The 125,019-nt window shown below is 37.7% G+C and overlaps 1 protein-coding gene across 1 annotated transcript; it reads left to right on the forward strand.

Moving 5' to 3' along the window:
* Positions 1-265: 265 nt before the first annotated feature.
* On the forward strand, positions 266-97,097 carry LOC124368024 (protein-lysine N-methyltransferase EEF2KMT). Its single transcript, XM_046825295.1, is given in 8 exon segments — positions 266-468; positions 1,696-1,842; positions 3,451-3,636; positions 11,694-11,864; positions 11,866-11,989; positions 13,275-13,412; positions 22,822-22,920; positions 97,018-97,097. Coding segments are annotated over 8 exon segments (1,044 nt in total). The 5' UTR covers positions 266-369.
* The last annotated feature ends 27,922 nt before the right edge of the window (positions 97,098-125,019 follow it).

The following is a 125,019-nucleotide window of genomic DNA, read 5'->3' on the forward strand; positions in this document are numbered from 1 at the left end:
TTTTACTTGCTGTTGGTATTAAAGTTCCATTATAATTTGTCTAAATGTTTTATTTAAAGATTTTTTTTAATGAAGATTTAATAAATAAATATCCAATAATATACTAAGAGATGCGATGTACAAACTGGGTCCTCAGACCTCAATTCGCAACCGTCCTTCATTCGTCAACCCGAGTCAACATAAAGTTAACTTGGTGTGGTGAGGTGGGAGTGGGACTCGGGGAAACGCAGGTCTTGGTCTTGTTGACGTTGATTGTCATTTGTCTGAGTTGATTGTTGACGTCAACTGCAACCGCTGTGTTTTGAAGCGCGACCGGTTTGTTGTGGACACTGACTGATAATATCAATTTTTCTTTGTAAGTTTATCGGAATGTTATTTGAATTACCTAACAATGAATTTGTTCCTGATGTGTTAGCGATTCAAAAAGTGTTTTTCAGCTGTAGCGTTTTGACTTCGCGTGATTGGGAGGTTAGAATTTAATTTTCTTATTTTTCTTACATTGTCAATTTTTATCACTATCCACGTAAACTCACCAGCTTTTATTTCAGAAACACATTCAAAGTTTAGAACTAGAAAAAAAATGAATAATGTAAGAGAACATGATAATTTTCAAATGCCGGTCGGCATGCATTAGCCCTGCTATTTAAAATTTAAACACATCAATGTGACATGTTCATGATAGGCCAAGGACCTATTGAGTTCTCACACTAAGAGACAATCACTAAAACTATCCAAAACCACCTTTAAAATATTCCTGGCCGTGGGAAATAACAAACAATCTGATGTAAACTAATAAAAACTCAACAGTGACTGTCTCTCTTACCTGAAGGTCAATTTATGGTCCTACCCGAGAGTATTGATTATAATTCAACAGTTATTACTTGAGTTAAAGTATTGAAAACTCAGTAACCTAACTATCTGACTTGGATCTACTTGAGGACCAACTATCTGCAGGCCTATCAGAGAAGCCAGGCTGGCTTCCCAAGCCTACTGCCATATTTTCTTTATTTGATTTTTCCTCAACCTTTCTATATCAGAACAAATAGGAGTTCTGAACAAACTTTGGTCCATAAAATTGGATGTCCCTAAACCGAATTAAATATCATCTTGAAGTTATGGTACTGTCATTGTGTGCAATTTTAGAACTGTGCGTATTTATATTGTATAACATTTTGAGCAATCAATAGATTATATAGACCTTATGACTAAATGGTAGAGTACAATAAGCAGACCCAGTTGTTTTACATCTATACTGACAAAACTACATCATTAGATATAACAGACTATATTTGAATGAAAATTACCTGTCATTATGGATAATTGGTTCCTGTTTTCTGCCTCCCTAAAAGAAGCAGTGTCAGTGAGAAGGAGGTGACTCTGTTCCTATCTACCTTTTGTTATTAGGCTATAGATACGTACGTAATATAAGTATAAAAAGTTAAAAATCAACATTTACAAGTATTCACATGATCTGAGCTTGAATTTAGGTACTATTTCGAGGGATGTTCTTCTCTTTTCGTCAGAAGTGCGGGGAGGTGCCACTGAAGTCCGCACTGATGGCAGGAGGCATTTCCAATCAGTACTTTTCTGATCTCAGATCACATTGCAGATCGTCCAACGTGATTACTTTGTCAACAACATGTTCTCAAGTCACAATTTCAGTACAAAAAATCCTTAAATCAGTTTTGATTTCAGGAAGTTATTAAGTTCATCAGAGAAGACGAAGACCCGTTAATTGCTCAAAATAAAGTCCTTGAAGCAACAGTATCACATCCACTCAATCAGCTGCACCCAGTTAAGGAAGAATATCAGAGGCTTTTCTTGAAAAAACTCATTTCGCAGGTTTGTATGTAAAAAAAGCATAACTTTTAACCCTCCCCACCCCCATCAACTCTACAATTTAACTATTTAGATTTAACAACAGTTTCGGATTAATTTTTTGTTTTTTGTTTTGTTAGGATGTTCATCTTTAATTTTATGCTCTGTTTTTCATCAATTGATTTCTGCTTTTGTGTACAAGTAATCTAATTTATTTGATTGAAATTTAAAAAAATATTAATTTGCAGTGTTATTTTCTTTGGTGGCGTCGGATTTAAGAAACTTTGTATTTTGGATTTGGTGGGACGGGTCCCACTGACATTCATGTCTCCTCAAGTTTTGCAATGTCATTCTTTCAATGATCTTGAAATTTGTTGTTGAATTTATTTGTAGGTCAGATTAGATTTATCTTGTCAGCTTGCTCCTTTGTTGTATATTGGTGGATGATAAGTTAGAAGGAACTTTCAAAATATGTGTTTACTAAATTTTTATTATTGTAGCCCTTTGTTTTTGAAACTATTCCTTATAAATTCAAAGAGGGAATTATAATCTTTAAAAAACTTCATATGGAATGATTTGCACTCAGAATTATAAAAACACTTTATATGGTTACTTTTAAATTGAGTGTTTTCAAATAGTAAATGTGTTGGATTTCAGCTGAGAGGTTATTTGATCATCTTAATTTTGAGGTGGTATCACGTTATTTTTTAAATAAATATTTAAATCATTTTTACCATCCTATTAATATTCAGTTCAATCTGTGAAATAATATTTAGGACTTTATTAAATACCTTGTTTAGGAACAATATGAAATGCTGTAGTTGAATTCAACGGTTCAAATTGATATACTTAATACTCGGTGAGCAATTCATAATAATACTCTGATCTTTCAGATCCAACATCTGTCACTCTCTACAAGGTGGATCAAAAATCACTACTATAAAATTTTACCATTGGTATTCCTTTTTTATTTGTTGTAGCAAAATAAACTTGGAATATAAATTTCCACTTAAAAGTAACCCATAATTCACTTTTGTAAAATTTTAATAAATTCTTTGACTTTCAATTAGCCTATTACAGTTTGAAAATGTTGTATTACCACACATTTGAAAACTAATACAATAACATTTTTCTGGAACTAAGTTTAGAAACAGGTCTTTGGTACTCTAAACATGTGGCAGTTTGAACTTTATACCTTTATCATACAGAAATAATAATCTTTCCTTAAAAAACACAAACAAGCTGTAAACTAAGTAAGATAGGACTAAACTTTATATGACATTTCTTACTTATTATGATCTGACAAATTGAATGGTAAAGTTAGATAGGTAATTTATGGACACTTTGTAGGCTGTATTAATTCAAACAGTCTAATTAATTTGACCTAAGGGTTTTTTCAACTTTCTAATAATTCTTACATTATTGTGGCTACTTCAGTACAATAAGTTTATTAAATAACTTGTTATTTATTATTCAATTACTTTGAATTTAAGAATATGATTGTAAAACTATAAAATAAAATTCAATTATGACTTTAATAACGTTTTGCTTTCAACTTCAACAGAAAATAATAACGAATATAGAAAGTAATCAAGCATCATGATCCACAATTATTTTTTTTTATAATTCTAGTTGGAGGCCTGTGGTGAAGAAGTGAGTAACGAAGTGTACAAGAATTACATTGAAAAGTTGAACACCACTAGTGAACTGCAGGAACACCACCACCGTCATTTCAGAATTGAAGGGAAAGGCTTCATCACCCTGCAGGAGAGTACCAGATTTGTAACCGGCGGAACTACAGGTCTACAGACTTGGGAGGTTAGTATAACATGTTGGTGTGATAACACGAGCACAATCATTGTCACTTCAGAATTGACGGGATAGGCTTCGTCACCCTGCAGTATAGTACAACACGTGGTGACTGAGAACTACTCTGGTCATTTATGGAATTGGTGGTGTGGCACTCCAGAAATATAAAAATCTTGCGTATCAATGTATAAGAATAAGAATAAATTTATTTTCTCAGGATAACATAAATACATACAGTAGTTACAGAGCGTAAAAAAAAAAAAAACAAAAAAACAAAAAACTCTCCCAGGTCTGACCTTAATGAAGAAAAAAAATATCAAATTATACAAACTAAAAAAAAAAACTTTTGTCCAAATTGTTAAGTCTTAACTACTATGTACATTACAGCAACTACACTATGAATGTTAATTAACCCATTCAAGACATTGGACGGGCAGTTTCCGTCCTTCCCTTCGCGCGGCGCAACGGACTAAAGACGGGCCGCGCCCGTCCGCTAGACACGACATCGACGTAGTTTGAATATATTGCCGATAGATCGCATAGGCATTCACATTTGCTGCATATTTTGTTCTCAATATTGTAGTCTATGTTTTTCTTCTTCTTCTTCGTTGATGAAAATCATCTGATATTGCCTCAAATCATCTTGGCAAAACAGCTTTCTTTCGTTTGTAAACAGTCAAGATGGTGTCTCGCGACCGGAATGATGTGGTTCGTAAATTCGGATGATTTTTGCGGCTTACGTTGTTAATGTTTTAGATGAAGGTGGTGATGAGGAATGTGACAGTGAACAAGATGACATGATACATGAAAATAATTAAATGTCTGATGGTACAAACGTTGACAGCAGTGATAATGAAAGTGACGATAACCCACCGGCTAGGCCTTGTGATTTTTGCGTGAAGTTTTGGACCAAATACTGTTAGTACAATGCGTATTTTACCGGCAATGATGGAATAAATCCTATCATTTCGAGGTAGTTAAGAGAAAAACTGCACTGAATCAGATGTGTTCAATCACTTCTGTGACGAAACCTGTTGGGCTCAGGTAACCCTTTGGTAGGCTTCCCGGTTGTGGAGAATCACCACTGCGCCTTCAAGGAAAGTTTTGGGGGCATTTTATTGAAAAGATACCTCCAACCACCAAAGCCAGGCCCTCAAGAAAATGGTAAAGTTTGTGCCTCACAGGGGAAAAAGAAGTGAAACAGTGTACCAATGTAAAAAAGTGTCATGTTCCACTTCATCTGAGAACATTTTTTGAGGTGTTTCACACCCGATACCAACTTCTAAAGATGTATATTAAAAATTTGTAGATGGTGTAAATATATTTATATAAAAAAAACTAACGTTTTGTGTTCATAAAAATAACAAGGAATAACTAGAGTAAATGTATAATATTCATAGCATGTTATACATTAAGTGTTATGCAATGTGCACCTGTTCTTACACGAAAGCATGGAAAATATCCAGTTCTGTAGTCCAAAAATTATAGTAATTTATTCAGTCACGAATGGGTTAAAGTATACATCAGATAAAAGCTAACAAAATACACAACTAGAGGAAGAAAAACTAATAACATTTTTAATATGTACATATAAAACAATATTTTTAAATCCTGAGAAAATTTAGGGCCTCCAAGGCAAGCCTGTTTAGAGGACACCGTGTAATTATATTATTAAAAAACTAAAAAAAATAAAAAGTTCAGACAGTTAAAATTTAAAAAGAAAAAAGTCCCTATAAGCTATTTTTATTGAAATTTTGTAATCATGTGTAAGATAATACATGCTACTGGAATCTATTTCAGGGTAAATTTTGTGGACCATGCTTGGAAAATTAATGAAAATTTAATTCATTTATTCCTGAACCTCAATTAAAACCTCAATGTCGCAGGAGAAAGAAAACAACCATTTGTTTTAATGTCTTCAAAAAACAGAATTTTGACTTTTTAAATTTTATTTCATTAGGAATTTTGTTAAATATTCTTGGGGCTAAAAAAAAAGTATGTTTTAGTAAAAAATGTTTTTTGTGGTTTAGGTGTTCTAAAGTTATTTGCATTGCGAAGTTTAAACCTATACTCATTAATGTCAACATCCGGTAGGTTTCCACTCTTATCGTAGAACAACTTTAAAGTTTTGTACACAAAACATAAATCTTAGAGGTAAAATATTAAGGCTGACAAAATAGAGGGAATGAGGTTTCAGTTTTTAGGTTTGTTTACTATAATTCTAATAAAATGTTTTTGAAGTTTCAAAATAGGCTGTAAGCTTTGTCTTGTAAGTGCCTCCCCAACACGAAATACCATAGTCTAACCGACTGTTTTACCAATGAAAAATAAAAAAGACGTAATATCTCTTTGTCACAAAAATTCCTCAGAAAATAAAAAACTCGTAAATAATTTTTTAATTTAGATTTCAATACTAATATGTGGTTATTCCAGTTTAATTCTCTGTCTAACACTACGCCTAGATATTTAACTTCACTTGCTTCTGCAACCGGTTTACAAGATAAAAATTACAAATAGAATTATTGCAAAGACAATTAAAACATTTATAAATAATTGCACGGCGTCAAAAGGCACTTGACCTCTTTAAACTAAAATTAATATAACTTGTCTTCTCAGGGCTAAGAACCATTCTGTTTTTACAAAACCACCACTTTAGCGCTTTGAGATCAACATTCATAGCAAGCTCTATATCACCCCAGCTGGAGCTGGGAATAACACAAAGCAATGTCGTCAGCAAAAACAAGTTATACTACCCTGAAGACTAGCATTACAAAAGATCATTGATGTAAATTAAGAAAAGAGTAGGGCCTAAAACTGATCCTTGAGGTACACCACACTTAATTTCACCCATTGCACTGAAAACTCCATTAATTTTTACACACTGTCTTCTAGATTTTTAAATAATCTTGAAACCAATTTAAAACAACTCCCCTTATCCCACAGTCAAACATTTTTTTCCCAATAATATTCCGTGATCAACAGTGTCAAAGGCTTTTTTTTATGTCCAAAAACAGCCCACTAACATGTTTGTTTTTGGTCAAGTCCCTCAGATATCAATCCAATGAAATTTAAAAGTGTAGTTTTCGGTGCTCACGCCCTCTCTGAAACCCATACTGATTGCGACTAAAAAAACTCCGTCAAAGTGAGGAGAAATTAATCAATTTTCGCTTCATAATTTTCTCTAAGACCTTAGATATGGTAGAAACCAAAAGAGATAGGGCGGAAGTTGCTACAAATTGTTGAGGGGCCTTTCTTGTGAATCGGAATAACAACTGCTGACTTCAATTTTTCCGGAAAAACTCCTGTTTGAAAACTTAAATTTACTATAAATAAAAGAACATAACAAATTTTAGGAAAATGTGTGTTTAATTAAAGTTGAACTAATTCCGTCTAATCCGGGAGACTTGCCATTCTTTAATGAGTTGACAGCGTCTTGCAGGTCCTGTAAGAGTACAGGTTCCAGAAACATAGAACGCATTTCGTAATTCTTAGGGAATGACCCGGCATAAGGTAAAAATTCACAATTTGTCGGTTCTTCAATACTGTCGGCTAAGCTATCAATACAACCGTTAGGAAATAGTTGTTGAATTTATCAGCTATTATTTTAGGATCTCTAGTAATTTCATTTTGTCCTATTTCCAATGAATAATCCAATTTGTTTACTTTTTTGACCATTTCATTTTAAAATATTCCAAGTTTGTTTTGGGTTACCTTTGCTTTTTTTCAAACAGATTTTTATAATAAGCATTTTTTAGATCTTTTATGTCTTTGTTCAGTTTATTTCGAAAGCGAAATGAAAAAAATATTAAACCTGTCACCTTGTTGGTTTCTGTGCTTTTTAAATCTCTTAAACAACAGGTTTATTTCTAAATATGAAACGCTTACAGATTCCATCGTTGATCCAAGGTTTCAACTTAACACATTTATTTCTTAGTTCAATTTCAGCTTTACTTGCACTAATCGCAACTTGCAACAAATCATAAAACTTATCAAAAGCATCAGAACGCGTTTTCCGTTCCATACACTTGTGCCCCAGTCAGTTTGGTCGAGAACATCATTAAGATATTTATAGTTGATGCGGTATTGTTTACTTGTGCTATCAGCTGTTCGAGGGACCCGGGTGAGGAGGGGCGCCCCCCCTCAACCCACCCCCACACGGCTGTCAGCGAGTGGTCGGTTATGTGAGCATGCTCTACCGCAGCACTGATCATTGTCTTGTCTTTGCAGGCAAGTTTAACATAAACATGATCAATGCATGTCTCAGAACGCTCTGCAATTCTTGTAGGCTCATTGATCATCGACTCAAATCCATGACTAGCCATCAACATTTCGTAATCGTCTACTGCACTACTATTGATTAGTAAATTAATGTTCATGTCACCAATTATACAAGCACTTCTTTTTAATTTTAGTTCATTTTCTAAAAATGTTTGTAGCTCAGATAAAAACGCAGGAATAGAGTAATGTTGCAACCTGTATATAGCCATAAAAAACCATTCATATGAATCAATTTTAACGGAGAACGATAAAACATCTGCTGTTTGAAAATAATTAGTAGTTGAAATAAAAATTTTACACTTTTAACAAACGAGTCATGAACATAGACAGCGACTCCACCAGCTCTATATTTATTTATTACATTTTAAAAATAGCGTATAGCCATTAATTTGGTACAGATTCGCTTCGGAATCTTTAATCCATATCTCGGAAAGGAATATAAAATCGGGTCGTCTTTTATAAGAAGATAGGTGTACTAGCAGGCTATCAAAGTTATGCCTCATGCTGCGAATATTTGATGAATAACCATAAAAGTTCTATCGAAACAATTTATCTCTTCAAAAACTAGTATCATTAATTAAGTTCAATTTTTTTTTTATTATTAATAAAATTTTGGACTGCCTTTAGAGAAAAATTAAACTAAAATATTACAATACATGTCACAAAAAAATTCATAATTAATTTCATCAATTACACAGCAAATTAAAGTTATGGAATCAATAATTAAATACATACTTACAATACAAGAATAGTACTAAAGCCTTTCAAGGTCCAGCCTGGTTACATACTTGTATGACAGGTGCATTGTCCTCTTAGGAAAACTTTTCCTCCCCGTGTGCCACACATACTTGTACCCTTTGTCCTTTTTCGCCTGACGAGCGAGCGCATACAACCTCCTCCTTGAAGGTGTCAGTGACTCGTTGAGGTAGATTGTGGAGTCCATAGCCATTCCAAGATGCCGCGTTGAGAGATCCCTCTTCTGATGCTTCCTCTTCTGGAGTTCCTCCTTGTCAAGCCGACGGACAAACTTCACAATGATGCCACGGGGTCCTCTGCGAGCCGCATCATTCTTCTTCCCCAGACGGTGACAAGCGTCGATCATCGTGGCGTTGATGTCCATGTTAACCGCTTCCCCAACTTTAACCACGATGTCAACCACGTCGTCGACAGTCTCTGTAGGCTCCTCAGGGATGCCCTGGATCTCGATGCAGTTCCTCCTGGAGTAACATCTCTTGTTCCTCTACGCGGGTCTCCCAAAGCAGCAATCTCATTCCTCAACGCTTTATTCTCCGCCTCCAACTTCTCCATCCCTTCCCTATACTTCTTCATTTCATCCACCTGGCTCCTCAAAATAGCAGCAGTTTCGGCGAGCTTGGTGTCAAGGCTCTCATGTGAATTTATTGAAGTCAGCAATTATTACTTTCTGGTCAGATTTTATTTCATTGATTGCCTGCATGACATCTTCAAGTGACAGTTTACCTTGCTCAGCCTGTACTTCCAGTCTCATATACTGCGACGTCGGATTGCAGCACATGGGGTTGCACCTCCAGGCGATGTCCTCATTAGTGAGAGTCTCGATATCCACTTTGCTCATGTTAACACAGTTTCCATGATTGAAACAAACGCCCACAGTCAGCACAACAACAACTTTAGGTGTTTACCCGGTGACGGCCTTCACACAAACGCCACAACTCGACATAATTAACAAATAAACAAACAAATAATAAAAAATATAGACAAATTTGCGAAATTAAAACTCCACCAAGTGATCCACTAACTACGATAGTTAACGCACACACAACTCCAGTATCGCGAACTTAAAACCCTGCAAAGGGACACAGAGAGAGATAAGAGCTGAGCGATCCGCACTGCCTGAACTCTGAACCAATCACTGTAACATGTCTAGCATTACCCTTAAGCCTTACATTTAATGTTTAACTCGCATTATACTTTATACCCCAATGACAACTTGAAGGTGTTGGTAGATTATCTAGACGTGAACGGGCCTTGGTTGTGTAGTGGACAAATTTCACTGTGTGCATGCGCCACTCTTCTAATCAGCACAGACAGTCAGTTCTGTCTGCTTTACGAGTAAATGTGTACTAGCGTGGCTAAAAAGATAGGTATCAGTGCTTAAAATGGACACAGCAAGTACTTCAGTTTTTAAAACTGTACAGAAACTGATGAAACAATATAAAACATCTATATTGAGGAGTAACATGTTAACGAAGTACTTTGATAGCTGAGACGTGCATCACCTCGATATTTCCAATAGTGCTAGTGGTCTACTGGCTGCACCTGGCACCCTGCTTGTCTTACCCCACCCAGCCCACACTTCCCCTCACCGCTCCATACGAGAACCGTTACATGTCGAAATAATCTACCTATAATTTCTGTCTTGACCTGTGCTAACTGGTTAGAAAACTTGATGAACTCTTACCATTTCTAGAGTATTTTCATTTTTCCCGTAATTTATAATTTGTGGTAATTTCCTTGTTAGGTTTCTATTGAATGCTCAGAGGTACTTGAAAATAAATAAACTAAGAAATACTCTACGATATTTGTCAAGCAAGAAATTTCCTGTAACTGCGAAATTAATCTGCGTAAAAACCAAATACTTATTCTCGTCCAAAATTTGTTGTCCATTATTTATTACAAATATTTTTGGAAATAATAGAATATTTGTAATAAATAGTCTAACTAAAAATTATTTTATTTGAATAAATACTATTTTGTAAGGTGTTCCTTTTAACATATAAGTTCTACTTCTACCATCCGTGTCCATGTCTCGAGCGGGTCGACCAGCTCGATCAGTAACTGGCTCCAAGGTTCACTTTACCTTCTCCTTCACCATGACAAATGAAACATAACACTGGCAGGGAGCGGTGGCGATCAGTGGAAACGTTGCATCAGTCGTCTATTGCCCTTGTCTGTCCAGCTGGCTCGATTATGTTTTCCTCTCCCCTATCTCGCTCATTCTTACTTACTCTTAGTGACTTAACTTTTGGTTTTTTTTAGAATAGCAGGAAACAGAATCTTTAAAAAAAGGGTCTACGTGTTCTCCCTTACAATGGGGTCCCTTACAATGTTCTCAAGAAAATGTAACACCTCTGAATATATTTTACCAGCTTCTTCTTATTGGAAACTAAATGCTTAATATATGATCAAACACTCCAATAAATTAAATTGGAAAATATAATTGAAAAAAAAAAAAAAAAAACACCTCTGAATATCATTTCATCTCGCTGTACAGATCCAGAAGTTTACATCCTTCGGAACAGGCTTTAAATGGAAATCCATTCAGGAGAGGCGGAAGAATCAGCAGAGCTCATATGGCTAAACTGTCTTGCTATTTGCAAAACAATGCCCTCAAATGTAATTGTTTCTTGCAGAAGCTGCAGATTTGAGGGGTAAAAATAAAGAAGGAAAGTGCAAAGGTCCTTTCAGGACCAAGTGTAGAGTCTTATGCTCTTTCCCACATTAAAACCACAACAACAAAAAATGGAATCCCCATATAAATGACAAGGTGTGATCTGGTCTGGCTGTCTGTTTACAGGGTGGACTAGCATTGGCAGAGTGGTGTATACAACACAGCTCTGAGATCACAGGCAGACGTGTGCTGGAACTGGGCTGTGGTGTCGGGCTGACTGGTCTGGCTGTGTCTGTTCACAGGGAGGACTAGCATTGGCAGAGTGGTGTATACAACACAGCTCTGAGATCACAGGAAGACGTGTGCTGGAACTGGGCTGTGGTGTCGGGCTGACTGGTCTGGCTGTGTCTGTTCACAGGGAGGACTAGCATTGGCAGAGTGGTGTATACAACACAGCTCTGAGATCACAGGCAAACGTGTGCTGGAACTGGGCTGTGGTGTCGGGCTGACTGGTCTGGCTGTGGCTGTCACGTGTCGTCCCCTGTCGTACACTCTGACCGATTGCCACCCCAGCGTTCTGTCTGCACTGGAAACACAACTTGCGGCTCAACCAACCTCTCTTCACCGGTACTGAGGTTACGTCGCAGTTACTGGACTGGGAGGACTCGGAGCGACATCATCTGTCGAACCCCGTGGATATCGTTCTTGCCGCAGGTATAACGATGATTCATTGGGAGGTTTCATTGCTATTCATTGCGTGAACAAACAAGTCATAACTAGAAAATTGATCAAATACTTAAAAAAGATTCGAGGAATGATTAGAGAACTGGCATTTATATCAATCTAGTTGCTTTGTAGTAATTTTAGTATTTCATTGAACATTTAGTTTGGTATTAACATTAACTTTCTAAGTTTTTTATTACAAAACCTAATGAATTATACAATAAACATAATTAAAAAAAATAGAATATTGCTACTTTGATGTGTATGATTTATACCTTTAAAATTATACATATCGCATGATTCTATGACTAAAATTGACGGAGTAGATTTAACCTGGGTTCTTGCGTGATAAAGCTCAAGGTCAAATCAGTATGTTTGAACTGAACCATTTCCTGCGCAATACAATGGCATGTCCAAAGATTGAAGTCACAATCTTTGAAGGTTTTAAATTTGTATACAATTGTCTTATAATGTAACGCTTATTATTACACATTTTGATGTTGAGGTGGGTGACAACTTTAGCCACAACATGGCTAGAAAGTAGGACGTGAGATCCTGTACTCTGAGATGACAATCTACAACTAGTTGTGCACTACAAGAAGGCAATGGTATTTACTTAGTTTGAAGATTTTGATTTACAGTCTACTTTAATGAATTTTTAAAACTATACTTCTTGAAGGAACTATTGAGAAAATCAGATCAAAGTCAGTCAATGTCATGTTGCTATACTGAAGCACAATTTCTGTGGCAACTTTTGGTTATATAAAGGGTGGGGGGTTTCATATGGAGGGAAACACACTGAAACTGGCTCAACATAAATATACATACATTAACTCTATGCACTTGAAGGCAGTATTTATAATTTGTTCTTGGAGCTCGTATGGCCAGCTCTACTGGCTGCTGCAATTTTGTCAGAAGCGTGGATTAATTATTGCCGTATTAGAAAGATTCATTAAAAATAAATTTTAAATTATTTAAAATTTCTTCTTTAAACATTTTAAATTACTATGCAAATAACACTAAGGAAATTGAAAAATAATTACAATCTGTGGAGGCAAACAACAAATATGGCCGCCGAGCTGTCAATGAAAGTAGTGCGGCCATCTGTACTGGCCATACGAGTTGCGAGGACAAACTAACGCGAGCTGTCTGCAATCTTGGTGTGGCCAGTATTGCTGGCCTTTCGAGCGCAAAGGGTTAAGGTTTGATAGTATTGTTATATAAGTTTTAGTACCACAGTTATTTCTTAATGTTAATTTTACATTTCTGTCGACAGATGTTGTGTACGACGAGAGGTTGTTTCCTGCTCTCGTGAACACGTTGCGTCACTTCTTGTCCAACAAGTCAACGCGCGCGATATTGGCTTGTACAGAACGCAACCCCAGCACACTTGCCACATTTCTCCAACATTTGGGTGAGTATCTAACCGTATTGAAATTGTAGAGGGAGCGAATGAATCTGTAACTATTAAATCTATATAATCATATCAGTAAAATTACAAAACAATATTTTAAACAATGCACATTCTTCTGTTTCTAACGGAATTCTGGCCTGTCGCATACTTGTCTAGGCGAATAATTCTGTGTGTTTTTAACAAAAATTTTGGGTGTTGAGAAATATAAATACAAATAATCTTGAAAAGGCTCTCATATATAAGAAGAAAGAACTTATTTGGAAGCGGATTAAGCAACTTTCAACACCAATAGAAATGAAGTATGGAGTTCCTCAGGGCTCCATACTCAGTCCAATTCTTTTCCTGGTCCATGTCAATGATATAGAGTCATCACTACTGCACGGGAGACTCGTAAGTAAGTGTTGGAACAACAGGCTTTTGTTGACCTAAAGAATTGCGTCCAACTCTTTTAAAGTCTCAATCTCACAACAAACGCCTCAAAATCCAATTTTTTTAACTTCTCTTTGCGTAGTGGAGATTTTGGGTGTGGGCTTGCCATAATGTTGGCAGACTCTGTCGTAGAAGAAACAAAATCCACTAAATTCCTTGGAATACACATTGATCAACGGTTGACATGAAATGCTCAGGCATTTATGTTATGAGGTCTTTAGCTAAATACTGCCCGAGTCAGCTACTGATGACGGCATATTATGGTCTGATTTACCCACATCTTACCTATGGATTGGTGTTGTGGGGCTCTAGTGCAAACAATCAATTTTTAAAAGCCTTCAAACTTCAAAAGAAAGCGATTCGAATCAATGCAAACATGAATTTTAGAGAGTCGTGCCGACCAGCCTTCAAAACCTTGCAACTTTTGACTGCCCTGTCTATACAACCTTGAAACAGTTTCATTCTGTATGTCCAAATGTACCCTGATGAGGGGCCGTGACGTGCATGGGTATTAGACAAGAGGTAGAGACAACTAATGTTCTGGTAAACATAGAACGGTGGTTTATGAACACTTGCCTTTGCAAGCAGGTGTCCATTTTATCAAAAGATTGCCAGCTTCCATTAAAAATGCACCAACGCCTAAGGCGTTAAAAAACCCGTTTTAATCGCCTTTTAGCGTCAATGGCATTTTATAATGTCGGCGAGTTTTTGGCATGTAATTGGGAGACCACCTATTTTGAAATTAGACCCTGGCGTTGAAAATGGTGAAAATTGACGAGTGACTGGATTGAATGAATGCAAAATATGTATGTGTGAATGTGACACTGTGCTATGATTGCAACATTTTATACTAAATGGCAGACTTTTACCATATAATTTATATTGTTTACAAGAATAAAAGGTTTGAATTTCAATTTTAATTTGAATTTACCAATAATATTGTCCCTTCAGGTTAGATAGTTTTGTCAACTCGGTAGTTACACTTACCAAAAAGTCCTTTAACGTCAGGAGGCCGGCACTGCTTGGTGTACGCTAGAAACTATGTACAATATAATTAAAGAACTTTAGGCTGTGCTGGACTTCCGACCTTAGGAGACAAAAGAAATTAGGAAATATGACCAAGCTGATACAAAACCAACAGCCAGCAAGAATCAAATTGTATCAAATATAGAGTTTTTTGTGAATTACAACAATTAGCGTTGAACAATAATCGGTTTTTAACACTTCATTTTTTTTTGTAAAGGAGAGGCCGGTCCCCTTGTAGGCCTTATTCTGTCCGTCCTCATAGGCCACTGGCCTGTGCGAGGATCTTATCAAACAGAATAAGGGGGAGAGTCGATACAGTACAAGGTCGATGGTACTGATAAAAAGTGCAACGGTCACAAACAGGACTAGCAATGCAGGTCATTAGCATTGTAACACTAAAATCTAAGTTTCTGGTGTGATCATTTATGGATTTGAGATTCACTTTTTAACCTAAGCATTAAGAGCCAGACTGATGAATGCAGACTCTGCGGAGAAGCAGAAGAATCAGCGGAACACGTGGCTAAACTGTCCTGCCATCACTACAATTCGGAAAAGATTCTTAGGTGCATCTCCTCAGCCCCAAGGATATCAGAGAACAGGAGCTTTCAAATCTGATTGGCTTCTGTAAAAGTGTCAGATTTTGAGGATATAAATACGAGTTAGGGAGGTGGAAAGGTCCTTTTAGGACTAAGTGCGGTGACAAAAGTCTCTTTCTGTCAGGAAAAAAAACTTAAGCTCTATGTTAAAAGCCTCAGATGCGTTACTGGCAGATAACTAAATAACTAACCACTCTTGTTATTTTGAAAGCTATACTAAAGCAGATAAAATATTCATTCATCAGTGTTTTGGAAAATTATGAGACGGAATCTAGATTTGAAACATGTTAACCCTTATGTTGTTCACAAGTTTTTTTTACAATTGTTCAGGCTTTTAATGTGTGTGATAACCGAAAATTTTCAGCTCAAATAACCTTTTTAGGAGTATTATACTTGAAAATTTGTAACTTTTTTATACATTATGATATTTGCTTGAAATTGGTCTTGTTCTTCATCTAATAGAATTATTTTTCAGAACAAAAACTTCAAGCATATAAAAAGGTGTACTTTTTTATGGTTAATTATATTTATAATTTAACCATAATGTTTTTAATTTGTAGTTATAAAAAATATTTTATTTATTAACATTTTTTATCAATATAAAAAATAATTATGAACAGATGCTGACAATTTCAAGTAATTTGGAGAAACTGTAAAGTCACTCCACTACCATAGTAACTGAGTGTCCACCACAGCCATCCAAATCATTGCAATGTTTTTACACTCAATACTGAATGGAAATGTAAAGGATAGTACAAAACGTTATTTTTATTGTGAAAGGAATTTAATTCTATAGCCATTGGTATATAAATACGCTTAGTTTAATTAAAAAATAACGTTACAGAAAAATAATTTCACAACAACGAAATATCATTCCAAAACATTTTTCAGATAAAACACGGAAGAATATGTAATATTGTGAAGCAGTTTTCAGAAAAAAGATGTACAACGATATATTGTTGCAAAACAGCCAAAGGATTAAACAAGAATCAACAAACATTTCAAACTTCAGTAGAGATGACCAAACCTGGTAATTTATATTGTTTGTTGATTCATGTTTATGTTTGTTGACGTATCCTCAAACTAACCAATTTCCAGAAGAGAGATTACAATTTTCTGTACACTAAAAAACTCCTTGGTTGGTTATATAAACACTCCTTTGAAATAAAGCTCAAATCTCCATTTTTAACTAAATTAAAAGTTTTAATTAATCTACCCTTGGATTGAAAGCCAAAGATTGTTACTAATTGATAGAAAATCAGCAGGTTACCTTTAAAACCATCAACTAATTGAAAGAACACATAAAATTACACATATGTGACACATAATTAGAAATTTTTTATTGCACTATCTGTAACCCAAAGTGAACAGACAATTACAATGCTTTCTACTGGTTGAAAAAGATTGCAGTGCAATAGAAAATTCCGAATTATGTGAAAAAATATGTACTTTTAAGTGTTCTTTCAATCAGTGGACCCTAGAAGATAGTTTTCAGGGTAACCTGCTGATTTTCTATTAACTAGTAACTGAAAAAAATTATAATAGGAGGAGAGTGGTTCTCTACATCTTGGATCGTATATCTTAAAATAAACAAATCATTTTAATCGTATTACATCTTCAAACTTGTGTTTTCAAGTAATACAATAATTTTTCTAAATATATACCGTACTTATTATAAATTAATAGTGAAACGTGGAGTATGGAACATTATTTCAAAGCAACAATGATGACAGGAAACGCTGACAGAATATTCATGTGATTGTTTGTCCAAGTGGTCTTCATTACTAGCATACTCTTCATCTCTTTATTCAGTGTAGTGATGTTTTTGGTTGTATAATGTTGGTAAGTGTGATAAGTTACTTTACTAGGATTCCTTTTTAATGTACTCTCAATATGATCTTATAATTAGGTTTTTCTGGTCATAAATGTGTTTACTTGCATAAAATTAAGGTTTCCCTATTTCTTGTATTATTTTTTTACTGTAATATTGATTCGAGTGTGTCTTTTAAATGTTACAATATGTGAACTGTATTCAGGAAAAAGTTGAGTTAAACTTTCTACTGGTTATTTCAGAATCCTTGTCAGATATTCATTCAAGGGGATCGTTTTCATAATTATACTAAACTTATATTTAAAGGTAGTTGGATTTTGAAGTTTTTTGGATTCTGTCTGTCTGTACGTATGTGTTTTTTATTAAAACATATTTATTTTAAACCCTTACATGTACATTAACCAAATTTTGCATGGATATGAACATTAGTAATGTCTATTTAAAAATGCATAGATAAAATGTCTTCTCTTTGTTTCAACACTGCAGCTGTTTACAATTTTGACTTAAATCTCAAGCATTTTTGAAAATATATTAGAAATCGAAAGACCTAAACCTGAACCAAAGTTTAAAAAATTGCTGTACCATTTAAGCTATTGCTTTAGCACATATGCTAAAGATGTTTGTACGATTTTATATATTTAAGAAGATTTAGGTCCCGTTGCATTTTGGAATTGAAAATTTGTATGGCATTCATCACTTAATTAAAAGTACTTAATTTTGACATATGTACACTTTCTTGGTTTTAAAAAGAAACTATTAAACTCCATTAGAAAACTGTTCATAAAAATATAATAATAATTTACATTTGATTTTAAATCATAATCAGTTTTTACTGAAATATTTTTTGTAACAAATCCTTTTACATTATTTTCATTAAGTTTTCTTTTGTAAATAACAATTTTTTAGTATTTATTTTTATTTTGAGACGTAAAAAGGTTGTTAAAAATTAATCTGAAGTCAGACAACTCAAATTCAATATTTAACTTAGACATTATTTTGATATAATTCCTTTTAATTAATAATGTTTTCTTAGTTAATGTTATTTTCTTCCTTGGTTATATATAAGGTTTACTTTACTATCCTTGTTGGATAATGTTATAGTGGGCTAAACAAGGATATTGTGCCTTGCTCTCCACCTCCCTAGGTAACTGTAATCTGTTACCTTGTGTAGCAGAGTTGCTGGAATCTGCAACTCCTCAGCTACTTATCAGAAAATCAAGTTTAAATTTATATACATTTGAGGTTTAAGTTCAGTCTCATTAAATTTTGAAAAAGGGCACTCCAGAAAGAAGGAGTATGTAAAAGCGAGTCGAACGCTCGTACCGCCCAGTGAATTGTGATTATCATCAATGACATGACATCACTTCTTTTCACTATAATGTTGTCTTGTAGTGGTCTTCGGACCTATCTACGACTGAAGAGACTAAACAAAGTCGAAACAACAGAAGCACACCTCCATCCTGAAAGACGGAATGGTTGTAATTTATTGACGCAGGCTCAATCAATTTAGAACATGCAAGCCACGCCGGAACGGATTCGGACACACACGAAACGTAACGTGCGCCGACATCAATACTCGGAGAGGTTGATGTTTTGGTTTTGAATTCTAAATGTAATTAAAACAATTGGCAAAGGGTTTGTCCCTTTCAACCTTATAAAATGATAACCTGTAATGGCGTCAATAATTCCCCATCACTATTACGCGCAACCGGGTTAAAGACGTGGGGCACGCTGATTTTAATCGCAGCTATCAACCAGTAAAAGCCATCTTGGCTATGGGAACCCACACGATCGCCGGATAAGCAGATGCTGACACGAATTGTGAAATAGAGCCTAAACGTGCAACTGTTTGATGGTACAAACGATCTTGAACGTCTGATTGAGAAGACGACCTCATATCACCGAGGATTTAAGAACTACACACCCTACCGCAACACCTTATACCAATACAAATTTTGAGTGTTACACTAGTTAGGTGCAAGTATTCAACACTTCACTTCTATATTTAAAATTCTAAATTTTGAAGGTTTGTGGAAAGAAGCAAAGTGCTATGAATTTGGGGTTTACATCAGGTAAGAACGCCCTAGTGGCGGATCGTTTCATCCAATGTAAATGTGTGTTGCCTTGAGCAACACCAAGAAGTACCATCTGTTTCGGTCTCAGAGCTAAAAAGCTCGTACCTCATCAGGTGTACACTTTAGTACACGACAGATTTAATAATTAAAGGTTAACTTCAGATGAAGAGATTCTGAAGTATAAAATTTCGAAAACGAATTAAAATCAATTGAAACTTAATTCGGTCAAACTTGTAATTTTGAAATTTTGGAACAAACTGATTTCTGAGTTCACGGGGGCACACCCGAGTCTGTATTTAGAACGGTGTTTGATATTTATTGAGGAGAGAATGTTTACTAAACAAGGATATTGTGCCTTGCTCTCCACCTCCCTAGGTAACTGTAATCTGTTACCTTGTGTAGCAGAGTTGCTGGAATCTGCAACTCCTCAGCTACTTATCAGAAAATCAAGTTTAAATTTATATACATTTGAGGTTTAAGTTCAGTCTCATTAAATTTTGAAAAAGGGCACTCCAGAAAGAAGGAGTATGTAAAAGCGAGTCGAACGCTCGTACCGCCCAGTGAATTGTGATTATCATCAATGACATGACATCACTTCTTTTCACTATAATGTTGTCTTGTAGTGGTCTTCGGACCTATCTACGACTGAAGAGACTAAACAAAGTCGAAACAACAGAAGCACACCTCCATCCTGAAAGACGGAATGGTTGTAATTTATTGACGCAGGCTCAATCAATTTAGAACATGCAAGCCACGCCGGAACGGATTCGGACACACACGAAACGTAACGTGCGCCGACATCAATACTCGGAGAGGTTGATGTTTTGGTTTTGAATTCTAAATGTAATTAAAACAATTGGCAAAGGGTTTGTCCCTTTCAACCTTATAAAATGATAACCTGTAATGGCGTCAATAATTCCCCATCACTATTACGCGCAACCGGGTTAAAGACGTGGGGCACGCTGATTTTAATCGCAGCTATCAACCAGTAAAAGCCATCTTGGCTATGGGAACCCACACGATCGCCGGATAAGCAGATGCTGACACGAATTGTGAAATAGAGCCTAAACGTGCAACTGTTTGATGGTACAAACGATCTTGAACGTCTGATTGAGAAGACGACCTCATATCACCGAGGATTTAAGAACTACACACCCTACCGCAACACCTTATACCAATACAAATTTTGAGTGTTACACTAGTTAGGTGCAAGTATTCAACACTTCACTTCTATATTTAAAATTCTAAATTTTGAAGGTTTGTGGAAAGAAGCAAAGTGCTATGAATTTGGGGTTTACATCAGGTAAGAACGCCCTAGTGGCGGATCGTTTCATCCAATGTAAATGTGTGTTGCCTTGAGCAACACCAAGAAGTACCATCTGTTTCGGTCTCAGAGCTAAAAAGCTCGTACCTCATCAGTTAGAGTTACAAGTTAGATTACAGTTACCTAGGGAGGTGGAGAGCAAGGCACAATATCCTTGTTTAGTAAACATTCTCTCCTCAATAAATATCAAACACCGTTCTAAAAAGTTATAGTGGGGATGCAAATCATATGATTACTTTTAGATTAACCATAGCAGAATCGTAGTAGAACGTAAATGTTTTCACACACACTGATAAAGCTCTAGGAATATATAACGACTGATAGTAGTGTCATAGTTGCTTTGGCCGCACTTGTACCTTAGCTGTTCTTACTTCTGCGCACCTCTTTAACAGCCATTACCATCCTTTGTATAATCCATTCAAACAGGTGGTACACCTGTAACTGTAAGCTAACGAGTAAAATGTTACATATAAAATACAAAACATCTCCAAGAGACTCTTTATCCTTTGTTTACACTACATTAACCCTTTGGATGCCAGTGCCCAAGGCTACTGCGCGATCTGTAATCACCAACGCACGAGAGGCCGGTTCTACCCAAACCAAGTAGGTTTATTTATACACTTTTACAATGCTTTACGTTTCGCTCTGTACTGCCCTTAGTTTTGACGTAAATAAATTATTTCTTTTATATTTTTAACTTTTTAGATTGGGTAACGATTAAAGTAAATTTAAAGTACTTTATGGAGGTCTATATAATGTATTTGGTAATGAATATGAAAAAATCATTATAAAAAGTGTTTTTTATTTATCGGGAATATCTTTGATAGATACAGTGGTTACATCTTTTAATCGTGATGAAATTACAGAACCTTTCTGAAAGATTATTATAATAAGTGTGAAAGGAGTAAAAAATAACTAAAAATGAATCGTTGTTTCAAAGGCCATCAGTGATACCAACTTTAGAAGTGATAAAGATAGTCATTATTTACTTCAAAACAAAACCAAACCAGTCGAAACAAACTTTAAAAGCTTGTAAATAAAGTCAAAAGTAATTTTTCTGAAACAGCTGATCGATCGGACGTAGTGTTAAAAGGGTTAAATAATGTAATTGTATCAATAGCTTAAATGCTACGTAGTATTTACAACTTCTACAGTGTGGCAAGTGCCATATACAGACTGATGTGTGTTCACAGAGTGTACTATAGTAGTGTAATTTAACCCTTAACACGCCGTAGACGGAATAATCCGCAATGTATTTTGGTCTTATAACGCCAAAGACGAAATAATCTGCTGATCGATAAAAATATATTTTATTACTGTTTTTGAAGTTTATAAGCTCAATATATAAGCCACAATACTAAGTAATGTACTGGCTTGACCAAATAATCCAGTTGCAGCTGTCAGCTGGCCGCAGTAGGTAAACAATAAATTGTTTTGTTGCTGGCAGCTGTTCTCCCACTCCCGTCTGTACGCCGATGACGATACTATCTGCCATTACCGACTATCAGTGGAGCATGCATCGTGCCTTTGGGAAGTGTTCTTGCGTTGTCATTCCTTATACAAACAGTTGTAAAAAGTTATTGTTACCATGTTTTAGGTGTTATAATAAAGTTTTTATTGTTTCTTTTCTGTTGTGTAATTATGGCTGCAAGTCATGTCTCGAGACCCCATGGCTTCATCCCGATTTTTGTTTTGAAGTTTACCATACAACTGCCTAAATCTATTATTATCAGAACTTATAAAACTAATCAAGATCAGCATATTACACTTTATTTGTTTTTTTTATCCTTGTACATAGTTTTCATCACATGTATTTGATTACTCTGTAACCTGAATTTGATTTTGATTGAAATATTCCATTTTATGAAAAAATGTGATTATTTTAATGCAAGTATTACATTTTTGTAAAATTTATTTTTGTTATATGACTATTAGTCATTAGGAATGAATAAAAAAAATAGCTTTAAGGAATTTTCATTTTTATTTTTTCACCTTAAATAAGTGTAATCTAAAAAAATACTAAATTTATATCGCGTTCAAAGGGTTAATAATGTATAGAACAACTTTTGTGTATGATTTATCTCAACGTTCAGAACGAAAGAATTCAGCCCCTGCCTGCCTGTTGCAGAAGAGAATCATCTAGGAGTAGAAGAGCTGGTGTGTCCTGCTCCTGCTGTTTTCCGCTACTCCACCTCACCTCCCATCAGGCTGTTCTGCTGCTCAGGACGTGAGTACCACTCGCTCAGATTGTTACCACATGGAAGGATGAGCAACACAAATATTATTTATAATAATAATTTAATAAACTTTTTAGCACATTTAAACAGTTTTAGCAAATTCAAATTCACATCAGTCAAATTTTTGGATACAGAAGTATTTATTGAAAATGGACATTAAAAAGCAAAATAAACGTAAAACAAACAAATAATATGGAATATTTAAACAACGACAGCTGTCATCCAGTGCATATCAAGAGGAATATACCGAAAAGTTTAGCTTTCAGAGCTCAAAAATCACGTAGTAACACAACTGACCTGGAAAAATGCATTGATGATACAATAATGAATGCAGGAAGTGGTTTTTCCAAGAAAATTACTCAAAGACAAACTTAATCTAAAGACAAAAACACTACATTCTAAATTTGAAAACAGTGATCCAAAATTAATAGTTCAATACCATCCAGGGCTTCAAAAAATTAATAATAGTCTTAACCCAGGAGCACTCGCGAGTAAGATAGTCACGCGGTTACTCGCGTGTTAGGTTTCTTCTAACATTTGTGTCTAACCAAATAAAACACCATCGTATGTCCAAACAATATTTTTTTATGTTAAAAACCAAAATTCCTCTTTGAAAGTGATTAACTGACGTGACTTTACAATGAATATGATAATAATAAACTAATTTTTACTATCCTAAAATTAAGAATAATGTTCATTATTGGTAGTCAATAAATGTAAAAAAATGTAGTTGTATAAGAATATATATATTTATATTGAAAACCAAAATTCATCTATAAACGTGATTAACTGATATGACTTTACAATGAATTCGATAATAATAAACTAATATTTACTATCATAAAATTAAGAATAATGTACATAATGTACAAGTAAATTTAAAAAAATCTAGTTGTATAAGAATGTTTATATTTATATTGAAAACATAAATTCCTCTTTAAAAGTAATTAACTGACATGACTTTACAATGAATTTTATAATAATATTTACTATCCTAAAGTACATTATTGGTAGTTAGTAAATAAAAAAAAAAAATAGTTGTGTAAAAATGATTATCCAAGTTTTCTTGATTTATTTTATTGATTTTCATCATTGTCATGACACTGTGAACACGTTAGAACAGTATGTGCAGTGTGCTCTTTACAGATAGGAGATGAACAGTTGCTACAGGTTTGCTGTGTGAATCTGTTTTTGCGCACGGGACAATGGGCGCAGCGAAGCTTCCCGTCGACTCGACGTGGTTGCGGCGGTGGTGGTGGAGGGAGTTTAGCCACCCTCCTTATTTTTTGTTTCAGTTCGCCCGGCAGGTGAGGGATCGCTGCTCTTCTTTCAAGGTGTGGCTGGGTCAGGGCTTTTGCCAGCTGCATTAGATAGCTCCGTCTAGACATGGTTTCTTGAGTATTTGCTCGGAACACAATCTGAGAATTTATTGCTCCTACGTTTAGCATACAGAAGAACAATGTTAGGGGCCATCGGTTGCTTATTCTGGAAACATCATACTCACTTTTCAGACGGTCAACAACATCCACACCCCCTTCGTTAGGTTGTAGAATGTTATGATTTCAGGTTTGAGCAGGTCTCCCGAATCTTCATCAATTCTGTCATCCTTATGCATAGTTGACAAAAGTAAAACATTTTTTCCTCTTTTTGGAACGTACGAGGTCAATGTGCATTTGTTTGGAGGTTTTCCAAATACAAACATACTGCTTCTCACTGGACGATTTTTTATGTTGCAAAGTTCAGGTGGGATTTGGAGCTTGTTCTTGCGGATAGTCCCTACAATAGTTAGTCTATGGTTTGCATATAATTCATTTGCAAGAGGGACACTGATGAAGTAGTTATCAATTGTTACATTACGTCCTGTATTCTCAATGGGTTGAATAAGGCGTTTCACAACACTACTGGCATCATTTGGGAGCAAATATGGTCCTGGGGGCTGTTGTGCAGGATACACTTCCATTTTACCCGTATAAAATGTTCTAGCATCTACGAGGGCATAAACTTTGAGACCATATTTGGCCGGCTTGTTGGGAATGTATACCCAAAACTTACAGCGACCACGAAATGCTTCCAGCATTCCATCAACTGTAGCGTATTTGCTTATAGAATATGCTTCGTCACATTTTGTGACAAACTTTTCAAAAAGCTCTCCGATTGGAGCTAAATTGTCAATACTTTTTCTAGCAGCTCTTGTATTTTTATCATCAAACCTTATACCTTGAACCAGAGTTTGAAAAACGTTTTTTTGCCATGACAGCTGAAAAGAATTCTGGACATGTGCCATCGTTGCTCCATAACTCGTCAATATTCAAATGATGTGCCTTTTTTATACCAGCCATATACAGTGTGCCAATAAAAGCTTTCATTTCTAGCACATCTGTTTGGGGTACATCCCTTATACCACGTGAATATAATTGGCTCATCAACATCAATTTTTCGTTTGTACAGCGCACAATATGCTCAATAGTATTGTCCGGAAAATAAAAACCCCAACAATCTATAATTGTATTTTTGCCTCTTGCCACATTTTTTACACCTGGTAATCTTGTTACCACATTTTCTCTTGGAGTTCGGGTGGGTCGTGCCGATGAAGCGTTGTGTACATACCAGTTAGTAACACCATCCTTTCCCACGAGTGTCGGTCCGCTGCTAGTGCCGGCGCCACTGCCTTCTCCTTGATACGCACGTTCTGGAACCAGTTGTGGTAACTCAACTGTACCATCTGATTGTTCTGAATGTGTGTCCTCTTCATGACGTTTGGGCTCAGCATCCGTGTCAGAAAATACTTCAGGAACTAGCTCAGGCTCGTTGTCAGACGATCCACGTACGTCTTCCTCATCTTCCAACCAACCTAATATACGAAAATCATCCACCCGTTCCATTATTTCACTAAAACAACCAAAACATCACTTTATGTTACATTTATGTCCCCGCACAATTAAAATAAATTAAAAAACCTAACCGAAAATAATAAAACTGTTATCACTTAACAACTCACGCGTTCGATTATGTCTATCACGTAGAAGGACGTGACCACTCGCGTGTTAGTTTCACACTAACGAGAGGGACGCACCCCACTTTTGACCACCACAGTTCCGCCCCTACACCCCCCACTACCTTTCTACTCCTACCCTCATTCTTAGAGATGTCTCGGTGAGGCAATGACGAAGTCTCAGAATTATAGGTATAAAAACGTAGTTTTTATTACAAAAAACACAAGAATGTGTTAGATTTTATCTAACGGTGCGAGTGATCCCGGGTTAAAATAGCATTTAATACCTTACAAAATTCTAGTTCAGCTAATGATATTTTCCAAACAACTCCTAGAATAATCTTTAAAAGACCTCCTATTCTTAAAGATTTATTGGTCAAAACTAAATTACTGATGAGAAAAAACGATGAAAAACAAAAAGGATCACATCCATGTAACAAACAAAGATGTATAATAGTAAAATAATAAATTTTTTTTTTTTTGCTACAGAATTTTTTAGGTACAAAATTTGTATGTGATCGTACGTGGTAAGTAAAAATAAGAAAATTTCATCGATTGCAAGGGTTCTACGTGGACAGTCTTTCACCCAATGTGGACTCATGGGCCTGACAGGATAGGACCTGGAGAGGAAGCCCCATTTCAATTTGAAAAAGTGGATGGCTTATACTAGTATTTAAGCCAAGACAGAATCACTTTCTTATTCTAGCTCTCATTCATTCGCTCTCTTTAGCTGATGATATAAAATGTATACAGGGTGTCCTGTAACTCTCTGGACAAAGGTATACCACGTTATTGCTCAGGTCAAGAAAAACATATTTCACCATATGAACATGGGTCTCAAATGCTTAGTTTCCCATCTGTCTGTCTGTATGTGTTTTTTTATTAAAAAATGTATATCTTAAAAACTAATTAATTCAATTATACCAAATTTTGTCAAAATGTTTACAATAACAAGAGCATTTACTGAAAAATATATTATGAAACTATCTTTAGCATTTTCAAGATGGTGGCTATTAAAACTTAAAACTTAGAATATCTTAAGAACCTCCAATTTTTCTCAAGATTTATAAGAATAACCGTTTTAGTAGATTTTATTTAAGATATAATGACAACAAAATTATTAAAATCGAATAATAAATAAACTGATTTAGAGCAAATTTACTGTGACAAGACATGGCCCACATTGAGAGCTGCCGTTTATTCAGTTTTTGTATTGTTGGCTATTCGCTGAGAACCTCAATGTGGGCCATGTCTTGTCACAGTAAATTTGCTCTAAATCATTTATTTATTATTCGATTTTAATAATTTTGGTGTCATTAGATTTGTGATAAAATCCTGTAAAAACTGTTATTCTTGTAAGTCTTGAGAAAAAATTGCAGGTTCTTGATATTCAAAGTTTAAAAGTTTTTATAGCCGTCATTTTGAAAATACTAAAGATAATTTCATATTTTTTCAGTAACTGGCCTTGTTATCATAAATATTTGAGCCAAATTTGGTATAATTTAATTAATTAGTTTTTAAGATATAAATGTTTTATAGAAAACACATACAGACAGACAGATGGGAAACTAAGCATCAAAGACCTGAGAATCGTGGGTTTAGCTTTATCCAGAGAGTTATGAGACACCCTGTATAATAAATAATAATATAATAAAAATGCATGCAAATGCTCTCTAGTTGTTTTTGTAAATTGTATACTTTTTAATACTTAATCATTGAAGTACAACAAAGTATGAGATTTTTCTCTGAATAACCCATAAAAATATAGACAAAAGTAAAAAGCATTTGGGTGCGTATTAATAATATCTTTAAATGAAATATCTCCCATAGGCTGGGATTAAAAACAAGGGCATTTAACTGCACGAGATGACATTGTTCTTATGGAGAAAAATTCAAGGTAATTTTACTATGGTTGGCTCTTAACTATAGATTGGCAGCTACAGTAATATTATTATTAGCAATTAACAATCATTGATATTAATAAATCCAGCTTTATAATCATTAGGTTAAAAATTAATATAAACAGATCTCCAATGAATCATGTAAAATACAAACTTCCCCAGCTGAGTTAAAATTCAGGGTATATCTAACCTTGTTGTTATATGTTGTTGGTTCTTTATGTCTAATCGTAAGTTTATCTTGTATTGATTCTTAGGAAATCGAATTAATGTCATCTAATAAAAATGTCTTGGATTATCAGAAATCTATGTTCATTGCTAGTTTTAATGAAAGTTCATTCTACGAACATTTGGAGTATTTTTAATGGTGCCCCTTCAGTCTGCTTGCCTGCAGCACAGCTGTTTCAGCAGTACTGTTATTGCGTCAGCTGTGTGCAGGTGTTACACAAAATCAGCTTCAACCCACTTGTCATGAAATAGTTAGTCTGTGACACATACTGTGTTTGTATTTTTTCTAACTGTATTATGGAGTATTATAAATGCAAAAAAAAATGCCAGAAATTTCTCTCAAGGTACTGCTGAAAAATGCCTATTTCAGCGATTTTTTAACATTTTATTAAAACCTCCATAAAATCAAAACGGTTTTAGATAAGCTCTTAATTTTTCTTTTATTTTCTTTACAGATAAATCATCTAATTAAAAACACAAAACATACAATATATACTGGTAATTTATTATAATTAAAAAAGACACGTAGTGTTCTTAGCAAATTTTTTTTTAAATTTTTCCAGTATGCACAATAAGCACTTGAAAAAATATTTCTTAAAAACAACTAATTCTACCATTTACAACTAAAATTGTACACATGCAACAATTATTTAATTATCCACAAAACTATATGCCTATGTTTTTTTCTATGCCTAATCTGAACTCGATTCAAAACACAGTTTATACAATACACAAGCCATCGCTGATTTCTGAATAAGTAAAACTTCATTTAGAATACATTAGCAGAAAAGTAATTTTCCTTTATAAAAACTATAAAACAAATCTAGTATTGAAATGAATTTAATTTTAAAAGTTAAAAAATAAAAATGATTACTTACAGTGTATATATTTTTTTAATTTCACATGAGAAATAGCACTTTGAAAAATGATTCCCTTACAAAACAGAGAACATTAAACTGAACACAAACATAACAAGTTTTGATTAATATTTTAGACTGAAAAAGTTTTTCTTTTTTTTTTCGAAAGCATCGTTTTCACTTTTAGTGTTTTACACAAATTTTAAACTAAACATCTAATTAATCATACAAAATTGTTATAAATATTTTGTTTATTTTTTTGTGAACTATATTTTATCCATTTATAATTTTTGTGTTGCCAAATTTTGTTTATTTTACCATTTTTAAATAAAAGCGTTTTTCTGTCACAAAAATTATGTTATTTTCTTAGTAAATGTAATGTTGTGTGATTTGAGGATTTAAGCGCTCTAGTTTTTTATAGCATGTAAAGGGTAAATCTTTGGTAAAATATGTGTTTTTCAAAAACTGATTGTCAACAACTCTGCCCCAATTCTCAGATATCAATAAAAAAACCTAAAATATTGTGTTATAATTATAAAAATATCAAACTCTAAGAATAATATTGTAGACAAAATAGCAAGATGAGTTCTTTTATCTTTTGATTGGTCTGCTTACATTTGCATTTGGAACATTATTTCACAATGAAATGTAGTAGATTTGTAAAATGGCTTGAGGAAGAGACAATAAGATAATATTGATTGTATTTTGGCCGATTTAAGACTGAAACCTACGGATTACTCATTTTAAGTAAAAGTTGAGATTCAAACAAGTAGTTAGATGCTTATTAGAAAATACTGTGACAAATTTAATATTAAAATAATTTGCACAGATATACTTGTTACCTTCCATAAAAGTATCGCTAAGAGACGAATAGGGTCTTTCACTTCGAAAAACTTTTAGTATGTTGAATATCTACTGTTGGAACCTCAGAAACTACTCAAGATGCCATGAAATAGTTTGCACTTGTATTAGTTGGAAAATGCCCACTAAGAAATGGGTTTTCTGTCCGTCCTCACTCACTATTGTTGTACTCAATTGTCACCAATGATGTATTCTAAGTGGAAGTTGCTTACTAACTATGATTGTATTAGTTACACAAGAGATAAATCATCCAATGCTATAAACTGAGGCAAAGGAAAAGTGAATTCAAAGTACCCTCCAGTGTGCTTGCTCAGGTACCAAACAGTGTACCAAACTGTCCTCAGGAATATGTTTTGAGGTCCTTGGCCCGGTATTACCCCAGTCAGGTATTGATTGCGGCATATTATGGGCTAATTCACTCCCACCTTTCCTATGGGGTGGTGTTGTGGGGGGCCTGTGCAGGCAACAATTTCCTGAGGGTGTTCAAATTACAAAAAAAAGCGATTCGTATTATCGCAAAGTTGAATTTCAGAGAGTCGTGCAGGACAGCATTCAAAAATTTGAAACTGTTGACTTTGCCCAGTCTTTACATTTTAGAAACATCTTTGTTCTGTTTGTCTAAATGTGCCCTTACCAGGGGACGTGACATATGGGTATGAGACTAGAGGCAGAGATAACTACCGAACTGGAAGACACAGAACGGTAGTTTATGAGCACTTGCCTTCGCAGGCAGGTGTTCACTTCATCAACAGATTGCCAAATTCTATGAAAAACGCGCAAACGCCCAAGGCGTCAAAAGCTCGTCTTAAGCGTTTTCTGGTGTCAAAGGCATTCTACAGCGTTGACGAGTTTCTAGCGTTTAACTGGGAGACCGCCCAATTCGATAACTAACTCCAGCGCTGTAAGTGGGTTGAAATTGGCGAAGGATGAATGAGACTGGAATGTATGAAAATTATGTAAGTTTGAATGTGGTAGTTGTGTGGTATGAGAGTTTAAAAGTTATAAATAATTGTGACGTTTGCCATACAATGTGAAGAAATTGTTGCGAGCAATTAAAGATTTGATTTGATTTGATTTGATTTGAGGTAGTAAACATTTGATCTGTAACTATCAAAGTTAGGTGGTGGCTTAATCTGAATAATCCCCTGAACCACAACCCACCTTATCGATATGAATGATTTATTTCTGTATAACTAATAGAATCAGAGGTACTTTTATAAAGTGTGTTATACTGCTTATAGACAAAGGCTAGTACATTTTTAGCTGAGCGTTAGCGAAGCCTATCACTTGAGAGGCTTGGGGTATCCGGCATGCGCACTGATGCGTGTGCATGCGTGTACGCGACTATCGTGTAGTGACGCGCGTAGGATGGGTAGCCGGCACTAGTGCGTGTGCATGCGTGTACGCGACTATCGTGTAGTGACGCGCCTAGGGATGGGTGGCCGGCACTGGTGCGTGTGCATGCGTGTACGCGACTATCGTGTAGTGACGCGCCTAGGATGGGTGGCCGGCACTGGTGCGTGTGCATGCGTGTACGCGACTATCGTGTAGTGACGCGCGTAGGATGGGTAGCCGGCACTGGTGCGTGTGCATGCGTGTACGCGACTATCGTGTAGTGACGCGTCTAGGATGGGTGGCCGGCACTGGTGCGTGTGCATGCGTGTACGCGACTATCGTGTAGTGACGCGCGTAGGATGGGTAGCCGGCACTGGTGCGTGTGCATGCGTGTACGCGACTATCGTGTAGTGACGCGCGTAGGATGGGTAGCCGGCACTGGTGCGTGTGCATGCGTGTACGCGACTATCGTGTAGTGACGCGCGTAGGATGGGTAGCCGGCACTGGTGCGTGTGCATGCGTGTACGCGACTATCGTGTAGTGACGCGTCTAGGATGGGTGGCCGGCACTGGTGCGTGTGCATGCGTGTACGCGACTATCGTGTAGTGACGCGCGTAGGATGGGTAGCCGGCACTAGTGCGTGTGAATGCGTGTACGCGACAATCGTGTAGTGACGCGCGTAGGATCAGTAGCCGGCACTGGTGCGTGTGCATGCATGTGTGTACGCGACTATCGTGTTGTGACGCGTCTAGGATGGGTAGTCGGCACTGGTGCGTGTGCATGTGTGTACGCGACAATCGTGTTGTGACGCGCCTAGGGTGGCTGGCTGGCACGGGTGCGTATGTGAGCACGGCTGTCGTGTTGTGACACGTTTAGTGCGGGTGTCCGGCACAGGTTCGTTCGACTGTCGTGTTGTGACGCGCCTAGGGTGGGTGGCCGGCACGGGTGTGTGCGCGCGCGTCTGTTTATGGGTCCAGATGAAAGTGGCCGGCAGCGCAGCTAGCCGCAGGCGCCCAGTCGAGGGAAAGGCGACCCAGGCCCGGTTTCGGCAGCAGACCGGCTCAGCCGCGGCTAAATAGCCGGTGCAGCCGCCGTATAGAAAGCTCCGGTGACATCGATTTCGCCAATTATAATTTCTTCTTGCCGATTGCCATTGTGTATTATACGGTCTGGAACGGCTTTCAAATTAATAAACGTCTTTTTAACGCGATGTCTTATTGTTTTTTTGGCAAGCAGTGGCGAAATCCGCCGTCATTCGTCAGATGCCTCATTAAACTCGTACAGTTCAGTAATCTTCTGGGAGTATAAAAAGTCTTAATAAGTGCAGGTAATTTTGAAAGAGTGCTTTTCTACCCGGATGTTATATTATACAATTTTGATAATTGATTGTGCAACCCGAAACCGGTACCCACATATTTTATAAATATTTTTAAACCGCTCTATATTTTTAAATTACGACCCTTTTACAACATCCAAGAATAGGCCTTTGGCCCTTTTAGTACTAGGGCTACATATTGTAATTATTAATAGTTAAAATCCCTCTCAGATAACAAAACTCTGGTACTCATAAATCAAAATTGATTTTCTTGGAAAACTTAGACCAAAATATTAACCTCCCTATGATTTCTCACAGTTAAAAAATTGTGTCATTATAATTGTATTTACAATTGAACATGAAATATGACTGAGTGAATGATATATTTTGTTATATTTGACTTGTGTAATTTTTATAAAACGTATTTCATTTAACGTCATAATCCACATCCCTATCTTTATCTTCAGCAGACTTTTCTATTTTTAGTTTGCACACAATGTCTATAATTGCTCCTGGAGTGTTCAAAAACCTTTTCTATTATTCCTGTCCTTCAAGAGAAGACACATTCTTCAATAAAGTATATTTTTTATTTTAATAATATTTACAAAGCGTACAATGTCAGGTGCTTACAGAGCACGTTTGACTAAACATTTAGCATATTAAATTTCCATACAATTTAAAATCATTTTACAGTTGGTAAAATAGCACAGTCTGTTTTCTTCTTTGATATTCATCCACCGTGGAGGTTTTCAAATAGTTATTTCAATTTAGTTCGTTTTGCATTTATTTAGTTATATATGAAATTTCTGTATATTTGTCAGAACCATTGTAGTGAAAGAGTGCCAAATTTTAGCTCTTAAATTTTTGACGGTTGGTATGCAGTTTATATTGTTTATTGAATTGAATCCTAAATTGATAAATTGGTTTCACTTTAGCCTCCATTACGGCCGGTAGTAATCAACAGGTGGAGTCTTTTAGCATTACGCTCACATTTATTAAGACGCGCAATGTATAAAGCGTTTCTCAGCGGAAATGATCATCGATTGCGGAGCGGCAGAAATTAATGGCGCAAAATGCGCAAGGCCAATGTTATTTACCACTTTTTATCGGCAGCTATTTGCCGGCTTTAGCGGTTTTCTAGACCTATTCGAGAAGCAACTCGTAAACATGCGCGTAGTTTTTGCAGCAACTTCAATATAGACGCCCTTATTAGAGAGCGATTCAAAACAGGATCTGAACTCTTTACATACTTCACGTTCATTAATGTCCTGTGTAAAGAGACAGCAAGGGCTGCAAGTTATCCTGAAACTGCCATATTATTATTTCACAAGATGATCTTGCTCACGCCGAAATTGCTGATTTTGACTTTTCCAACACAGTGCTCAAATTCTTATATGTAACATCTTTAAAACAAATTTATCTTTCATAACTGTACCTAAAAGGAACGTTCGCGCTGTCTCTGAAAACGCTCTTTTCAAAAATACCTCCCACAAATACAGTAGAAAGCCGTATTAAATAAACTAGACTCAGATTTTGAAGAAAAATTTTCAGTCTTGTCTGCAAGTCCTCACATTACAGGCCTTTTTAGAGCATGTTTCCAAAAAAACTAACAAGAGTGAAAAATCACCAAATTCTAAACCTTGGCTAACAGTGGGTTAAGACCCAAATATCCTTGTATCAAAAGAAAGCAATGAGCAAGCTACATCAAAAAAGTCGTACGTAAAACTTCTTCGAAAACTAATACACATTGATGGGTTTTTTTTGAGGGCGGAAGTCTTCCGCCCTCACTCAGTCTCCATGTCCGAAATAATCTATACAGTGGTTTTAGAAGTTCAGCCCCTTATTCATATCATCGATGTTCAAGGTGTCCATTTGTGAGCAAGAAGTCATCGAAATCATCCGATCTTCAAAGAATTAGTTCTCTTCAGTTGGGAGAAATCTCCCCACATCTCAGATTCTGCAGCAGTTAGCTTTCTTATCCACTGACCTTTCTAATCAGTCTTTTTGTGCAGTTTGGCAAATTTCCGTCTAAACTAAGGCAGCCACTATAGAAACCCTTCATAAAATGATGATCCTTATTTATTAAATAGTTATCGATTTAGTTATTAAATAATTTGAAAACCGTGTTTATGCAAATTGTCTTCACGCCTTTCAAGGCGTAATAACATTCATTTACATCAACAAGTCTGTATCCCTTTACAAATAAAGTTATCTGTCCTTGGATGAGACACACACAATAGCGTCGTTTACAGTTGGTGTGATATGTGACTTATCAAGGGGATTTTACTGCATTCGCCTTGACACTTTCGTATAAAATTTATCACTATGGGATCAGAGTCATGTCTCTTAACTGATCCGATCATTTCTGTCTGACCACAAACACTTCAGCCTCTATCGACATTTCAAAGGATATTATTCTTCAACTTGAAAAGTTATACATATGGGGTCCCCCAAGGGTGCACTCTTTTTCCAGTGTTCTTTTTTTACTTTACATCACAGATATTGAAAGGTTCGCACATCAGTATGTGTGCCGATAACGTATCAGTTTCAATTACTGTACAAATCAAAATGTAGACCCTCTTGGAAGTTCCAATGGCATAACACTGACTGAGTTGAATGAAGACTCTTGGAACATTGTAAACATTTTCATTTTTAAAGTGACTGAGTTGCTCATCTGGTTTCAAGATATTGGAAAAGCAGTGAATTTCCATCAAAACCCTACAATTGCACGGAACCGAGCTCCTTGCTTCATAGCAAATGGAGTGCGGATTTCTGGTATAACGATTTAACCCTTTCGTGAACATCCCACATTGAGACACTCAGAAAAATATTGAACTCCCCAACGTTTCCAATTTGGTTTTTAAAGATGCATTGCAACCAGTATTTTAGTTGGATGTTTGCAGGGGTCACTGCTAGAGCCTAATTTCAGCACGGAATATCTAGTGGGGGGAAGACCTTCGTCTCTTCTTCACCAAATGTCAAAACAGGATCTTGTGAGTTATTTACCGCCTTCCAACGACACCTGTAAAGCTTTTTTTAAAGATCACAACATATTCGCCGTGATCAGCTAGCACCATCGGAAGATATCCAAGAATACCGCACTAGACATGATGGATAAGATTTGAGTTTCAAAAGTCTTAGAACTGCCATTGTTTAGTGAAGCCCTTTAGGCTTCGAGTTAAAAATCATTCATTCAATTGCCTCTTGGTCATAAAACAAGAACAGTCATCGATGCGATTTAAAAAGAGAATTTAAATTTAAAACAAGAGCCAAAACATGATCCAGTATGAATTTTAAATGTTCGAGCTAAATGCCAATGACACAAAGCCTTCAGTCTATTAAGTATCAGTCAATAATTTACGGTGTCAAAATCCATTCCAGTCCACAGAAATACTTATAATCAACGATTTTTCATCCAACCCTGGGGTTTCTTGTGAGTGAAAGAATTTATAGCATCGCGAATTCATAAAAACCCAAATTGATAACATTCTATAAGCAACTGATCAAAAATTTGTTCTTGTTTGAAGTTTGTTTTTGACGATGGAAGGATTGTGAAGGGAAAAGGATTCTCCGGACTTTTTCTACCGTTCAGTGATACAAAACAGTAACACTACGTTTCGGGATCTGTAATCTGATCTCTTCTTCGGGTAAAAAACTAATTATGTGTTAGGTTAGTTATTTGGAAACCACGAGGAAGGAGTGTGATGGCAGCACCATCAGTGAAGTATCTATTACAGAGCGCAGTGGACATTTCTCCTGGTTCTTACGTTGATGGTTTCCAAATAAAACTTGAAGAAGAGATCATATTGCAGATCTCGAAGCGTAGTGTTACTGTATTTTGTATCACAGAACGATGGCGAATGTCCGGAAAATCCTGTTTCCGTCACGAATTTGTAATGGACATATTAAAAATATAGTTCAGCACACCTCCAATGGAATTTCATGTTAAAAATATTAAGACAATTAGTAGGCTACCACTTTGTGTAATCACAGTTTAAAGTATAGTTACTGTGATGCCTTTCAGCAACGAGTAATTTTATGGGCTAAGAGAAATGGGTACTTGTAAGTAGGTCATATAATAGTGTTGGCAAACAAGTACTTGTGTAGCAGTAGAGAGATGCAATTACCGGACGAAAAGTCCACGATGGCAGAGGAGCAGGCAACTAGCCTCACGTGCTCTGTGTGGTATCGGTGCTACGTCGTAATTAGAGACTACGGCCAGCTAACCTCTCCCATTCAGGAAATTACGAAATCTGAGTCAACTATTCGCCGGTGATTTCGAAAGGGGCCGCCCACTGAGGGATCGTGTTTTTATAGTACTCGGAATCAGTGTCCTGGAACCGGTGAAGTACTAGGTACGGATCTTTGTATATGAGTTACTTCCAGGAGAACTGAATAGAAGATATTAGGGAGGAGTGAGATGGTAGAACCATCAGTGAAACGTGTATTACAGTACACCATGGACATTGCCCCCATATCCTCGACCGTGTTTCCAAATAAGATTGCAGGAAACACAACATTTTAGCACCTACTTTGACTATTTTTATCCAACTCTGAGAAACAGTTCACAAAAAAACTTTATTTTCCAAATAGTTCACTAAAATATAATTCCATACCCTATACAAAGCACGCGTGGAAGAGAAAAACAATCTCCTTTTTAATATATTGTCATTATATACTACAGTTAGCAAAGTATATTCAAAGCCTATCCAGTCATCTTTTGGCAGAGGGTGGACTTCAAAATAAATCAAATGTTTTAGATATTACAAATAGATAAATCATTAAATAAATAATATAAAAAAAAACAATTAATAGTTGAATGCTTAACAAATCTAAGGACTACTTAGACAGATTAAAAATATACAAGTCAGTAATACATGATTAAATACAAAAATGAATCAAACCGTATTAAATTTAACAAAGAATCTTGACAACTATAGCTTGGCGGTACATAAGTACAGTAAAATTCATTATAAGATAATTAGCAATTATTAATGATGTGATAAATCAATATTCAGATGGTAGCAAATATAACAAATCGACTAAGTTCGACAAAACAGGATTTAATATAAAATATATACAACAGTATATAGATCAATAATATTTTTTATTTATTTATTTTATTTTATTTATTTTATTTACATGCAACAATACAGGTTACACACCCAATTACATTGTGCATGTTTTAAATCAAGATGACATGCAATAATATCCATACAATCAAATATAATCCAGTCCAGTCCAGTGTTCCACTCAAAATAGTTCCATTAAATAGATAATTAAGCCTAAAGATAAATAACAAATACATATATATAGATATAACAACGTAACTATAATAAAATTATAAACAAAATAACAACAATAATAAATAATCATAAATATTAACAAAGTCAAGATAAGCCATAACAAAAAGAACGCGCGCGCGCGCGTGTGTGCGTTTTTAATCACGTATACACATCTTAATAAAATATATATATATCTAACAAACAATTTCAACAATAACAGCTCAACAGTAGACATATGATAACAAACTCTTAAATTCATGACAATTTTTAAACTATGTGATAAACAATAATTATGTAATGTGACACAACAATAAAAATAAAACAATTAAGAATTTAGATCTTTCACATATTCTCTAGCTTTTATCTCAAAATTTTGGTTTTGGTTTGTACAATAGACTGTTGCCTTAGTTTATTATGAATGCATTGAAATGTATAATGGCTGTATAAGTGAATTGCTTTCTTGCCAATTCATTGGTATAGTTAGGTAAGGCATTGAACTTTGCTTTACTTGAGACACGTCTCCATATGGGTCTTGGAAGCAGTTTGCTGGCTAAGATTGTTCTAGCTAAAAACCAGTATAGCATTTCAGTGTGCATCACGGATTTTAAACAAGGCAGAAGAAAGTAATCTTCTAATACTCTCGTCTCGAATAAACTCTTCAAGAAATCGATTCGAGATTCTTCATTCGAAGTCTTTTCAGCCATTTTCTATACCACGTGCGTTGTGTTTAATGTTATTAACATTAAATTATCATTCACTGTTGCCTTACCTTTCCGAAATGGAAGTATCCAAACAAAATAACCGTTAAAAACCTTGTTGATGAACTTCGCTCTGCGGCCTTCAGACTCAGAATGTGGCCCTGCCGTAATGTTGGCAGATTCAATTCTGGAAGAAGACTGCTCTACTAAATTCCTTGGAATGCACCTAGATCGAGGGTTGACATGGAAGGACCATATTGATGTTTGCGCCAAATTATCCTCAAGCATTTATGTCTTGAAGTCTGTAGCCAAGTATTACCCAACTCAGGTTCTGATGAAGGCTTATTTTGGCTTCATTTTCCCCCACCTTACCTACCGAGTGGTTCTGTGGGGGGCCTGTGTAAATAACCATTTCATTAGAGTGTTCAAATTGCAGGAGCAAGCCATTCGAATAATCTCTCATTTGAATTTCAGAGACTCTTGTAGAGAGATCTTCAAAAAGTTGCAGCTGTTGACTCTGCCAAGTCTCTACATTTTCGAAACAACTTCGTTCTGCATGTCTAAATGTACCATGACGACTGGCCAAGACATTCATTCGTATGAGACCAGACGCAGGGGAAACTACCGAACTGGTAGACACAGAACGGTGGTTTAAGAACATCTGCCCTCACAAGCAGGTGTTCACTTCATCAACAAGCTGCCCAATTGGATAAATAATACCGCAACACGCAATGTGCAAAAAACTCGTTTGAAACTCTTTTTAGCGTCACAAGCATTTTATAATGTTACCGAGTTCTTAACATTTGACTGGGAGATCGCCCAATAATTAGCAAAGGATGTAAGATGCCTGAACGTCGTTGAACTGTATGTGTGAATGTGATCCTGATGTGGGGAGAATGTACCAAATTTTAGCTCTGAACTTTTAATATCGACGTTTGCTATACATGTAAATTATGTCTTTGCAATAAAAATTGATTGACTAATTGAACATGTCTTGTGGCTCCGTTTTTTCACGTAATTTCAATCTATTATGGTATGTATGGGAGTGTCGATGGCCGAGCGGTCTAAGACGTCAGACTTTGGATCTGAGTTAGAGATAGCGCAGGTTCACATCCTGTCAGTGACCGTAGCGCTTTTTATCAGTACCATCGTGTACCAAAGTAAAGTAGCCTTCGGCGAGCTTGGATTGCTGAATTTGCCTAGCTTCTGTATTATCGACGTCGTACTATACTGTCGATTCAAGAGTGTCTCACTTAGAGGTTTTTTAATACTTGTCTGAAGTTGGTGTTAGGCTAATCAATAAGCTCCCTGAAGAGACCAGACACCAAAAATTTACATCTCGACTAAAACACTCCTTGGTGTCAAGAGCATTTTATTCATTGGCGAGTTTGCGATAGGCAGCTGGGATAGTCTTGAGTAACAATTAAAACGTAATTTATTGTAACTCCCCTTCTGGTATTCAAAAAACGTCGGCCACAGTCTAAGTAATAACTGCCAAAATATAATTTTAAATTGATTCTTATTTATTTACTTGATATATGATATTGTTAATTATTAGTTTTAGACCTTTTATTTTTTTAAATAACACTTGCAATACAATTATTGTAAATCGTTTCGTGTAATAAAGAATATTATTTATTACTATCGTATTGTATCAATCAATCAATGTTTATTGCAGAGACATGATACACATGTATAGCAACCGTCAATTTCAAAGTATCAGAGCTAAGACTTTGTACATTTTCACCACATCAGAATCGCAATCAAACGCACAATCCCACATTCAAGCAACTTTCATCCAGTATCGATTCCCCTTATATTCTGTTTGATAAGATTCTCGCACAGGCCAGTGGCCCACGAGGACGGGCAGAATAAGGATTAAAGGGGGATCGGCCTTCCCTTTAAAGAGAAAGAAAAGAAAAGAATATGGTAAGATACCGTGGGTAATTAGTACCGTAAGTGGTTGTACTGTTTCAATGCTAACAGTTTAACCTTGCCAACGCGTGTATGACACTAATGGCACCATTGAACGCACTAATCAGCTGATCGAGCCGGTGCCGTGTGACGCGTCCAAGGCGAGCCAGCGCGGCCAGAAGTAGGTCTGCGGCTGCGCTGTGCCTAGCGCGAGTTGCGCAATCGACAAGGTCGGTCAAGCGCTGCGCATGCGCGTGTGTGCGCAGGCGTGCTGCCTCCCCAGCGCGGCGCAGCGTCGCGTCTGGCAGGCGTGGGCGAATCGCCGTAAACGCAGTCGACTTTGACGGCCGCGAAGAGGTGGCAATTCCATTGTGGGTTTTGGTGGATGTGTCATCCAGAGTCCGCACAGAGCACAGAATAGGCAAATTCATTCATAAAAAGCGTGGGAGACTGGCGAGATTGAGATGTGACGTATGCAGAGGGAATGTAAACTTGTCCAACAATGGGCGATTTGCTCGGCAAGGGAAGTCCGCAAGAGGAAGGGAGTGACGCTGAACTAACGAAGAGTTCGAGACCAAGATTTCCTTCTTGCACCTTTTGTTCCTCCGCGTTGAAGGAGTTCGTTCAGAAAGGCATATAGGCCTATAATCCATTTATTTGTAAAATATAAAGATTTTTCAGTATTATGTAGGAGTTTCATTAGGATTATAAAAAATCAATAAGACATTAGAACTTTCTAGAGTTATAGAAAAGAGCAAGTTGCAGGATGGTCAGAAGCATCATTTAAGGTTAGGTTGACATAGAGAAGACTAGTGGTCAAATCCTGCACTAAATCTGGACATATATTGTATTATTTATTGAATGACTAGACAGACGGTAGAGTACGAGGAGTATGGCTCATTGTGCACGAGAGAAAACAGATAATAATTGTCTTCTAGAGGTCTTAAAATTAATTGCAATACCATGTAAAAATATTCATGGATTCAATAAACTGGCTTCCAAAAAGTTTTGGCATTACCAAAAAGTAGTTTAAAGTGGTGCTTTGTTGTCGAAATACGAAAGTTTATTTCAAAAGAGTTTTCTCTCTCAAAAACTGTTCATCCACAAAACTGATGAAATTCTGAGTTCTGAGATACCTGTAAGTTTTGTCACATACGCGGAGACCGTACTGTTAGATCATACCCGGAGAAGAAAGACCAACGTGACTGAATTCCTATTATATAGGGTGTCCAGTATCTCTCTGGACAAAGGTAACCTCGTTATTGTTTAGGTCAAGACAAAATCATATTTCACCATATGAACACTGATGCTTAGTTTTCCATCTGTCTGTGTGTGTGTTTGAAAAAATTATCATCTTAAAAACTAATAAGTTCAATTATACAAAGTTTGGTTCAAATGTTTATGATAACAAGGTCAATTACCGAAAAAAACAATCATTAATTGTCTTTAGTATTAACAAAATGGTGGCCATTAAAACTTTTAAACTTTGAATGTCTTGAAAACCAACAGTTTTTCTCAAGAATTACACGAATAACAGTTTTTAGAGGATATTATCACAAATCTAATGACGACAACATTATTTAAATCGAATAATAAATAACTGATTTAGAGCAAGTTTACTGTGTCGAGACATGGCCCTTATTGAGGTTCTCAGCGAATAACCAGCAGTACAAAAACTGAATAAATGGCAGCTCTCTTTTAATATTTAAAAGATAAAATAAAATAAAATAATGGTGGCCACCATTACGAAAGGTTCGTTGTGAAACTTTTAGTTTTAGTATCAGGTAGTAATGTTCGTATGTACAAGATTCAATACTCTAGACTTAAATATTTGCGACACACATTTCGGAATGATTTTTGTGAGAGGTTGTCGAGTACTGTGACAGAGGAAACATGATCTCGTGCTTTGGTTTTTTGTTTCGGCAAACAAAACTGTATTAGGAAAGTTTATGTTGAAATTGGAAATTCTTCAAGGTTTAGTCCTTAAAATGGTTTTGTTGCGGTGGACTTTTTGTGCTGTATTTCCGAAAGGTAGTGTTTGCGGAGCAGTGCTCATGAAGAGTTTTCACGTTGCTTCTGGAAAATTCTATAGCTAAGTATTGGCCTATTGTAATAATATACTCGTGATAAACATTTTATACATACATAAAAATAGCCGATCTAGTTGATCTCCATAAGTTGTTAAATGGTCAAAGGAACTGCCCCGGCTTTCTTAAAATCATATCTCTCAAGCCAATCTCAGATACTACCCTAGTGGATTTTGTTTTGCCAAGCCACCCTATAGAACGGGCTATGAAGAAAACAGTGTAGTGGCACGTTTTGCTTCCTGTGTTGACGATTTTCATGACGCTGTAAAAACTCTGAAAGGGTAAAGGAGATGTTTAGAGTGCCTAATGCAGTGCTCCTATTGCTTTACTTTGTCTCTTCCCTATTTTTGAACTGATAGTACTTTGTTGTTGATGATTGTTATTGAAGATTACACTGGATATTCTTTGCTCTCTATTTAACTGGTCAGTTATCTTTATTAGTTATCGTGGTTGTTGTTGCTCTATTCTTTGTACCTATTGTTATCTGTGTTGCTATATATTTGTTATCTGTTGATGATTCGTTATTCGTCAAGTTATTTTTTCTTGCTATTTTTGTATTGTTCGTATTAGTCTAATCTATTTTGATTGCAGATTATTTTTTCTGGCAAATGGAGATATGTCCATTGAGATAAATAAGAGCGCCCTGTACGCTTGGTCGCTCAACCTCAGCTCGCTTGATACCCCACTAGTCAACCTCGGCCACTGAATATAAATACAAGCCAGGCCTGGCACAGAGTTTCTCTTTTGTTAACCAACTCCCTTGCATGGTTGTATGCCTTAATGTGCCCTTGTCCCTAGACCTTCGACCTCGTAAAATGTTCTTTAGGAACGGATATACTTCTGATATTCTGATTCAACTATAAGATACCTAAACTCGATATCGTGTAACACTCTGATTTTCCTTAGAAATACCGGTATTTATTTTTACTCTCTAGTTAACCAAAATTGTGACTACTTACAAAAAAGAAAACTGTCGAAAATATATACCTGTATTTTGGATAGAGTTTAGATTTAAGTGTCAAATTAAAAAGGCGATATTTAATTTCTGGACATAAACGCACCTAGAAAATTTATGTTCTTCTTAGTATCATGTATGTTTTGCGGTTCATGCCTCATCGATGTCCGCCCATACTTTGAACCGTGCTGATAGTAATGTTCAAAAACAATTTTTGACTTCCATGGTGTTTTACCTTCTCTTCTATCTTTAAAGGTTATCCTTAAGAGACACATCTCTGCGAAGATCTCATCAAACAGAAGAGAGAGTCTCGGACGATGCTGCGATGACAGGCAAGATTTGGACTGTGCTGTCTCGCCATGCCGTAATGTACTTTTTCGGTAATTTTTCATAGTTGGAAATGTGCAATTTAAAAATCCATTTTAACCATAATATATTTATCAACTTGGCTTTGGGAGTGCCGATGACCCCGAGCAGTCTAACACGTTGGACTTTAGATCTGAGCTAGAGATAACGTAGGTTCAAATCCTGTCTGTGACCCAAGCACCTTTTGTCAGTACAATCGCCCTTATTCTGTATAGACCCTCTGCAATACGAAGACGCTGGGAGTCTTTTTTTTTAACCAACACAGATTCTATATGAATACGTTTTTTTTTTAATTAAATAACACCAAATTTTCTGTATCATTCTCCCAAAGGGAGTAACATATTTTTTATTCCAAAATATGCATAATAATATTTTTTGGTAACATTTTGTACATGGTGGAAAATTAACTCGTATTTTTCAAAATAAAAATTATGTCAATCCCTCACCTCATATATCACATACTTACTGTAAAAATTGGAAATTCGGTAAAACAGTTTTTAATTCTACCTCAATATAAAATAGCCCAAAATGACTACTTCAGATGTCTATAATTCCTCGTGAAGTGATAAATTTTTTTTCTTTATATGCATTCAAGAAGGGTACCTTGAAGGATTATGACAGTAAAGTTTTAAAAACTAACTCAACCCAAAATGTGCAATTCGATTGCACCACCTTAATCTGATTGATAAGATCCTCGTACGAGGCAGTCAGTGGCCCATGAGGACGGGGAGAATTATTATACTTACAGATCAGTATCTCATAAAAAAAAAACAAACAAAACGATATCCTTCCTCGCCTTTGAATTCTATTGCGCGATTCTACAGGAGGACGAAAACCAATTAGTGTTGGCGAGCCGTTCAGGAAGTGACCAAGGCGCTTCTCTAGAAGGAGTTATTGCGACTCTGTAAATGGCGAAGTGAGGAAACGTTATCAGCGCCGGCGGGATGATTGTTTATTAGATCCTTGGCTGTGAAATGTCCGGTTCTCGCTGGGTCGGCCTTCCCAGCTACGCCACGCCAAGGTCGGTAGCCAAATTTTATCGCCCCACGTCGCTTCTGGCTAATTTCATCAGTGGTAATTGGCTGAGCGTTAGCGAAGCCTATCACTGTTAGAGTTGGAAAAATTCATTTCAACCTGAAAAATAACTCGAAAACGAACTGATCAATAGACTTTAAATTTGCCTTCTCACTCACTAAATGGGATTTGGCTGAGCGTTAGCAAATACTTTTACATTGGTTTTACGGGTAACTGTGCTGGCAACGAGTAAATACATTTTTAAACAAACTAAAATTTTAATAAGTGACATTTTTATTCATCGAGTAAATAGAGAAAAATAATAGAGTGGTAAACCAGTGTTCAAAGTCCGTGACAAAATTCGATTTCAGTACCCTCCCTAGCTCGCCGTAACTATTATTTTAACACTTCGGATCTTTTCAGACGAACATGACACCAGATTCCAGGAGTCGAGTCAGAGACAGCGTCAGATACCAGACTCTGTAATAAGAGGAAGGTGAACTGGAGCTAAACTTGCGGCGAGTGCCACTATAGATTTGAATTTGGCGCGTAATCTATCAGTAGCCGCGAACTCGATAGCCAGCTGCGCCGACCTCTAGGTCATAGCTTTAACAATGGGAGCCTCCTACTATCTGGAATTCTACTGGACAGGTTCTGGTAGGATGATTACTGCCCAGGTTAGCAAGCGGAGAGCGGAGGTTGGGTCGGAGTATGCCGCGTAGAAGTGTATGTACATTGTCTAGCCTTAAGTATAATAGTTGGGGAACTTTCGGATCCATATCTAAATTATTAGTTTATCTTTCCTCATCAAAGCTGGTTGGGTTTGGATAGGGTAAATCTAGTGGCGGATCCAGGGTTAATATTAGTCCTCTGGAAAGGTGCCCTCTTCCGGTCGCGACGACACGAGGTCGCAAACTCAATTGAATCAACCCTTCCTACCGTAGCTACGTTATATAAGGCTTGTGACCAAAATGCTATTTAAAACGTTAAAACAACTATTATATTGGTACAACCTATTGGTCCGCCTTAATGTAACCGAATAGATAAGTGTTGAGGAAGTTGAAGACCAAAGGATCAGAGCGGAAGATGAACATGCTGCGCGGCGGCTCGGAGCACGAGTGGTAGACAAATTGGTGAAAAAAGATCAACCGGACGGGCGATAGAGGCAAGAATAGAGCCGGCTATCGCGCGGATCGATGTGGATGTGCCAGTCATGCGATTTAAATTCGGACAGCCGTGGGAATCGAACCCCCTTCCTCCACTGCCCCCTTTAATGAACTTGTCAATGTGTGACAAGACACCTGCTCTGCGCATGCGCCTGTGTGGGAGAGGTGCCGTTGCCTCGACTCCACGACACGTGTTGGGCTCGGCTCCGCTGAACATTTAGGTTATGCATCAGCTCTCGGACAGGTGTCTTGTTGGGTAAATCTATATGAGTTAGCCTTCGGGTTGTTGGATCTTGAGTTGGCAGTTGTTTCTCGGGTTGAGCGATTGCTTTCGGGTAGGGTGGTTGATTTCGAGAAGGGTAGTTGACTCTCGAGTAGGGCGGTTGACTCTCAGGTAGAGCGGTTCCCTTGAATAGGGTAGTTGTTTCTCGGGTTGAGCGATTGCTTTCGGGTAGGGTGGTTGATTTCGAGAAGGGTAGTTGACTCGAGTAGGGCGGTTGACTCTCAGGTAGAGCGGTTCCCTTGAATAGGGCATTTGTTTCTCGGGTTGAGCGATTGCTTTCGGGTAGGGTGGTTGATTTCGAGAAGGGTAGTTGACTCTCGAGTAGGGCGGTTGACTCTCAGGTAGAGCGGTTCTCTTGGGTAGGGCGGTTGAATCTAGAGTAGGGCGGTTGATTCTCGGGTAGGGTGGTTTGTTCTCGAATAACGTGGTTAGTTGCAAATTATTCCTAGCTATTATTTGCGTTTCCGGGTTTGGTGGTCACTCCAACTTGGATATCGACCTCCTCCATTTGTATTCGTTAAATATGCCTACATTGTACGTTAACACGTCAGGTAAAGCAGCAAAGATTTCACATTAAAAGTTTTACAAGGATATTAATTAATAAAATGATTTATAAGACACTTTCTTAAAAGATAATACTCTGCTTAGTTTTTCATAGGGAATGGAAATGAATTATATATTGTAAGAGCCGGCTGTAATAAACCTACTAAGTTTTTTCCCAATAAGAACAATATTAAACTTCATGCACCTTTACGTTCATATTTTTTATCGTAGCGATATGGGAGATAACCTCATTTAAGATTCAATTAATATACATCCTAACGCGTTTTACTTCTTTTCCTATAACGTGTATACATACTTTTTATATATTTAAACGATAGAACTCGAACCTTTGTGAATTAATCTTCCGAATTGCCTATAAGAATATTTAAAAAACTCAAAAGAGTTTGAATGCATTATTGATCGTGTCTTTAACACTGAGACATTGGCATAGCTCTACAACCTAAAATTGCACGCAGACTTTGACGGCTCGGAAAAGTGCACAAGGTATAACATTGTTCTTAAGAGCAAAATGGCCGCCACCACATGGTGTATTTATGAATGTTTACAGCCGTCTGTGTAAACATTCAGATAGTGAAGTCCCTCAGTGGCGTGTTTTAATAATATTACATTATTGTGGGGTACGAAGGAGTATTTCAATGTGTTGCGAAAGGTGAGAAGGTCTTCCTTACAAATACACAGCGCAAGAACGCGACTGACCCGAAAAAGTCGTTATGTTGAGAGCTTTAAAAATTGGTTTGTGTGATTCACGGCGGTTGCATAATCGTTAGAATGCATTGTGCATCATGAAGATTCTAAGAAAACTCGCCTTGGAAGAAAATCCCCAATAGATTACACCGTGCCTAAAAATAGATTCTACGTAACGTGCATGAGCACAAACTGAGAGGCCACTGAAGGACGCTAAAGGAGCATGATATTCTTCTAGGATGGTTCCTGTGTATCTTTGAGCCTTTGAAGGTGGCCTATCAACTTTTGTGCAAGCCTCATATTTTTTCCCTCCCCAAAACATGATGGAGAAACCACAAAAAGGCGGTGAGATACAGGCCGGAGCAAAGCGTCCTCCACGTCTTCTCCACAGACGATCACGTCTATCAGAAGACTCTTGTATCGTCCCTGAAGAGTACTGTCTTATATTGTTCTACATTCCAGTTTATGTGAGTTTGAGCAAATATCTGGTGAGAAGTGGTCCTCTAGAAGGTCTTCTGCTTGTTGGAAGTCATAGAGTTGTCGACGAATGGTTCTGGTCGGAACTTGAGCGTTGCAAATTCTTCCTAACAGTCCTGCAACTCCGCACTTGTACAGGACTGTCTTCACCGGTCATTAGCTTAATGGTCTCGCCTCCCATTGTCGCTCCTAGTCTCCTGAAGGCGCTGAACAACTCTCATGACCCTTTGTGTACTCCGAACAAAGCAGCAGCAAGCTCTCTTTACAAACGTCCCTGTTGCACGAAGATTCTTCGGTTTCTCCAGGTGCCAAGTTTCGAGGAATGGCGATCTCGTCAACGCGAAAAGAAACTCAACTCGGGCTGGAATGATCAAATGTAATCGTTCCTATAGACCTTGCCACTGGTGTAGACCGCAGAAGACTAAATGTTTTCAAAGTCCCAACTGTGCTTCCTTACTGGTTTAAGATAAGATATCGCATTAGATAAGGAGTAAAAATAACCACTGTTGTTTATTTATCGGGCACGGATTATCGTGACAGTAACCTTTTTACGAATAAATGTGATATTGCCTGATTATCGCAATATTGAGATAGAAGAAATGATATGACTGTTCAGTATAACGTCTGACTGAACTTAGATGTGTTGGAGGGTTGGGGATGAGAAGGGGTAAAGAGTTCTAGAACTGAGCACCCGAATCTATCAGTTCCATCAGCCCTCGTGTCTAAAATGGCAGGTCGGATTGAACGCCCACTTGGGCTGTTAGTCCGCCCCTTAAGTAGATTTCCTGATTCAGTGAGATATTAAAAATTAAAGATCCTGAAATGTATTAATTAATCTAGATATTTATTAATTTGTTTAATCTAAGTTCGTTAACGGTAATAAACTAACTGTTACAATGGAGTATTTAAGTATCCGTTTAAACGTAAAGAGAGAGTTTTCGCAAAGATGGATGAACTATTGAACTTACTCTCGGATATCAATCCAGTTCTCTGGGCCAAAAGAAACCTTTGTACCAAGTTTCGAGTCACTAACTCCATTCTATCAAGAGTTACCACACAGACGGGTAGACATAAAGACAGGCATTCCTTTGACCTTGTTACTCCAAAATCAATAGGGTTCTTTCATGGACGAAGACGAGCCTAAGTACCAAGTTTCAAGTCTAAGTACTTTGTATCAAGATACATAGACAGACGGTCTTTTGACCTTACAACTCCAAAATCAATAGGGTTCTTTCTCGAACGAAGATGAACCTAAGTACCAAATTTGAAGTCTCTAAGTTCTTTGTTTTAAGAGGCATAAAGACAGACGATTCTTTGACCTTGTTACTCCAAAGTCAATAGTGTTCTTTCTTAGACAAAGACGAACCTAAATACCAAGTTTCAAGTCTAAGTACTTTGTATCGAGATACATAAAGACAGACGGTCTTTTGACTTTACTACTCCAAAATCAATAGGGTTCTTTCTTGGACGAAGACTAATCTGGGTACCAAGTTTCAAGTCTCTAAATCCTTTCTAACAAGAGTTACCGCATAGAGAAGCAGGTATAAAGACTTACGTTCTTTTGACCTTGGTACTTCAAAACCAATAAGGGTTCATTCTTGGACGGAGACGAAACTGTCACAAGGATATTTTTTATCAGGTGTTATCGCAAAGACGGATGGATAACGGTATGATGAATTTTATAGGGTGCTGTTGGGTCATTAATAATTAGATATTTGTATTTTCAGCTGATTGTTTCATCCTTTGTGTAAACGAAATATGTGGTGGGTGCAACACAGCATCATTGCCTAAATTGGCGAAATCTGTTAAGACAACTCCAAGACCCACGATCACCGTCTATCAATTTCAGTAGGCGGAGGTAATAATACAGGTGCAACACACTATACCGTATTTTAGACCTCGGCTATGAGTGGAGAAAGTAAATCGTGTGATAATTGATATCAATCCAGCGTAAAGAACGACGCCCTGGCCTTGCCTCAGAGCGGTGATTGCGCACCGCGGTAATACAAGGATCTAGGCGGCAGGCTTTAGCCGGTCGAGGCCGCGCAGGATGGGTATCCCGAGGTCCGAGCGGGGAGTGGTCCGCAGTGCTACCAACCTATCCTGTGATGACGTCACATTATCTGAACTGTGAGATAATTTAATCATTGGGTGACAAAGAAGCAGAATGATATTGTGAGGTTGGAGATACTGGCAACCGCATCATTGATTTTACTGTTAAACTAGGATGTTCAGAACTTACTGTATGTGTAGATGGTGAAGAAAGATTTTGGCGTGAGCTTGGCAGAATTCGAACAACCCTCACTCATTACAAATTTCTGCAATGCCATAGTTCAATTACGTCTGCAAAATACAAAATGTCTATTGCTGACATGTGAGACAAACTTGATTGCTGAAGAGGTTGCATTTAAAGAGATGGGCGGTGAATTGAAGGCAACCTCTTGTTGCTCTGCAAATTGACATAATGCTCATGAATATGTCCGATCACTTTCCCTGGTTAGTCCCGAATGACTGGTACGTACTAACCGTTACCGGATCTACATTTAGGCTTGGATTTCCACAGCTGCATCAATTCTGAGGTTGGATGGCAGTCCACCAATAATAGGCCGTTATCAACACTCATTCATTCCTTCTCGTTGAATGACGGAGTGTAAGGTAGACACTGTATGATCGCGAGACACCAGTTTTCTTCAGAAGAACGAACGTCCTTTGTGATCGGAAGAATACTAGACGGTCTTCCGCGGAGTGCTGCATCCACAAAATCCTTGTCAAAGCCTCATCCATTGTTCCGCGCAGGCGAGATCTCTTTCCCTTGATGAGTTGAATGGTCGCCAGAGCTATGCCCAATAGTCCCACCACCGTTCCTCGATTTAGAATATTGAAGAAATCTCATTCAGGACACCAGGCTGCAAAAGTCTTAGTTGGATCAGAGCCAGAGTTGAGTGAGATGCACTGCCTCTGTCAACATCTATTGGGCAACTTACCATCATGTTCAGTGGATAATGTGGAGGAGTCAAAGAGCGACAAATATAGCACCATTGTAGGAGGATCCAGTGTTCTAAACAAAGGGCGTACAATTGTGGGGTTCAGACCTTAATACATTACACGTTTAAATTATGGGTTCAAAGTGTTATGCGCTTTGCTATTTGATTTAACACCATAAGCTCTACTAGAGTAGTATTGTTTATTATGTTTTGTGTATATAATTCTGGAAGTATCAGCCATTTTTCGAAGTGGCCAGTTATAAAATTGTTCTAATTTTCTAAATACAACACTAAAGTAATTAGCTAACATTAATAAATTATAATCAAAAGGATGTAGACTATGCATAAAATAATTGTATGAATTAGTGGGAAACAGTCATAAAATTTGTGCTTCACGATGGTACGGATGAGTAATAAATTATCAGTGTAAGAAGTATTGGAGGAAATCATTGACTTTATGTTGAACACACAGGCTGTTTTAAACGGAAATAATCAAATGTGTTATTATTTTTGCACTGGCATAGATTGTTTTCCATGGTACCATGCAGTCTATGGTTTAGCTTAAATCTGGGATAAATTTGAAAATTACTGTTTTTATACATATTAATAGTAGTGTAAAACATTTCCAATATTAGTATTACAAGAAGTACATTTTTATTTCGTACAAAAAGTTTTTAGAACAACTAAAACCTACCGTCAAGGGCGTCTACAGCGAGGGGGATCCAAGGGGTCCGGACCCCTCTAAAATTGTTTCAATTATTTTTTTAGGAAACGACAATTTATTATTATTTAAATAATCCAGTATTACTGACATCACTGCTGAAAGATCGTTCTCAACACAGATACGGGTCAAGAACTTTTTAAGGAACAAACAATAAGTAAGGGCCTTACTTTCTGTCCACTTTGCGAAAAAATATCAGCTGTTTTGACCCTCCCCTCCCCCCAAAAAAACCTTTCCTGGCTACTTTCTTGCCTACCGGTGTGTCTTGAATAAATGAATGATTATTCTCCTTATTTTTTCCAGGCGAAGTTAGATCTACTCTGACCCTTCTAACTTAGTCTTATCACCGGTGGGATTATTAACATTTTATTTTTTACGTATACAACAAATAAAATTACAAATTTTCTCACCTGTTACGGGAAGAATAGGTATCTAATGAACTTCGTGGCATCATGTTCAACAAGTGCCTGCCTTATGCTGAACAAAATAAATAACCATCTCTCCATCTCGTATGTTATATTTGAACGTTCTTAAAGTATACAGATCGCATACGTGTTATATTGGGTTGTTTATTAATAGAATTTAAAAAGGAAAAGGATGGAAAGACATGAAGAATGTTAGAGACGTCTGTAGAGCATGAAGAGCTCCCTCCCATGATGAGAGACGGTACACCACCGCACCTGACACCTGGCACACATCCAGGGCACTTAGAGCCGGTCACTCACCTGACACCTCCATTGTTTACACTTTACTGCCTCACATCAGTTAGCGATAGCACCTTCAGCACACGGTCTCGGCCGCGACCTCTCCGGACCTTGGAGGCGTCAAGTCACACAAACTCAAACTCAAATTGCCTTTATTTCAACAGTATACTCTTTAAAATAGCGTCAATTTTTGATCATAAGCTGTACTACTCGTATTTTAGTTTATAAACTTTTTTTTAATTTAATAGTTATGTTCTTATAGCAAAATATTTATATGCTCGTTGTAAACCTATGTCATTAAGTGAGAAACTCCTAAATACTGTAAGGGTTTTTTGACAGAAGTTTCCTTAATTCCTTCCCAAAATTTCCCAAAAGCATCTCCGCTCTCCTGCCTCAGCAACTCTGGGAATAAAGTGTAAAAGTCTGACTCCATTATAAACGAGCTGGTTTTCGAAAAACGTCATCCGTTCCAGGGCAGGTAAAATAAATAATCTCTCTCTGTCTCTGTCGCTCGCTCGCTCGCTTCACACTCACTCACACTCACCTACTTACTCACTTATTAATTCCCAACAGTAACAGATAGAGAGCCACGATTTTTTGATTCGGCGATAGCAATGTCTACACGCGTGTTCATTCTGTAAGGAGATCTGAGATTCGATTGGAACAAAATTAATTTTCAATTTGCTTCCCATGATGGATTTTACTAGATGAATTTTGAACATTACCGCAAGCATGATAAACGTAGAATAGGACATATCCGAAGAAGTTCTTTAAACGCGAGTAAGTTGTTAATGGTAAGATTACGGCTTTACGACCCTGAGATTTCGTTGATGCGGAAAAAATTCATTTTCCGTTCTAGGAGTAATGAAATCAAAGACGAGTTTTGTAACATGAATCGTTTTAAATAAATGGTTAAAACGGATTCAGATTTATTTGGTAGTGTAAATTGTACAAATTTGTCATAATGAAACGTTATACTTTTAAGAAGTTTGGATTTATTGATTGAACGAATTATACTAGCGGAAAGAAAAGCGCATTTCAAAATATATTGCCGATCTTATAATTTTTGAATTTTTATGTATCATTTATCGACTATCGTTTCCGTGGATTAATTATACACAGAAACAAAATAAGCGCATAGAAGACGAAGTTACTACAATAGTAATGATAAATATATTCAATCAGTGCTGGTGTACTGGGAATGAAATCTACGACTTAGTGAACGATCTATAAAAACTCAATAACTAATAAATGGGATGGTCTAATAAAGATGCACCTGGTTAGGCTGATGTGCTAAAACATAACGATCTGTTGAACTGATGTGATAGAGACCCAAAGATTGGTCGAAAGTTATCTGCTAAAAATGTAATGATTCGTGGACTGATCTGGAAAAGACACAACTCTGATTTGACTGCTGTGCTAAAGACATAACGACTAGTTGGTCTGGTGTAATAGAGATCTAAACACTGATTGAAATGATCTGTTAAAGACGCAAGACAATTCGTGAACTGATTTGGTAAAGATACAACGCTGATTGGACTGATCAGCTAAAGAATAACAACTGGTTGAACTGGTGTGATAGATATCCAAAGACTGGTTGAAGTGACCTGTTAAAGACGCAAAATTTGTAGACTAATTTGCTAAAGGTGCAACTCTGATTGGACTGCTCTGCTAAAGATGCAACGATTCATGGACTGATCTGGAAAAGACACGATGATGATGGACTGCACTGCTAAAGACGATTCAACCCTGATCTGATGATGATTGGACTGCTCTGCTAAAGACAACGATTCATGGACTGATCTGGAAAAGACATGATGATGATTGGACTGCTCTGCTAAAAATGCAACGATTTATGGACTGATCTGGAAAAGACACGATGATGATTGGACTGCTCTGCTAAAGATGCAACGATTCATGGACTGATCTGGAAAAAAACACGATGATGATTGGACTGACCTGCTAAAGCATAACAACTGGTTGGACTGAGGTGATAAACCCCAAAGACTGTATGAAGTGAACTGTTAAGAGACGCAACGATTCGTGGACTGATCTTCTAAAGACGCAACTCTGATTAGACTGCTCTGTTAAAGAATAACAACTGATTGGACTGATTTGTTAAAGCCCCAAAAACTGGTTGAAATGAGCTGCTAAAGATGCAACGATTCGTGGAATGATCTGCTAAATACAACGATTCCCCGACTGATCTGCTAAAGACGCAACGACTCTTGTGTTCACACTCAAATAGAATGCCTGTGTTAAGTGGTTTGCACAACAGCACTCGTACAAGTGATCAAATTTCAGTACGAACGATCATTTGGGGTGGTTTCATCATAAAGCTCAATGGTTTGGCTTTATAGAAAACGATGTTATTAAGAGCCGACATTGTGAATTTAGCCCCATAACAACAATGTTAAACTTCATTCACTTTTTACGCTCTTTGTTTTGTTCGAAACGTTATGGAAGGAGAGGTTTCGTTTTGGACATCTCCCATAGTTTTACGACCAAAATAAGGTCGTAAACGTGTATGTTTAACATTTAACATTTTTCTATGGGGATAAACTTGACATGGTCGCCTTTTAAATTATCACGATCCTAAATCTGCCGTATTTCAGTTTGTGTTACGTACAATTAATAAACATCAAATTATACGGGTCATACAATTGCTCAAATACTTTTTTATTACTTAATTATTAAAGTTCTATGTTGAGTATTCAGACGGTAGTCGCTATAACTGAAGGATCGAAAGAGACGAAGTTCCTAGGTTCGTGTACACTCAGTCGGTGTCGGGCGGTGCGATGAGGCATTCCAACATCGGAGCTGACCGGGGATCTGCCCCTTGAATACTGATATTGCTCTTGCTCTTGGCTGATGTCCATCTTGTGGCCGCCCGACCGTCTCGTCACGTCGCTTCGGCCCAACGGTCGATCAGGTTCTTAAACAGGTCCAGCGAGATAAGCGTAGTCCCACTCTCGGTTTTTACCAAGCTTGCACCCTGCAGCTGTCACGGCAAGCTGTGCATGGGCTGTAAAATAATGAAGGTAAGGGTTGGATGAGTGTCCGGCGAAGATTTCGTTGCCGACCGCCGCGCTTCATGCGGCCGTTATTGTAACTACTGTGACAGACGAGACCTTAAGATACATTGTCTTCAGAACCGGGCATGAAAAGTTTCATCTGCGTCTATTCCAACAACGAAAATAAAATTTGACTAATTTACGCACAATTGTTTCTCCCAGGCTCTATTACTGTAGCCTATATACGTCGAAATCCGAACCACTTTGATGCTAGTCATGTTCACAGAATAGACATAACACCATTAACACCATACAGTTATACAGTATCCCACTGTAGCCTGTGCCAGTGTGATGTGCGATTATGATCCTCGTACTTGTGATTTGTGTTCGGGACTTGCATCCTGTGCAGTGACAACGCCTGGACTGGACTCAATTTTTTTTTTCATTGACCAACACAAGACTTAAACCCTGTACCAGCCTTACGGCATACCAGAGTGGAAAATTCAATATTTAAATATATGGTACTTAACAATAATCTTTTTCAATCTCTTCTTGTTACAATTTAGTTTTTCTTCTTAATCTTATCTCATCTTCTTTCTTCGTCTTCTTGATCTTCTCGTCTTTTCTTCTTTCTTCTCCGTCTTCGTTCGTAGATTTATTATTTATTATTAATCTGGACTCCAAGGAGATTTTGGGTATGTGTGTACCCTTTTATTTCCCATCTTTACTTCTTTCTGTTCTTTATTTTTATATATATTAATACCTCCCCCACCTGACGAAGAGGATAGATTTCAATCCTCGAAACGTTGTGTTATACCTTGTATAACCTATGACGATGGCAAATGTCCGAAATCCTGTTATCCTTTCATAACAATAATACTGTAACGTAGCTATGGTAGGAAGGGTTGATTCAATGTGAATGTTGAGATTAGCACCAGCTACGGTACGTGTAGAAAACTCGGTTGTCCCACCGTGCTTAGAGATTGTGTCTAAGACATCGTAATGCACTCAATTTTTCACCTTATTGCACTATACTTTGTAGCCCAGGGGTCTCTGATGTCAAAACCATGTAAGGAGTTCATTGTGAGCTTCTTTTTGGATCTTTTTATTCGATCATGACTCCAGATTCCTGTAAGTGCGCGACATTGTCAGATTCCAGACGCTGCACTAAGAGGAAGGTGAACTGGAGCAAATCTCAAAATTCGCAAATTTACCGATTTTTAATGTACAGTAGTCCTTGAATCTGGATATGGTAAAGGTGTGGTGTTTGTAGGGCGATACCACTTCGGCATGTTTCCAAAAGTCCGACTAAATCCTTTCTCCCTTAATAATATCATCTAAACAGATGATTTTCTGGTAACGTTCATCACTTCTCCGATTAGTTGGTGCAATTGTTTATGGTTTGGAAAATATGTCTTCTGTTTGTATTCGAATCTCTTTATGATCACTTTCATGAATACACAGAGAGTAGAAAAAATGTGTTATTACTTGAACTAGTTTTTTTTTAATAAGGCCCAAATAAAACGGTATCGTTGCATAGCACCCCTTAAGGGGAGCCCGAACGCCATTTAAACATAATGTTAACTGTGGGACAAACATTACTCAAAGACTAAAAGAGATATCTAGATGAAACTTTTACAGTACTTAGAGGACACCTTTTGCTAGGTCGTGGTGAGAGGATTTTTGAATACAACCAATAATAATATTATTTTAATTTTCTTTTAATTATACTTTATTTTTACAAATTTTATTTAATAAAAAAATCAATATCTCAAAAGTTAGTGACTCAATTCAAATATGCTCTCACAGGGAAACTAGCTTAAGTCCATATAAAGATGTCCTGAAAGTTTCATTGGTCTACCTTTAATACTTTTTTACTTATGTGTCTTCAAAATATTAAAAATGCAACTTTCGGAAAATCAACAAAAACTATAAATAAAATCATATTTTTGCTATTTACTCACATTTAGTGCCCTCCAGCAGCATATGCTGGGTTGTCTGGGTCTTCTGCATCTTGGTACTGGTCCTCAAGTCTCCTTTTAAGCAAGGTTCCTGCTCTGTCTGATCTTTTTTTCCAATTCTTCTGCGGTCTTTTCACTTTTATGTATTCTATATTTGTCTAGGCGATGCATGGCCTCAATGAAGTGCTTACACTAATTGTAGCCCTAGTGTGCTTAATTACTTTACATTTGCTTGAATAGCCATCATTGGAAAGACAATACAGCATCTTGGGCACCAAATTTTAATTTTGGTAGGCCTACGAAGGTCCTTTTAGCTTTACGTTCAAATAATTTTCTATCTAATTTAGAGCTTTATATACGAGTATGAAGTGTTATATATCACTGGAAAGAGGAATTTCTAGAGAATAATAATCAGAAAATGTATTTTTTAAAAAATATTTGGCGTTTGGGGTGCCCTTAAGCTCTGACGTAACATCTGGTGGGTTGCTTATTCAACGCATGGACACCGTCATGGCGCTGAATTAGCACCCCTAAGTTTCAATATTTCCCAGTTGTTTCATTTAAGATTAATGTATTACTGTTCCAGTAGAGCAACTAAAATGTTCAACATCAGTGTTTTTCGGATATTTCCATCGCTAAAGTTACAAAAATAAAACCCTTCGCATCGAGTACTGGAGTTGTTACTGAGGAATCTCAGTAAATGAACTCTAACACAAGAAACCAATATTTCATCCGCATACGAGGACAAAAATGTTAAAGTTTTTATGGACTCTAAACAACTGTGTATTCTGTTTCTGGAATTAGATGTATTTAAATTATACATTTATTTTTAATATGGGTGTCTGAAATATTATTTCTTATCTATAGTGATACTATAACAAATAAAAACGAGTCAATACCCTGACAGTATTTTCAATATCAGAAAGTATACAAAAACTGTACAAGTAAACATGGGTGGATATGAAAGTAATCCTTTCGATAGCTTGCAACAACTTTTAAAAACTGTATAATATATACGTGTTAAATGGAACATGTGGGATATATAAACTATTTTTAACAAGCAAAGTCCAGTCTGTTAGGTGTCCTATTGCCTAAAGTGTCCAAATTATTTTCTAAAAACCTTTCTATGCGTATATATAAATTCTTTATTACTGTACAAATTGTATGCATTTTCATTGCAAAGGCCAATTATACACAAATTTTAGTTAATTTATTATTTTAGATTAAATTCTAAAATGTAAAGTGATAACTGCCTTTCGCGTTCATGGAGATGAAAAACTAGTGAAAGTTGATTTGTTGTTTCTTTGAAAGATTCAATTCACGAAATGTCCAAACTTCTCTATTATTTCGCTACAACACGCGCAGTACGAAGTACCCTTATATTAAAAACTGTTTCCACGCAAATTAAGGTGTACCATAACATAAAATTCCTCTATGTTATCTATAAATGTGTTAACTGGCAGACTTAGTTGGATGAACAGAGATCCGCAAATGGTGTAACCACTGGCATTAGAGAAAAAACTTCCATGTCGTCACCAGGGCGCTATTTGAGTAACTGATTGAGTACATTGTAACGGAGGGACATAAATAATTTGCCCGATTAAGCATTGTCGCTAGCCGTAAAATACTGTAAAACAATCGTAACATCGGATGTAAAAACATACAACTTAAGTCAGTGCAACTTAACTTGATTAAGCTAATAAAAACTATCCTCGATTGTGTCTACGTAAATAAAAATGAAACTATTCGTTGGTAAGAACAAACTTGACCGATGTGGCTATTTTGTTTTAAAATTTTCACAGTAGTATTTTTTTAGTAGTATAAGTGTGATCGTGACCGCCCAGTGCAGTGTATTGATGGCACTTTAAAGGTCCATACTAACTGTTTTAGTGGAGCAAGGCTCACTGTGCCTTATTGCCTGGCAGCGGGCATATTTGTTTTGTTATTGTTATTGAATTATTTATATTATTGTTAGTATATGCAATTTATCATTTTTATATTTTTCATATAGTTTATCTGTTTTTGATTGTTTTTTTTTTATTAGTATTTACGGCTGTTCCTTGTTGCCTTTTGTTGATATTTATTATTGTTTTATTGTATCTCATACACATATTACAAGGCAACTATCCATACACCTCATTTTTTTTTAGTTTTGTGTTAGTCGTTGTTGCTAACTTATTATGCTCGCTTTTTTAATGGTTGATCCGTTGGAAATAAAATAAAGTAGTACAAAATTAAATATTGATGAAGAAAATAAATGTAAACTTGTAAAGATCCCAGATTTTCCAATGAAACAAGAAATACCAAGCATTTCGAGAGATAGTCTATCTGTTCGTCCGTCTCTGTGTGACAAATCTTGATAGAACGGTTTCCAAAACTTAAACTTGGTATCCTATTGAGTGTAGAGTCAAAAGGGATTCCGTATTGTCAGCCTATTTGTCTTTTTGTTCATGTATCTAATAAATACTTTTTGCTAGAAAAGTCGTGAAACTTGAAACTTGGGATATGGGTTTCTCTTGGTGGAAGAAATACCATCCTCCGTATATTGGGTTTTTGTCGTCAGAAATATATATAGAAGATATACTAACACATATTCTTCTGTTAATAGTGTACATAGTGTAATGATTCATTTCATACACCCATCTCACATTCATTTCAATATTTTATTTAATTTAGAAATTTATTAGTAATAATAATTAAATAATTAAGGAATAATTATTTATAAATTGTCTCAAATTTTAATACAAACAATAATAAATACAAAATTAAATATATCAAAATTAATCAAAATTCACCTTATTACATATAAAACTCAAAAGTTATAAAGTAAACTAAAGTCAGTGATACAGTGTGCAGGGATGATTGTTGAGTGAAGAGAGCAGAGGTTTAAAAGTTTAGAGGAGAGAGAGATATAGAAGAAGTGAAGCAAGATTATTATTTTAAATAAAGAAACTGGTTACATTTATTCAGCAGTATTTGGTTCAAAAGAAAGTTTAATTTATTAAATTCATATTATCACTGAAGTACAGAGAAGCAGAAGACAGACATTGGGTGAGAAAATTCCTTTTAAATTTAACAGTGATCCATTGGAAGAACATAAAACCCAGGAACATTCGATTTGGCTAACAATTCAAAATTAATATAATTAAAACTTCAAAAAATTATTTTTTCAAAATTACAATATCTGTTATAAAAAAAAACAATACCTAATATTTCTATTTCATTAAGCCAGCACGACCACCCTGCCCTCAAATTTAAGAACTGTATTAAAAAAAAATTACCATTATGGTATCCTCCATCTTGTTTCAAAATTCAAACCTGTATGTCAATTTATCATCATTAAAGTTCACATTTGTATCATACTGAGTTATTTATTATTTCTAGCTATAATCATCAGAATACAAATTAAGTTTAACCATTTATTTAAAGTGTATAGTAGTAGTATATTACAACAGGATACCCTAGTTCAATAATAGGAGGCTGAGTTTGGAACGAAACAAGTTGGCAAGAAACTGGGTCCTTTTGTGCCCCCAGAACCCCCTCGGCCCTTGAAGAAGAAAGGTCCAGGGCAAGAAAACACTACAGAGGATAAGCCCTTGACAGAGATAGAATGGCTGTTGTTAACGACAGTGGTCCAGCACAGGACGAGCCGCCCTTTGTGTTTTCACACCTCTTACAGACCCAGTGTGGGTAATCCAGCGGTCCACTTCCTGCTCTATAGATTGGGCCGACCACCGAAGACGAATGAAGATTAATTACCGTACATCTAGTAGTGGCCCGGATATTAAAACATACTCGTCTATTTTAATTAATCAAAGTATTAGTAAGTGTGTGATGATAATTATCATTCAGGTTTGAGTGTGAATGGTAAATTCTTGTTGTAATCAGGTGGTTTTATTTTAAGAAATTTTAATTCTTAAGTATTTAATTGTATTTCTTTGATATTCGGAAACAGTCTTTGCGTTGCTCTAACTTAAACAAAAACAATGAGGATAAACACTCGTATACGCGCAAGACAACTTAAATAACAGATTTAAAAAGTGGTGGTAACTGTTGCAGGTTAATCTTCAATATAAAAATTGTATATTCTTAGAATTTTATTTTCCTAAACAACACGAATCTTCTCTTTGGCCTTCATGTTGGGAGTAAAAAGGGAAAACGCTATCGCTGATTGATCATTTAAAGTTGGTGGAGGTAGAGCTGTTCTATAAATACTTTTATTGGAAGGACGGATTCGATAGCATCTTGGTTATCGGTTTGGCGAATCGGAGCTGCTTTCGGCTCTATTTAACGGGTACAAATACCAATTGTTCGTAAAAACTTTCCTATAACACCGAATAGTTCTACTGTTTGCACGGAGAGCTTCTATATCACCATAGTCGGTGAATTTCGAATTTCTTATTAAAAAATTAGTCCTACAAATTCCATCGTGAGATTATACGCAGCTATAACTTTTATTCCGGCGAGGCCAAAAATTGAAAACGTCCGAACGCTCCGATTTTTAACTGACCACGTCTGATAGCGACGGATAATATACACTCCTTATCACCAAAACATTCGGCGTTGTAGGACCTGTCATTTTCGGTCTTGGCGAACAATTTTACTATTCGGCGCTAACGCACTCGTGCCTAATTGGAAACTGAGACATTTAGTTAACCCATTCATACATAATGTTTTATGCACAACTTGACTTGAATGCAGTAAAGGTGAAAATTGTCTCAGGTTAAGTCTTATTTAAAATTTTGAATACAAGTTATAAATACCGACGTGTGTATTAAAATACGTTCGTTCTGATAGAGAATGATAGAGAACGTGGTGGTTCGGAAGTCACCTTTAAGCCGTTGGTCCCCAGGTTAAGTGTTAGAGAGGACCTCTTAGCCCTAACTTCGCCTGGTAAAATAAGACATTCTTTACTTTACTTTTTTTTAGAATATACTTTTCTTCTTCATTCTGAAAGTAAATGAGCTGTAGATTTGAATATTTGCATTAAGCTTCGTCACCCACTGTAATTTATATAAGTGATTATGCATATCTGCGGGGTTTATCGAGACCAAATTGAACTACGGACTTGAAATGTTGCCTGTACTGCGACCAATGAGGAGAATGCCAAAATTAATTTTCCTTATGCAGTATCTGTTTGTTTCAATTTCTCTTCCACAGGATATCTCGTGATTCTCTCCTTCCCACTGTGTTCGTTGTACGTCACCATCACGTAATCCTCCTGGTCGGGACCCAGCGCCACATCCACCCTGATGTGCACGTCGATTGATGAACACCACAATCACCCATTCATTTCCTGCCGACCGGAATCCCGGTGTCCCGGACGGCCACAACAAACAGTGTGCGGTGCGGCGCGGTGGCCGGATCGAGTCTCACGTGATACGCTGATTCGTGTAATTTGGGCGCCGCTAGACTGTCCGCTGTGAGATTGGCAAACAAAGCCCGCAGCCGTGTGGGCGGGCGGCGGCACCTTACACCGCAGTAATTGCCGCCCGGACTCGGTACTCCGGGGTCCGGGACGTGAAAGGTTGCGAGCCATCAGATACGGCCGCCGACCACTCGGGGACCAGAATCTTCGGCAACGGCGAAATTGCCTCTTGTAACCTTCTATGGACCGGAGCGAACGAGCTTCGGTCATCAAAATGGGTCTGGGATATTTCTTGTATGTCCAGAATCCTTTTGTGTTGCAAAGCTTAGAAAGGTGTAGAAGGGTGTAAAATGCCTTCCTTCATAATAAAGTGAATTATCTGTTGTAATCGTCTATGCGCCGGAGCGAGCTAGCGACAAGCTATTTCCATCATCAAAATGGGTCTGGAATATTTCTGGGATGTCCAGAAGCCTTTTGTGTCGAAAGGCATTACCTTCTACATAAAGGTGTAGAAGGGCCTAGAATAGCCTCATACAGTCAAAAGTGAATTACCTCTTGTTTCCTTCTATGGACCGAAGCAGACGAGCTTCGATCGTCAAAATGGATCTGGAATATTTCTTGGATGTCCAGAAGCCTTTTGTGTCGTAAAAAGGCATTACCTTCTACATAAAGGTTTAGAAGGGCCTAGAATAGCCTCATACAGTCAAAAGTGAATTAACCTCTTGTTCTTATAGGACCGAACAGACGAGCTTCGTCATCAAAATGGATCTGGAATATTTCTTGGATGTCCAGAAGCCTTTTGTGTCGAAAGGCATTACCTTCTACATAAAGGTGTAGAAGGGCCTAGAATAGCCTCATACAGTCAAAAGTGAATTACCTCTTGTTTCCTTCTATGGACCGAAGCAGACGAGCTATTTCCATCATCAAAATGGATCTGGAATATTTCTTGGATGTCCAGATGCCTTTTGTGTAAAAAGGCATTACCTTCTACATAAAGGTGTAGAACGGTTTAGAATGCCCTCCTACAGATAAGAGTGCAATTGACCAAATGGTGTAGGAATATTTCTGGGATGTCCAGAAGCCTTTTGTGTCGAAAGGCATTACCTTCTACATAAAGGTGTAGAAGGTTGTAGAATGCCATCCTACATGTAAGACCGCAATTGCTAACATTTTTTAGGAATATTTATTGGATGTCCAGAAGCGTTTATTGATCATTGAAGTTATTGGCCCGGTACGAATTTTGTGGAAACTTTTACAAAGGTGCAGAATGTCGTTTACAGATAAAAGGGAAATTGCCTCTTGTTACTTATAGAGCAAAACTGGCGATCGACTAGTTATTTCCGCCATCAAAATGATTTTGGATTATTTATTGGGTGTCCAGCAGCCTTTTTAATAGAAGAGTGTAGAATTGTAGAATGCCCTTTGTGGCCCGAAATGCAAGCGATGCGTTGTTTTCCTTAGTCATAATATTTTTTAAATATTACTAGGATGTTCAGCAGCCTTTTGTGTAGAAAGGACTTTGATTTCCTTATTAGTTTAGGGTTTGTTTCTTCGCCATTGTTTGACAGTGTTTGACGGAAACCGTCCAAACTCATTTGTATGGCCACATTTTTATTTGCCCTACGCTCTGGTGAATGTTATTGGGAATGAGATTCTAAAGGCATCCTGTACTCTATCCAGAGCCGTGGCCATTGAAGTAACACAAACATCCTTTGAATCCACGCTCTCTCTCACGCGCATTCACAGACTTAATGGTCGTGGGAACAATTTGTGTATGTAGTGGAAACAGTATACAGGGTGTAAATTAAGTCCTGATACGCCTGGATATATTAAAAAAGGATTGAGATATCGATGTACAACCTTCACTATTAATTATTAAAATACTTTTTGGGGTTTTTTAACAATACCAATTTTTTACCCCTTTTCAAAAGGTGGTGCGGGGGGGGGTTAACTTTAAATTTTCAAATTGCAACCCCTATCTTGTTACGTGTAATTTTAAAGGTATATTTAATAAAAACACAATTCTTTAACTTTTAAGAGGGGGGATTGTTTTATAATTAAAAAATCAAAAAAAAAGTATTTTAATAAGTATGGTGAAGTTTTGTACATTGATATCTCAATCCGTTTGGAATATATCCAGGTGTATTAGGACTTAATTTACACCCTGTATAATCAATCCTTCAATGGTCATTGTTCCAAGGGTTGGAGTCAGGGAATGTCTTTTTCTACATGCAGTTGACATTTTCCGATCAATTTTGCTATACAAAATTTGAATTTATAGGTCGATAATTCTTATTCAGTGATTTTGCACCATCATTGAGCAAGAATTATAGTCATGCTCTTACGCCCTGACTTTGGTAATCAATTCAATCGTTTATATTCTATTCCGATGAACATAACGTGCTTGTGGTACCCATGGACCATGCCTTTTGATTTATCTAGGGCTGTTAATCAAAAACCTAAAATGTTTGCGGTAAATATATTACTTGATTTACACACCCGGGCGGCAGCCTACATTTCGCGGGCCCGGCAGTACTGTTGCGCCAGGTCGACCGGCATCAGCAGCCCGATCAGCTGATCTGATTTACCAGCTATCGCCTTTGTCTTAACGTCCGCAACAGCGACCTTGCCCCGCTTCCCTCTTAGTTATGGAACATTTCGCAACTCGGTTGTATCCAATTGCCAATTTATTTCGCCTCTGTTTCGCCGCCACGGACCGCTTATTGATTGAATATTGCGGGGTCTTGTGTCTGTAATTACTTCATTAAGCCGGGCGGACAGTGGGGCCCAATTATTGTTATTGGTCGTAATCGGCTTATTGAATTACGACTATTGGGCGCGGCCTTGTTGCGGCTGGAAATGAACGGTTGGCGGAGATTCGATACTGAGTTATTGCCACCTATTGTTTTCCACGCAATCAGTATCGCATTTACCACGTTCAAGTCCGCAAGGACATACTCAGAATTTTGTAATGAATTGGATTGCGTTCAACAATATGTAGTAGGCTCCGTCTTAACCGCCTTTGGATCAACCACCCGTCAGAGCAACCGTCCTCGGATCAATCGTCAGCCGGAGCAATCGTCATCGGATCAACCGCTCTTCAGTGCAAATTTTTTTTAACCCGTCGTCGGAGCAACCGCTCTTCAGAACAACCGTCCTCGGATCAACCGCCCGTCGGAGCAATCGTCCTCGGATCAACCGCCTGTCGGAGCACCGTCCTCGGATCAACCGTCAGCCGGAGCAATCGTCGTCGGATCAACCGTCGCCGGAGCAATCGTCCTCGGATCAACCGCCTGTCGGAGCAACCGTCCTCGGATCAACCGCCCGTCGGAGCAATCGTCCTCGGATCAACCGCCTGTCGGAGCACCGTCCTTGGATCAACCGCCAGCCGGAGCAATCGTCATCGGATCAACCGCTCTTCAGAGCAACCGCCCGTCGGAGCAATCGTCCTCGGATCAACCGCCCGTCGGCTACTTTTTTCCCGGAAGACGTCATGATTAAACTTGACTTCCGTCGTGGCAACTACGGACTCGTCAACGTTTCATCACACGTGTCTCTGTGTTTAAACGTATCAGTGTTTTGTTACTATCTCTTACGAGTTGGTTTGTTACGAACATTGAATGACGTCTATTGTGAGTTAGTAAATGATTAAATTAGTTTGTAAACGTTGTTTATATAGTAAATTAAACTACTGTGATTACTACCTTTCTGAGACTTGTTTTACAACTTTTAGGTTATCCGACCTATGCCTGGTCCCGTCATGGTCGATTGAGACGGAGGTTACTGTATCCGTGGAGATACCATCCTTTGTAAGGGGGAGTCTGATTCCATAGCTTACATAAGTTTAAACTTAAGCTTATTAAATCACTGGCACTTATCAAATCAATGATTAAAAGCATTATAATTAAAGATTTGTAGCGCTCTTAAAATATGCTTAAAGCCCATTCATTACCTTTGAATAGCTTATGATACAACAGACGTGGTAGGTTAACATTTAATTTTCTTAGCAGGACCATGCTGAGTTGTAAAAGTGGCTTTAAAATAAAAAAAAACTTTTGGAAATCGTTGAGTGAGACAGAAGTGAAGAACTGTATATTTGTTTAATAATGCTCATAAAAAATCTGGGTTGTTTAATACTTTTGTTAATGAACACAACCATCAACAAGACCATGTCTTGTAATGACATGATCGTCCTGCTTCCTATTTTTAGTGGTGGCCGTTTCTCATTTTAGTCTTAATGCTTTCATTAGGCATCTTTAGACGTTTGCAGCTCAATAGCAGTTAATTATTTTCTACATACCTGGTTTGCAACCATACCCAAGTGTTCAATAATTTTTTATTTCTTTACGCTCACTCCTGCTCTATTGCATTATTAAAAAGACAAACTACAGTAGACATTCAAGTGTACAGAATGTCACAGAAACTCTCTTTCATCCATTTTGCGATCACATGCAATAAATGCGTTAGGATTTTGTGTTTTGCCCTTTAGACAATTCTCCAATACATGATTTTGCACATTATTGAATTTAAATTCTTTTGAATGATACATATACATCTACATCAAGTTGACACATGTTTGATTGCTGAGAGGAGTCACTCCGTCAGAATGAAAACCTCGAATTAGAATTTTTGTTTTAATATTGAGTTTTAAACCTTTTCAACCTTTACATGAACTATTTGAAATTCCGATCAGTAAATCAATGTGATAACACCGGCGTATGAGGGATGCACTCTCCTTCAGTTTCGGCGGCATTCATCTTCCATTAGTCTTTTCATCGACTTAATCCCCAGGATTCTGTACCGAGCCCGTTCCATTTCCCCAAGAGCCCATCCATTGAAATCGGAAACCTCGGGTTTTATCTCCAGCCTTTCTCGTCTGATGGCGTCAGAAGGGTCTGATCCTGGCTCAAGATCTGATCCGATCTGATTGCCGTCGGCCTCTCTCGGGCGGTGGTCCGCGGGGGGAGGGGGTGTCGGGGTCGGCTCACACACAGCGCCCCATTATAAGAATAATAAATAGGGCCGCCAGACGAATGGGTTCTGGGAAGGCTGTGGCGGCCCATTTACCCACTCACCCCCGGGTCGCCGGCACTCTTCAGCCTCTTTTTGTCCCGTCCGATGTCGGAAGACCTGCAGCCTCCAGGTCCCACGTGATGAGGCAATCACATTATTCCGCGCTTCCGAGGGCGTTCGTTGTTCGGCCGCGGTCTCTCGTCGTCCCTGGGCCGTCCGGTTCAATTGCTCAATTTACACTCGGAGGACTCCCTAATATTTCCTCATTAGTAGTCTTTGATAACGGTGGGAACGGTCGCCACCAGGAAAACGGATTTGATTACTTCATTTTGGGGGTTTCGGTCGTAACTGACTTCAATTGCACCCTTCTTTCCGTAGGAATCTTGATCGTTGAGGAAAAGGAGTCAGTAGGACTCATTGCTCGGTGTTAAAACTTGAAATAGTATCAATTACCTCTACGTGTTACGTCATATTTTAAACTGATGCTATTATTATGCCATCCTTTTTGCTATTTATATTGCCCTCCTCAAGGATCTTATTTGCTCCCATGATGTTTTTTTATTTGTATTGCCCTCCCCAAGGATATTATTAGCTCCCATGATGTTTTTTATTTGTATTGCTCTCCTCAAGGATCTTATTAGCTCCCATGATGTTTTTTATTTGTATTGCCCTCCTCAAGGATCTTATTAGCTCCCATGATTTTATTACAATCCCCAAGAAACATTTATATTTATAACGGCAGTAAAGTTGAAATCATGTTCAAGGTTACGATCTCGACACAGCATATGTCGGTAAATGTATAACTACGTAAGTGCTGCTATTCTATCAGAGGGAATCGTGGTTTTAAATTTATAGTCTGGCTATTTTTGTTTGATTTTTCGTTCTCTCAGGACAAGAAGCCGAGGACATCCCGCGTTATACTTGGCCCTGAAAGGACTTTTGTGCTGCTTCCTGAGTGACGGATATTCGGGATGGGTAAGGTTTAGGGTAGGAGCCTACTCGTGTCGAGTTTCTATGAGGATAGCGGGCTCTGTGTTTTGCAGATGTCGTCTGGGAGGAAACGGGCAAGCTCTCGTTCAGCATCTTCAGGTAAAAGCGGGAAAAGACAGTATTCTCTCATGTTTATGCTTTCAACAGCCTTTACACACTAAGGGAGCGCTACCCACACCAACAGTAATCCTCCGCAGTAGACTAGACCTATCGATCAAAACCTTTTGCCCAAATATCTCGACAGGGGTGAGCCGTCCATCCATGTACCCAATATGGTTGCCCAGGTGGAAGTGATGGATTGGTTTTAACTGTACCCATTTTGGTTTCGACTTGGAGGCATGAACCTGCAGACGTGAATCCTCCTGGATATAGTACGACTGCAGTACGTTAAAATACTTCTTCCTGTTTGAACTGTATTACAAAGCTTCTACTGATGAAATTAAAATTGTATATGTTATGAGAAATCGCACACAACTTTGGATATTTGTTCTTCCTGGTGAGTGAACAGCAAAGAGCGCAAAAGTTCATTTGACTAAAGTAGTCTTCACCTGTTAATGAGAGAAACAACATCCGCCACCTTGGTCAGGCAAATTCCCACGTATGTCCAAGTGAAGCAAAGTATTTCATAAACTAAGAATTAAACCACTTGGTATTCAAAGTAGGAACTTGTACAGTTATTATGACAGTTGGTTCTTAATTAACTCGATTCTAGTTATTATATACGTATGGTCTAACTTATTAATATTATTGATGTTGTTAATATTGCCTCATCTTGTCAGTGTATTATTCGACTTTGTTCTGATTGTTTACTTTGTAGACTATTGATAGGTTTTTCACGTATGGGTCTGACCGAACCACGTCAAGTCTACACTGTTTTTATGATTTGTTCGTTTTTGTGTCTGCACTTGTTTCGTCCAGTCAACTTTCCAGTCTGAAGTGAATGTTCCGTCAGAAAAAGTGGTCAGCAGCAAGTATAGAATAAGCAGTCCCAGACCAGAGCGGATACAAAAAATCCATTTTGTGTCTGACTTCCATCAAATGACAAGTGACCAGTCTGTTCATCAGAGGTCCTGCCGAAACCAGTATCCTGGAATTAACCCCTGCAGTCTTAAAGACTTGGGTTTTCAAACCAAACCTCATTGATTAGTAACATTATTTATACTTCTATACATTCAATCGTTATCTTTGTAAATGTCTGTAATAAGTTGTTGGCAAACGTGTGCAGGAATAAAAATTCGTAAGTAACTAAGAAAACGAAGATTTCTTACGTAGAAACTTCAACCGTTTCATCGTTATATTGAAGCAATCACTGATGGTCAGTTGGTATCGTGACGGGAGGTGGGGGTGGAGAGGATCCGCCATCTTGGTCTGGCAGTCTGCATCACACCAATAGTAGATTCACCGAATGTTGAGAGAGATGCGCCGCCCACCGCAACCGTGACGTGTATAGACCGGTTCACATGCTGTCAACAGTAGTGCCAACGTTCCAGCACTAACATGAACGTTGGGTCGTTTTTATTAAGCCCCTGAATAAAGGTCGACCTCTTCAAGCCTGCCAGAAATCACTGATTTTAGGACAAAGAGCGAGAGAAGAATTGAACTTGGCGCGTCAAAATTCTGGGAATTCGCACAGTCCACCTGGACTTTCCAAAAATCCCTCAACATTCGCTAGATCGCCGTGTTGAGGACGAAGCATTTAACTCAACACCCGCCGTGGTGAAGAGTAACTACTGCTATTAAAAGCCAGCAGAATCCAACTTTGATCTACACTGCGTATTCCATACGTATGCCAGTAAGTCATCCAAACAAATAGATCTGAGTTATGGAGTCCCTCAGGGATCTATCCTCAGTCCTGTACTTTTCCTGCTTTACGTCAACGATATAAAACCATCGCTTCTGCATGGAAAATTAGTGCAAATTTCCGACGATACGACTCTGTTCTTTAATACAATATCAAGTGAAGTTTTGGAACAACAGGCTTTTGTTGACATCAACAACTGTGTCTAATACTTCCACAGCCTCAATCTTACAACACACTCTTCAAAAACCAACATTTTGAATTTTGCCTTACGCACTGCGGTTAATCAGTGTGGGCCTGCCATTTTGTTAGATGACTCCACACTGGAAGAAGTCAGCTCTTCAAAATTCCTAGGAATGCACCTTGATCGAGGGCTGACTTGGAATGAACATATGGACTATGTTTGCGCCAAAGTCTGCTCAGGAATTTCTGTTCCGAGATCTTTAGCCAAATACTACCCGAGTCAGGTACTGATTACGGCGTATTATGGACTGATTTACCCCCATATGGCTTACCTAGTGGTCCTTTGGGGATGCTTGCTTAAACACACAGTTTCAAAGAGCATTCAGACTCCAAAAAGAGCAATTCGAATAATCGCCAAAATCAAATTTAGAGAGTCGTGCACGGAAGCTTTCAAGAAATTGCAGCTGTTGACTCTGCCGTGCCTCTACATTTTGGAAACAACTTTGTTTTGTATGAGTAAATGTGCCTTAACCAGAGACCGAGACATACACATGCATGATACTCGTGGGAGAGCTAAGTTTGGGAGACACAGAACGGTGGTTTATGTACGCCTGCTCTCGCAGGCAGTGTTTATTTCCTCAACGGACTGCCTAATTCAATTAAATATGCTCCAAAGACTCGCCTTAAACGCTTCTTGGTGTCACAAGCATTCTATAATGCAGGTGAGTTTTTGTTATTCGACTGCGAGAACGCCCAATTATGAACTGACTCCGCTGCACTAAGTGGGTTGCATTGGCGATGAATGAAAGAGGCGTAACTGTAAAATTGTATATGTGAGTGTGTAATGTTGTATGGATGTTAGAAATTTTAAAAAACCAAGACGTTTGCCATACAATATCGGTGCTGCAATAAAAACTATTTTATTTGATGTTTAGTTATAAGTAGAAGCAGCTGCTGCTGCAGGATTATACCGTTCACCACACGTGACATCAAGGATTGCAGTACTGCAACATTACCATACAGGATACTGAGGTGATTATCTGGTCACGTGGTGTCACTGCTGAGCTACTACTGCGGCCTCCGGTCATGTGGCAATCATCACGCGCTGATCAGATGTGTTGTCCAGTGGGCAGCCTTGGGCAGTGGGCACTCGCCGCACTCGGCCTTCCTGGACCTTGTGTCCGATGGAGCGATGTCCAAACAAGCGGAGTTGGCTGCAGAGGATTTTGTCCAAAGAGTCTGCAACATTACGTAAAGCTCAATTACTCGATTAGCACAATCATTTTTATTAAACACCCGAAAGGAACAAAAATAATAATGGCAATGATCGTAACAATATTTCTGCTACTTTTAAAACCATCTGTTAACAGCACCATACTGTCAAGCGTGACTGCGAATATACATGGTGGCGCATATGTCAGTTTCCCCACGTATTGAGGTATTTTGTTCCGATAGATTGATAACAATGTTAAGTTGGCAGCAACACGGAGTAACTTCATTGTTGTCTGTTACAGTGGCTAGTGTAAAGTGACGCTCTTTGCATCTGTTATTTGTTTGTGTGTTTTTAAAATGTTTACAACCCAACAACGAGTTTACATCCTTCAGTTGTGGTGGAAGCATAATAAAAATACTGCTATAATAATTGAAGAATTCAGTGGTAAATATCCATGTGTCGCGATACCCACTGAACAGTATATACGGAGGTTATATAAGAAATTTGAAAACACAGGAAGCGTTTAATGCCCCGAAGTGTGGTCGTCCACGATCAATTTGCAAGGAAACAACCTGCAGGCAGTTGCTCAAGGTTTTGTAGCCAGTCCTGGTAAATCGACTCGTAAGGCATCTACTGAAATAGAAATAGGAAGAAGAAGCGTGTAAAGAATGTTAAAGCAATTAAAATTCAAGCCATACCGCTCATCTTTACTCCAAGCGCTTTCACAAGGATGATTCTGATAGGCTATTGGAATTACGTGGACAATAATTATCCGCTCAGAGGCTGATCCAAATTTCTTGCGATCAATTGTGTGGTGTGATGAGGAATGTTTCAAACTAAATGGACGCGTTTAATCGGTATAACTGCGTGTACTGGTCGGGTCTAAATCCTCACAACGTAATCCAAGCAGAACTCAATGTGCCTGGTGTTATGGTATGGGGAGGTATTTCGAGTACTGCACTGATTGGTCCTTATTTTCTTCAAGGAAATGTTAACTCAAAGTTACTCACGGTTGTTGCAAGAAGTAGTAGTTCCCGAGCTCAGAAACAATCCTGTTTTCAATATTCATTCGCTCATCTGACAACAAGATGGTGCCCCAGCACATTTCGGTATCCAAGTTTGAGATTTTTTAAATAACACATTTAATGAATGGATTGGTCGCCATGATACACCCGTTTGGCCTGCGCGCTCGCCAGACTTGACCCTGTGTGATTTTTCACTGATAAAGGAGACTGTCTATGTTTCAAAACCGCAAAATCTTGACGAACTCAGAAACCTAATTAGAACTTCTTAATGACGATAAACCTTTATTGCTATAAATGTGTGATTCTTTTTTTATTCGTATGAAGTGTGTACAAAATCAAGATAGACATTTCGATCACCTGCTATAACATTGTATGGTAATATGTAAGTAATTTCATATAATGAGTTTGTTTTTTTGTCTAAAATTGTTTTATTTAATCAACCTATAACGCCTTTAAATTTCTCTTCTGGGAAACTGAAATATGCGCCACAGAGGTTGCTGGATACGTCGACCGTATGAAAGCTCCTGGCGGGGTTCCACGCCGCGACATGGGCTCCGATACTTCGGGAGATCAGACACAAGGAGGTTCACCCCTGACCCGGCGAGGTGAGGTAAGCATTACCCAAGAGTGCAGGCCGTGGCGTTACTGCACACGGTGTTGGCCCCGACATACACAGAAGCAATCGAGCTGGTTCATACCCGTAATGGGCAGGAAAGAACGTCTCGTACAAAAATAGTAGATGAAATTTAATAATCGTCCACGAAACATGTTTTATATACTATTCTCTTGGATAAACTTCAGCTTAATGGTATTTGTGTGGTACCGTATATGAATCGTTAAAACCGTAACTGATTGACCGTGTCTATTGTGTCCTAATTGGGAACAACAATAACCTATATTTCTCAGACTATTGGGAGTTCCTCAAGGTTCTATTTTGGGACCACTTCTGTTTCTTTCGTTCACCAATGGCCTTTCTTCTTATTAAATTTATTTGCAACCGATTGCTCAAGGTTTTTATGTAGACAATACTAGTTTGAGGTTTAATGATACCAATTATCAACTGACAATTTTTATATTGTGACATTATAATTCTCGAATTGTTTTTCTAGGTGCAACCTCTTTTGATATATGTCCAAAACCCATATTGTAGAACTCCACATGAAATAAAATACGTATTTTTTCAATTAGGTACCCACTAAAATTCAAAAAAAATTTTCAGTGTTCATCATGATTGTATTCTAAAGTGGAACACATATATCAACTAACTACCTTTGTAGACATCTCAATTCATATGAATATATTTTGAGATGTCTTCTTCTTCGCTTATGATGTTCTTATGCTGGCTTATTACGAGCTTGTTTGAGTCAAAATTGACCTATGGATATACTTTCTGGGGTCATTATAATATCACACACTTTCAAAGAGTTTTTCTCGTACAGAAGAGTTTTCTCGTTAGAGATTGCCTGGAGCCTGAGATGGCAAAACTGTTGTCGGAAGCGATTCCGATCCACTGGTTCCTTACGTTGACAAACCTGTTTTATCACACCTTGATCTTCATGTTCAAAAATCGTCATTACTTTCCTGTTTTGAATCACACTTAAAATACTATAAACAAAACAAATATTTTACCCAAAAATTTCGAAACTTCGTCGGACAAAAATTTTGTTTTCCATTACGGTTCTTTTAACGTACTTCCAGAACATATCGGAAATAGCAATACTGTCAGTGTGTTTAAATTTCAGATGAGGGAATATTTAGCTCGAAGGATGTTCTTTAGTTTTAAAAAGGTCCTTGACGACTTCATTTCAGGGGGGGGGGGTCAGTTCGTCTCTTTGGGCAGTACTTAGCAACTGACTATTTTATAATCAATTCATTACCAATTGCGTTAAGTTTTTATGATATTTATCTGTATGCTATAAGGTTTTTATTTATTTTGATGAACCTACAAAATTATAAAATTCAAATTGTGTAAATAATGCAACGTTGTAATCAGGCCTATATTAAAACTTATGAAGATCAAAATTCTAGTTTTTTATTGTATATACATAAGTTATAACTTCAGAGAGTGGTGTTTTATATAATTAAATGTTATTTTTGAATTACTTGTTTTAAAAATTTTTTAAAGGAATTAAACTTTTTTATAAATAAGAAGTAAGCCGCCCTGCTACTTTTCATGTACATACTGTACTGTAAAAACTCCATATCTTTATCGTTAACCTAAATTTGGCTTCAAATACCCATCACTCCCCATAGGACAATAAAATAAATAGTTTATTTAATTCTTGTTTGTAGAAAAGCATTTTAAAAGGGCTGTAATTACTATGAAACCCCAAAAATATTATTTTAACCAGAAACAGATTGCATTGTTTAAATAATCTAAACCCATGTCACCTGATAGAATTTATTAGAATTTTCACGAATTCGCCCAATTAGTTTGAATATCTGTTTACATCGCCGTTGTTAAAACTCAAGGTTTTGTAAATTACCTTTCTACACACTGCTTGGACCCAAAGAAAGAACCGTTATGGTTGAAATGCAAGGCAACTGAGAAGAATGCTATTAATTTAAATCGTGTTGTTTAGGGCGTGTACTTGTTAGTGAAAAGGCCGCAAAATGTATATCAACTCGTATATACTTACACTGGACTTCTGTATTGTGTAGCTGGTTATCATCTTCTTACTGAACTCCCTTTTGTGTAAGGGGTTTTCATACAAATTAAGTAATTATAATTATTTTGGATATCCATTTGATCAAAGGTATTGTAAATCGACGGGGGGGGGGGTTATTCCGGCGAATGATTACGTAGCCGCCTTGCCGCAAGGGACCCTGTTTCGCCTGAATAATTTTAGTTTTTTCCCAAGCTCTTTTCAAAAGGCGCCCCGGTGTTTCGATTGTGATAAAAAGTCGGTTCGGTTGGTTGAGTTTTATTGATCACCAAGAACGATTTTAGGTGAAAAGAAGGGTCCCAGACATGTCGGGGTGTGTCGTTAGAATCTTCCAGACCATTTGGTCCTCCCGGGTCGGATTTGGTGGTGAGAAGTGGTGAGGTAGTTTTGATGTTGCCTCAGACAACTTGGGCTGCGGTTAATCGGTTTTACATCAGTTCCAAATATTTCAATAAAATATTATAATTCACAACTCGCTCGAATCGTAGTATTTTATTCAACCAATAATGATGTCAACTGTCCGAAAACCAATTGACCTTTCAAATCATTAGTCGTTATTAACATTTGAATCCGATTACTCAAGAAAAATCCACTATGAAAATCGGACAAAATGAACTTTAGTAATAAATAGTACTAAATGTTAATAATAAAACAATGAATACTTTTCCAAATGATTTACTTTCTGGACGAGGCCTTTCGAAACCAGTTTCATCATCAGGCGACTCAAAAAATACATATTTACATGTTTTTAATTACAATTAATATTAAAATACCATATGGGGTTAATTATGCAAATACAAAACTTTTGGAAATATTTCAGCCAGTATGAAAAATTAGATATGACTACAGTTTAATCTTTGAATAAATTGAGAGTAAAGAAGACTGGAATTTTCAATTGGGCCTTTTTTATTGTTTATGAGTTGTTCTTTATTTCTGTTTATGTGTTGTGGCATTTAAGTTCATTGGTCTTATTACTTCTTTTAGTAATTTAACATTTTTAATTGATGTTCTGTGTCCTGATTCGATGCAGTGCTTAACTACAGCAGATTTTTCAACTCTTCCATATTTTGTGTGCGATAAATGCACTTTAAATCGAGTTTTTATTGTTCTTTTTGTTTGTCAAATATAAAATAAATCATTTGGAAGAGTATTGTTTTATTAACATTTAGTACTATTTAGAACTTTTTCCAATTGCTCCAAGAGTCTTCAATTGGCAATAAATTTCTTAAGTCAGTTGGCCAACCGTAAAGAGCAATTTAACCACCAAGAGATAAATTTAGAATTCAACATTCTTCTGTCATGAAATAGTATAAAAACTGTTGAACATTTTAAAAAAATTTGATATTTTCCGTTAACAAAAATTCCATCAGGAAAGGTTTTTACAAAACCTTAATAATCCGAGTTCATTTGTTCTAAATATGAAAAAAACACAATAAAATAACTAAGCGTTCAATAAAACTATGGGTTTTATTCACAGTTGTGGTAATTTCCAGAATGTAGTAGGGGAATGTAAAAATTACAGTTTAATATAAGTTTAATCGTTTGTGAATAAAAAGTAGGATATTTTCATATTCAGTTAGAGATTTCGGAAAGATTTACTCTCTATGCTTCTTCCACACTATTTGTTGAAATCATGAGCTATAGAATTCAACTGACTCCCAGATAGGAAAGATGGAGTCGCGTACACCACGGAGAACCGGTGAGATCGTAGTGGACATAATCAGGATTCAAAGCATTGCCCGCGGGCAGTGCCAGATTACGGGGGGGGGGGGGGGAGGGGGGCATGACAATCAGGTGATTCCTCCGTAGAAGGTGCGAGTCTGAGAAATCGAGAGCGGTGTCACCAGACAGTGGCCGAAAAAGGGAATGCTAGGCCAGCCAGGTCAGGAGACGGGTAAATCGTGCCAGGAGATTCTCGAGACCTTACTATCACCTAAGATCACTGCGTACATTTAGATGGGGGAAGCTCTTTTACTGTACGAATCGTTGTCTCAACGACCCTCTTACTATATTTTATACATTGCTACATTTTGGTCAGTTGGCACAAACAATGGTTGAGTAAAGGACCTGGTTCTCTCAATATAAACATTTAATATAATTTAGTGTCGTTGAGACAATATTCAACTAAACAGGGAAAAAGTGGCGTTGTCGCTGCGAACCCAGTTGACTAATTGACCCTTTTCGTTCAATTTAATGGGTCGTTGCAACAACGAACCTGCGTAAATGTTAAATATCAAAATAGTGTCGTCGTCTCAACGACCTGTAGACTAAACGACCCTGTCTTATTTGTTATTTTCTCAGAAAGGGTCGTTGCGTCAACGATTAGTAATGTAAAAGACCTATCACCATTTGGTTACGTTCAGACTCACTGTCCTGCTAATGTGCAAGTGTATTCCTTAATCAAAGTGGCATGACTGGGGAATCTACGCGTACAATTCCGTGTCACCATCGATAAAAACCTTTTTAGTCGGGATTTTTATTCCTTGTTAGCTGAGCGTTAACGAAGTATATCTCTCGATAAGCTCAACAATATCATTTCTGTGACAATGAAAAACCTACTGGGGATGTATGGGAACTTCCACGCAACAACCAGATATGCTGGCTTATATCGTCGGTTTAGTAAATAAAGGAAGTGGGATTGGTTCTCGCGGTTTCTAATTTTTAAAAGAAAAATATAGTCAAAATCCCTTTGATTGGGTGAGCGTTATCGAAGCCTATCAATCTATCACTCGAGAGGTTAGAAACATTTCTGTCTGTCTGTCCGCACAACATCTCGAGAACGAACTTGCCTATAAAGTTGAAATTTTGCACGAATCTTCTTTTCTATGTTAGAAACGTAAAGTTCGTTGACGGTGCATGTCACTCCAGAAGATTTGGGTGAGCGTGAGCGAAATTTTTGTAATGGTCTTAAGAGTAACTATGATGTCAACGAACAACATAGCAAATCGTCCTTCGGCAATGATGGACGATGTTCTCTTGGAAGAAGCTGAATCCGTTAAATTCCTTGGAATGTACCTTGATTTATTGCTGACATGGGATATTCGCATCGACAGCGTCTGATCAAAGGTTGCTTTTGGTACTTATGTTATGAGCAGCCTTTAAAATTTTGTCCCATTGATGTATTAAAATGGCCTAATAGGGCTGATACATGCACGGCTTGAGATTGTAAGGCAGCTGTTCGAAATACAAACTCTAGTTTTTAGGGTTCAAAAGTAAGCTGTCAGAATTATTTACAAATGTAATTTTAGAGTCATACAAAAACACCTCCAGGGAGCTTGGATTGTTAACTTTACCCTGTCTCTATGTTCTCGACGTCGTTCTATACTGTCGACTCAAATGCGAGTAGGTCCAAGGGAGTGACGTCCACCAATACGAGTCAAGAGGCAGGGACAACTTTCGGATTGTACAACATAGAACGACGGCATTTGAACACTTGCCCCCAAGTTGGCGTGAAACTAATAAACAAGCTGCCTGAGAGAATTAAATATGTTAGTGATTCTAAACAGTTCAAGTAAAACACCTCCTGGCGTCAAAGGCGTTTTACTCCGTTGATAAGTTCAGGTTGGGTCACTGGGATAAAAATTATTGAAAATAACAGAAAAAATAAATGTAACTATTTCTGTTACACAATTCCTTACGGGTATTAATGCAGAATGTATAAAGGATGTATCCGTAATGTGCGGAGACATTTCAGGACGTGATTCCATGAAAAAATTTCCATAAAGGTATGTCCTAAAATGCTTCTTTTTCCAGATATCCGCAATTTTGTTTTTTTTTATAGAAATCAAATTAAACGGGCTAAAAAGACTGCTCTTGATCATTTTTATAAGAAATTACTGTTTTTGAAGTTATTTACGTTTAAAAAATTAATATGGCCAGCATTTAAAAAATGAATATAGGAACTAAATGATGTTTTTGCAGACACGATATTTGTAAGGATGAGCAATATGTAAAATTTGAACTCAATCGATAAAGCCGTTCTCGAGATATAAATTATTTAGTAAAAAACGAAATGGCGGATATCTGGGGAAAGAAGCATTTTAGGACATGCCTTTATAGGACATTGTTTCTTTATTATGGTCCATGGAATTACGTCCTGAAATATCTGGCGCGTACTACGGACTCTCTCCGTGTAGTAATTAAAGTAACTCACCCATGCAAGCAATTTTGTTACTGTTGACGCAATGAAGGTTATTATTATTGTAGACTTGAGTACACTTATATGACATTTTAACATGTGATATTTGGTGGATTGCTTGGTGTTACATCGTATTGGGTACTTCAATATTCCGTTATATCAGTTTATGTGTTTACATGCAGGCTGGATAAAGTTCAACGATGAAGTATGTATATCTATAGGATTTGAGTAATTTAAGTCTTATCACTTATTATGATGGCAGATTTATAGTTCTTTTATAGTCTATTCTTTTTTATATATAAACGATAAAGTATCTAAAACAGTTTGAAATTTATTATGAATGCCCTACAAAATATAAAAAACCCTAAAATACGCTTGGATACGTATTAATTAAGTAACTCTTAATTAAGACAGCTTCCATGATTACACTAACAAAAATGAGGTCGTAATAGTGCTTGAGGCCTTTTTTATTATGGAGCTATAATCGAGATACCCGACAGTACAGTCTGTTCTTAAAGGATCGTGACTTTGAAATTAAACAATTTTAACCCTACCCTAACCCATATGAATCGTTCGTTTGTGGTATACCGCATTTGAATCTTTCCAACCGTATCTGAGTGACCGTGTCCAGTGTGTCAAAATTGGGAATAACAATGACCTATATTTCTCAGATTATTGGGAGTTCCTCAAGGTTCTATGTTGGGTCCACTTTTGTTTCTTCTGTTCATCGTACCTCCATGCGGCGGTTACTGTGTCAAAATCGGAAACAACAATAACCTATATTTCTCAGATATTGAGAGTTCCTCAAGGTTCTATGTTGTGACCACTTTTGTTTCTTCTGTTCATCGTACCTCCATGCGGCGGTTACTGTGTCAAAATCTGAAACAACAATAACCTATATTTCTCAGACTATTGGGAGTTCCTCAAGGTTCTATGTTGGGTCCACTTTTGTTTCTTCTGTTCATCGTACCTCCATGCGGCGGTTACTGTGTCAAAATCGGAAACAACAATAACCTATATTTCTCAGACTTTTTGGAGTTCCTCAAGGTTCTATGTTGGGTCTACTTTTGTTTCTTCTGTTCATCGTACCTCACTGCGGCGGTTTGTACATCTTCCCGGTTGTACTCAGCGTGTAACGAGTAATGTGGCCTGGACAAAGAGACACGCGTGTCGAGGCACCGCTGCGGTTACCGCCGCCGCGCCGCCGCGCTGTCCCGGTAACTTACACCGGTGCGTATGCCTCCCCGGCTCCACTCGTAAAAGTTCAGTTACCGCGGCCGTAGTTAGCGGTAACGGTACACCTTTGTCCGACGTGACTAAGGCACAGGTGCCGGCCGACCCTGAGCCCCATCAATCAGACTTTGTTCTCGCCGGTGTGCCACTTGCCATTGTTTGTACCGCCGGTGGTTTGATGAATGCGAATCTATTGATAATTAAGCCTGCTCGGCCAACCGGAACAGCCCTCGGTCGGAGATTTTGGTTGTAACTGATTAGTGACGCTGGAGTGACTGATGCCTGAACCGATTAAAGGAATGATCCAAACAAATCCGACTGAAACGCTTTCCATCCAGGCAGGGTGGCCAGGCGTCCGGCTTTAGGAGGACATGTCCTCCAGGCTTTTGAAGATTATGTGAAATGTCCGGCTTTTTGGGGAACTCTTAAATGTTCGAAAATTGTAACATCACATTACAAAATTCTTAGGATTTCCGAAGTCATGAAGATAGTCCAAGACAAGTTATTGCAGCGCACAAGTAATGCCATGCATGTGAACTGCTGTTAGATTCAGTTGTATGTTGAGTGTTGTCTATAGTGTCACTGACTCACTGTTGTTTCTATCCGCTCAGCTGCACTGGCGCTACTACCCCTTGATTTTATTTTTACGTACAGTATTATGAATGATAGGTTAATTTTGTTATAATACGTTATATATTTTTCTGTTATAGTGATAACGCCTAGGAAAATTATAACAATAATTAATTTAATCTTACGCAAGATACAAAATAATAGCTTTGGGTAATACTTTATCCATCGATATGTTCTTTAATAATATTTGATTTTTCGATTTATATGCCAAAACGAGTTCAATTTTTTTCTATTGCATTATAATTGCTTAAATTCAGTACTAATTTATAATGTGCGTTTTTACAATACTGTATATTTAAATGTTTTTCGCAAAATTTATAAGAATATTCAATATTGTCTTCATTTTTTTACTTTAATGTCCTCCTTTTACACCCCCAAAAGTCCTCCTTTTAGGAATTTACATCTGATCACCCTATATCACAGGCACTTAAAACATATATTATATATTTTAAGATATATTATATATTTGTAACACAATATGTAGGTCCATACTATAGTTTCAAACAATGGAACATAACGTGTAGACCTTTTGTTTTCTTCACTTCGGTAAAGAAACTGAGGAATCCCCACTTTGAACTAAAAAGAACTTTTGCCCTTGTTTCCGGAGTGAAGGATATGCAGGACGGATAAGGTTGAGATCCCAGGAGGAGGTAAATATCTCAAACGGGTCATCTTGAGAGAAGGGTGGTAGCTCTGTTTTCGTCCTCTTTCAATCAAAACTGGGTTGGGGGACAACACTTCCTCCATTTTGGGCTAGCAACAATCTTTAACACTAAGGGAGCCCCGCCCACTCCAACAGTCATCCCCCGCAGTAGAGTAGACCTATCAAGTTGCCCAGAAGGGTGGGAAACGTCGCTTTTTTTGTGTCCAGTATAGGTTCTCCTGGAAGGTTGTAGTTCCAGGAATCCTTGGATTCTCTTCTTGCGGTCTACGGTTCAAGTTGCTCAGTTGAAACCAGATTCTATTTTATACCACAGCTTCTGGTTTTGATTGCCGGGAAGAATTAAGATCGGCCAGTGATCAAAAAAGATTCATACATTGTTAATACGAGATTCGTATTGGATTGTTTATTGCGTTGCAAAAATTAATCCATTTTACTATTAAAAAGAAGTTGATGGTTGGTAGATCAGATCCAATCCACTGAAAGGAACAGTTTAAAGATCAACAATGAGTCAGAGTCGGCCAAGAACGTAGTCAGGAAAAATTTGAGGGAGGGGGGCTCCAACAACTGATATTTTCCCGCAGTGGATAGAGAGTAAGGCTCCATTTTGTTTTTTAAAAAGTTCTTTGTTGAGAGCGATCTTTCAACAGTGCATGCATGTCTGTAATACTGAATTATTTAAATAACAGTAATCGTTAACTAAAAAAGTAATTAAAACATTTGAGGGGGGGTCCGGACCCCTTAGGCCCCCTTGCTGACTACGGCCGTGGAATCAATGTTCACACTCGTTTTTACCGAGGGAGTTTCGCGCTGAAGTTAACAGCCCGTAATGCCCGGCTTGTGGGAGCTCGCTGCGGGCAACGGTGAACCGTGATGTGACCTTTAGTTGTGTAACGTCGTGAGTGTCATCATCTTCACCATGGTGCTTCGGCTTGCATCATCCCACGTGCTTTGTTGTGGGGGGGGGGGAGTCGTACGTATGTAAACAACAGTTAACAGGCGCCCAGTGCGGTATAACTGTCAATCACTGGAGTGACCTTGGCGCAATCAGCTGTCTATGTTTCATGTAAGCTGTTTCAGTTAGTGTTGTACACGTCGGCCTTTGTGATCTGCGGCGTTCATGAGTGTGTGATAAAAGTTTGTCGAAACTGATAAACAGGATTGGAGATTTGCCACCGTTGTTGGCTAACAACCGTTGTATTTTGTATTAGTTTTTACTGAATTTAAAAGGAAACGCAAAATACACCCGTGTTCATCGATAAACCCCCATCATATTCGTGCATTATGTAGTAACGATTTGTGTTCTATTGGTAATGGTTTAAAGCAATTTTTTGTGATGATTATATCGAAGGCTTACAAGATCCGATGAAGGCCCTATTAAATTTTGTGCTACTATCCAGCGAAATTATTGCATAAGATAGCGATTTAATTAATTTATCATCACTAAAACTTTATTTTCCAATCCCAAATACATTATTTGACTATTTTTTTATGAACAAAGTCAAATAACGTGTTTTTTCTAATATTTTGATTATTGTTGAAGTTAATGCTATTGGTCTGTAGTTAATGCAATCTGTGAAATCGCCACTTTCAAAATCGATTTTAGTATTTACGGTGGTTTATTAAAAAAAACTACAAGAAATATGAGATTTTACGAATTAATTTACATTAATGACTATTCCTCTTGCCGGGTTGAAGGGATATTGAGATTTATCATGTCAGAAGATGTAGATTATATAATATAGATTTAGAATGAACAAAGCTGAATGTGTTATAAAATATAAGCTCTTTTTCACAAGCTATGACTATTTAGTATATTTTAATTGTGGAGTAAGGTGAGTGCAACGAAAGAGTGCGCTGAAATTAATCTTATCACCTACTTTTAAGATTTACATTCAACTCTATTATTTTCTCTCTGTTGTATGAATAAGCTACACTTGATGATGTGTCACACATTAAAATATGGTATCATATTATTGTAGTCAGATTTTTCACTAATTTATGTATTCAGCTTTTTTCTCTACCCAGAAAACGAATGTAAATGTATTTGCTACCACACCCAGCTTAATCCCATGAAGTGACCGCCCCACCATCGAACTTACTGTTGCCCACATAGAAATTAAAGTTCAGACTAACTTTCAGGTGTCATTTCCTATGGACAGAAGGGCAGAAAAATTACATTTTCTAGCCTCTGCGCTAACGCTTAGTCAATAACATTCTTATTATCAATATATTATTGATGACCTTTATACATTGGTATATTAAGACTTAGGAGTCAGTATTTGCTAACGTATAAGGCAATTGTTATTATGGAATCAGATTAGTGAATAACGGGGCATTTGACCGCATACCCTTGTTAGGAGCCTGGGAAATCCTCGCGGAGAGTTCTCATCCGGAGCCTAGATGACCGCGGTCAGTGGCAGGCCTGGAGGCGATGACCAGTGACCACTTAGTCACACGCACCCAGACCCGGGAACTACCAGTAGTCACCTTCCCGCCACTGGGATCACTCCGGGATTTGCGTGTCTTGTTTGCTAGCGTGTTGCAATGGTAGCGGCAACGGCCGTCGACCCTCCCGTGGAACCGCTTTGGCCGCATTTCACAAAATCTAGAGTAAACTGCTCAAAATGGAACTTTCTGTGGAACTGCACTGGCCGCATTTCATAAAATATGGGCACCCTTATGAGCGGCACATCACTAACAGCAAATGTCGAAATTTAGAGGAGCAAGGGTAATTCGATAGGTCTAGTCTACTGCAGGGTATGGCTGTTGGAGTTGGTGGGAGTTCTTCCCTAAGTGCCAGATGTTCTTGCTAGCCTCAATATAAGGGTGTGCCACCCCTGCCTGCTTTGACTGGAGAGGCTGCTTCAGAGCTGGCTTCTCCTTCTTCCTAAGGGATATGACTCGAGATTAGTGCCCTAAATCCTTCCTCGTGGCTCTTGATAGGAGGCGGACCCTACCCTCAACCTTACCCATCCAGAATATCCTGTCACTCCGGAAGCAGCGCAAAGAGAACAAAAAAAATCTGTGGCTTTTCCTTTTAAAGTTGCCTTATAGATCTGATCGACGCAACCTTTGTTCTTGGCACATCATTTTTAAATCTATGGAGCGTGTATTAAGGCAGTTGTATTACAAGTTTCACATTAAAGACATGACTAAGGCCGGATAATTAGAAGGGAAGCATGACTGTTCATAGCTCAGCAGGAGTGTCGAGTTGCCAAAGGTCGAAGGATGACCTACTTCGATAGCAGGTGACAGGTTGTACACATTTGTAACCTTGGCTGACAGGAGGTGGCGGTGACAGGCTAGACTTGGGGCGTAACCTTCACATCAGCGTAACTCGATCTGGCGGGAAGGCATCTCATTTGGAGTACGCTGACATTCTCTCGCCAATTAAACTGGCTAAGAGCAAGAGGTGGGCTTAGAAACGGTGTATATAATGGTGTAATTCTCTTGCTGTGTACCTGCATTAGAGGGACTTGATGATTACGTAGGAATTCGGATTCTGCATCTGAAGAATCTCTGATGGTGAATCCGATTGATTTGCGACACCTCGTTTAAATTTTCCACTCTAAATTTAATCCTCCAAGCGTCCATCATCATTATTTTTTACTTTCACTTAAACGTCATCATAAAAATTTTGATGATAAACATTCATGTCTTAAAACTGATTTTGCCGACGCCAATGCCGATCAAATCGCATTCTAACCTATACCGTTCGAAAGGCAAATGAGTTTTTTTTAATGTTTAGTGGGCCATTCGGTTTCTTGTACTCTGTACCAAACATTAGTCTATATAATTGTTATAACCTTTTGTTACCAGCGAAGTGTGCTTGCATTGTTTGTTATTGCTCAGATACAAACGTGTGAATTTAGCTGTTTACAGTATATTTTGTCCTTGTTTTCGTTTTTACGTAGTTACTAATAATTGTTAGAAGTGATATTATTGCATGTAAATATTGTGTATGTTTCACATAACAAATAATCACTATTTTGACTTTCCTCGATATACGTAAATATTATGAATTGCTAAAAAAACTTAAAGAAATGTATATTTCTATGTTCATGGAAAAATTTGCTACGAGTAGGCTATTCTAAATGTTGTATCGATACTCTGTTTAGTATAGTATAAAAAGTAAGAACATTGTTATAACAATGTGTTATATAACTACGGAAAGTTAGAAACAGTTTCAAATGCGCACTTATTTATAAAAATTATTAATATAAACAGTTCAACACTATACATTTCTATCTTCGGACAAAATCTCCTACAATTTGGAAATTCTGATTTTAAATATATTTAATATTTCAAATACATGTGCATACTTTATTGCAAATTTTGTTTTTATTTTATGGGTTTTTAATTTCTAAACTAAGAAATTGTTTTTTTCTAACTTCATAGTTACACAGTCTAAAACGACAGTTCTTTGCAAAAAACTTGGTACATAATACTTTATAGTTAAGTTACTATTTAAATGTATTATCAATTTTACAAGGACAGTCTGTAACACCTCACGAAACGGGATGCATTTTACAACATATAATGGGATCTTTTCGTGTCCAAGCTGCACTAACAATGCTGACTAAATCTTCGAGCCAATGTCTTCGTCATCATTGGGAAATTTAGAGCAAAATAGGTCGCATAATGCATTCTGGGGTTAAATTTAGTAAATTCATTGTTGAACAAAATCAGCATTCCTTCCGGTTAGTTCTACGCCTTACCGTTCAGCCATCTCTAACTATACCACGATTGCAATGTGTAGATAGTTGAAAGCTGACTTTGATGTCCACAACCTAGATTGTGCGGAAATGCTACTAGTATGGCTGAAACGGTCTTCTGCACTTATTTGGTAGTTGGTGGTCAGCTAGGGATGCCACTGCTTTCTCTTGAGAGAAATTGAATGTCGTTTGCGGAAGAGAACCATATATACAACTCATCTGTACGTGTGGATTGATGCGTTAGCCGTAATACAATGCTGAAGGAATTCCGTTCACAGTAAGGCTTTTAATCGCAGAGTTTGCGGAATTTGGGCTCCAGGCAATAAGATCTTAATAATTTTGTTAGTACCTTTGATTGTATTGGTTACGGATGAGATAAATAATTTATATAGACGAGGTGTGCTCAGGTCCAGGGGATTATTTCAGTTAGTACTGAGGTCCGGCGCTAGGCTGCGCCACGTACCGTTCAAATATTTGGTACCTGACCACTGACCTCTGACTGCTCACTCTACAGAGGGCAGTCCGAGCGCTCACTCTTGCCGTGCCTCAATTTTGCAGCATTGAATGAGTTATCTCTTGTGTAACCAATACAATCAAATGAACAATCAAAGCAATTAGAATAACACCATTTGGACGCAATTAAGCTCTTTGGCTTTAAGGGGGCTCTGTCGTCTAATTCAACCTAACGTAAAATTTGTCATATTTTGGTTCCATTTATTTAAAAAAAAAACTACTATGTAGTCAGGTAAACCAAACTTCTTTACATGTTGTTACTGTAAACTAGCTACTATACCTAAAATTAAGTTCAACTTCAGGATTTTGTAATACGTGTGTGTGTGTATGTGTGTGTTTTTAATAAAATTTGCATGAAAAACTTTGATATTAGTTAAAAGTAAATATATATATATATACACACATTTTTGTTTTAATGGTTATTATACAGTAAATGCAGGTGTACCATGCAAAAGTTGACGAAAGAAATATGTGGTGAAAACATCAAGGAAATACATTCGAAAAAGTGTAGCTGAAGTTGAAAAGTTTTCGGGAAATTAAGCCGTATCTGTATTCAGGCACCACCACAATCGATTCCAGGGATATAAAGCTCTTCTTCTTCTGCCATGTCTTCCAGCTTCCTCTTCTTAGTTCTTGCTGCTACGCTGGCCTGTTTGTTTACCCCCTCAGTTTTATATTGGTTTCTATTTGCCGCATTTGATCAAGTGCCTTTAGTCTAAGTGCACGGTTTGCATCAGCCTCGCTAAAGGGTTCTTGCAACACGTTTACCATACCTGAGTAACCAGAGTTGTAAGTTACTATAGAATCCCAAACTTCTATTTTGATTATTTCAAGTGCTAAAGACTAGTTTTTGTGTCCGTGACCATAAAACGTCATTATCGAAAGAATCAGTTGGGTTTTGAGTCTTCCCATGCAGGCATTTCTGGAGTACTCTTTGTTTCATGTTTCATGAAGGCTACTCTATAAATTTTGAGGTGCATTTTTATTAGAACGTCTTTTGTAAGGTAGCAAAATTATTAGACATATTAATAACAGAAGACACCGTTTCTTGCTGAACGTTTCAGGAACCTAATCGGTTTTTGCTTAAAATTTATATAGCATTGTAATGTGTGTTTAACAATGGATCTGGAAAGAGAAATTGATTTTCATTCAACGTGTGTCTAACTTGAAAAGAGGTTCCAGTGAGATGCAAAACACTTGTAACCGATTTTGCTCCATGAAGTGCAATTGGCCTCAGCAGTTAATAAGTGGAAAGTTTTTACTGCCGGAATATGACCGTGGAGGATGTAAAGCATTCGCTACGAATGCAAAAGCAAAATCATTCGCTGCAGCATTTTAGAAAAGGGATATTGACACTACACCAAGATGATAAGTGTACCCTGTAGTGAAAGGTTGGCAAGTGTCTTCGGTAAGCTTTATAAACGCCGTAGTGTGAGGATGGTTTCATCTCGGTAGGTTTCGGTGTCCGATCGTTCATCTGAATCCTGGATGCCTAGACAATTGACACTTGGTACCAAAGAAGAACCCTATTGATTAGGGTCAAAAAGTCAAAGGGTGGGTCGTCCTTCTGTGCTATACCTCTTAAATAAAAAGGTGTTAGAGGCTAAAAGTTGGTACTAAGGAAGAACCCTATTGACTAGGTTCAAAAAGTCAAAGGGCGGACCGTCCTTTTCAGCGATAAATAGAAAGATCTAAGGAACTTGAGACTTGATAGTCTAGGTCCAAGAAAGAACTCTTAATGTAGGGGTCAAAAGATGAAAAGGTGGTCCGACCGTCTGTACGATAACCATTGAATAGAAAGATCTTAAGGATTAAATCTTGGTACATGTTAATTCAGGAAGAACCCTATTGAAGGGTCAAAAGGCTCATATTTGTCTATGTGATCTGTCTGTTGGATCCTTTGATATCCATTATATCGGTATGTTTCAAACAGCTTGGAGAAAAAGCCTCTCGTCCTCTCTGGATACGCTTCAGAAATTATCATTGTAATAGGAAGTTTTATTTTATTTTTCTGAATTTAAATTCACTCATCTTCGAAAACGCGGACCGAGAGCGGGGCGGTTGTGTTGAACAGCCAGGCGAGACTTGGTTTCAATTCTAAGAAGAACAGAGGGGAATTAGTGCTTGTAATAATGCAGGAGCTTCCCACAGTCCATCAGATTAATTATACTATGGAACGGTATAAACTGTCGTTTTATATGTGAGCTATGGAGGAATATATTTTTGTAACGTATATTTTTAATATTTCTTATGATTTGGCTTCCCTGTTAGCGGTTATAGCGTTTCACTAATGAATTCTGTTCACTGGTCGTAGTCACGAATCTAAGTGATCTGTTTGTGTTTGAATCTTCTTTGTTCACAAGGGACGGTCAAGAACATGGAATTTTACCGTACCTTGACAATGAGTCATCTCAACCAAAACTTGGCAGAACCTTATAATTATAATACACACAAAACTGGCAGGGCCTATAATACCTATCCGTTTAGTGACAGGGGCGGAGGTTTTTCGTGATTGGCTAAAGCCGTAAAAAATCGCCAAAACTGGCAGGGCCTATAATACATATCCGTTTAGTGACAGCAACGGAGATTTGTTGGGATTGTCTAACATATAACCGACGGGATCTTTATCACAGTCTGCCAAATTTTTTGATAATTTGATGTTGTCTTCGTTGTTGTGTTGAAGTTTGTCTTCTTCTCATATTATTCTTGGATTTTAGGAAATGATTTTTGTATTACCCCAGACTTTTCCATGTTTGAATTTATACTCGTAATATGTTCAGAGCCTGACAAACGTAGATTTTTCTGCAGACATATATTATAATTCGAAATGTAAATAAAGGGCGTATAAATTTAACTTTTACAGTTTGTTGTTATTTATTAGTGTTATCCATAGAAGATCTTGGAGGTGTTGGATCTTTTATAACAGTGACAGGGCAGACCGATAACTTGTCACTATACAAGTGTTGGTATTAACTCCGAACGTACGTAGGGGATCCCCACAATTCTCCAGTGGCCCGTTTAATTTCCCACCATTAACAAGGCCACTTAACGACTCAAGTGGCAAACCCAGTGAGGTAATTTGTTCGGCGGTTGCCGGTGCCACGGTGAGGCCGGCCCGCGACTTTACAGCCTTTATTTCATTTAAACACAGAGAGGCCGCCGCTGAAAAAGAGCCCGCCACTTAACGAGCTCGATTAAAGCAACAATTATTTGGCAGTAAACCGAGGAAGGACTGGCGACCGGTGGCGTTCCGAGTCCCATAACTTAACAGGTTAGGAATAATAGTGCAGGTTTATCACTGTAGGCCGGACTGTAACATCGCCAGCGCGAATCGTACGCCACAAATGGTGTCGATCAGGTATAATTGAAGTAGTGTGGAGTGATGCAACGTCATCTGGTTTTGTTGCAGCCTTTTTTTAAACTAAGGAGAGGTACTAAGCCATTAGTTTGTAGAAACAGTGACATTGTGAGTCTTACTAATAGCACCAAAAATCAATGCACCAATTTCGTTTGACAATACCACAAGTGTCTTTGGATCTGATATAGGAGAAGTAACATGAACTGATGCAACGTCATCAGGTTTAGTTGTAGCTTTCTTTAAAGTAAGAAAAGATACAACCCACTTAGTTTGTAGAATCAGTGACATTGTGAGTCTTACTAATAGCACCAAACATCAATGCACCAATTTCGTTTTACAATACTACAAGTGTCTTTGGGGTCTGATATAGGAGAAGTAACATGAACTGATGCAACGTCATCAGGTTTAGTTGTAACCTCCTTTAAATTAAGAAAAGATACAACCCCCTTAGTTTGTAGAATCAGTGACATTGTGAGTCTTACTAATAGCACCAAACATCAATGCACCAATTTCGTTTTACAATACTACAAGTGTCTTTGGATCTGATATAGGAGAAGTAACATGAACTGATGCAACGTCATCAGGTTTAGTTGTAGCTTTCTTTAAAGTAAGAAAAGATACAACCCACTTAGTTTGTAGAATCAGTGACATTGTAAATCCCTAATAGTACCAAAATCAATGCACCAATTTCGTTTTACAATACTACAAGTGTCTTTGGATCTGATATAGGAGAAGTAACATGAACTGATGCAACGTCATCAGGTTTAGTTGTAGCTTTCTTTAAAGTAAGAAAAAGATACAACCCCCTTAGTTTGTAGAATCAGTGACATTGTAAGTCTTACTAATAGCACAAAAAAATCAATGCACCAATTTCGTTTTTACAATACTACAAGTGTCTTTGGATCTGATATAGGAGAAGTAACATGAACCGATGCATCGTCATCAGGTTTAGTTGAAACCTTCTTTAAATTAAGAAAAGGTACAATCCCCTTAGTTTGTAGAATCAGTGACATTGTGAGTCTTACTAATAGCACCAAACATCAATGCACCAATTTCGTTTTACAATACTAAAAGTGTCTTTGGATCTGATATAGGAGAAGTAACATAAACTGAAGCAATGTCATCAGGTTTTGTTGTAGTCTTTTTTAAACCAGAGAAAACGTACAAACTTACAACTTAGTTTATTTTATTCAACTCCCAATCAATTTAAAGCTCGACTAAAACACTTCCTGGTGTCAAAGGCATTTTACTCTGTTGATGAGTTCATAATGGGCCGCTGGGATGAAAACATTAGAAATTAATGAAGTTATTCAAGAGTATTAACACATAACCCAATGACCGAATGACATCTTTATGACATACTGTAATTATAAAAAATAGGCCTAATAATTTATGATGGTTTTATTTTGAAAGTTTCAATTTAAGTTTCAACTTAAATTCCATTTTATGACGCATGCAATGCAATTGTAACTATTGTTAATGCAATAAAGAGTATTATTATTATTATAAGTCTACATATGAAACCTGTCGTCTCTCTAAATATACGAGTATATCCACACTTTTGTTCATCAAATCGGGTTTTCTATCAGTTTTGAAATAATAAAAATCAAGTCGCCATAAAATGTTGCATGTGTTGGGTAATTAGGCAAACGCGTTAATCCGTTACATGTATTTCTGCTATTGTCTCGTTGTCATCATGATTAATCAAAAGACCAGTTTTAAAAATATTCGCTAACACTTATCCAGATCCTGTAGAGTGACATGCAACGTCTTCGAATTCAGTGTTTCTCATATAGAAACACTTTCTTCTTCGCGCACAATTTCAAGTCTAAGTTTCCGATACATTGTGCGGGCAGACAGTTCGGGCGGACAGAAATGAAATTTTTCTAGCTCCTTGAGTGATAGGCTTCCCTAACGCTCAGCCAATAATCGAAGGTATAATCTTGTACCCGACAGACAGGCAGTGCCGGATTCGTCAAAAGGGTTGGAAGTCAGAAATCAGTCAAGTAAGTTTTTTTTTGAAGCACAATAACTTCGACCGGCTGAGTCCACGGTCTCCCCGCCACTTCCTGTCTGGGCCTCGGTCTGTGGGTGAACACGGAAGCTGCCCTCGGATCGAAAGTCAAGTTGAGCCGGCCCAGACGGGTGTGTGAAAGTGGCGGACATGAACAAGTATCGCTTTCCCCGCGACTCTTGTAAATCTTGTCGGCAGGACTGTTGCATAAGAGGCGGCGGCGGAGGTCGTGGACCAGGCTGCTGACTCGGTCAACCGAACGATTGGCCGAACCAATCCTGGCTGACAGATATCCCTTAGTGTAGCTGGACGATTCGTCTTCAGCACCCCCTTACAAGACTAGAAAACGAACGCGGAACAAAAAGGCTCCAGCTTTTTTGGAACCGGTATTGTGTTTTCAGAGTTATACGTGATGGAAAGCGGATGTATTTTACTGGCCAGGAAAAAACTAATTCAAAACGTTGTGTCGATTCCTTGCTGTGAAAATATTGGAACGGTCCCTTCCTGCTTCGTACCGTTGGAAACGTTTAAATATATTATAATTAATTTAGGTCACTTATAATCAAATTAAAAAAAAAAAAAAACATATCGCGGTATACATTATTAATACAGTAAAAGTTTTCCATTACTTTCGGAATTTTGTTTTACACACAAAAATGAGCAAGAAAGTTCATATGAAGGTGTGTTCTAAAACATTTTGTTTTCCGTCATCTGTCTGTATGTGTTTTTTTATAAAAAAAATTATATCTTTTGAACCAGTTAAGATAAAGTTACGAAAGTTGAGAACTGTATTAATCTTTGGTAGAACTTTTTGAAAATAAAATATTAACAAAATCCTTGTATCCGTTTCAAAATGGCGTTTATTTTTAAAGTCAAATAACAAAAAAGCTGGTATAGATAATTCCAACGGTACTTTTTCCAACGAAATCCTTTGAAACGGTTAAAAGGATTTTGTTAATATTCTATTTTAAAAAAGGTCTACCAAATGTTAATACAGTTCTCAAGTTTCATAACTTTATCGTAACTGTTACAAAATATACATATTTTTTATAATAAACGCATACAGACAGATAGACGGAAAACTAAAGGTTTTAGGACATACTTTCATACTGGACCTTTTTGCTCATTTTCATGTGTAGAACAAAATCCCTAAATATTTGAACACACGTTTACACGAGTATTTTTTTCTTTGATAAGAATCCATATTTCCTGATTTTTTACTTAATTTATACTTACTTAAGAATTGACCTAAATTTGTTGAAATTATTGGGCTTTCAGTAGAATATATTATGGGATATACGAATTGCCATAGTATATAAATTATATTCATTTAAAGGGTTTTTAACTAGTTTCAAGAGGTTAAAAGGTTCTTTTATAGTTCTGTCAATTTTTTTATTATTTTACTGATGCAGCATAATAAACAAAGATGATTAATTATTGTATTAAGCCATTAAACTGCGAATTGGTTATTAACACGATAAACAGATCCTCGCCAAAACTTGTATTAGGTCTATGTAGTAGAGGTTTCACACAGCGATATTTTATTATATCAATAATAACTTCGAAGGGGGGAGGCTAATTCACTCGGTGGTTTAAGAAGGATAAAATATCCTGCAAAAATAGAGTTAGGAATTTATCCACTGGTAATATTTGAGCTTTAAGACCTCATAAATGTGTCCTAACTTAAAAAAAACTTCGGTGTACACCCATGAACATGCACGGTAGTTTTGTCAGCGGTGATTCGAATCGTAATCTGGTTTCAAAGATTTAAGCCTTATTAAGATTTGAATATATATTTTTCGTAAGATACAATGAACTTATCGACTATCTTCACTAAAATGAAAACGCTCGTTGTTCAAAAATCGCTCTTACACGACTCATTAGCTCTCATTATGAGGCTTGGGTAGGAACGTGATAAGGGAATCTCCATGAGACCCGTGAAAAATCGCTCTTATACGACTCATTAGCTCTCATTATGAGGCTTGGGTAGGAACGTGATAAGGGGATCTCCATGAGACCCGTGATATGTGAATCGTTTTCTTGTCGGAGGCGCAGCTTCTTACCAGCTTCATTTTGCATTTCTAGAATTCAATTGAATCAACCCTTCCTACCATAGCTACACTATGTGTAGAAAACTCGGTTGCTCCACCGTGCTTAGAGATCGTGTCTATCACATCGTAGTGCACTCAATTGTGCACCTGATGAGACAATGAGGAGAATACCTCTTCACCTATTTATAGGTGTCTCTGACGTAATTGTTTCGTTTTGAGCTTCTTATTCGTTCACTTTCTTTGGATCTCTTCAGACCAACATGACTTCAGATTCCAGGAGTCAAGTCTTGAGACAGCGTCAGATACCAGACGCTGCAATAAAAGGATGTGAACTGGACCTAAACTGAACATTCTAGAGTTCGCTTTGGCATTTTACAACGTAAGCCACTCTGGCAGTGCCAACGTTTTGGCAGAGTTTGGAGTGCCAAATTGGTTTCCAAAGTACATCTCAAACTCCCAAGAGCTTCGATGGTGTTTGAAGTGGATGCAAGTTTTTATGAGGGTAGTGGTGTAATGCAGAATGATCTGTTTTCATCAGTCCAGTTTTGCAAAGTTTTGGATGCTGTTTTGAGACCATCTACAGAAAAGTGGGATCTTGGATTGAGAAGTGGTTAGTCAGTTGTTTGGTTTTCGCCTTTGCAGAATGAAAGTGAGTGTGGAGACAAGTCTGGGCCAGGTGGAATAGGCGATGGTGGCGCCGGGGCTTCCTTTAATCCGATTAAGGATGTTTTGTCCCTTTTACCCACTGGAAAAAGGGACAAAAATGAAGGTGGATGGAGACATTCTTATTAATGTTGATTGTATAGCGAGTCTCCCTTGAAATTCCGGCAGCTGTTGAAGATTGTGTGCTTACTGTAGTAATCCTGTTTCGTTTCTGTTTACCTTTTTCCTGTTGAGCTGATCCGACCTTTATGAGAACTCTTCTGCCTTATTTCCAGGATAGCAGCCGTTGGTCCTTTCTTGGAAGAATGCCAGCACCTGCCACCATGGTCCCACTGGAGTAAACCCCAGCGGATATGAGAGCCGGGTAATGCTGGGAAATGCCCAATCTGAATCCGATTGTACAATCGTTCCGTGTCCAACCAGCCCTACCATCCAGTTCCGACGTTCCGCTTGTGTCCACTACTTCACAATGTTCCTCTGAGTGACTTCCGTGTCCGGTGTCTACTCGAGGAGATCGCCCAAAACAGTTTAATGGATGGGAGCTTCCCGCCAGTGTAGTTGAGCAGGAAGAGAATGACTGTTGTAGACTTATGTTGGAGCTCCTACAACGTGCCGTTATGTGTGTATAAAAGGAGCAGGACGTAGGTTACATTCAGGAACTCCCACCCTGTGGCACTGTTGTGTGTCCTAGTTATTACTTCTGTGTCTATAACTGAATTGGTTAACCGCAAAACGAAAGTTTACAGGAGATCTGAATGTCCAGAACAACTCTTCCAGTAAATGAAGGATTAAACTTTCAAAGTAACCGGAACCGAAGTGTACGTTTACTTGCACACATTTGGAGCGTGTTTGGTGTTTAATTGTTTCTTGTTTTTAGAGAAATTATTGGAGAAATTATAGAGTCTCTGCGTTGTGTTACGCATGGGAAATAGTGTTTTATAACGTTTGCGTAACAAAATCACTATATTTAAGGTGTTTATTCAGATTCCAAATTTTTTTCTTAACAGTACGCAATAATTAAAAGATTTAAAATGTTTGTGAAAAAAAAACTAAGATATTAAATATAAGAATTACGTAATTTACGTCAGTTGCAGTTTTGAATTAGGACTAACGTTCAGAATATCTCTCTCAGAAAGGTTTCAACGTTAGTTATTATGTGATACGAAACGACCACAACAGTGTTATATTGTTGAATGTATACGACAAGTCTTAAGCAAAGTGTTTACGATGGTAAAAACTGTAATCAGCATTTTCTCCATTTCTCAAGGAAACGCTTTTACGAGTATTACTGTCGCAACATTATACGGCTACTTGCGATTAAATATCTAGTATTGTGCACTGAAATTGTTTTTCCTGCAATAACCCGGGACAATTTCCAGTCATTCACTTTCCATTAACGGTTCGCTTGATTGCACTATTTCAGTCGTCATGTAAGCACTGGAAAGTTAAACACTGAACCTTGGGTTATTTATTTATGTTATTGTTTCAGGTACCCCGGAACTAGGCCGCCAAGATGTTAAACACTCTGGTGAGTTTAGAGTTTTATTTTGTCGCATGTCTCTGTTTTGATTGGTTTGTTTTTTTTTGTGTTCATTATTTTCATTATTTTTATCGATTAAGTTTCATGTCTCTGTTTATATTGTTTTGTTTCATTTTTGTGAAAGCGTTTTCATAATTTTTATCGATTCAGTTCCATGTCTCTGTTCTGCGTGGTTTGTTTCATTTTTGTGTGAGCGTTTTCATTATTTTTATCGATTAAGTTTCATGTCTCTGTTTTTATTGTTTTGTTTCATTTTTGTGAAAGCGTTTTCAACATTTTTATCGATTCAGTTCCATGTCTCTGTTCTGATTGGTTTGTTTCATTTTTGTGTGAGCGTTTTCATTATTTGTATCGATTAAGTTTCATGTCTCTGTTTTTATTGTTTTGTTTCATTTTTGTGAAAGCGTTTTCATCATTTTTATCGATTCAGTTCCATGTCTCTGTTCTACGTGGTTTGCTTCATTTTTGTGTGAGCGTTTTCATTATTTTTATCGATTAAGTTTCATGTCTCTGTTCTGTTGGTTTGTTTGATTTTTGTGTGAGCGTTTTCATTATTTTATCGATTCAGTTCCATGTCTCTGTTCTGATTGATTTGTTTGATTTTTGTGTGAGTGTTTTTATTATTTTTATCGATTTAGTTTTCTTATTTTTATTTTCGCGTATATATAATTGCTTTTGTATATCTTTATATTTCATTACATTAGATGGTTTTGTTCATAAACACAAATAATGGATCAATGAATAAAGGAAGAACTCTCTTTTTAAGTGAAAAAAAATCCAAATAAAATATGAAAATAACACTTTTTAATATTTGTACTGTACTCCTGTGGGGGTAACCATTATGGCAACGAGAAAATCGAAGAATAAACAAGATTGTAAACAAACCAAGTAACCAAACAGGAAACAATCGTGTGAGTTTTTTGACATGTGATATAGTAACAGATGAATGTGATGAAAATGCTATTATGTTTTGGTTTGTTGAAAGACTTTTGGTTACATTACGCCGAGTCCTCCTCTGTAATATCGATTTATTTTTTTACATTTAATTTTTGAAAGGTATTTTTTATTCTATATCTTAAAGTGAACAAGAATAATTAATCAATATAAAACTTGATAGGCCTGGTTACGTACTATATTTACAAATATTAAGCACTACTTCTTCATGTTATTAACAAACCAATTTAGACTTGTGTTAAAAATTATATATAGCTGTGAATTTATTATTGCCAGGATACTATGTTAATGGTTAAACCCGATTTAAAAAAAATAAAAACTTATATATGTGGTTGTAATATTTATAATAGAGATAGAACTCAAGCGTGCTATGCGTGCTGCAAACTATTATTCATACATTAATTTATGGACGTAAAGTTTATTTTTCAACTCTATCGGAATATTTTCGGTGCTATCGGACGACCTCGTTTTCTGTGTTATCGTACTAAAACAGCCTTTTTTGTCCATGACGGATTCGGTCCTATCGGACCCACCCTGTTTTGGATAAGTAATGTTATAACAACACACATTATTTACATGTGTGCAGTTGGTTCCATACTTATCATAAACACTATTATGCGATCCACTAAACATTACTTTTTACTATGGTTTCTCCTTTAATCCAAGGTATGCAACTATTTGAGTCAAATGACAAACTTACTGGATACCTAGAGAAACTAAATAGACTCCTCACAACTGGAGACCTGGGTATTGGATACAGCTATTGGAAGATTAATGGAAAGGATTTGCCATTTCGTTCGTAATTTTTAGAAAGTGAAATCTTCCGCAATTATTTCGAGTGTCGATTGCTCACTGCGGGAGATCATGTCTGAGGGAAGTGATCTTGTGATGGCACTCAATTGCGGAGGCCAAATTGCTTTCTTCTTAATTGCTATTACATTGTTGCAATTATTGGAAATCTCGTAAGGTCGGTGGTGATTCTTCTATCCGTGGTATTGTGACTGGACCTTTCACTTTTCCAACAGGCCTCCTAACTTCAAGCGGCCTTCGTTCATGTTCTGTTTATGCCTAAAAGATGGCAAAAATGATAAAAAAGTAATCGCCAGAATCAAATGCACCACACGAAATAGTGCCTTCCAAACGTAATCACGCGATTCGTCCAAAGTCATCTATGAATTGATCATTCGCAAGTGGATCATCAAACGTATTTCAGCGGTCGAGAGGAATTTCAAGGGACGTTGTCTTCTATAAATGCCAGAGATAATGACCGCGAAGAAGCAATGAAAAGGAAATCTGAAAATTTAATTGATACCACATTGCGAATAAGGTAACGTGTGATGAATGAAATGTAAACGGGCAAAATAGTTTGAAATTCTTTGGCAGGGAGAGTGTCTGAATTGGTTCCTTCAACAAATTTGATTCTATACCATTTATCTGATGGTTTGACTCGTGAACTGCTTGATTCTGTTGGAAACGATCATAGATGTATGAAATTAAATGTATGAACAATTATTTACGTATGTGAAAAAGAGTTACGAATAAGAAAATATATCAAGTGGTCAATTGGAAATGTAAATGTTGTGCTACTGATATGAAAACGATTGGGTGATGTCTGTCATGAATGGTGGTCCGGAAAATTGCATGTTCAGACCAATGAGTGTGGTCTGTTTTCACAGCAGTCCAGTCAGATTTTATGGATCGTGACCGGTCACGCTTCAGGGATTCTGTGGCGGCGATGGAGGCAACTGGGCGAAGGCGAACGCTCCGAATCATGTTTTGGCGGAAGCGGATGGATGGATGACCTGTTCAGCTGACGGGGCACGAGCACGTGTTTGCGTGCTGCTCACTTCCGGTGGGTGGGTCGCCTCCACCTGACCGCCGGAAACCATCGGCAGTGTCGGCCATGTTTGACACGGGAGGTTCTGTTTCTGTTTGGGGATTCTGGTCAGCGACCTCCACACCGGCGCGTGTCATAACAGAACGTAACCGATTCCAGTTCCAGTTGAGTACAAGTGGACGCGTACATGCTGGATAGACGCAGCAGTCGTAGTTAGACATTCGTTCCATGCCCTGCGCCGCAGCTAGGCGTGGTGAATACTGGGAATACTCACGGACTCGGCTGGCAGTCACGATGCGGCAGTTCCAGACGACTCCGATGTGATGTGCTTGTTAAAGGCAGCGCTGCTGCAGGATTCTCAGAGGCCTTTGTGGACCTCCCTCCTCCAGTGTAACGGTAAAGGCCTACGAGAACTCGGCGAGATAGGATGGGGGAGAAGGTATCAACCGGCTTGGACAAATCTTGTACCTGCTTACAAGTAGATTCTAGTAAGGCTCTCATAGAAACCCACCTAAGAGTTTCTGAAAAGACCAATGGATTTTTCTGAATTTGAAGGTGTATTTACAAAATATGAACGCATTAAACTATAATTTGAATTTTATAGATATCAAAGGTGGATTATACAATATGAACCTGTATAATCATCAAAGGATAAAGTTCAATTGACCTTTGGTCCAGCCTCTACTCTTAGGGCGCCTTCACACCAGTACGGACAAAAGTGGGTCTGGGCGATTCTATTCTGATTAGTAAATAAAGTAAACGAGCGGTTTGTGTGAGGTGAGGATATGGCCCTAATTTAACCGTCCGTATTTCTCCTTGATTCTTTATTTGAAAATAAGGCACCGAACATAAAGTTTTCTTTGTTCTTATCTGTAACATAATCCAATTTCACTACTGAGACACCACCATTACTGAAGTAAACAAACCTCCTCCGCCGCTATCGTTTTAGATGAATCGGCTGCAGGATGTCGGCCTGGCTTCAGGTACAGCCTTACTGCATTACCGGCAGTCTGAAGCCAGGCCGGCTCCCAGTAGGTTTAGGTACAGCCTTACTGCATTACCGGCAGTCTGAAGCCAGGCCGGCTCCCAGTAGGTTTAGGTACAGCCTTACTGCATTACCGGCAGTCTGAAGCCAGGCCGGCTCCCAGTAGGTTTAGGTACAGCCTTACTGCATTACCGGCAGTCTGAAGCCAGCCCGGCTCCCAGTAGGTTTAGGTACAGCCTTACTGCATTACCGGCAGTCTGAAGCCAGGCCGGCTCCCAGTAGGTTTAGGTACAGCCTTACTGCATTACCGGCAGTCTGAAGCCAGACCGGCTCCCAGTAGGTTTAGGTACAGCCTTACTGCATTACCGGCAGTCTGAAGCCAGACCGGCTCCCAGTAGGTTTAGGTACAGCCTTACTGCATTACCGGCAGTCTGAAGCCAGACCGGCTCCCAGTAGGTTTAGGTACAGCCTTACTGCATTACCGGCAGTCTGAAGCCAGGCCGGCTCCCAGTAGGTTTAGGTACAGCCTTAAGCCGCGTTTACACGAGGCCAGTTGGTAGTCCAGTTGACTGGCGCCAGTTTATTGTGAGAACTGGAGGCCAGCTGACTGGCTCCAGTAACCGTTTAGACGTATCCAGTTGACTGCCGCCAGTTGAGCGAGATTTTGTGAGTGAATCCTCTAAGGTGCTGCAAGAAGAACTTAGCAAGAAACGAGAGTGGACAAGAAAATGGATTTTGCGGAGAGATTCATCTGGGGCCTCATCTCAGCTGTTATCAGAATTGCGATTAGAAAATCCCATTGAATATAGAGCTCTATTGAGAATTAGTCCTGTTATTTTCGATGAACTTCTGCATCGAGTATCGCCCTTGATTGCCAAACAAGACACTGTTATGAGAGAAGCTCTAACTCCCAAGTTAAAGTTGGAAGTAACATTGGCATATTTAGCTACGGGAGCAAGTTATAGAGTTCTACAGGCTATGTTTCGAGTTTCGAAACCCGCAATTTCAAAATTTGTGCCAGAAGTTTGTGAAGCTTTGTATTCCTGTCTGCAGGAGTTTATTCAGGTACACAACATTTAGCTTTATAGTATAGTTGCAAACTTAAAAATCAATGTTACTTTAATCAGTTTTATACAAACCATATTTTAAAAAATGTCTTTAAAACTTACATCATTTAGTTACCCACCAATGTTTTTGGAATAGACAGCAGAGTTAAACAAATAGAGATTGACCGTTATAAAAGGAATGTAGGATAATGACTCGAGATAGCGATTAAAAAATATAAGATTTATTTTGCATTATTAAGTTCATTGATAGAAACGTAAACATTAACATGACATGACTTATGGGTCCCTTATATAGGGGGTTTTTGCCCCCAAGTGACTATGGTATATATAGTCCCCCTATAAAACGCCTATGGTAAAAATGGATATTAAAGGATATTATATTAAGTAAGGACTTTTTACTGAATATAAGATTTGTTTAATTTCACTCACATAATTTTCATTACAAAATCTAAATTATACAAACAAACTTGTATTCAAATGTTAGCATTGGTGTAGTAGTCGGCAAGATAAGATGCGCCAGTCTCAGTTTTTGGTGGTGGTGGGGGAACTGGACTGGCGTCAAATCTACTCCTCAAGCCAGTGCACTGGATCGGCTTTTTCCCACTGGACTGGAGTGTCAGCTGGCGCCGGTAGCGTTTACACGAGGCCAGCTAGCAGTCCAGCTGACTGGCTCCAGTCAGCTGGACTGCTAGCTGGCCTCGTGTAAACGCGGCTTTACTGCCGATAGTCTGATGCCTTATTGTGAACTACTAAACAACATAACACACTTAATAACATTGCTGTCTTCGTTGTTGTGTTGAAGTTAGTGTCCTTCTTCATAATTGTAAATGATTCTCATCTTAATCTTGAATGATAAGGAAGATTAGCAAATTTCATGAACTGCGTTATGAATATTAAAGCTTTTGTTCCTCAGCAGACCGAGCCATATGCATTCCAATTCCACGTCCATGGAGATTATATGGAATTTCGTAGACTACAGACGATCCAGTGGCGTAATATATTTTGCATTATTGGTATGTTTTGGCACAATACTGTGTCTGTAAACCGTCAAAAGTTTCCTGGTCGCGCCTTTTCCTACAAATAGAATAGAGTTTCCACCTAATGGTGGCCAATAGAAAAGAAAACAATTTCGATCAACAAATTTCCATTGTCCGGCGGAAGGAGCGGAAGGCCGGTCACCTTGAACCTGCGGAGCGGCCGCGGCCGCACATTGTCCGGGTACTGTTACCTCGGCCGCAGCTCTGCAAGGCGGGTAACTCAATAATTAGCCGGTGACATAATTCCGTGGAGTCGAGCGTGACCGAGCGGTTGGACGCGGGTTGGGTTCCCACACATCCCCCGGGCATGCAAACACTCGCCTTCATCTCGGCCCAACACCGTCGATCAAAGATGTTCGTTCCCTCTTGGAGAGACGAATTTGGTGGTGGTGCACGGTGTAACATTAATCTCGCTTGTAAAAGTAATTTGAGCTGTGAGTAACTCGAATTTCCAAGGATGGTGAATTTTATTTTATTTTTTTATTTATTCACGGTAAACCCTATTACATACAATGATTACACACATTGATAAGAAAAAGCTGATTAGAATAATAAATAGTGAAGCAGTTGATAAAAGTGATGATTATTGTACCAGAATAACTTGAATTAATAGCATATTAATAATAATAATTTGAATGTAAATGGCGTAATAATAATAACATATCAACAACGTTATAAAAATAAATAATATATAACAAAAATATTATAATAAATAATTTGAATAGCAATAACAGCTATACATAATTTGAAAATTTATAACTTAATAATAAATAATTTGATAATAACATAACAACAGTTTAAAAAAATGAAACAATAACATAACAATATCTAAACAAAAAACATTATAACTATAATAATACACTATTTTTACAACATAAATTAAATAAAATATTAATAATAAAATAAATTAATTAAATTAATTAACAGCATGCTATGTTGCGAAAATGCGTTAAGGAGGGTAACGCTGTTCTAGGATGGCCGAAGAAGTTCTTTTAAAGGAGGCGATGCCATCGTGGAAGAAGTCAACGTCCCCAGCAACAAGATTCCCAAGTCCCTGCATTCGGTTAATCGTGGAGTTCATCTCGTAGTTAGTGACATGATGAAGACGTTCAATAGGTCCTGTGATCTATTGTTTATTGTTAAACGGTACACGAAGATTGATCGAACCAAGGAATTTGAACGTTTCTTCGTCTAGCCAGTCTTTTTCAGATATAGCTTCTACTAATCTTGCAAAAACTCATGAAGGAAGCAGTTAACCCCTCTAGGACTAGATGTTCGAATTGATTTTGGCAAGAATGCAAGCGTGTACTAAAATATTACTGAGTTTGGATGCAGATAAATTAGTCCTTCTTTCGGAACATTTTAGTCTATTTGGTTGCTCTACAATAGCGTTTGTTGCTTTCTCCAAATAATTTTTTAGTATATATTTACAAATTTGTTTAATAAGGAAAACGAAAAATCAAAAGCAACTGTCAATATTCTTTTACTTTTTTTGTTTATCTGTTTCAATGATTTTTATTCAAAACAGCACAATGTTTTTTACTTGGAAGACCAGTTTTTATTAAATTACTTAATTATAAAGCGTTATAACAAAACAATCAAAATTCAGTTACATTTTTTCAATTTTTGATGATTCTATGACAAGTTGTTAATGGTTGTTAATCCTGACTTACGCGTGTCACAACGCTCTGGTATGATTTGTTTATTTTAACCTAGTTTGTAATTATGTATTAGGTTGGTTATTTACCTGAAGAAGAGATCAGATTGCAGATCTCGAAACGTAGTGTTACTGAATTTTTGTATCACTGAGCGATCTCAAATGTCCGCAAAAATCATTTTTCCTTCACAATAAGTATAATTTATATGTTGTAAAATGTATAATAATCATTAGTTTTAGTGACGCATGCCATACAATTTTTAATTGTCAACTGCAACAAAGATTATTTGATTTGATTGGACGTTTTTATATGCATTAGTACTAATACATTATATGAAGAGGTGGAGAATTCCTCTGGAATTTGGACACCTTTGTCTACCGAGCTAACTTGAACAATGGGGAGGAATGTCAATGAACGTTGAGTAAACGCTCGAATGTTTACCATCTGCTCTATTTCCACGTGTGTCACAATATTTCTTTTGGGAACTATATACACTGATTCTACATTCACGGTTACTCCAACATATCAATATCAACAACAGCCGCCCTTTTGTCTCGTCGACACAAAGCTGATAACTTTCAAAATTGTAGCTGCACGGTTCGGGTTTAGCGAATCGTACAATGAAGGAAGCTTGTTTATAATATTCTAAAAGCATGTGTTACATTTGTAGCAAAATGTTGGTAAGTGGCACTAGAAATCCGTAAGCGTTCACAAAATATGTGTATTCATTATATTTCTACACGGTGCAGTAAAATGTTTGGTTGCGATTTTTTCAATTGTGAACCTTTCAAGGTGACTTCCCTGTACGCGGGACAAGTAGAACAAACTTTGTTGTGATCGTTCTATGAGGAATTACAGTCGTTTGCACTCCGTGCGTCCAAACTTTTTAGTTGCACAGTTTGGCAACACTGCGGGCTTATCTCTCCCCGCCTGGCTCATGTGTCCGGTCTGACGATAATTCATTACTAGGATTTTCAGAAAACCACACCTTGTTCTTCAAAATGTATTTAAGACTTATAACAAATCTTCATATTGAAGAGAAATTTCTCGTGATCACGTATATCTAAAAATAATTTTGGTTGTACAAGTAATGTTCCTGAAAAATAGTAACATTTACAAGTAATATTTTTTGAATACCAACAACTTTTCTTAAAATTGTTGGTTTTCAATTATGTTTACATACTATTGTAATTAAAGCAAAGTTAATATCTCCGTGTTATTAAATATTAAAAATTGTTGTGAGGGAAATAATTAAGATTGTGACTTTGAAAGGACTCCCCTAGGACACAACGCCTGCAAGTCCGCGATAAGACGTGGGGGGGCGCTCACCATCGCTTTACAGTGTTGCCGATACCTGTCCAACGCTTAACGGCAAATGTAGCTAGTGCAAAGTTTTACAGTGCACGCGTTGTAGAGTAGGCAATATTGTAATCGAGCCTAATTTTTGAAAAATATCCAAAACCTGATGCTATCCGATCCTGTTTGCTTCTGTATTACTTATTGCGGTAAAAATACAAAACTATTTTTTTATTTTTCGAAATTATGTTTTCTAAAGTGAAGTCTAGCGTTTACTAATTGGAAATAGAAACTTAAGGTCTGAAACGAATTTGACAAAAAATACGACAGGGATCTAATGCAGAATTCCCTTTGCCACCATTATGGCGAAATCTCGAGTTTTAATGTTTTTTTGAACATTCTTAATAAAAGTAGATAAGGAAGGCCAACTTACCACCCTTGCCCACGTATTCTATAGCACCATCTCATCAAATTTACCTTTCATTCTCAGAAATTAAAACAAAAACCGGGTGTTTATTAAGACGAATTATTAGCTGAGGTATCAAAGTATTTTAAATTGTAATTTGATTGGATATTAACATTCTTCCTGTCAATTTCTGTTTGGAGGCCTTCTTTTTAAAGGATTTGCGTTTGGCATCAACCCTTCAATCGTCCATCATCAGTATTTTTGATTACTCTGACTTTCACTAAATGTCATCATCAAAAATTTTGATGACAAAAATTCATTTATTTTTAACCTCATTTTCCCGACTCTAATATATCAAATCGCATTATAACCTGTGCCGTTCAAAAGCCTATGAGTTTTTCTTTCGATTTCTCGTACTCTGTACCAAACATTAGTCTCCATCATTTCCATCAGCTGTTGTTTCCAGCGAAGTGTGTTTGCATTGTTTGTTGTTCCTCGGATACGAACGTGTGAATTTCGCTGTTTACAGTCTATTTTGTTTTTTTGTTTTCGTTTCAATTCGTTGTTATGTAGTGACTAATTGTTAGAAATGATATTACGTAAATATTATGAATTAATTAAAAAACTAACAGCAATGTATATTTCTGTGTCATGGCAAAATTTGCTACAAGTAGGCTATTCTAAATGTACTGCTACTATATTTAGTATAATATAAAATTCAGAACATTGTTATATCAATGAGTTGTATAACTACCGCAAGCAGGAAACATTTCAAATGTGCACTTATTATTATTTATTATTGCACTTATTCTCAGATGTTCATGCCTTATTTCCTTGGGTTTTCTGTTATGTAAATATAATATACCAAATTGTAAAAATATGGAAAATTATATGTTGTTACATGTAAAATATTCATTGATATAATGTTTGTTTTGGTTATTTATCAAGTTATTTATTTATAATGATACAATGTATTTGGAATTTAAATTTAACATACGAATTTTCATCTCCACGTTTGTATTTTTAAATAATAGTTATAGTATGTGCTTATATGTTTTTTCTTAGATTTTCCTCTCAAATAGCTTCGGCTGGATGGGGATAAAAAAGAACTGCATTGTAAACAAATGGTTATTTTTGAATAAAAAAGTTTGAATTTGAATTCATAAACATATTAAAACAAATCATTAATATAAATACAGTAGTTCAACATTATACATTTCCAACTTCAGGACAAAAAATATTACAATTTGGCTATTCCGAATTTTAATATGTGTAAGATTTGAAATAAATGTGCATACTATTTTGCAAATTTTGTTTTTATGTTTAACATTTTTTAAATTTCTAAACTAAGAAATTGTTTGTTCTAACTTCATAATTACACAGTCTGAAAGCACAGTTCTCTGCAACAAAAGGTTTGGTATATAGCAATTTATATTTAAGGTACCATTTCGATTTATTATAAATTTTACAAGGACAGTCTGCAAAACCTCACAAAACGGGTGTGCATTTTATAAAATACCAGCAGTTGCCCGCGGCTTCGCACGCAATTTCCCGTTGCAAACAGTACACTATATCCACTTATTCTTTTTCTGTCACATTCTAAACATTGCTGAGATAATTGATAGTCGTTCCTTCGTGAGCCTCTTGGGCGCATTATGAAGGTATGTACCATATTTCCTGCCTTTATCTTTCGTGGTTTTTGCTAGGTGTTGATAAGTTATTCAGAACAATAAATCTATATGGATGAATCTCGATAAACTAATTAGGTTATAAAGAATCAAATTTGGCCTGTTAAAATTAATTTTCTGTCTAAGACATTTCCTGTATTATTAGGAGTGACCCTTCAAGAAAATGTATCAACGAAACCCAATTTCGATCATAAAGTGTCTTCTTTCGGCTCTTTTCATTTATCTTCGATGTAACCAAATTCGATTACCTTATGTGCAAACATTCACGGATTTGTACAATGAGGTTGTTTTCATAATAGCGTTTAGTAGTATTTCCATTGCATTAGATAGTTTATTGATCATTGGTGCAATATGAATTTAAAATTAGGCAATGACGTGTTCTATGCAACCTGCATTACACTACTGATCAAGCACTTTATAATAAAAATTTTCTTAATTTTAAATGTAACGTTTCTGCCTCTTTGATGAACTTCAGCTGAAAGTATTAACAGCTGTTAAGTATCAGTTCGCTTTGTTTTACGTGTCGTAGCCTGTCGGATCCAATATAAAACTTTCCAATATCAACAACAATTTATAATTAAAAAAATTAATTTAATAAACTACTTAAATTGGACCAAATTGTGAATCTAAAACCATTCTCGAATTCCACACAAAAATTTTCATCAAAAATCGGTCCAATAGTTTCTGAGTCTATAAAGGCACACAATTTACATATATATATATATATATATATATATATATATATATATATATATATAGATGATGGACGCTCGGAGGGTTAAAGCGTCTTCCAATGCAACCTCTAAGATTTGGAGGAATTTACTTATGAATTTTTCATCTTATGAGAGTGGGCCTTAGCCAGACTGACGAATGTAGGCTCTGCGGAGAACAGTAGGAATCAGCGGAGCATATTTGGTTAAATTGTCCTGCCATATCAAAAATTCGGAAAAGATTCCTGGGAGCCCCAAGGACATCAGAGAACAGGAGCCCTCAAATCTGATCTGCTTCTGTTAAAATCTCAGATTCTCAGGACATATATATAAGTAAGGGATGTACTTTTTAGGACTAAGCGCGGGGACTAACCTTTTTTACATCAGGCTAAAAAAATAAACAAAAATTAAGAACACACCACGTTTCGTGTAGTAGAGTCCTGAATGGACCGGCGTGGAAGTCTGGCGTAGAGGCGGCGCGGCGACGGAGCTAGTTAATAGCAGAATCACGTCGCAATTAACGCCGTCTGTGACAAATGAAGAGCCGGTGCGGCGGCCTCAGGGTGCAGCCTTAGCCCCGGCGCTGTTTGCTTGCGTAACATAACAAACAGCTCGTCTCGGGTGTAAACTTTCAACACGTCGACTCGGCCATTAACACTGTTTGGTTGGCCGACTAGGAGGCGCTGAGTGACTGACTGGCTGTTTGGCCACGCTTTGTCAGATCATAGCTCGTCGTTCTTATGCAAATCTCCGACACTCGTATTGTTTGTTTGTTGTTGGCAGACGTGCAATTACGGAGTATAAGTTCCTTTCGCGTGATCTGGATTCGGTTCCGGTAAATAATATTTTAGAGATTGATAGATACAATTATTTTACTTGTAGATGGTGTATGGTGAAACTGACCTCAATACACACACTCGGTGAACATTATGTGAATGTAATGACGTAGCTGTCACGAGTAGATAAAGGAATATTGCCACACATTTATTTTTTTTTATCTCTGTATTGTATTTAACAATTTCTGACATTGTATCGCAATCGTCAACTTTAATAAATGTTGTAAAAATATCATGTACACGTTTTCTAGCAGTCAGACATATATTTTATAAATCCATAAAGACATATCCATTCCGACATCAGATCCAGCGTTGGATATATAAGCAATTGGATATATTTAAAAATTAGTAAATACCCAAGGATTTACAAAGTGCTTCAAGTTATAAACTGTATAAAACTCGGTATAAAGTTTATAAGAATAATTAATACTGTCCTCCTTTTCAACCCCAAAAGGCCTTTTAAGAATTAGCATCTGGTCGCCCTAGATGCATGTTGTTCAACTAATTCACTCCATTGTCTGGCCAAGCTGTAACAGCCACTAATAAGGTTCCAGCGGTCGCCGCGCCGCCTCCTGTGAAAGAAGTAACCGCCGTTGACCTCGACCCCGGCGGTTCGTTGACAGCCTCCGGGCGGGGACTCGTTAGGGGGACTCCGGCAATTTGCCTCAAGGAGGCGTTAAAAAACTGTGAAAGAAGAAGAAGGAATATTACCTGTGGGGTGGGCGGCTCGGAGATAAAACAATAGCTTCACTTTCCACGGCCGCGGGCCCTCGACCAGACGCGTTATTAAAAATAATAACACGGCGCTGTGCGGTGAGCCTCAAACGGCGCGGTCTTCCATCGTGCCTCTCGGTCCACCCGGACTGTGTGGCCCGTGTTGACTTAGAGCAGCCGCCGCTGCTCGGGTCTTCCTCGGCAAACATTATCGTGCCTCTCGGTCCACCCGGACTGTGTGGACGTGTTGACTTAGAACAGCCGCTGCTGTTCCAGTCTTCCTCGGTCAACATTATCGTGTCTCTCGGTCCACCAGGACTGTGTGGCCCGTGTTGACTTAGAGCAGCCGCCGCTGTTCCGGCCTTCCTCGGCCAACAATATCGTGCCTCTCGGTCCACCCGGACTGTGTGGCCCGTGGTGACTTAGAGCAGCCGCCGCTGTTCCGGTCTTCCTCGGCCAACATAATCGTGTCTCTCGGTCCACCCGGACTGTATGGCCCGTGTTGACTTAGAGCCGCCGCTGCTGTTCCGGTCTTCCTCGGCTAACATTATCGTGTCTCTCGGTTCACCAGGACTGTGTGGCCCGTGTTGACTTAGAGCAGCCGCTGCTGTTCCGGTCTTCCTCGGCCAACATTATTAGTCAACATTATCGTACCTCTCGGTCCATCCGGACTGTGTGGCCGTGTTGACTTAGAGCAGCCGCTGCTGTTCCGGTTTTCCTCGGCCGGCATTATTGTGCCTCTCGGTCCACCCAGACTGTGTGGCCCGTGTTGACTTAGAGCCGCCGCTGCTGTTCCGGTCTTCCTCGGCCAACATAATCGTGTCTATCGGTCCACCAGGACTGTGTGGCCCGTGTTGACTTAGAGCAGCCGCTGCTGTTCCGGTCTTCCTCGGCCAACATTATCGTGCCTCTCGGTCCATCCGGACTGTGTGGCCGTGTTGACTTAGAGCAGCCGCTGCTGTTCCGGTCTTCCTCGGCCAACATTATCGTGCCTCTCGGTCCATCCGGACTGTGTGGCCGTGTTGACTTAGAGCAGCCGCTGCTGTTCCGGTCTTCCTCGGCCAACATTATCGTGCCTCTCGGTCCATCCGGACTGTGTGGTCGTGTTGACTTAGAGCAGCCGCCGCTGTTCCGGCCTTCCTCGGCCAACAATATCGTGCCTCTCGGTCCATCCGGACTGTGTGGCCCGTGGTGACTTAGAGCCGCCGCTGCTGTTTCGGCCGGCGGAGGCAGTACTGTTAGCCATCAGTAAATGTGGCAACTGGATTCTCAAAAAATAAATATCATTCTAAAACATCACGTACATTGTAGTAGGATGTAAACACTTGGTCTGCGTTGTATTTGGTCCTCAGTGCTGGATTTAAGAGAAACACAACTTTTGGTGGTAGTGGAAACACGTGGCCTATGTTATGTTTTTGTCCTCAATATCGGATTTTCTAACCATCCCAACTATTTACCTATATTATGCGTATAAATCATACCTCTATTAATTTAGAAGTTTGCATTTTTTTTCACTCTCCTAGTTGATTTTTTTAAGATGGTATTAAAGGGTAAGCTTTTTCGTTTCTCTGTGAACATTGCCGTCATGGCAGGAACTACGTGAGTTTAGACACCCCGGCCTCCATTCCACATAGTTATAATGCGGCAGAGGAGCCCCTTACTACGTGTCCGTCTGTCTGCCGCCGCGCTGCTCCCCACAACACCTACAACTGTGCCGTCTCTCTCTGTAGCCCGGCACGATTTACAAACTGCTACAGAGATTTTTTTCCACTGCTGATTGCGACTCACACTACTAATTTGCCTAGTATTTGCTGCTACGTTCATATAACTGCATATTCAATACAACTTACATTGTAATATTTTTATTAAATGTCGTTCATAACCGAAGTAAATTTGTGAATGTCGAGGTTAGCTCTAGTTCACCTTCCTCTTAGTGCAATGTCTCGAATATGACGCTGTTACAGACTTTACTACTGGAATGTATCCCCAAAAACTTCGTTGACGAAGATGCTCAAATTTAATCTTTACATAATTTCCAGAAACGTATCTCTCAAACACACACACACACACACACACACACACACACACACACACACACACACACACACACACACACACACACACACACACACACACACCTCGATTGCCACTAGGCGACAAGGCTTGCACAAGTACGCATTTACCTTCAGTTGTATTCTTTGTTTGAAGTTTGTTTTTGACGATGGAAGGATAGTGAAGGAAACAGGATTTTTCCGGACATTTGCCATCGTTCAGTGAAACAAAAATCTTTAACACTCCGTATGAGATCTCCAATCTGATTTCTTTATCAGGTAAATAACTTACGTAACACATAATTACAAACTTGGTTAAAATAAACAAATCAAACCAGAGCGTTGTGGCACGCGTAAATCAGGAATCACAACCACCATGTTGTGTCAATTTCACTAACTCTAAAACATGTAATTAATAAAAAAACAAAACACAACATTAATTATTAAAATAGAACTACAGAATACAGGTCACAATACGTCTGCGTTCGCCGACCAACCACCTACGACGGCGAACACATTATAAAAATAACTACACAAGTTGGTAATTATGCGTTAGGTTAGTTATTCACCTGAAGAAGAGATCAGACGGCAGATCTCGAAACGTAGTGTTACTGATTTCATTTCTGTCACTGAACGATGGCAAATGTCCGGAAAATCCTGTTTCCTTCAAAACTAAAATATTAATCTACAAGTGTATACCTGAATTGATAAGGCCCATTCCAACAATAAAATAATCGTTATTAAGGTTTCTTGTCAAAAGCTGCTGATATAATTAAAATCTCGAGATGTTGCCAACTTTCGGTGAGATAAAAACCGAATAATGTGTATTTAAAACCGAAATCATTCACTGACCTGTCACCTCGGGGTAGTTTATGGGAGCTAACAAACGCCAACCAAGTTATTAGTAGTTTATGATGTTTGTAAATACATTCTACAAAACAATGTACGAAGTTTTACAGACTGATCATTGCAAATTAATGTACATGCAGATCATGAATTGTTACACTCAACATTTAATTTCGTTACGACGCGACCACGTGTAATAAATAATAGATTCCCGCAGTGGCAAAGGCGCGATAGTGAAGCACGTCATTGATTTAGTAGTACCAAATGATGGGAGAATAGAATACGGAATCGATTAGTATTCGAATACAACCCGGATAATCACAAATTCGAATACCACAAAATGAATTCGAATACGTTTGAAATGAATACAATTTAACTGGAAGATCGAATTCAAACCTACAGTGTTCATTCGTTTGGAGTAATAGTAATCAAATAAAATATTCTACAGCTGTATTCGTATTCATTGGAGGGTTTTAGATGAATATATGTATATATATTATATGTATACACATATATTATCTCTCTCTCTCTCTCTCTCTCTCTCTCTCTATATATATATAATTAATTATTTAAAAAAAAAAATTTGAATAGTGAATTAAAAATTTTCAAACTTGACAAAATGTACAATTGTTAAAAATTTCAATTGCTAAATTCATTTTTAAACAATCAAGATTCATGTTTATACGTTATGATGTGTACAAACAAAATATGACTAAGGTTTTTGGCTTTAATCAATTTCTATGATCATTGGTGACAAAACCTGCAGTAGAAAAAAATCTTTTAGTTGGGACTGAAGTAGCAAGTAAAAAAATATATTTTTTTCTGAAGTTCATAAATCATGGGTATGACATGTTTTGTAGGAGGCACTAACGGGCAAAGGATTTTTTCCCACTTTTTTGGCAGGGCAATCCCAAATAACCAAGAAACAATGGATTACGGAAAGGAAGTAAGACAAGTCTAGACTTAGTGTCTGCACTGTTTAACCGTACAGTATTAGTTTAAAACATATTTGCATTATAAACTAATATTACTGCATCCTTCCTTTTACTTATAATAATATATACCACATTTATGAACAATAAATTATACAGTTTTATTTTATATTTGATTAAATATAGTACCAATAATAGTGGAAGACAAGTATAGATCGCCCTTTGCCAGTTGGTTGGTTTCAGTCTTGTTTGGAATCAAGGTTTCAAGTCACAAAACTGGGCCCTGACGTTTCAGCCCCTATTCCAAAACTACGAGGGGTGCCGCAGGGAGGATGTCTGGGTCCTGTGCTGTTTACACTGTACATAGCAGAGCTAACCGATTGTGTGAATCACTGCAATGCGCTCGCATATGCAGATGACTGCCAGCTTTATTTGTCATACGAACCCAGTTCAACTGATTTGACCATTGCGAGAGCAAACTCTGATCGAGAGCATAAAGACGAGGTCAGTCAAGCATGGCCTCAAGCTTAATGCTGATAAATGCACAGTTCTTCACATCGCACCCCCTAACATTAGACAGAGAATGGCGGAGCCAACGTGCGTGTAAGCTTGGAGACCTAGCACTAGAATGTTCTGGCGCTCAAGGACGAGACAGCGAGGGGGTCCAGGGGGCCCGGACCCCCCCAATTTTTAAATGTTTCAATTACGTTTTTCGTAAACGATTATTATTATTTAAATAATTTAGTATTACTGATATGTACTGCTGAAAGACCGTTCTGAACAAATAAACGGGCCGAGACCTTTTTAAGGGACAAAATGGGGCCTTATTCTATGTCTACTACGGGAAAATATCAGTTGTATGGACCCCCCCCCCCAATTATTTCCTGGCTACGTTATTGCCGGCGCTATGAAAACATTTGGGTTTATACTCGACAGTGAACTCAGCTTTTCTGACCACGTCATCTAAGTTGCTCAGCGTGCGCTTGGGAGGCTAAGATGGATGTACAGGCTCAGGTTTGTTTTGCAAGAGAAAGCAAAGATCAGCCTGACACAATCTTTTATTTTATCAGTGTTCTTTTATTTTTATCCTACATACGATAACAGCATTTCGAGGGTAGGTATTGACAGAATTCAAAAAGTACAGAACACGGCTGTCCGTTGTATTTACAATTTACACGTAAGTACGACCACTTATCTGCCCATCGAAGGGCTGCAGGATCGTTGTCTATGGAAACCGTATGCAGGCTGCAGACCTGCTACCTACTACACCGCGCCCTGTCTCTTCAGGAACCGCGGCACTTGGTAGAGAGAGACTCCTGTACCGGGGCGAGGTTGCTGATCGCAGAACCCGACAGGATGATCAGCTTCACATCCCTCGAGTAATGCTCGATAGGGGGAAGCTTTTCTTACTTTGCCCCCAAGTTGTACAATTCCCTCCCTTGTGATCTAAAATCACTAAAGGAGGCTGTCTTCAAAGTTAAGGTAAAACAATTTTGGCGATTGCCAATTTGGTTAGTTTAATTATTTTTTATATCTATATTTTTAAAGTCTATATGAATTAATTTCCATTAGACTTGGATGACTGGAGTTGTTCTAAAACGGCTTGTTCAGAGCAACGATCGATTGATAAAGTAATTTTTTTATTTGATTTGAAATAACATTTAGTTTCTGAGAAAATAACCCGATCACTGTTAAAAGTAACATAATTGTCAGTATTGTATTAATGAGTCCAGCACTCACATAAATCACTGAAATACGTATATCTGTTGCAACTGCAACATAAATTCATGTATGCATGACAATGTATAAAATAGTAGACTTACAAAGCTAAATTATATAATAAAAACCTACAGTAGTTTCGTACAAAGCAAGGTTTTTTTTATTTTGAATTGTAGCCTCAGCAATGGTAGTATTTATGTGCCATAATAATATGTGGGTTATATTGTAGTGAAATGGTATAAACAACAAGCTCTGTCTTCCATAGGTGAAGTGGATTGATTCCCCACCTGACGAAGAGGTTAGATTCCAATACTCGAAACGTTGTGTATACCTTTTATAACCTAAAGTGTGGAAAATGTCCGAATAGTGTTATCCTTTCAAACTTCCATCGTCAATAACAAACTTAAAACAAAAAATCAACTTGTTGATCACAATCTTCGTGCTTGGGCCTAATAGCTGTTTTGAACAATTAAATCTGAAGGTTCTACCGGCTGGGTGAGGCTAGTATATCTTAAGTCTAATTCTGTTATTTTTAGCTTACAGTAGGTCGAGTAAAATAATTTTGAATAATTAGTACTAGCCTCCAGTTTTCTAGCTTTTCTATGATTTTGGACTGTTCTGCTGTGGCTGACTTCACTCTGACACAGATTTGATACAATCTGAAGCAGTATATTCCACACTTGATCAGCAGCACCGTTAACTGATAGCAGCTGCTGCGTCAGCAACTCTTGCTGTTAGCAGTGACTGCGGCAGCACTTGTGGCTGATAGCGGCGACTGCTTCAGCACCTGTGGCCGATATCAGTGGCTGCGTCAGCACCTGTGGCCGATAGCAGTGATTGCGTCAGCACCTATGGCCGATAGCAGCGACTGCGTCAGCACCTCTGGCTGATAGCAGCGACTGCGTCAGCACCTCTAGCTGATAGCAGCAGCTGCGTCAGTACATCTGGCTGATAGCAGCACTGCGTCAGCACCTACTTGCGATGCTGTCGCCTGGGGCAGGAGGCGCGACTAGGCGCATTATACATTCAGATGCTATTTGCCGAAGAGGCGCGACACCTTGAACTTTGCCACCTAATTACTTGATGGTGTGGTGTGGCAAGCGGCCGCGCCGTGATCACTCACGACTGACCTTTGCCGTGTTTGTATTCCTGATTAAACGAAGGAGATGAGGAATTAATATCGGCGTCTTCGTCACACGGCTTTGTCTTGTACATCATTCTGAACGAGCGTCGGGGAAATTCTGCAGCGTCTCGTTTGTGAACGGGTTCGCATCTTTGTGTCGTCTGTTTATTCGATTATAGGATTCGGATTCATTATTTCTCATCGTGGATATCCTGTGGGAGTGATTTACCATCTACCATTACCACGGACACATCCGTGTATATTTAAACTTTCGTGAAACACTTTTTATTTACCTAAGTTCTGTTAAATTTCTTGATGATAATATCTGGAATATTATACAGGGATGCTACAGGTCAGGGAAATCAGGGAAGTCAGGGAAAAGTCAGGGAAAAAACAGGACTGGAAATCAGGGAAAAGTCAGGGAATCCGGTCTCAAGTCAGGGAAAAGTCAGGGAATTTCGACGTTGGTCAGGGAAAAATATAAAATCCCTTTACACAAATAAACTTACTGCCGCCGCGCCGAGTCCAAGCCTGCAGACGACGCGGCGCATATTTTACTTCTGTGTTGTAAAAGATCATTTAAGTCAATCTTTTTGTACGTATTAAACTGTGTTCACTTTATTTTTTGCTTTTTTATATTTGCCACCCTGTTAGCCTCAACAACGCTTTTTTCCACCCATTAATTGCCAAAAACCCTGGGGATTGCGTCGAAAAAAGTCAGGGAAAAATGAAAAATTTGGTCTGGAAATCAGGGAAAAGTCAGGGAATTTCATTATTAGACTCCTGTAGCAACCCTGTTATATGAATAAAAAGAATTTTTACCATATTATGTTGTAATTTGTAATTTTCGATTGGAATAACGTTTTTTGAATGTTTCAATAAGGATTTGGTCAAAGCTAAGTTTTAAAATACACTTAATACTCTAAAGGTACGAAAAATATAAAAACATTTTCACCATTGAAGGACATATAATGAGACATCGTATAATCAGGCCCAAAGAATAACTGTTGAAGATAAGGATACGAAATGTTTTTATTTAAAAAACGTTTATTTACTTAAGTAAACATTATTGAAAACCGTAGTTTTATTTTTTCAAACTATATTTAATAAAAAACGTAAGTCATAAAAGAATAAACAACATACCACTCATTAAGCTATTTCACATGTTAAAGTTCAGCTGGTTAAAAAAAATGTGCGGCCGCTGAAAATAAAAACAATTCGATGGTTGTATCGAATGCAATTTCCGTGCATCTCGGAACGGTTATCGTGATATCGATTACTTGAAATACCATAAGAATGATTAATTTACGATGAGTTTCGATAGATTCGAATGTGCGAATAAAATGCCGAAACAAGGTTATTACAAAAATAATTGATGTTACTATTTTCTCGGCTGACTTCATTCAGTAACTTGGAAGGATATTTCTTTCCAATATGGCGGTCGTTCAAAATTAAAAAAAAGTTTTTCAAATGTAATTTGAATCGTGTATATTTAAAATGAACCAATATTAATATTTCAGTTGTCACAAAATCTACGTAATTATTCTGACTGAGCCGGAAGGAGTGTTATTATTCATTGTTTTAAATTCAAGTTTGTGTTGGTTGTATACTTAAATCTATAAAAACACGTAATCGTTCCATTTCACATGTAATTACACTGGTATTATGAAAGACCGTAGCGCATTATACAACACGGTTTGAATTACAACTGTTGTATTACGTTCTATTGTGTCAGACACGTGGTCGGCCCATTGTTATTAACCAATGACTTGTGTTTCCCCCTCCCCTCCAACGGCTTTCTTTAAATGCACTTATTTTCGAATCTGGCCACTCAGATTATCATTGAATGGTTCCATCGTTTCATTCGGTCTCGCGTGCATCGATATTTTTATTTCGATCTTGCCGTCCTTACAGGAAATTGTTGTACTGTCACAGAGCTAGTTCCGAGTCCTTTGTTATTGTTGTGTTAACACGTCTGGTCCGAAAAAGTTGGTCTGTGTTACAATTGAAATGAAATTTTTTCTAACGTAGAAAATTACCAAGGCCCATAACATAACTGACAGTAACAGTGGTAGAATAATTATTACACGGGTTTTAAGTTTCTTAAAAAACAAAAATTAATTACATACTGTTCAATTAAAGTTTGATATGAAAAAATAAAAATGAAATGTAAACTCATTAAAACATTTTTAACTTTCAAAAGGGCATAACACGCTTTAATTACAAATGCTCACTGAAAAATAAGTTCTCGGTTTAGTAACAAAATGAGAAAGCATTTTCTTCGATAAAGAGTTGCCCTGTATAATGCCATAAAAATAAAATATTTTAAGTGATTTTCTCTGTCAAATAAATGTGGTCGTGCAGTACAGGAGTTAATCGTTGCCATAAGAGTGATTGTAATATGTGTACAATCTATTCAATAGTTAAAGTAATTTCTAAAAAATGAATCTTTCTGGAAATTATCTGTATGTTCTCTTACTTTTCTCCTCTCAGGTATTTATGTTTTGCCATTTAACATACTACGGTTGTATCGTTTATCCATCGTACTGGTACGATTGTAAAGTGCACCATGATGAAATTTTTTTCACTCCAATAATTTGGTTTTTTGTTCACATCACGATTGACCGTAAATTTTATTACTTTTCATACATTGAATTAAAAAGCAATCTATAGATTTCCGTGAAATCGATTCTTGGTATGGTCTTTAGTGCCGGATATTGATAGGAGGCCGCTTGGACGATCTGGGACGTGATCTGAGGATTGGAAAGTACCGATCGGAAATGCCCCTGGCCATCAGTGCGGGCTTCGGTGGCCCACACTTGTGCCGAAAAAAGAAAAAAATATCCCTCGTGTACCAAAATTCAAGGTCAGATCACGTCGGCACTCGTTAATGTTAACTTTAACTTTTTATGGTACGTTCGTATGTACGAGTATTTACCTACTAGTACTAGTATAGCCAAATAACCAAATAGTAGATAGGGACAGAGTGATCTCCAGATAATACCAAAGTACCGAAGTTGAGTCCATACAATGATCTCCTCTTTTAGTACAGTAGAGACATTGATACATGTGTGTTATGTAATTTGGTTTAATTGTTTATACTCACAGCTGGTTTTGTAAAAGCTGACCATCATTTTCGGCCTTCGTCGATCTTAAACGAAATATTAATTTTACAAAAAAAAGCCATCAGAATACTTGCTAATGCTGAATCCCTTGACCACTGCAAACCTATTTTCATAGAACTTAGAATCAATACTCTGGTTAATCTCTACATCCTTGACCTTGTTATGCACGCTCTGAAAAAATCCCCTGTTTTGATGTTTAATGAAGATGTTCATAGTTATAACACAAGAGGTGAAAATAATCTGTCTTTTGGTTATTGTAGGTTGAGCAAAACTTTGATGATTCATACGGTGATGTCAGAGATAGTTTACAATAAGTTTAGTAATCTTATTAATAAGTATAACATGCAGACATTTAAAAAGAAGTTGATTGCCTGGCTCTTGAGGAACCCATTTTATTCTTTGACTGACTTCTCCACATGTCAAGATATATCCTTTTAATTTAATAGTTTGTTATTGTTTTGTTAATTCATTAAAATGTGTTTTAATACGTTGTTGGGTTCAGACTAGCCAGCATTGTTATATATAAGCAATATTTATTCATAAGCCTCTTTTAACATTAATTTATTCGTTAATTATTATTGTTGTTATTTTTATGTTGTTTTAATTTATTTTATTGTTAAAGTACTGCCGTTAAAATTGGTCTCATTACTGTTTTATATTAATTACTTTTATATTGAGTATTTTTTAAACTATATTTATATAAGTTTTAACGTTACTATTTTAGCCACTTTAGTCTACAGAATCAAAACGCATCTCATTTATACTTTGTTATTTAATGATTGCTAGTTCTTAAAAATATTTGGGTCTTTTTCGTTTAAGGGCCAGCACAAAAGACCCTAGCTTGCCTATTCAAAACTCGGATCACGCGATGCTTGCCCGCTGCGCAGCGCTTTGCGCTGTTTGCTCTTTTAGAAAAAAATTAACTCGAGCATGCAAAGTCCAAGCCCAGATCAACTCACCATGCTTACACACACAAAACTCAGACATAACTGACGCAGGTTTCATTACAGGCAAAAGATAAGCGGCGCGCGTTTTATCACTGATAAGATAAGACGAGTTTATACTAGAAGCAGTACCTGGATTACTGCCCTTCGAACTAATAACACAAAAAAAAAAAACGATTAAATGCACTGTCAGTCAGATATAGTATGTTTGTAAGGTGCTGGTCCTTAAACGAAAAAGACCCAAATATTTTAATATATGTTATTATTAATAGTTCTTTTATGAAGCATTTTACTGAAATTTGACTTTGTCACTGTATGTAACTCTCATACGACAATAAAACTGATTTGATTTGGTCTGGAACGAGTGCGTCAAAGGGCCCGAAGTACTGGAATTGAAAGGGTGACTTTTTCCTCTCATAATAACGGAAATATAAAATATTCAAAACAAAAAAGCTCATTTATTACATTGTCTTCTGAAAGAGCGGAACGATTTCCTGGGAGTAAGTCGATCTGCATCCTCGGTGTTCATTATACACACCAGTTGATCTGCCGATACGAGAGGGGAGGAAGTCGCGTCGCCCACACCATGTGGTAGCCGTGAGCGGAAGTTGTGGGTGAGCCTGGGAACGTCAACAGGTGACTTCCGGTGGCGGGAATCGAACCTGGAACCCGCAGCCGCCCGCCCCCCATCACTGTGGCGGGATCGGACTCGTTTGGTTTTGTAAAATGCCTTTTTTGCCCAAAGGAAGTCTGGTTTGTGGCTGTCTGGTTGACGGCTGAGGACCAAAAACTCTTCCTTCCCTTGTCGGAACTGAGTGACAAACTGTCTTGAGCCATAATTGGTTCTTCAGCTGAAGATAAAACATGCTCTTTATCATTTCACACAAGGGTGTGTTAATTAAACTCATGCGTGTTTGCCTTTAAGTACTTTGTGGACAACTGTACTCTAACGTCATGGGAATTTAGATCCCGAGCAATTCACTGGTCGAGCTTCTTTGATCGATAGCAGTTTTGCAACCCTTTGTCAAACCAGGGATGTTGAAAACCAAGACCTAAGAGAATGTAGCAGAGAAGAAAAAGCCCGCAGGATGGACACTAAATTTTATGGCTATAGCAGTTGCCGCCGAAGCAAGATCGAAGTTACCAAGAGATTTCAACACACAATGTAGCTGTGGTGGGAAAGGTGGATTCAATGTGAAAGTGGAGCCACTATTTCCTGGAAGTAGTCCGGAGATCCAAAAAGAGTCCAAAACCAAATCAAGTGTAATCTAGGTGAATAGGTGTTCTCATTGTCTCATCAATTGTACTTTGATCGGGAAATTGCTGATACAACAGGATCTTATGAGTTCAAAGCGGTTATGCAACCTTCTAAGTGTTATACCAAGGAATTTGAGGACTAACACCTAAGAGGACGTTGAGTCCATCGTCGCCCACTGTAGCAGAGAAGAAAATGTCCGCAGGGTGAAGACTAAATTTTGTGTATTGTAGTTGCCGCCGAATTGCAGGAAGATCGAAGTTACCCAGAGAGTTCAACACTTAATGTAGCTGTGGTGGGAAAGGCTGATTCAATGTGACTGTTGTTCACCCTCCTGGAATCAGTAGTTTTGTACGTCTGAAGAGATCCAAAAAGAAGCTCAAAAACAAATAATTTTCATCGTTTCAGCATCAGAGACACACCCACACCACAAAATCAAGTGTAATCTAGATGAAAAGGTGTTCTCCGTTGTCTCATCAATTGTGCACCTGATGAGACAATCAGAACACCTCTAAATAGCTGCCACATAAATTGATAACGTGGCAGTTTTATTTCTAAGACATTATTATTTGTACCTTGCTTGTATAAAAAAAGGAGAAATAAATCATTATTTTCAATTTACAATGTCGAGTCACGTCTGTGACAGCAATAGAAGTCAGACGCTGCACCGGAGCTTAACTCAACATTCACAAAAGAGATTTTTTAAAATTTCCCAACGTACTTTGACATCGATAAATAAACTACACAGACTGAACCTTCTGGTGTTTCAATGCATCCTATTCCTATGTCTGCCAACAGCGACAGAAGTCAGATGCTGCACAGGAGCTTAACTCAACATTCACAAAAGAGATTTCGAATTTCCCAACGTACTTTGCCAACGATAAATAACCTAGACAGACTGAACCTACTGGTGGTTGAATGCATCCTATTCCTATGTCTGCCAACAGCAAGAGAAGTCAGACGCTGCACAGGAGCTTAACTCAACATTCACAAAAGAGATTTCGAATTTCCCAACGTACTTTGCCAACGATAAATAACCTAGACAGACTGAACCTACTGGTGGTTGAATGCATCCTATTCCTATGTCTGCCAACAGCAAGAGAAGTCAGACGCTGCACAGGAGCTTAACTCAGCATTCACGAAAGAGATTTCGAATATTCCAATATACTTTGACATCGATAAATAACCTAGACAGACTGAACCTACTGGTGGTTGAATGCATCCTATTCCTATGTCTGCCAACAGCAAGAGAAGTCAGACGCTGCACAGGAGCTTAACTCAGCATTCACGAAAGAGATTTCGAATATTCCAATATACTTTGACATCGATAAATAACCTAGACAGACTGAACCTACTGGTGGTTGAATGCATCCTATTCCTATGTCTGCCAACAGCAAGAGAAGTCAGACGCTGCACAGGAGCTTAACTCAACATTCACAAAAGAGATTTCGAATTTCCCAACGTACTTTGCCAACGATAAATAACCTAGACAGACTGAACCTACTGGTGGTTGAATGCATCCTATTCCTATGTCTGCCAACAGCAAGAGAAGTCAGACGCTGCACAGGAGCTTAACTCAACATTCACAAAAGAGATTTCGAATTTCCCAACGTACTTTGCCAACGATAAATAACCTAGACAGACTGAACCTACTGGTGGTTGAATGCATCCTATTCCTATGTCTGCCAACAGCAAGAGAAGTCAGATGCTGCACAGGAGCTTAACTCAACATTCACAAAAGAGATTTCGAATTTCCCAACGTACTTTGCCAACGATAAATAACCTAGACAGACTGAACCTACTGGTGGTTGAATGCATCCTATTCCTATGTCTGCCAACAGCAACAGAAGTCAGACGCTGCACAGGAGCTTAACTCAACATTCACAAAAGAGATTTCCAATTTCCCAACGTATTTTGCCAACGATAAATAACCTAGACAAACTGAACCTACTGGTGGTTCAAAGCATTCTATTCCTATGTCTGCCGACAGGAACAGGAGATAGCAGTTCGCGTGTGGTCGTGATCCTCGGTATTACCTAACGGCGCTTACCACCGTTCTCGTGATCCGCTGCCGTGTCGTGCGGCACTTGAATTATACGCAGTTCGGTATCTATTTCGCGTGGAACTGGTTCCACTCGTGTTTTATAATTTATATTGAAAACACGTCTCGGCGAATAACTCGGTTTGGATTTCCGTAGAAATAAACAGCCCGCCGAATATCAAAGCGTTCGATTGCCTGTACCTGTCAAAAACGTAAGGAACGTTTGAAATATTGCAATTCCACTGTGATTTTAATTACTTGCGGAATAATAATGATATGAAATTATATGCAGTGCCGTAACTATTTCTTGGGGTGAAGGGGAGGTTTGAATTGAAAATAATGATTTATTTCTCCTTTTTTTATACAAGCTAGGTACATGTAATAATGTCTTAGGAATTAAAACTGCCACGTTACCAAGTGATGTGGCAGCTATTTAGAAAAAAATCAAAAATCAAATAGACAAAAAGTCAATAGATGTGAAATTATGTGCAGTGCCGTACCTAGGTCTTTGGGTGAGGGGGGTTGTGATTGAAAATAATGGTTTTCTTCTCCCTTTTTATCTAAGCAAGGTACTTGTAATAATGTCTTACAAATTAAAAGTCCCACTGTTTTGTGGCAGCTATTTATAAAAAAATTAAAATGCACAAAAAGAAAATAGACAAAAAATCGAGTCCAGTAAAATAGTAACTAAAGTATTTCGCTCAGCGGCGTCAATTTTAACAAATAT

Source organism: Homalodisca vitripennis, chromosome 8, assembly GCF_021130785.1.
Source record: "Homalodisca vitripennis isolate AUS2020 chromosome 8, UT_GWSS_2.1, whole genome shotgun sequence".
NCBI classification, from domain to species: domain Eukaryota; kingdom Metazoa; phylum Arthropoda; class Insecta; order Hemiptera; family Cicadellidae; genus Homalodisca; species Homalodisca vitripennis.